Source organism: Mesoplodon densirostris, chromosome 1 (genome assembly GCF_025265405.1).
Source record: "Mesoplodon densirostris isolate mMesDen1 chromosome 1, mMesDen1 primary haplotype, whole genome shotgun sequence".
Lineage (NCBI taxonomy): Eukaryota > Metazoa > Chordata > Mammalia > Artiodactyla > Ziphiidae > Mesoplodon > Mesoplodon densirostris.
This window is the reverse complement of record NC_082661.1, coordinates 47,514,732-47,639,446: the sequence shown is the minus strand read 5'-3', so window position 1 is coordinate 47,639,446 and position 124,715 is coordinate 47,514,732. Positions and strand designations below refer to the sequence as shown.

Here is a 124,715-nt window from a genome sequence, read left to right as displayed (position 1 = left end):
GACCCCCATGTATAGCGGGGAAACTGAGGCCCAGGGAGGGCATTGCTCTGAGTCACGGAGACCCCTCTGACTCGGGGCTCTCCTCTCACCCCACCCTCCAGATCTCAGCCAGTTTCTGGGGTGTCTGGGAAGAAATGCAGCCAATTTCCAATTCCCCCACCCCATCTGATTTCACCCTGTGGAGGCCCAGGCCCAAGAGACAGTTGAGCTCTCTGGGCTCATCCCACCATTTATGATGGGGGAAGCGAGGGAGGACATGGAGCTCCTGGGAGCAGGGCGGCCCGCTGGGTTGAATTAGCAGCTGCCTGACCGACTTCTGCCTGTTGGAGTCCTGCCCCCCAGAGGCCTGCTGGCAAAGGCTTTACTGCTTCAGAAGCACTTGTAAATTCTTAAAATGTTGGAGATGAAAGGTACTCTGGTGCGAGATCACCCAGAGGCATCACAGCAGATGATGTGGAAGGCCCTGGAAGGCCCAGCTCCCCTCCAGCTGGCGGCCTCTCAAGGGTTCCTTCTCTTTGCTGAGCTTCAGTTTCCTCATCTGTGGACTGGGGCTGACACTCCCCACCAAGCCCCTTCAAGGGGAGCTTTAGAGGTCAAGGCAGTGCTGATGAGTCCCTACATTTCCCTTTTTGAAGGGTCCACCCAGGAATGTAAATTGGTGCAGCCATTAAGGAAAACAGTATGGAATTTCCTCAAAAAACTAAAAACAGAGTTGCCATATGATCCAGCAATCCCACTCCTGAGCATATACCCAGACAAAACTCTAATGTGTGGCTTCCCTGGTGGTGCAGTGGATAAGAATCCGCCTGCCAATGCAGGGGACACAGGTTTAAGCCCTGATCCAGGAAGATCCCACGTGCCGTGGAGCAACTAAGCCTGTGCGCCACAACTACTGAGCCTGCGCTCTAGAGCCCACGAGCCACAACTGCTGAAGCCCGCGTGCCTAGAGCCTGTGCTCCGCAACGAGAAGCCACCGCAATGATACGCCCGCGCACTGCAACAAAGAATAGCCCCCGCTCGCTGCAACTAGAGAAAGCCCGTGCACAGCAACGAAGACCCAATGCAGCCAAAAATAAATAAATTAAAAACAAAAAAATGCCCTCTAATGTGAAAAGATACATACATGCATCCCTATGTTCACAGCATAAATGTGGTGTGTGTGTGTGTGTATATATATAATGCAATATTACTCAGCCATAAAAAAGAATGAAATCTTGCCATTTGCAGCAACATGGGTGGACTTGGAGATTATCACACTAAGTGAAGTAAGTCGGAAAGAGAAAGACAAATACCATATGATACCACTTTTATGTGGAATCTAAAAAATGACACAAACTTATCTATGAAACAGAAACAGACTCAGAGACGAGGAGAATGGACTTGTGGTTGCCAAGGATGGGGGGCAGGGGAGGGATGGATTGCGAGTTTGGGATTAGCAGATGCAAACCATTATATATGGAATGGATAAACAGCAAGGTCCTACTGTACAGCACAGGGAGCTATACTCAATATCCTATAATAAACCATAATGGAAAAGAATGTGTGTGTGTGTGTGTGTGTATATATATATATATATATATATATATATATATATATATATATATATATATATATATATATATATATATATATATAAAACTGAATCATTTTGCTATACAACAAATTCACAGAACATTGTAAATAAACTCTACTTCAATAAACTTAAAAAAAAAAAAAAAAGTCCACCCAATGTTCCTTCCCCCAGGCTGTGCCAGTGCACATGGAGGTAAGAGGGTACTTCGGGCCCAGGGACCCTAAGGACACGCTCACTGCTCCTCACTACTTGGGGTGTCAGGCTGGTGGGGGGAGGATGACCCCTGGGCTAAAATAGAGCTGACCAGATGGCCAAGGGTGGCTAGCCTAGCACATCAGGTGTACACTTTCCTGAAACCCTGTGGATCCCACTGACCCAATTCTGAAGCCAAGGGCTGGGGGCTGGGGCTGGGTATGTGTGTAGGAGGAGACAGTGGATTGTCATCCCCAGGCTCAGGGCTGGCTCTGCTTCTTGGGCCTGAGGAAGGAAAATGCATTTTTAAAAAAGTCATGATGCTTCCTCTGCCATAGGAGAAAATAGCCCCCAGCTCCCAAGACGATGCCTGGAATCTGTAGGGTAGGTGCCCAGCCGGGAGGAAAATACGGGAGCAGCAGGGTGGTGACTTATGCCAGCCCTAGGCCACCATTAGGGCACAGAAATAAATACGGCGGGTCCCCTATCCTCCAGGGGCTCTAGTTCCAAGGGTGAGACCACGTGGGAGGACGGAAGAGGTTTGAACAAAGCCCTGGGGGAGAGACGAGCTCTGTCTGGGCAACTAGGGTGTCTCCCCAGAGGCGATGAGATCTGGGACGTGTTCTGAAGGAAGAGTAGGAGTTTCTGGGCAAAGAAGAGAGAAAAGCACCTTTTCTCCAGACTGAGGGTTGGGGGGAGGCTTTTGCCTAGACGGGATCACAATGATTATGGCTTTTGGGGGTTGGGGAGGCGATTAAGCTGTTTGGGGTGATTGGAGCGTAGCATGTTTTTAATGAACTTTATTTTTATGAAAACCAATTCTTAATGCATTCAACAAGAATTTATTTGGGCACCTACTGTATGCAAGAAATTGAACTAAGCATAAATAGAGCAGAAAATAATCATCCCATGTCCCCAACAAGAGCAAGCGTCCATCAGTTATGCTACTCTGTGGGGCTTTGCTGCTGCAGAAGCGCTAGCTGGGTGGTGGGCAGGAAGCTACACAGTCCTGCCCTGTGTAGGAAAGGTCCCTGCAATGTTTACACACTTTGATCAAAGTATGGGATTCACTAGAGACTGAGGAACAAACAGGAAAATGCACCAAAGCTTAGCTATATCATGGTCTAACCTGGGGAGCCCTTGGGTTGAAGCCAGGAGCCTGGGGCTTGCAGCCCCAGGAATCCGAAGGCCCGCCCTGCAGCCGCCCTGGGAGCCTGCCCTCCTGGGCAGGCTGGAGTCTGGGTGCCGAGCCCAGCCTGGAGCAGCTGGCCGTCCCGGAGTGAGACGGGCTCAGGCGGCCACTCAGATGGCCACGCTGTTGGGAATCCTGTCTGGGGACAAGTAGTAATACTGCAGCTTCTTGTTCTTATTGCGCTCGGCGATCACGCTGACAATGCTGTCAAGGTTCTTACGGAATCGGGCCATGGCCTCCTTTACAGGCGTCTCGATAAAATGCTCCTCCGGGTACATGCCCAGGAACAGCTGAGGACCCAGGCATGACAGAGACTCGTTAATCTGTGATGAGGCAATGTAAACTGACAGGCCTTGTCCCACCCCCAGAGACCATCCTTTGGGAGGCAAGGCGTGTGCTCATCCCCCCATCTCCACTCCTGCCACCTGCTGAGAGTGCCCCGAGAATGCTCCTGGGCTGGGACCTTACAGATCAGTGCCCTGCCGCAGGGTGGCTATAAGGACGTGTAAAGGTGCAGGCGGACGTGGAGGTGGGGGGTAGTCCTGGCTGTGGTGGGCATGTGGCCTGGCCCCAAGCAGCACTCCTGCCTTCCCGCCTGAACTCGGGGCAGCAAGGCCACAGGGGCCAGCGCAGGCCTTCTCTCCAGCCCAGGACGGCCACAGCCAGGCTCTGTTGGGGGTGGTATGCCCATTTGCACACCCACACAGATGCCTGCAAATTAAAACTAAGCGTATCTTTTAGAAACAAACTATGGAATTGTTAACATTGGAAAGTTTCATACCCAGGGCTGGTAAATGTGGGAGCAATATCCCGTGCTATTGATGGGGTTTTAGATTTAGTTTGTGGAGGGCAATGCAGTCTCAACATTCTTTGACCAAGAAACTCCTCTACAAGGACGTACTGGTTCTACGGACACACGTGCCAAGACCCATACATGCAGATGTTAGTGAGGGACCACGACATTAGCAAAGGTCCCAAAGCAACTCAGATGCCAACGAATGCCTGCGGGTCTGGGGCTGGTTCAACTGGCCCATCATTCTGAGCAGCCATGCACCGACACCGTGGGGCTGTGTCTACCGAGAGCCGGCTTTGGGATTAGCTTCAGTAAGTTGTATGTGCGTGGGAATGTCTCAGAAGATACCCAGGAAACTCTCAGCCCCACCGCTGGGGTGCCGGGAGAAACCCACATGACAGAGCTTTGTCAATGGCGGGGGTGGGGGGTGCCCTTGTGGGGGGTGTCCCAGTGTCCCCCGGCTCTCCTGCCCCGCCCACCCTGAGCTCCAGCCAGGCTTGGGCCTGAGGGCTTCTTGGGCCCCTCCAGCCTTGCAAGTCAGGATTCCTGGCCAGCAGGGGTCCAGCCTGAGCCCTAAATCACAAAACCCTGGGGTTGAGGAGTGGGTTAAACCTTCTGACTCCCGGAAGGGGTGAGAAGGCCTCCGGTCTCACCTCATTGTCCTGGAACTGGCTCAGCGCCCACACTGCACCCAGATGCCAGCAGGAGCGGCCACGGTCGGGCAGCATGTCCACGATCTGCTCGATGGTGACCACACCCTTGACTGTCGGCGGCGGGGCTCGCATGGTTGGGGGGGCATTGGGGATCCAAGAGGACCAGTCGTACTGCGGGGACGGCCACCGACTCATGTGGGCACCTCTGCGGCGCAGCCTCCGCCCACCTTCATCTCCTGCACCTCCTCCCGAGTCCCCTCCTCCCACTCCAGCAAGGCCAGGGCAGGCCCCTCCCTCGGGCTGGCTCCCAGTGCTTAGCACGGAACCAAACCGCACCAGGAACACTGGATTCCTGGCCCCGGGGCTGCCTGGGCTTCGTCCACCCCCGTCTGTCTGGAAGACGAGGAAGTGGGGTGGTCTGCCCAGGGGCCCTCAGAAGCAGTCAAGGTGGCCTTGGCCACATCCCACCCAGACGGCTCGCCCTGCCCTTGCCCACCTGGCCGAAGTTCACTGCCGCGTGCTGGGCTGAGGCCGTGAAGATCACCACAGTCAGGTACTCGGACAGCTTCTCCTTGGTCTTCATGGACTCGGGGAAGCCTAAGGCAGAGCCACGGGCTGGCTGAGGCCCCAACCCTGGGGAGGGACCCCTGACTGGCAGACACACGCCTCCACCCATACTGCTTCCTGGGTTCCCACACACCAGTGCTGGAGGGCCCGGGCGTGGGCAAGACTCACTGGGAGGGGACAGCTGTTTGGCCCAGTGTTCCTGTTGTTCCTGATCTGGGCTCTCAGGAGACACAGAAAGGCCCTGAGACGTCCCCCTGAGGCATACTGGTGGATAGGGGTCCCCTAGGGGCTCTGGCCCCAGTGCTAGGTGTTAAGGTGGAGGCCACAGGCCAGCACTGCCCAAAGAAAGTCAGGGAAGAGCAGAAGAGAGGGCTGGGGGCGGGCAGGGGGATGTCCCTACCTGAGGCCTTCTTGCCCCGCATGCCGTACACGTAAATGTCGTTCACAAAGTTCTGCAGCTCCGGGTCCCCCTCCACCACCTGGTCACTCTCATAGTAGATGTCCACCACCTCGGCTGTGAACCTGGCCCAGGACAAGAGGCCCAGCTAGGAGTGGGTGATGCAGCCAGGGTCTGCAGAGCTGTATCCCTGGGCCCCAGGGCAGAGCCCCCATCGGTGACGCTGTCACTCTTTAATGTCCAGACTCACGTCACATGCTCTTCCACCCCCACCCCGCCCCGGCATACCCTCGTTCCCCCATCCCTGCCCGGACGATGGAGCCAGGCCCTGGCCCACTTTGCCAGCTGCCCAGCCCCCTGGCCGGGTCCATCAGCGCCCACGCGCACTCCTCCTGCTGCCCAGAGCAGGTCCCACAGCCACAGCACTCACGCCCTGATGGCCTCCCACACCAGGAGCCCGTCGTCCCGGTAGAAGTAGTAGGGGATGTCTTCTGTGTTGTCCATGCCCCGGGCCTTGATGGCCTCAGGGAAGCACAGGGAGCTGTAGGTCAGGTCCTGCATGGACTTCTGCACCATCTGCACGTGGCCACCGCCCCCTGTGGCGTTGGCCTTGAGCAGGAGGGGAGAGAGCGCTGTGAGCCGAGGCTGGTTCCCCCTCTCCAGCCTTCCAGCCCCAAAGCTCAGCATGAGGAACCGTGAAAGGGCAGGGGGATGACCAGGCCTGCCGAGGGCTAACCTAGGTCCCATGAGGTCGGTGGGAGGGACGTCTGACTTGGAGATTGCCAAGGGCAGCCCAGTGAGAGGTTACGGGGAGGAGCCTCTGCCCGATCAAGATGTGAGGGGCTGAAGTGCAGAGACTGGGGGCAGCTAGAGGAGGGAGGGGCGAGCTCCCATCCTGAGCAGGGCAGCAGGGATAGCTGACAGGGTGGAGCCCGGGCTGGAGCAGCCTTCGGGCCAGGCCTGCCCTCGTTCTGAGCACGGGCTGCCCAGAGCCCAAGCACTGCTCTCAGGGACCTGATCTTTGGGCACAAGATGGGGGCAGATACCAGCCCCCAGGACCCTCACAACTCTGTTGAGAGCATCTTGTGTGCCAAGGTGAGGGCTGGATAGACGCACCGGCTGCTGAGATGCAGGCACACACACACGGTGGCTGAGTGCTCAGGGCACAGAATCTTCAAAGGAGGGCTTGGGTGCTGGGGGCCAGACACTGGTCCACTGTAGGCGTTTGACCCAAGCAGGACCAATAAAGTTGCTCCCTGGTACTTTCTATTTGGATGGAAGATGACGTCACTGTGTGGGAACATGAGCTTGGAGTTCACTGTGATGAGGTCCTGTTCCCTCTCCCACAGGGGGAAGGCTGTCTGAGAACCCCTTCTGAGAGAGTGAGGCCCACACAGTTTAAAGAGTGGAAGAGTTCCAGCCAGTGGCTTGTACCCTGGGGACATTATTCGAGTCCCTGGTCCCTGCATATGAGGCATCCTGGTGGGCAGGGGTTGCTTGGGTGCTCTGGGCCCAGCACCTGGTGCTGAGGTGGAGGCCACAGGCCAGTGTTGCCCAGCGAAACATGGGGCTAGGAGCTGTGGCTCCCGAACCCGAATATGTCCAGGTGTGTGAGATGATACAGTTCCTTTACAGCTGCAGGTGGTCTGAGATGGGTTTTGTCATTTTCCACCCAAATGGTGATTCAACCCTAGTGATCGTCTGGCCCGCTCAGTAATGGGAGATGAGGAAGGAGGAAAGTTGGAGGTAGGGCTGCCTGGAGGGTCCAGGCTCGGTAAGCCTCCTGGGGGGTCAAAACAGGGGTGGGGTGCTGCCTGAGAGGGTGTGATGGGCGGTGGGGGGGACCTGAGCCCCCGCTGATGGGGTGAGTAGGCTGGGAGCACCGACGGCCTGCAAGGGCAGAGTGTGGGAGGCTGTGCTCAGAATGACGGGAGGCAGAGTGGGAGGGGAGATGCAGGTCCCCAGTGTGTAAGAGGCGGGGAGCAGGTGCCAGGGAGGCAGGAGGATGGAGAGGGGAGGGAGGAGGTGACGGGGAGACCGCGGTGAGGAGGAAGAGCGGGTGGTGCTTGGAAGTGGCTGGGTGGGAGGGGTGGACGTGGGCCAGGGAACCTGGGAGGTTTCACTCGGAGCGCTTGCAGCCTCCCACCCTCCCCAGGCCTCCACCTCGGTGCCTAGGGGGCTGGTCTCCCAAGAGGAAATCTGGACCTCAGGTCGGAGTGGAGGCCACTGAGGTTCTGAGAAGTAGGTGCCTGCCGGGCCGGGCTCTTTGGGGTACCAAGGCGGGCGGGAGGCACCCACCTTGTCAAAGAGGCCGTGCTCGCAGATGAGCTGCTCCCGGGCCTTGGTGTTGATGGCGATGGTGAACCGCACGTGTGCCACCAGGAGCTGGGTGGAGGGGCAGGAGGAGACCTCAGAGAAGGCCGGTCAGGGGCTCCTGACCAGGTCTGTGCCTCCTCGGGGGTCCTCCGTGGAGGGGCGATGCTACATGCCTCAGGGAGGGAGTGAAGCTGACATGCTGACCTTCACTGTGGAGCAGCTGCCAGCGGCCTGGAGGATGGGTGCCGCTCTAATGCTCTAACGCATAATGGTCGTGATAAAAATGATAACAGTCAACACTTACACAGAGCATAACTGTGTGCTAGGCACTGTTTGAAGCTCTCCGAATCTGTCAACTATTTTAACCCTGACAGTAATCCTAGGAGGCAGGCATACTATTTGAACTGTTCTACAGATGGGGAAACGGAGGCACACAGAGGTAACCTGAGCCTGCAGTCACCCCAGCAGTCAGTGCCGGTAGGATTTGGAAACAGAGAAGGGCAGTGACAGTGGGGGCTGCCACCTGGGATCAGACAGGGTCACACTGAACTCATTTGCCTCTTCAAAATCTGCCCGCCCCACCCAAGGCGAGCCCAAGCTGGAGTCAGGCCCCGGCCCTGTGTCCTCAGGAACGAGCAGGCTCAGAGCTGCTTGCTTCCTTGGGGGTACTTACCCACCTCCCCAGCATCTCTCCAGGGGTCTCTTATGGCCACTCCCAGCCACAGTCCTGTGGGGATGTCAGTACCCATCCTTCCTTCTGTCCCCCACCCCTCATATCTGGATACCCTCTCCCACCAGGTAAGGCAGCAGCTTGCTGTACCTTGAAAATGGGGTGCACAGCAGGCAGCTGGCGGTACAAGGCGATGCCAAAAACCTCAGACACTAGATGTGTGCGCAGAAGGTGGGTGACGGTCTGGTGGACGTGGAAGTCACTGGAACGCACCCAGATTTTGGCCAGAAGCCAGTCATACTTTGCATCCGAAGGGAGAAAAATGGGATTCTCATCTCCTGGGACCTGTTTGAGCTGAAACATTGGAGAAAGAACGCACTGCAGTATATCGCTCCAGACTGTAGCCGCAGAAGAGCCTGGCCTCTCAGGAAATTCCAGGGGAATCCAAATTTCTTAAACAGTGACTTTTGAATCATGAGAGGGTGGTGGAGGAGGGCAGAGGCCTAGAGATCATATTTCCCATCCCAGCTGCATCACTTACTACCTGTGGGACCCTGGGCAATGTAGCCTTTCTGAGCTCTGGCTTCACCATCTGTAACAAGGGCACAGTGTTTACTCACCTCACAGTTATTAGGTGAAGTGAATGAAAGAGCATGAAGGCATCAGCAAGAAGCGAGCACCGTCATGTGTGAAGGCTGTGGTCTTCCACCCGTTCGCCATCTCCGCTCCTCCCTCCTGGTTCCACCTGCTTCTCTGCTGCTGCTTTTTGGTCTCCCCGCTTTCCTCTCCTCTGCTCTCCCCTTAAATGCTGCTGTTCCCTGGGCTCTGTCTTGGTGCTCCTGAAGTCCCTTCTTGCCCTAGATTAGCAACTCGTGTCTGGGGCTCTAGGGCCAGCATGATGCAGTGTCCCAAGTCACTGTCCCTTGAGCCCAGCCCTGCAGCCAGATGCCTCCTTAGTAGAGGCTGGCTTGTCTTTCCCTTCCCCGTTTCAACTCCACACTGGGGCAGGGGTGATTTTTTTTCTAAAATGTAAATCACGTCAGGTCAATCCTGTCTTTAAAAACACCCAGTCACCTCTTCGTGCCAGAAAATAAGGTCGCCAAACTCCGTGATCTGGCCCTGACATATCTGCATTACCCAGCCTTTCCTGCCCAAGCCCCTGGTCCCTAGCTTTGTCCATGACAACAGCCCTTGGCATTCCTGGAGCTCTCCCCTGGCGCCCGGTGAAGCCTCGGGACCTGACAGCCTGATGTCATGTAAGCCTGCAAGGTAGTTGCTGTCATGACCCATCTTTCTGAGGAGGACACAGAGCCTGGGAGGGGTGGACACATGGGATGAGAATGAATTGTCCAGAACAGAGGAGGAGAGTGGAGGAGCCGTCATAGGGACTGGGGGCTGGGCCGGGTGTTAGACTCTTGCTGGGAGCAGTGTGGCGGGAACAGGGTGATCCAGGAGGAGAGTTGCTTGAGATGTGGGGGAGCCAGACCAATTTGGGTCCTCAAGGTCATGCTAAGTATTTTGGAAGGTAATTTCCCTGTCTCTCCCTCAAAAACAGAGATGAGGTCCAATAGAAATATAATGCAAGCCACAGGTGGAATTTAAAGTTTTCAGGTAGCCCTGTAACCAAGCAGGACCCCATGGGGGTCTTTCTAGGACAGATCCCCTCCATGTCCTCTGCCTGCCTCTTGTCTATAGAAAAACTTTAGCCTCCTAGGCCTTCCCTGAGTTCCAAAGAATAAATTTAATCAGAGAAGTGAGAAAATGCAGAAATAAAGGAAAACAGTCAAGCAGGATAAAATAATATACTTTAGCCATTAAAACAAAGTCAAGGACCTTTAGTTCCTCCTCAAGGGCTATAGATAATATTCTGAGCCATATACTTTGAGCTGTTTTGCAGATACTGAAACCCCCGCCAGGTGGAAGAAATTAACAGTATGCTGCCCACAAGCACATAGACCCCAGACCAGTTGGAACCAGAAGGCTGATGCTGACTCCCGATTACCTCACCACCAACCAACCAGAAGAATATCCACGAGCTGATCACACATCCCACAAACCCGCTCTCTCACCCTGTCTTTAAAAACCTTTCCCTGAAAGCCATTGGGGAGTTTGGGGCCTTTTGACCACTAGCTGCCTGGACTCCCTGCTTGGGGCCCTGCAATAAATGCTGCACTTTCCTTCACCACAATCTCTGGAAAGGAGCCAGCTGTGCAGCTGCACCAGCCACAGACCTTAACCTGAATGGGAACCTTGTTCCCATCACCAGCGGTGGGAGCTTTTGTTGGGAGAGAGGAGCAGAGGCAGTCAGATGAGGACCAAGTACACACGGACAGATGAGCAGAACATCCCTGCTGGTGGAGGGCTACTCCTCTGAGGCCTGGAAGTAGACGCGGATGGAAATGGTGCTAAGATACTTGTATATGCCCTTGACAAAAACCGAGCAAGAGGGTCAGGAAGGCTCCTTCCTGAGCTGCTGTGGGAGCGATGGGGAGGTGGGTCTGGGGCATCGCTCCCCGTTTCAGGTGATGCAGCTCAATGCTGTCACTGTGGACAGTCGCCTGGACAACCTGCAGCTGGTACCGTGGGGTTGGCGGCCCAAAGTCAGAGACCTCGAGCAAGTGAAGGGAGCAAAGCTTATATTGGCTTGCAATTCAGCGGCTTCTCACGGACCCCATAGAGGAGCAGTTCCCCGTCCTGAATGTAACCCGGTACTATAACACCAACGGGGACGTGGTGCAAGAGGAGGAGACTCCCTGCACCTGCTACGAGCGCCGTTCCCCTCCCTGCGCCATGACCGAGAAGCAGCTCCGGGAGTTCAACATCAGGGACCGCTGCCAGCTGGCTCACTACTGTGGCTTCCAGTGCCCGCGGAAGGACTGGTGCGCCCACAAGAAGCACTGTCAGGAGAAGCTGCGCCCCTTCCAGCACGAGCTCGAGCCGGAGCCTCGAGCCGCAGAGCAGCAGCGCAGCGCCCGCGCTCTCGGCTTCCGATCTCCTCGGGACGCAGTGGACGCAGGCTGAGAGCCAGACTCGGAGCTGCTGAACGAGCTGCTCCCGCAGCCGCGCAGCTGCCGGGGACCCTCACCGCGCACTGCTGCAGCGCCCCCTAGTGCTCACCTAGAGCAGAGACAGCCGGGAGGCGCCCGCCAGGACCCTTCTCATTATCTCTATGTTAATTGTTCGTAAACTCATGTACAGTTTTTTGAGGCGGCGGACATGGGGGGCAGGGGGGCTGTCGTGGGAAGGCTCCTTAGGGTCCTGCTCAGTTACAGCCACAGTAATAAAAATAAAAACAAACGGGTGAACTTTATGTTAATAATACAATTTTATTCTACCTAATCTCTCTAAAATGTCATTTCAACATATAAATAATAAAAATTCTATTTTTTCTCGTTCTAAGTCTTCGAAATCAGGTGTGTATTTTGCACTTCCAGAGCGCCTTGGTAGGGGCTAATCACATCTCGAGGGCTCTAGAGCTGTGGGTGGCCAGGGGCTCCCACGCTGGACAGAGCAGCTCTAGACAGCCCGCCCCGGGCCTGCTCACCCGGGACAGAGCAGTGCAAGGAGAGCAGAGTTTGACCTTCACGATATTTTTGGTTGTTTGTTTGTGAATGCAATCAGTTTGTCAACCTTTAAATATCAGTACTTTCACATAAAAATCTGGATTAATAGGTTTTCTTGGAAAATTAGGAGGTCTGCGAACTCTGAAACCATGGTCTCATAGAACAACACTCCAGGCCTTTTTAACAGTCCCAGCTCTCAGGCTCCCCACTGCCCCACCTCTCCCCTGGCCCCTCCCCTGCTGCCCCGCTCAGTCTCGCCCCTCTTACTGTTGTCCTGTCCCACACCCTGCCTCTCCCCTCTTATTGCCCTGCTCCTCCCCTTCCCCACCCACTGCCCCGCCCCTCCCAGTGCTTTGCTATTTTGCACTGACTGCGCAGCCCCACCCACACTTGACTCTGCTGGCAGAGCAGGTAGGATGCCTGCTAGGCTCTGGTGTGTGCTCTGTGGCCAAGGAGACCTTCTGCTGCATGCTAGGGGCTATACTTGTGCTATCTCATTTATCCCTCACCGTGGCCCTGCAAAGCAGGTATTCCTTGACATTCCCATTTTACATAGGGGGAAACTGAGGCTCAGAGTGGTTTAGCAGCTCTCCCAAGTCACAAACTGGTAAACAGCTGAGCTGGGAAGGGACCCAGTGCTCTGCCTACTCCTTGGCAGTGTCTCTGGCCTTTTTCTCCACTCTCACTGCTTAGTCCAGACCTTCACTTGCTACCTTCCGGAACTCTTACACCAGCCTTGCAGGTCGCTCCGATTTGGGCCTTCCCTCCTACCTATTCTTCCCACCCTCCCCACTCCCCTCCAGGCTGTTAGTGATGCTGTGGAACTCCAGAACGCTTGGTGTTTTGTGTTTAAATTTTGGGAGCGGTGGTGATAAGGATGTATGTAGCCTTTTGTTTCTGATTAGGAAAGATTATATACTTACCGTAAAAAATTCCAATCATTACAGAAGAGCACAAGAAAGAAAGAAAGCATTTCATAATCCAGCCTCTTTGCATATATGCATATTTATGCAATTTTCCATACATTGATGAGCATTATAATCAAGTCTGTTGCTTCTTTCTTTTGCTCACCTGTGCCCCAGCCAGTTCCATCCCAATGCTCCCAACCTGGTGACTTGTGTCCTTCTGCGACTCCCCATGCCCACAAGAGTATCTGGTCACATCTATGGTGGGCCCTTTCCTTGCATTCAGTTGACATAGATGAGATCGTATAATCTCTACCCTGTATCTTGCTTTCTGCTGTTAACTCATTGTGGAACCCCCTCCAGGTCAGCTGGGATAGATCTAGTTTATTGGTTGTAAAGGTGGCGTAATAGTCCATGATCTGGACATAAAAGGTCTCTGGAGGACAGGCTGCTTCAGAGGTGCCTGAGAGTGGTGAACAGGGCTCTTAGCTCTGCTTACTTCTCCATCACTTGTCCCTTTACCTTTTGCATCAGTTTCTGAAGAATAGGCCTTCTTTCTGATAACAGGCTGGGAACTCCTTTGGAGGAGAGGTGCCCCAGAGGCTGGGAGACTGGTGAGGCATGAACTTTGGAGCCAGAGGGCCTGGCTCGAACCTCAGCTCTGCCGCTGACTACCCCTGTGTCTTGGTTTCCTTATCTGCTTAAAATGATGTGTAGCACTAGTGCCTGCCTACTCAGAGGGTTGTAGTGACAGTTACATAAATAAAGGTAGGTCTTGGTCTGAAACCCTGATGGCCAAATGTTTCAGAATTCGGAATTTTTAGGATTTTAGCAGTGTGTACATTTCATTATGTGACACCTCTCTCCCCCTCCCTGGGTCTGGGGCAACACAATATGTTACACTCAAATATGTTAGTATTTCTGCAGTGAAACATATGCATTTCATACTAAGTGAGAGAAAGCCTCTTAAATAGCCTCTCCTATTGGTTCAGAGCAAGCTTTGCTGCCAATGAATTTGCTACAAATTTTTGACAAATCTAAGAGCTTTAGAATTTTTTAGATTTCAGAATCCAAGGTAAGGGATTGTGGACTGTGTAGGCAAACCCTTGGGATAGCCTTGGCGATTAACATCTGGCAAAACTAGCTGCTGTTATGCCCACGGCACCTAATGCCTGGTTCATGGCTGACTCAAAGTATTGTTTGCTGAGGGCTTGTCTGCCTTCCCTTTGGGGGCCCCTGTGCAGCCTCCCCCGTTCATGGACCCACACCTCATCCTGGCCTGGGTGTGGTTTCCTGCTGTCTGCATACCAGCTCCCACAGTGTGGCAGTGGCCTGGTGCCTTGAGAAAGCAGATGCAGCCAGGAATGGGGAGAGATGAAGCTCTGTCTCTGCCTGCTTCTCCCCCAAACTGCTCCCCTCTCCTTCTCCATCATCTTTGGTGGAGACACGAACCCCGGGGCACACAAAGGGAGCATCTCAGGACTGGCACAGTTCCTGAACCCCATGGTCCCCCCTTGGCAGCCTCAGCTTCCAGCTCATCTCACAGCCTCACTTGCCTGGGCTCTGCTGGCGTTTTGATTTGGGGCTGGTCAAGACGCTGGGGTGGGGAGCCCAGTATGCTATCCCAAGGCAGGTCCTCCTCAGAGCCAGGAAGTTCTCAAGGGTATCTTGGGGAGTGGAGCCCTTTCTGCCCACTGTGGTCAGCCCTCTCCAGGACTGGCAGGAAGCCCTAAGTTCCTATTTTTCCTGTCTACCTGGCAAAGCCTTCAGCAGGACACTCAAGGCAGAGCTGCCTTCTCCTCCTAGAGCTTTGGTGGTGCCACCCAGGAAATGCTCCCTGAGCCCTGACTGCTGAGGGTAGAGCTGCCCAGGAAGAGAACAGGTCCCCTCAGCCTACCTGGATGGCAATGGGGACAATCTTGTTGGCCAGATTCTTGTACAGCAAGCAGATGGGAGCAGCCAGAAACTGCAGAGTGCAGGGGTCTGTTTTGTTGACATCGATGCCATCCAACAGCTTAAAGTCCACGATGAAGATGTTCCCCAGCTGTAAGAGGCAAGAGGAAATACATCCAAGTCACTTGCAGCCTGAGATGGACCCAGCAATGAGGCGCAGAGGGAGGGAAAGGGGGCTCTGCCTGCCCTGGCAACTCAGTGGAGTTCAGAATTTTATAAAGTTCTTGGTCCTCTAACTCAAAGGCTGACTGACATCAGTTTTCACAGGTTGCGGTGGGCTCAGTAAGATGAAGGGATGGCAGTGGCTCTCCTGCACTTGCTGTACCCGAAGTCTGCCTGACCCTCGTGAAGGATGTTGAAAGATCACCCGGAGTGACAGAGTTTAAGAAGAAGAAAGAAGACAGAGTTTAGATGAAATAGATGAGAGAAGTCAAATGCCAAGAGTGATGCTGCAGGACTTCACTTACAGAGAGGTCAAAGCTGGGTAAACTCAGTGTCAGAGTCAGGACCAGGGTCACCCTTGGGAGGAGAGACGGAAAGGGGGCACGTTCGCAGGTGGGAGGCTCTGAGGGGTGGGGTCTACAAAAGCAGGCATCCACCGCGTCAGGAGGGGGTCGTCAGGGCCGGGGGAGGTCTTTAGAGGTGGGTCTTCAGGGGTGAGGCGGTCTACAAGGGCAGGGGGGAGTCTGCAAGGGTTGTGTGTGCTCTGTGTCCTGGTCTGAGGCTGGTGGCACAGCGAGGTAAGGTGCAAAGTCATTGAGCTTGCTGCCACTCCTGATTCGTGCCCTTTTCCGTGGATATCATACTTCAGTATAAAACAAATATGTACCTGGGATTTGGGGAATGTAGAAAGCCGCCCACCCCAGACTACACTTGAGTCCCCTAGAGGGAGCTTAAGCTGAGGGCTGCAAGGGCTCCTTTCGCCAGGGCTGGAAGAGTTCGGGTGGAGGACAAGCGGCGCTTCTTCTAAAGCTTTTTGTGTTTTAAGCTAGAAATGGAGGCAGGGGGTACGGTCCGACTCGGGAAGGGGGTTGGGTCTACAGTACGGTGGACACTGGTCAACAGGTGCTCAAGTCAGTTGCACGTCCACGACTCTGCCTACAGAGGGCGCGCGGTGGCCACTGAGCAAGCGCTTGAGGGGACCAAGGCACTAGACAAGCTCAAAGCCTGGCCAACATCTTCCTCCTTTTTTCAGACACAGAGGACCCTGGCAGTTGTCTGACACCAGTGATGAGCTCTGAGCAGTCTGCTCGAGATGGATTCAGGGCACGAGTGGGACGGGGTCGGGGAAGGAGGGGATGGTGCCCTCGGCCAGCCAGGGCAGAGGGAAGTGGGGAGAGGCTGCTTCCAGGAGAGCAAGTGATGGCCCCTTGGGACACCTTGGCCAGAAGTTGGAGACGCTCGGCCCGGTGGGTCACAGGGTTGGCTGGGCTTCTGTGATGGGCTGGACAAATGGCCTTTCAGAGCGGATGTGGCCATCAGTGACCACTGTGCAGAAGAAATGGCTGCCAATCAAATCTTCAGCGGACCCAGGTTGTTTAACTTGATGAATGAAAGGCTAAAGGGAGGCCCTGGGAACCAGGGGGCCTGGGATTTGGGTCTGCCTATGGGGCATTTCTCTGTTATTCCAGGCCACCTCCTCTCTCTGGGCCTCAGTTTCATCCTTCTGGAAAGTGAGAGCGCCAACCCTATCTCTCAGTTGATATTCTAGGTTCTGTAAAAGATGCTGGTGGTCTTGCTTGTCTGGTATTCCTGTCCTCTCCTTTTGGTCGACATAGTCCAGTCTCCTGGCCATAGCACTTGGTTCAGGGAATTATCTCACAATTCAAGCTGGACCCATGACACTTGCTGGAAGTGTTGGGAAACAGGGACTTTCTTTCTGGGATTGGGTAATGTTTGCTAAAATGGTGGAAGGTAAGTCTGAAGCTGTTGGTGGTCATCTTTACCTCCACAAAAGGACACCTTCCTAAGAAAAAAATCCAACAGAGGCAGAGAATTGAGAAATGGAGAAATGATGCCAATGGATTATCTGAACCTTGGACCCAGCTATGCCTGAGCTAGTTGCTTTGCTTCTCCTTTTTTAAAAGAATATTTACTTATTTGGTTGCACCAGGTCTTAGTTGCGGCACATGGGCTCCTTAGTTGTGGCATGCGAACTCTTAGTTGAGACATGCATGTGGGATCTAGTTCCCTGACCAGGGATCGAACCCAGGCCCCCAGCACTGGGAGCATATTGTCTTATCCACTGTGCCACCAGGGAAGTCCCCTCGCTTTGCTTCTTGCTGTTGCCTCAACCAATGCATTTCTTATGATTTTCGTGACTTGAAACTACAAAATCCTAATATAAAGTCTAAGAACTAAAACACTCTTGAAGAGTTGTGACGATGACTCAAAAACAACAGGGGTAGAATTTCTCTATTCATGTTGCAAAAAAAAATAATTGCATAGGTAAAGATTAAAAAAAAAAACTTAGGAGTTTTAGTAGGCCACTAACTTAATGTAGATCATAAGATGCTACCAAAGAGAAGTAGCAGAAATGACTGTGGGAATTCAGAACCATATTGTAGGGGATGGAGCGATGTATGTGTAAGAGATGGGTGGTGTGTGTGTAAGACTCCAGTCAACGGTGGCTATTGGATTATTGCTTCACCACCAAAACCACAGCTGAGCATCAAGACCATAACTCAAAGGAAAGACGACCATTGTGGTGGCAAGGACTCCTGAGTGGAGGCTGTCCCCTGCCAGGGTGGCTGGATGCACAGATGGCTGCTCAGTCCCTTCCAGTTCTAGGATTCTCTGCCTTTTAAGGTTCAGTGATTCTCTGATTTGAAGTTTGAAACCAACAGCACTGAATCAATGTTACTACCTCCAGCAATTAAATCTACAGGGGAGAACTGCTGTGTGTGCCTGTCTACGTGGGGACAGGTTGTCACCTGTCCACATGACCTGGTTGGGCAGGAGCCCTGCCTGGGGACTTCAGCTGGGCAGGTGGCCCTCCAGAGTCAGGTGGGCAGGGTGTGAGGGCTGGGAGGTCTGTCCACAGATGGCACTGACCATCGCTCTCTTTCTGGGGCCCCATGGTGAGCTGAGCAAGCAAGACAGGGTGACTGGAAACAGCAGAAGGCCACCTAGACACCTGGGGCAGGTGGCAGGAGGCCTGGTCATCCTGGCTCTAGTGGGAATGGGCCAACTGATGGGAGACTAAGGCCAGTTCCCAGAGCCTCAAGCTCCTGGCATGGAAGGCGGCTGACACTGAGTCCCACCAGAGGAGGAGGTTTGAAGCCCTTTCTGTCTCAAGACTTCAATAGTCTTGGAACTGGAGAGGGCTGACCCTGCAGACGAGGGCCAGGAGAAGGGCTGGGGAGAGGGTGAGGACAGAAGCAGAAGACCAACACTTCAATTAGGAAGTCAAAATTTGCATCCGTTTTCTCCTTTTTTTTTTTTTTTTTGATGCAAGGCTTGCTTTTTTCTCCGGTTTCTTCACCTTTGCAAGGTGGGTAACAATTGATGGTCCCGTGTGTAAAGCAACTCTCACAATGCCTGGCCCACAACAGGCCCTTAGTTAGAGGGAGCTCTTTTAATTATGATATTGATATTGAAAATATTGATATTATGCTCTAAGACCTGAGCATCACGGAGAAATATCACTCTCAATTCCTCCACCTATGCTGGACAAGACAGTTTTCATAAATGCTCAGGAAAAGGAAAAGGTCACTTCACTGAGGGCAGCCTATCTTGCCATCAGCCAGACAGATGAGCCTGGAGGTAGCAGCCTGGGGGCCAGCGAGCAATGGCCAGCAAGAAGTGGTTTCTGCCCAACAGAGTATGACCTGGCCATCTGAGCTGAGCCTCTGGCCTGGGCCACCGTCTCCAGCCAACCGGGTTCTACCTCAATCTCCTGCTCCAAGGTGAGCTGCCGCTCCAGGCTGCACTCCACCATCTCTGTGGTAACCGGGAGATTCTCTGGCAGCTTCATGCAGCGCTGGATCAACACAGGGTTGCAGCCGTTCAGGAACTGGTAGCCAAACATTAAGTCTTCTTGCCAGTGATTCATAACCTGCTCTATGGAGGAGAGAATTGCAGCTCAGCCTGAGTTCTGAGCCGGGCTGAGGTCTTCCTGATGCTAGCGGAGGGCCAGAGTCCTTGCCAGGTCCCCTCTCCCAGGCACTCAGTGGACAGCCCACCATGCCCAACTGCTTGACCACTAGGTCAGGCCATGGCACCACCCCATCCTCCCTGAGCTGGCCCTTAGTGGCTCAGAAGGTTCCTGGGGAACCCCTTTCTCAAGCACAAAAACAAAAATAGACAAATGGGATTGCATCAAACTAAAAAGCTTTCTGCACAGCAAAGGAAACAATCAACAGAGTGAAAAGACAACCTACGGAATAGGGGAAAATATGTGCAAACCATATATCTGATAAAAGTTTAATCTTCAAAATATATAAGGAACTCCTACAACTCAATAGCAAAAACACCAATAACCCGATTAAAAAATGGCCAAAGGATTTGAACAGACATTTCTCTGAAGAAGACATACAGATGGCCAGCAGGTATAGGAAAGAATGCTCAACATCACTAGTCACCAGTGAAATGCAAATCAAAACCACAGTGAGATACCACCTCACACCTGTCAGGATTCTATTATTAAAAAAAAAAAGACAAGTGTTGGTGAGGCCATGGAGAAGTTGGAGCCCTTGTGCACAGTTGGTGGGAATTCAGGATGCACAGCTGCTATGGAAGACAGTGTGGAGTTTCCTCGAAAAGTTAAAATAGAACTGCCTTGGGGCTTCCCTGGTGGCGCAGTGGTTGAGAGTCCGCCTGCCGATGCAGGGGACACGGGTTCATGCCCCGGTCCGGGAAGATCCCACATGCTGCGGAGCGGCTGGGCCTGTGAGCCATGGCCACTGAGCCTGCACATCCGGAGCCTGTGCTCCGCAACGGGAGAGGCCACAACAGTGAGAGGCCTGCGTAGCACACACACACATGATCTGCCACAAAGTAGAACTGCCACATGATCCAGCAATCCCACTTCTGGGTATTTAACCCAAAGAATTGAAATCAGGATCTTGAAAAGATATCTGCATCCCCATGTTCCTTGCAGCACAATTCATAACAGCCAAGATGTGGAAACCACCTAAATGCTCATCTACAGAGGGATGAATAAAGAAAACGTGGTGTATACATACAATGGAATACTATTCAGCCTTTAAAAAGATGGACATTCACAATATGTGACAGCATGGATGAACCTGGAGGACATGATGCTAAGTGAAATAAACCAGTCACAGAAGGACAAGTACTGCATGGTTCCACTTATATGAAGCATCTGAATTAGTCAAGCTCAATAGAATCAAAGAGAAGCACAGTGTGGTGGTTGCTAGGGAGGGGTTGTGGGGAGTTACTAATCCATGCCGTGAAGTTTCACTTAAGCAAGATGAGTACGTTCTAGAGGTCTGCTGTACAACACTGTACCTATTGAAAAAAAAAAAAAAAAGAACCCAGGTCCTTGTGCCCAGGAAGCAGGGGCCCTAGGATGAGGGAGAAGGAGGGGAGTGGGGGGCATCCTGGGGAGGAGTTTGTGAAGGCAGTTTTCCCCCTTGCTTGTTTCCTTAATGTTTCCTAATCTTTCTGTTGCTGTGTGGTCCTTCCTGTGCCATCCCTGGCAGTTATGATGCTACTGCTCTACCAAACACATCCTAGTCCAAAGGAACCCACTGTTGCTTTCATGTAAATGCTTAAAAAACAAGCTAACTCCTGCCTTTTTTCTGTTCAGAAGCATCATAAATGGTTGATTTATTTAAAGAAAAAGTGTTGACATTTATGAGACTTTCGATGATGAAATGAGGTTGAGGGTGCTCAACACTGGACATCCAAGGGGGAGAAACCTCTGGCCATGAGGGTGATCCCCAGGGGAGCGTGCTGTGTGGGTGCAGGCAGTGCTGGCCCGGGGGACAGGGAGGCCTCGTGCTGCAGTGGGTGGAGCAGCCCTTTCCCATGCCCAGGCAAGTCTCCTCAGCACCATGAGAGCCCCCAAAAGCACACTCACCAGAAATAGTGTTGCTGATCCTGCAGAAGATTTTCTCAAAGTCAGAGAAGTCGCTCCAGGAAGACTGGAACATGTGCATGAAGCGGTTGATGAACAGGTTCTCCATCCTGCAGGCCGAGACACAGCGGCTCCCCTGCACGCTCTGGCCTCACCTGCCCCCTGCCAAGCCCCTTCGCACCCTGGTCTCATGGGGCCTCTAGGGGACTTGAACCCAGGACAGCTCCAAGGGGGCAGCTGATTGGCCTTGTGGAAACCAGGACAGAAACTGGCACCCATGCCCATGCTCTTCCTTCTGCATTCCCCCTAAGAAAGAGACCAGTCGCCTGCCCTTGACAGCAGTCTACAGTGCTCTCTTCCCATTCACACGGGCTCTGGTCTGTGCTTTCCTTCATTCATTCATCAAACTTTTCGCTGCCCCAAATTGATGCAAGCTTCCAGGGACAGAGTGCCGTTATCTCCTATGTAGCTGCTCCCCCAAGTCAAGTGGATTTGGGGGGATAAGCAGTTTAGTGGAACTTAACCCTCACTTACTTTCTGCCTAACCTTGGCTCTTTGCCTGGTGCTGAGGAGGACAGTTTCCAAATACTCATTACACAGGGAAGCAAAGTAACCCAGGACAGGAACTTGCTAAATTCAAAATGCAGGCTGCAGGCAATAAGGAGAGGGATCTGAGTGGCCTGAGCAACCCTGGGGACTTCCTGGAGGAGGTGGGTGTGGGATGGGTCTGGGAAAGGTGGAAAAGGCGGGAAGAGGCTTCCCAGGCTTTCCTACATAACCCAAGCAAGGCACAGGATGGAGGTGTGGGTATTCTGGCCAGTGCTCAGCGTGACAGCCTCTGCCTCAGTTTCCCTCTCTGGCTCACACAGAGCTGAGAGTGATGAGCAGTCACCCTGTTTCCTCCCCACCGTCAGTCCTCCAGGGTTCAGGCCTCCCCACTGGCTCCATCTCTTTTATGTCCTGACTTGGAGGCCTTGGCATGCATGGTTCCCTCCCTCTGGAACGCCCTGTGCCCCTCTTTCTTCTCCTCCTGAGCATATGGGGTGAGTGTATCTGGAGGGCTTGTCTAGTGAACCCCACTCCTCCTTTGATCTCATGAAGCCACCCCTTCCCCACACCAGGCTGGGCCTTGTGATGTTACTTCCACAGCACTGATAGCAGATTAAGTACAAACCCATTTATGCGAAAACCTGCCTGCTGCCTAAGCACCAGGAGGGCAAGGGCGGGTCTGCGTTGCTCCGTGAGGCCCAGGCTCCAGGTACTGAAGGGCTCAGGCAACCTTGTCATTGACTGAGAAGGGTAGTCAGGGGCTTGGGGCGGGGGACCTTGCCGGTGCTCCTCCAGTGGGCTTCCCACCTCCCCCCACGCAAGGGTGCCTCCCCCAGGAAGCAGTGCCAATGGTGAGGGCCCAGCACCCTCCTTTGCATTTACTCCTGCGGCAGTGGGCTGGCTGGGGGCTAAGCGTGTCACAGGAAGGTTTGGGAATCCCGAAGCCTCCTCATGCCTTCCCTGTCTCAGCAGAATCAAAGGACTGCGGTTTGGGTGTTTTGTCCGGAGTGAACCTGGCTGATGGGGACAGAGGACAGCATCGCAGGGGAGCCGCCTGTGAGCACGTGTGAGGGCAGCAAGTCCTAGTGACCAAAGACGGGGACTCTGCAGACAAGCAGGAGATGCTGGGGCTCCTCCTGGCCCTGCCAGGCATGGGAAAGGCACCTGATGCAGAAAATGACACACCTGCCTGAAGACTCCCCTGCCTCAATTTAGCAAATGCTTCTCTCCTCGGTACTGGCTGCCTGGGGACCTGGTAGCCCACACTGCTCGAGAGAGGGTCCAGGAGGCGAATGCCCTCTGTGAGTTGGAGGAACCAGCTGCTTGCGGGTTATTGAGATGCTGTGAGGCCTGGAAGGTGCTGGAGCACAGCCTGGGCTGTGGTGGCTGCACACAGTAGGTGCTTAGCACCTCAGAGCTGGAGAAGAACGCTGGCATCATCCTGTCTGGTGTCATCATTACTTTTATCCCAGCCCCTCATGGGGAAGGAGGAGCTTTTACACACACACTTTTTTACACACATGCTTGTTGCAGCCTCATCACTGCTAGGCTGGCCTCCGGGAGTGCTCCCAGATGAGCTTCCACCAGCCATGCTACCTCTTTCCTTACCCAGCACCCCAACCCTCCTCCTCCACCTCCCTTGTTAGCTGAGTGTCCTGGGACAGAAATCCTTGCTAAGGTGGAGGACCAAACCTCTAATGACCTCTGATGTCTGAGTGTGGAAAAGGACTTATTTCTGGGAGAAGAGGGGCCTTCCCAGCAGGCCTGTACAATCCTCACAGCCCTGAGGATGCCCCAGCACCAGATGGTGCCCGGGAAAGAGGTCCTGGACCCCAGGGCATCTTGTGGGGAACTGGGAGTGAGTCAGTCCCATGTGGGTCACGGTCTCCCTGGCTGGGTCTCTTTGACCTCAAAACAGAAGGTTGGCACCGAACACAGGGTGGGGTGTGCAGTACTCAGAGGAAGCCACAGATCCAGGAAGAAGTGGAGTTAAGAGGAAAATATGTGAAAGTCATCTAGAGGCAAAATATTGCTACATACTTACAGACAACTGGATCTTAGGGACTTTGAAAATCTGTTATCACACAAAGAGGAACCTGTGGCCAGCGAGGGCACCTAACTCATCTGAGGTCACACAGCCAGGTAACAACATGGTCAGGTAATGGCACAGCCAGGTAACAACAGAACCGGGTAAAGACACAGCCAGACGGGAGTGCATACTGAGCCGCTTGTTGGCCTGGGCTGGGCACCCGCTGTTGGCCCTGTACCGGCAGAGGCGGGACCTCCTGTTTCCTCCGCTTCCCCTGCCCCTTTCCTTCTTCTAACAGCTTCTCCATTTCCCAGTTCATGGTTTTGCTCTTTGGGGTGGGAGGCAAAGCTTACTGAGGAGGGTCCGCCTTGTTCCAGGTGGAGCAGGTGACTTGGAGGAAACTCGCCGGTTACGCAGAAGTGGTGCGGAAACGGAACTGTCCCAAGGTGGAGGTTCCGGGGGAAGGGCTCTGATGATCTCATCTCTGAGTTTCAGTTTTCTGCAGTAAACGCTGGCCTGGGTCTGGGTTGGATCAGGGACCTTCAGTGCAGAAGGGCCACCAGGCACAGGGTGGGTGCTGTTTCCCTGTCAGACCACTCGGGGGCCGGACCAGGGGGTCTAGGAGCCACCAACTCCTGTGCTGGGATCTGGACACAAGAATCCTGGGTGGGGCTGGGAGTCCGTATGCAAGGCCAGAGAGGGCAGCTGAGATGGATGCAGGTCAGCACAGAGTGTTAAGGGCCTGGCCGAAGATCCCAGCTCCATCTCTTCCCAGCCATATGGCCTTGGGCAAATCCCTAACCTTCTGTGCCTCAGTTTCCTCATCCATGAAATGGGTACAATAATTGTCCCTGCCTCACAGGGCTGACATGATATATAGAAAGCATTGATCTGTAAAATGAGTTCAACAAATATTAGCGACTAGTACCATGATTACCACTTACTGTTAATATTAACGTCTGCAGCCTTAAACCGTTGTGTTCTGGAGGGACCAGTGGACAAGTTCACAGCACAGAACTTTGCCCTCTCCCTCCTGGGGTCCTTCTGCTTAATTCACTCATCCCTTTCTTCCTTCACACTCAGTTCACCTAAGAATCTTCGCGTCTGGCTCCTCTTTACTTCCTCTCCTCTCTGCCCTCCTTAAGTGCTCTCACCCAGGGCACTGTGTGTCACATCCTAGTGGCTGTATCTAAACAGTCAGCTCTAAACTCCCCTGATCTCGCTGAAGCATCTGACAACCAACCCCTTTTTCCTTGACACTAAAATGCTGACCCCCATGGACTTCATCCCTGCTTCAAACCCCCATGGTCCTGCACCCTCCACCCCCAGTAAAGGCTGGGATCCTTGCCCAACTCTCTGCGTTGGCAGCCTCAGCCCCACTTCCCTACACAGGCCCCCACTCTGGTCCTCCTGGATCACGGAGTTCTCACCGCCCTGAAAGCCATCCCCTCCACTCCTCCAATCAGTGTGGTGAACTCCTATGCATCCTTCAAGACCCAGGTTGGGCTTCTCTCTTAGAAAGCTTTTTTCTGATGCTGCCTCCTCAGAGTTTCCTCCCTGCCTCAAGTTTTCCCAGTGCTCTTTTCCAAAGGAATATCTACCACATACTATCGTGATGAGCTGTCCATAGCGTGGTCTCCACTAGACTGTGAGCTTCTTGGAGCTGGGACCAAGGGACCACTTTTGATTCATCTCAGGCCCCCACCCCCAGGAGCTCAATTTGCATTTGTCAAAGGACAAGCAGCAGGTAGCCTCCTCTGGGCCAGCTCCCGTGGGGATGGAAGAAGCCCAGAAGAGCCAGCAAACAGGCAGGAACAGAGCCTGAGAAGGTAGCTCCCTGGCCAGTCTCCTTCCTTGGGCTCAGGAATGAGGACAAAGCCCTCCCAAGCATCTAGAATGGAGATACTAGATACTAGGTCTACACTGTGCTAGGCTTCACCGCAGCGGCACTGCCTACATGAGTTCGTTTAAATCTCATAACAATACTAGCAGTTAGGCAGCACAAGCCTCATTTTATAGGAAGGAAATGGGTCAAAAAACTTAAATAACTCTCCCAAGATGGCGCAGCTAGAGTCTGAAACAATCGCTGCTCTCCAGGCTCTAAATAAGGTGACCTTTTGCTTTTAAAGGGTAATTAGAGATGAGTTGATACTTGTTGCTATACTTTGAATAGATTAATAGGTTTTTTCCCCCAGGAAAGCAAAGTATAACCTTGCTACCCCGAGTGTGGTTGGTGGGCCAGCAGCATCAGCACCCCCAGAACATCATTAGAAATGCAGATTCTCAGGCCCCACTTCAGCCTTCCTTAATCAGAAACTCTAGGGGTGGGTCTCTAAGTCCGGATTTTAACAGGCCCTCCAGGGGATCCTGATGCAAGCTATAACTTGCGAACCATTGCTGGAGAGGTTGCAATGTTTTCCAAATTAATTTAACTATAAAACAAACCCTTTTTAAAGGAAATATTACTTTATGATTTGTGTTAACTTATACCTTTATTTTACGATCCATTTTTAACAAAAAAACTGCTACTTTAGCAAATATAAGTAAAAATTTCCAGGTCTGTCTAACTTTTAGGTGGGAATTTTTTGCCCCCTACATTTTCCCCAACAAATTTATTTTCCAATGGGACACATCTCTGATTCTATAACAGAATTCAGCATAGGTAAATAGGGCTGATATACAGACATACAGGGATCGGTTAGAACAAGGAAGAGATGACTTTAACAATTACCAAGGAGATCCAAGGATTTGGGTAGCATTCGTGAAGTTAAAGGGGAGAATCCTATTTTCTGAGTGCTTTGGTGATGTGGAGCCTACTTGTTTCTGAGCTGGGGTGACAGTAGGAGGGTGTGGGGACTTCTTCCTGCAAAACTCCTGGCTTTGGCTTCCAAAGTCAAGAGAACAAGCTCCCCTGGCTTCCCTGCTCCCGTGCCATCATCGCTCCCTCTCTTGCTCTCACCCAGCCTCAGAGGGCCTCACCCCAGCCCTCACCATGGGCAAGGAAGCCCATCTTTTCTCTCCAGCTTCCTGCTCTTCATCTTGGGGCCCTGCTCTTTCCTTCTCTATGCCACCAGCTCCTTTCAAAGAGCTCCCATACATGTAATTTTGTCTGACTTCACACAAGCAGTGGGTGACTGGTCTGTGGGGCTGGAGCAGGGGTGGGAAGAGTTATTGCCTTCAGACCACACTCTTCTCCCTGTCCCCCAACAAATTCTCTATCTGGCCCTCGACTCCCTCTCCCCCGTCCCTTGCAGGGCTCCCAACCTTGCTTGGCCTCAATGCTCCCTGAAGCCTCTCTGCTTAGCCCCGGGCCTACCCATCCCACTCTACCCTTGGCCTCACTATCGGAGGCCGGACAGGGCTCTGAACATCAACATGCCCCCAGACTGCACTCATCTTCCTCCTCACCACTTCTTGTCCAGCTTTCCTTTCTGGTGACCACCCCACTCTGCCTATAAGCCAGATGCACAATGTCAAGGGTGCCTTGGGTTCTCCCCTCAGCCTCTCCCCATTTTGACCTGAATTTCAACTGGATCCCAGGACATCCATACCACATCCCGAAGTCCTCCCTACTCTCCCGTTCCCTGTCTTTGTTCTTCCCCACTGCTGGGCTCGCTCATCTGACCCTCAAAGACTGCCAGGTCAAGCTTCTACAATGTGGCTCTGAGTTCCCTCACCTCTCCCTGTTTCTCATCCAACACTGCAAATCCAGACACCAAGGAGAAGGATGCCCCTCCAAGGAGCTGCCCCCCACCCCGATCTCATCTGATGGGAAATGTCCGGTGGGTGAGGACCCAAGCACCCTGGTCTGGTCACCTCTCCCGAACTCAGTCACATTTCTGCACTGTTCTCCTCTACTGGGAAGGAAGCTCTCTTTCTCAATTTCCTTTGAAGAGAACGTTCCCTTAACAGTCCCGCCAACCTCCTGCAATCAAAGCTCTAGGCTGCAAACGGTGAGTGGTGATTAAACAAATAAGCTGCTTTTCCTTTGATGACAACATGAAATTTCACCACCCACTTGGTTGTGTGAGTAGACCCAGCCACACCCAACCTTCACATGTGATGCTCCCTCTGCCAGAGCATCCTAAGTCCTCCTTCTCCAGGCTTCCAACCATCTGGTTAGCTGCAAGGCCAGGCTAGGTGTCCTTCTGCTGTGAAGCCTTCCTGGACCCCATAATGAGATAATACCAAACAGAGGAAAGGTCCCTCTAAGAGCCCTTGAGGGCAGGGGTCGATCTGAGGGAGCAGGTGCTCAGCAGGTGATGATGGAGAAGTGGGTCCTGGCTGGCCTGACCTCATTACTAGGAATGAATGAAGACGAATGCTGTCTTTAGGGAGAACCTTCTCTGTGCAGGGTTGACATATGTGGTTCCTTAATATTCTCACAGCAGCCTGGAGTGGGAGCTATGATCTCATTTTTTAGATGAAGACACCAAGGCTCAGAGAAGTTCACCAGCTTCCTTAGGCTCACCTTCCACTGGCCCAGAGCCCTCTCCCATGAATCCTTCATCTTCCGGGGTGGGGGGGGTCCCTCTGAACTGCTTCCCTGAGGCCCAGTCCCCTTGACTCAGGCTGCATCCTCCTCAAATGCAGAGGCTGTGTCTCTTCTCTTCTTCTTAGGACCTCATGGTCCTTGGTTCACTGTGCCAACAGAGCTGGTGCTCAGCTGACCACCCCAGCTGGGCTGTGCCAGGTGGGGCTGAGGGTCCATCTCAGGATTTCTTTGCTCTGGTCCTGCCAAATAGGTTGCAGCTCAAGGGGACAAGTAACATGAAAGATGTGGAGAAAGATGGGCTATGGTATTGCTGGAGAGATGGTGGCCTGTGTGGCCCATACTGGGCAGCATAGGGGAGGAAGCCTCCCTCAGACCTGGGGCTTCTAGGAGCTTCTGGGAGAAGGGGCACCTTACTCCAGTCCTGAAAAATGATGAGTTGGACTTGGCCAGGCAAAGAAGGGAAAAAGAGCATTTGAGGCAGAGAAAACAGTGAGGCAAAGACAAGGGGACACAAAGACCCCCAGCTCTGGACATACATGGCTGGGGTGTCCTGTGCATCTGGGGGCAAGAGAGAAGGCTGGGCAGAGACCCCTGTAGTTGGGGTAATCACTGAAGGATTTTAGGTAGGGGAGTCAAAGAATTATATATGCTTTGTAGAAGGAGCCTCCAACAAACTATACATGTACTTGAGAATGAACTTCCAATTTCTGTGTGGGATGGAGCCTGGGGAAGCAGGTAGAAGAACGTTCCTGAACATTCTGGAGAGACATAGCGGAGCTGAGAAAGGAGGACATGCACACTGAGACCCAGGGGATGGACATGATCCCACATTCACCTGGATGGAGGATAAGGCCAAGGGAGGCATCAAGGCCAGTGGTTTCAATCCTGGTTGCGCATTAGAATCCCCAAGGAGCTTTTAAAATATACTCATGCCTGTGCTGCAAATGCTGGCTTAACAGCCTGGCTGCGGCGAGGTGGCATGGAGTCTTAATATTAAATGCACAGTCAGGACTGAGAACCACTTATCTAGGATGCTGTTGGCTATGATGGGGATACATGAGAAGGAAAAGGTAAGTGTGTGATTGTGTGTGTGTGTGTGTGTGTGTGTGTGTGTGTGTGAAGTGAGGGCCTGTGAGGTGGCCACAAAGGCCACACTCAATTCATTTTGACAGGGTTTACTGAGCACCTACCCTGTGGCAGCTGCTGTGCTGGGATCCTGAGATAAAAGATGACAATGACCTAAGGAACACTGAGCAGACATAAGAAAGGCACAACCTGGCTTTCACTCCACCATCCCTCCATCCACCATCCACTATCCATCCCTCCACTCACCATCCATCCATCCATCCATCCATCCACTCCCCCGCCATTACTAAGCAGAGGGAGCACTACTCCCCCAAAGCAGTATCATCTCCTCTGACCTTGCTGCCTCTCTATCATTATCATTTTCTCTCCAAACTGCCCCTTTTACAAGGGCCTTCTGTCCTTCTTGTGTCATCCTGGTCTGGGCTCTGCTCTCCTAAAGCCACAAGGCTTTGACTCAATCATGCTAACCCCTGGGTAGGAAATGAGACATATGATTGCCCTGATGTTTCAGGGAGCCACATGTTGGGTACCGCTGCATTACTAATCTAGTGGTTTGGTTTTAATTTTATTCTCCATTTGATCTCAATAGTAGCAGGGAAGAAAATCCCCAGTTTTGAACCCCAACAGACCTGGATTCAAATCCTAGTTTTGCCCATTCCTGCCAAAATGACCTTAGGCAAATTCCTTGACCTGGACCTGGCAGAGACTCTGTTTACTTACCTGGAGATGGTTAAAAACAGTACCTATTTCCTGGGGTTGCTGTGAAGGTTACAACAGACAATTCTATATAGAAAGCACCCACACCTACAGCCTGGCACTTAGTAGAGGCTTATTAAGTGTCAGGCCCTTATTACTTCCTCCCTCCCATGGAGATGCAGCCTCAGGGAGACAAATGCATCCCAGTCTGTGTGATGTGAAGGGATTCCCCATGCGGAGTCTGATTGTGAGGCTGTGTGTGTGTGTGTGTGTGTGTGTGTGTGTGTGTGTGTGTAGGGTTTTTCTCAAATGCTCCAAAGAGGAAGGCCTGAGGGTGTGGTTTCCCACCCTTTCTTTACAGAAGTTCGACCAAATGAGGCAATTTCTTGAGTGGAGCAGCTATGCACCTAAGCAAATGCTGCCACAGGAGCTAACTGGGTTAGTGCTTCTCTACCTGTCTGCCTCCTGGTTATGCCAACCCAAGGCCAGGGCCCACCCTGGGAGACTCTCACCCTGGTGGTAGGGGGTGCTGAATCTCCTCAGGGCCGTCCAAGGCTTGGTCAGGTTGCATGACCACAGATTTAGGGTTTTCCAAATTTGCATGATTGTGAGAATTCCCTAAAGTATCCGAGTACAGATTCAAATGCCCCTCCACTAGCCCTGAGGTAGGGCTGGGGCTCCATGTTGGTAATGAGCACCCAGGGAGCCTTTGAAAACTGTGTAATAATTCAGCTGCCAAGGAGGAGCACAGAACTCGGATCTCTGCTGTTTATTCGCAGGGGCTACTGGGCAAGGTATTGTACTTCCTTATCCCACATATTCCTCAACTGCAGAATGGGGATACGATCTATGCCTGCCTCATGGGGTTGTAGTGAAAGACGAACGGGGATGCTTGTAAGTGATCAGCACAGGCATGCTGGTCCTTATGACTGCAATGCCCTGCCAGCTGGGTGACAGCCTGGACACTGTCTACCCTTGAACTGGCCCAAGGGGAGATGAGCTGTGGATGAGGATGGGGCACTCCAAGTAAAGACCTCCACTCTAGGCTGAAAACAGCTGTTTGGTGTCTGGAGTCCTACAGTCTGTAAATTTGTTTAGATACAGGTTTCCCTGTGATTTGATTGTGCATTAAGGATCCATGCTATTGCCGAGATATAATCAAACGATTTGGGAAGAGTTGCTCGGCTGAACTGATCCCCCAGCCCAAGGCCACCACAAGGGGAGGAATGAGGGTTCCATCTCCGGCCCCAGCCGCTGGAGGGCTGCTCGAGCTCTTGAACACTTACGCTTTGGAGTAGTTCAGAACAAAGTCTACTCCCTTCTCACTATCGAACTGGATATCTCGGGGTAAATCCTTGTGGCATTTGGCATCGATACTCAAGGGGAAGCCAGGGTTCCACTCCATCCATCTGAGTGTGAAAAGGAAGGAGAAGAAAACTGGATTAAATGTCTAGCTTTTGGGCTGGCCCCTCAGGCTGAAGGCTGCCTGTGTGGTCTGAGGAGGTGCCCATAAGGTCACCATGTTTTAGCTGAGCGTGTGCCTCGCGAGGTACTGGGATGCCTCCCAAGGTCTGGTGTCCCCCCACTTTGCTGTGCCCTGAGTCTCACAGTGGGAAGCCTGAGGTTCCCTAAACCTGAAGCTGGGCTTACAGCAGAGGGGTGGTGAATGGTAGGTGCGTACCAGTGTGTACAGAGAGCATCAGAAGACCTCATTTATTTGAGGTGACATTCAAGGGCGATGTCTCCCCAGCACAGAGCTGCCTTTCTGGTCACTGGAGGTGGAGTTGGTTAAGGTTGCCCCATCACACTTGATCTAGACATCCAACATCCTACCAGCTTGGTCATCACCCCTGTATTGTGTGTGGTGGTCGAGGGAAAGGGGACAGCGGTCATGCCTTCCCAAAGGGGGCACGAGTCAGCAGGGAGGTTGGGTGAGGACCTCTGGGCACAGACTGATGCCAATAGCAGGTTCAGAGATTGTTATAATCAAAACAGCTCCCCGGGACTTCCCCGGTGGCACAGTGGTTAAGAATCCGCCTGCCAATGCAGGGGACACGGGTTCGAGCCCTGGTCCGGGAAGATCCCACATGCCACAGAGCAACTAAGCCCGTGCACTGCAACTACTGAGCCTGCGCTCTAGAGTCCGCGAGACACAACTACTGAGCCCACGTGCCACAACTACTGAAGCCCGCATGCCTAGAGTCTGTGCTCCGCAACAAGAGAAGCCACTGCAGGGCTTCCCTGGTGGCGCAGTGGTTGAGAGTCCGCCTGCCGATGCAGGGGATACGGGTTCGTGCCCCGGTCTGGGAAGATCCCACATGCCGCGGAGAGGCTGGGCCCGTGAGCCATGGCCGCTGGGCCTGTGCGTCCGGAGCCTGTGCTCCGCAATGGGGGAGGCCACAACAGTGAGAGGCCCACGTACAGCAAAAAAAAAAAAAAAAAAAAAAAAGAGAAGCCACTGCGATGGAGAAGCCCGTGCACTGCAAAGAAGAGTGGCCCCCGCTCGCCGCAACTAGAGAAAGCCTGCACGCAGCAAAGAAGACCCAATGCAGCCAAAAATAAATAAATAAAACAGATAAATTAAAAAAAGAAAAAAAAAACCAGCTCCCCTCAAAGACAGGCCGTGCACTCTATCCCGCCAAAATTTTTAGAGCCTGGTGTCCTTAAAATTTATCCTGTAGCACTGGGCATTTAAGTTTGTTTTTTTAAATTTTACTTTTCTTTTTGTTTATTGAAAAACCAAACCAAACCAAACCAAACCAAACCAAAAATCTGTTAGTTTCTTTTAGGGTGGGGAGAATGATCTTTTATTTATTTAAATGATCTTACATTTGTTTAAAAACCAAAATTTACATTCTGGGATTTCAGCTTTTCCATTTGTTTTCCTCTTTTTTTTTTTTTTTGCGCTGTACGCGGGCCTCTCTCTGTTGTGGCCTCTCCCGTTGCAGAGCACAGGCTCCGGACTCGCAGGCTCAGCGGCCATGGCTCATGGGCCCAGCCACTCTGTGGCATGTGGGATGTTCCCAGACCGGGGCATGAACCTGTGTCCCCTGCAGCGGCAGGCGGACTCTCAACCACTGCACCACCAGGGAAGCCTGTATTCCTTTTTAATCTAATCTCTCTTATAAGAGGGAAGTAAAACACTAAGAGTTTAGGTCATTAAAAAGTCTTAGGACATGGAAGCAACCTGAATGTCCAACAACAGAAGAATGGATAAAGAAGATGTGGTCCATCCATACAATGGAATATTACTCAGCCATAAAAAGAACAAAATAGTGCCATTTGCAGCAACATGGATGGACCTAGAGATTGTCATACTGAGTGAAATAAGTCAGACACAGAAAGACAAATATATGATGGCGCTTATACGTGGAATCTAAAAAAAAAGGTACAAATGAACTTATTTACAAACAGAAGTAGAGTCATGGATATAGAAAACAAACTTATGGTTACCAGGGGATGGGGGGGAGGGATAAGTTGGGAGATTGGGATCGACATAAACACACTATTATATATAAAATATATAACTAATAAGAACCTGCTGTATAGCACAGGGAACTCTACTCAGTACTCTGTACTGGCCTATTTGGGAAAAGAATCTAAAAAAAAAAAAAGGAGTGGATATAGGTATATGTATAACTGATTCACTTTGCTGTACACCTGAAACTAACACAACATTGTAAATCAACTATACTCTAATAATTATTTTTTTTAAGTCTTAAGGCCCTTTAATATCATCTTGTACTTTTACTGTCACAAAAATTCCACAATGTTTTTTGAGGTATCCTGTTGGCCCAGTAAGCCTCTCATTAGTATCATTAGAGGTGAACAGGAACTGGATATGATCACTCATATGATCACTCAAAATGCATTTTGAAAAGTGTCTTCTGTTGTATAGAACCTACATTTCTCGCTGTTAGTTTACTAACAACGTTCTCTTTTCCTAGACATTAAAAAATACCTTCTATTTTTGTTGTCTGTGTTAACACCAATGCTGGATTAACATTAACCAGGGTAAAAATGTGGATGAATGCACAAATGTCAACTAATTTATTGACTTTTTCCCCTTTGTTTTAGAAAATGATTTAAGGATCTCCAATATATGTGTAAAATTGAGGCAGTCATCTGGTAGCCCCACTGGTATTAACTGTCGATTACTTAATTACTGTTGGTCAAATCAATTTAAATATTCCTAACCATCTTTTCCTAGCCACTGGGAAGTATGGCTCTAATTAATTTGAAGAGCTGAGTAGAGCTGGATTTTTTCAGTATGGAAGCACTGAACCCAGTGAGGAGAGATGGGCCAGCAAATGCATTCACGTTTTCTTAAGGGTAGAATTTACTTGGAGCACATTTCCTCAAGACCCCACCTTCCTGCTGACCCCCAGCCTCCAAAGTGCCCCACCTCAGGAGGTCAGGAGACAATGGCCTCTCACTGCATGGAGACAGCACAGTTTGCCAGCTAGTTTACTACTGGCACCTGAAACCAGCATGTATGTTCCTTTCACTGCGGGCATTGTTGCCTGAGAGGCCTGACAGGCGGACCTGCCCAAGGGCCAAAGGCCTTCATACCCACAGATAAATAGGCAAAGAAAAAAATCATACTCCATTGGGAAGACCAAATTGAACAACCAGGCAGAAGGAAGGAAGGAAGAAGCAGAAAAGACATTTAATTTTAAAGAGAGAGAGAGAGAGAGAGAGAGAGAGAGAGAGAGAGAGAGAGAGAGAGAGAGAGAATTCTTAAGGAGATGCAAGTAGAATCTAAAAAGACTTTCTGCAACCACAAAACATGATTTCGGAATTGAATATTCCATAGAAAAATGGAAAAAAAGAGTAATAGTCACTGTGAGATCTGATTGGTCTCCTGGAAGACAAAATCTGTTCATTCAGTAACTAATTATTGAGTGCCTGTTATGTGCCAGACACTGCTCTGCGACAAATGGAAGGAAATGTAAAATACACAAAGAAGTGGAAGTCATGGAAGAAAACATAGGAGACATGAAAACCAGATACAGAAGATTTGATGTGCAGAGAGAGTTCCAGAGGAGAGACAGGGATACGTGGAGAAGTAAAAACCAAAGAAATAGGAGAAAAACTTCCTTAAGCTGAAGGGACCTCAATTTTCTGAGTAAATCCTAGGCAGAAAAAGAAAGAAAGAAATAAAAGACATTCCTAGATATATACTGATTAAATTGTAAAATGTTAAAGAGGAGAATGCTGTGGAGATGGAGTGGGGAGGAAGAAAGGGAAAGAGAGAGAGGAGAGATGGTTCCACAAACTCACAAGCTTCTGGGAAAAGGAAAATAACCAAACTATCACTAGGTTTCTCATTTGCCATACTGAAAATGGGGAGATAGTGTAAGGTGTTTACAGACTTTTTTAAGATGATCATTTAAGCCTCTTATATCAAGTATGGACTCAGACATTATATTACCTGCATATATTACCCACCCTTTCATATATTAATTGAACAAGTTCAGCCAAACAAAAATGACATTAGAATGAACCAAGAAGTTCCTAAATATAGTAGAGTGTTTATTAGAAAACAATAGCAAATATATCGAACAAATACAAATATCAAAGGCATTTTCTCAAAAATCAAGACCCAGAAAGGATGTTCATCCTTGCTACTGTTACTTTGTTTTGGCAATAAGAAAAAATTATCAGTGATGTAATAATGTAAACTAAGAGACAAAAGTATCATCATTTACATAATACGATCAAATAACTGGGCAATTAAAAAGACTCACTTAAAAATAGAGACAATATTGTACTTCCCTGGTGGCACGGTGGTTGGGAATCCGCCTGCTAATGCAGGGGACACGGGTTCGAGCCCTGGTCCAGGAGGATCCCACATACCGCGGAGCAGCTGGGCCCGTGCACCACAACTACTGAGCCTGCACTCTAGAGCCCGCGTGTCACAACTACTGAAGCCTGTGTGCCTAGAGCCCGTGCTCCGCAACAAGAGAAGCCCCCACACTGTAACGAGGAGTAACCCCTGCTCGCCACAACTAGAGAAAGCCCGCACGCAGCAACCAAGACCCAACACAGCCATAAATAATTAAATAAATAAAATTTTAAAAAGAGACAGTAAAATAATTTAGTAAGGTGTCAATACAAAGTAAATATTAAATAATGAGTAATTATCTTTATCCCAGCAATATTCATTGGCAAAACGGAAAAACACCCTACTTAGAATGGCAAAAGCTATAGTTTCCCTTGGTATAAAGTGACCAGAAAGGTGAAAGAACTTCATGAAGAAAAAGTAGAAATTCTATTGAAGGACATCACACAAGATCTAAATGGGTGGAAAGATGCAACATTATTAAAATGCCACTACAGGACACACGTGTAATTCAAAGCGATTCTCATCATGAAAAACTTTAAAAAGAACAGTAAGATAACATAATGCCTGTTCACATTTATTAGAAAGTTCTGATAACCAAAAGATGGCACTGGGCCATGGAGTAGAAAAACAGACCCAAGAAAATATGTGAATATAATATAAAACTAGCTAATATTTATCCAGTGCTTTTTATGTGTCAAATATTAGTCTATGTGTTTTCATGGTGTAACCTATTTAATTCTTTCCAAAATCGCTAGGAAGTGGTACTATTATTTCCCCCATTTTACAGATGGGGGAATTGAGGCACAAAGAGATTACACAACTTTCACAGGACAGAGTGTGGCAGTTAAGTGGGAGCTGAGCCCAACACCAGCTGCAGAGCCCATGCACGGGGTCACCACGCCAGCTCCATGCGCTGTGGGTGTCATCCCAAAGCAGCAGGAAGAAATATTATGTAATAAATGATACCAGGGACATTTGACCCCCACTTCACATCATGTATAAAAATACATAGCCAATGAATTAAAAGCCTAAAGTTAAAAATAAAATTATAAAAATATTAGACAAAAATATGAGACTTTATGTAACACTGGGGTGGGGATGGCTTTCTTAAGCAAAGCAGGAAACCGAAAAGTTAGAAAGGAAAAGAATATATATATTAAGAAAGTAAAAAGCTAAAACCTGTGACAAAAGCAACTGAAGACAAATGATACACACTATACATATAACAAAGGGATACAATCTTAATATATAAAGAGCTGCTTTAGATTAATAATAAACCCACAGAAAAATAAAGCACATAAATAGGCAATGCAGAGGCTAAAGTTATTAGTGGTCAGGGGTATGCAGATTAAGACAGCAGCGGCTTTTACTTAAGGATTCCTGGATTGTTAAAAATTTTAAAGATTGATGTTATCAGGTATTAGTGAATGTATGGGTTATAGTATATTTTTACATACTATTGGTGGGATTGAAAATTACTGTAAAGTTTTGGGAAGAGAATTTGGTCATTCTTTTTTTTTTAAACATCTTTATTGGAGTATAATTGCTTTACAAATGTCTGTTAGTTTCTGCTTTATAACAAAGTGAATCAGCTATACATATACATATATCCCCATATCTCTTCCCTCTTGCGTGTCCCTCCCTCTCACCCTCCCTATACCACCCCTCTAGGTGGACACAAAGCACCGAGCTGATCTCCCTGTGCTATGCAGCTGCTTCCCACTAGCTATCTATTTTACATTTGGTAGTGTATATGTGTCCATGCCACTCTCTCACTTCATCCCAGCTTACCCATCCCCCTCCCCGTGTCCTCAAGTCCATTCTCTACATCTGTGTCTTTATTCCTGTCCTGCCCCTAGGTTCTTCAGAAACCATTTTTATTTTTTTTTTAGATTCCATATATATGTGTTAGCATACAGTATTTGTTTTTCTCTTTCTGACTTACTTCACTCTGTATGACAGACTCTAGGTCCATCCACCTCACTACAAATAACTCAATTTCATTTCTTTCTATGGCTGAGTAATATTCCATTGTATATATGTGCCACATCTTCTTTATCCATTCATCTGTCGATGGACACTTAGGTTGCTTCCATGTGCTGGCTATTGTAAATAGAGCTGCAATGAATATTGTGGTACATAACTCTTTTTGAATTATGGTTTGATCAGGGTATATGCCCAGCAGTGGGATTGCTGGGTCATATGGTAGTTCTATTTTTAGTTTTTTAAGGAACCTCCATACTGTTCTCCATAGTGGCTGTATCAATTTACATTCCCACCAACAGTGCAAGAGGGCTCCCTTTTCTCCACACCCTCTCCAGCATTTATTGTTTGTAGATTTTTTGAGGATGGCCATTCTGACTGGAGTGAGGTGATACCTCATTGTAGTTTTGATGTGCATTTCTCTAATGATTAATGATGTTGAGCATTCTTTCATGTGTTTGTTGGCAATCTGTATATCTTCTTTGGAGAAATGTCTATTTAGATCTTCTGCCCATTTTTGGATTGGGTTGTTTTTTTGATATTGAGCTACATGAGCTGCTTGTATATTTTGCAGATTAATCCTTTGTCAGTTGCTTCATTTGCAAATATTTTCTCCCATTCTGAGGGTTGTCTTTTCGTCCTGTTTATGGTTTCCCTTGCTGTGCAAATGCTTTTAACTTTCATAGGTCCCATTTGTTTATTTTTGTCTTTATTTCCATTTCTCTGGGAGGTGGGTCAAAAAGGATCTTGCTGTGATTTATGTCATACAGTGTTCTGCCTATGTTTTCCTCTAAGAGTTTTGTAGTGTCTGGCCTTACGTTTAGGTCTTTAATCCATTTTGAGTTTATTTTTGTGTATAGTGTTAGGGAGTGTTCTAATTTCATTCTTTTACATGTAACTGCCCAGTTTTCCCAGCACCACTTATTGAAGAGGCTGAATTGTACTGTATACAATTGAAGAATTGTATATTCTTGTCTCCTTTATCAGAGATAAGGTGACCATATGTGCAGGTTTAACTCTGGGTTTTCTATCCTGTTCCATTGATCTATATTTCTGTTTTTGTGCCAGTACCATACTGTCTTGATTATTGTAGCTTTGTAATATAGTCTAAAGTCAGGGAGCCTGATTCCTCCAGCTCCATTTTTCTTTCTCAAGATTGCTTTAGTTATTTGGTGTCTTTTGTGTTTCCATACAAATTGTGAAATTTTTTGTTCTAGTTCTGTGAAAAATGCCTTTGGTAGTTTGATAGGGATTGCACTGACTCTGTAGATTGCTTTGGGTAGTATAGTCATTTTCACAATATTGATTCTTCCAATCCAAGAACATGGTATATCTCTCCATCTGTTTGTATCATCTTTAATTTCTTTCATCAGTATCTTATAGTTTTCTGCATACAGGTCTTTTGTCTCCCTAGGTAGGTTTATTCCTAGGTATTTTATTCTTTTTGTTGCAATGGTAAATGGGAGTGTTTCCTTAATTTCTCTTTCAGATTTTTCATCATTTGTGTATAGGAATGCAAGAGATTTCTGTGCCTTAATTTTGTATCCTGCTACTTTACTAGATTCATTGATTAGCTCCAGTAGTTTTCTGGTAGCATCTTTAGGATCCTTTATGTATAGAATCATGTCATCTGCAAACAGTGACAGTTTTACTTCTTCTTTTCTTATTTTGATTCCTTTTATTTCTTTTTCTTCTCTGATTGCTGTGGCTAAAACTTCCAAAACTATGTTGAATAATAGTGGTGAGAGTGGGCAACCTTGTCTTGTACCTGATCTTAGTGGAAATGGTTTCAGTTTTTCACCATTGAGAATAATGTTGGCTGTGGGTTTGTCATATATGGCCTTTATTATGTTGAGGTAAGTTCCCTCTATGTCTACTTTCTGGAGGGTTTTTATCATAAATGGGTATTGAATTTTGTTGAAAGCTTTTTCTGCATCTATTGAGATGATCATATGGTTTTTCTCCTTCAGTTTGTTAATATGGTTTATCACATTGATTGATTTGCATATATTGAAGAATCCTTGAATTCCTGGGATAAACCCCACTTGATCATGGTGTGTGATCCTTTTCATGTACTGTTGGATTCTGTTTGCCAGTATTTTGTTGAGGATTTTTGCATCTATGTTCATCAGGCACCGAAACCAAATCAATATACAAATGGAAAACAAGCTGAATGTCCATCAATAGGAGAACGGTTGAATAAGTTATGGTACCTTCACATAAAGCAAGAAATATGTGACAACTTAATGACAAGGGAAACAATGAGGTACTATTGCACACACATTAGATTGACAAGAATGAAAATGTGTCAAAGTGCAAAGTGGGTCAGTGATGTAGGGAAACAGCAACTCAGGAACAGCTCTTAGGGTGAAAATTGGCAGAATCCCTTTGGAAACAGTCGGCAATATTTAGAAAACTTAACACGTGGTCTGCAAACTTTGGTGTCTACTCTTAGGGATGTTCTCTAGAATAACTCATTCAAGAGAGCACCAGGAGACAAGACATATGTGGAAGCTTACTGTGGTGTGTCTTGCAACAGCCAGAAATTCAAGACCACCCACACGTCCAGCAGCAGGGAAGTGGGTGAACACAGTGGTTTACTTACATGGTGGTGTACTACACAGAAGCTAAAATGAATGGATGACACCTATCTGTGTCAACTGGCTGCTCTTTAAAACAGAATGACCACTGGAAAAAAAGCAAGTCACAGAATGATTAGATTAAATGATGTAGATTAGATGAAAACACATTCTGCTGTGTGTGTGTGTGTGTGTGTGTGTGTGTGTGTGTGTGTGTGTACCACGCAGGTATATGCAGTCATAGTGAGAGAACATGGATGCTGGGTTATGACCTGTGTGGGATTCTCCATGTCCCTGCCTGGCTGATTGAGTGACAAGAGCCAGCTGGACTTGCCAGCTTTTGACATACTGGAGATTATTCTTAGTTGTTACTTTACTTCCAAACTCTAATCTGGAAGCCTGTGAGTTCATATGAAAGAGGAACTGTAAGAATATGCAGACAGTGCAAAGTTCAGCGTTTCCTGAACGGAAGCAGAGGAGGAGGTCTGAAAAGGACAGATGAGTAGAAGGAGGAAGAAACAGATGATTAGATCTAAGAAAGGGGCAGACTCTCTCACCAGAAAACCTTCTGCCCCATTCCCTAGACCCTGCCAGAGCCCCATCTCTGTAAAACCAACACACCACTGAATCCACCTCTCCCTGGGGAAGGGGTGTTTCTCAAAGGGTGCTGCATGAAGCAATCGTTCTGCACGATGTTAAGAGTCATACGTCAAATTCTCTTGGGACACACTGGGTTAAAAAAAAAATTAAAAAAAAAAAAGAGGGCTTCCCTCATGGCGCAGTGGTTGAAAGTCCACCTGCCAATGCAGGGGACACGGGTTTGTGCCCTGGTCCAGGAAGATCCCACATGCCGTGGAGCAGCTAGGCCTGTGAGCCATGGCTGCTGAGCCTGCGTGTCCGGAGCCTGTGCTCCGCAATGAGAGAGGCCACAACAGTGAGAGGCCCGCGTACAGCAAAAAAAAAAAAAAAAAAAAAAAAAAATTAACCAGGGTCCATTACCCCAGAACCTCTCAGAATCCTCAATGCTTATGTGCATTGTGAACCTCTAGAAGGGGGATGTGATAAACAGTTTCCCAAACTTTTTTTACCATGGGACCCTCTTCTGGGGAGAAAGTTTTGGGACCAGTTGCTCCAGTGCACACTTTGGAAAATACTGGGTTAAGACAAACTGCCTGTAAAACTGATTTATCAGTCATTAACATCTTAGTCTGAATTAATGTGGAACTGATAAGATTTGCTGTCCACTCTCTTAACAGGACACAAACTGGCCTGATTCTCTGGAAGCTGTTTAACTCGCCACAGTCTAGGACTCTCTCCTTCCACAAGGCCAGAAGCACGTGGAGTGCTCACTGTAGGGGCTTTCCCTGGGTGGTTGAAGTGGGGAGGGAAGCTGTGGAAGGGGCATATGAACACCAACCCTTTAGGATGGGAATGGGTGGTGCATAGTTCTTGGACAATGCCTTGTGCACTGCACCAAGTACAAAAGTCTCAAAACACATCATATGGTGCCTGAGCTGAGAGGCTTACTCACAAATATTCTACAACAAATTGCAAATTCATAGACCCTTAACATTATGCACTGTATTAGCAGATTATTCTTCCATACCCGGTACTAAAAATCATAAAAATTTCATTAAAAAATTTTATTTTGGCAAAGAATATATAAATATATGTATGTATGTGTATATATGCACACACACACTCACATATGCAGAAAAATGCACAAAACATCTGTATAAGCAACATCCAGATCAAGAATCAGAACACTGCTAGTAGCCTCAACACCCACTGCCCACTCAGCCTCCCGGATCACCTTGATTTTGTGATAATCATTTCCTGCTATTGTTTATTGTTCCACTGCTATACAACTTTCCCTAAGCAATATAATTTCAAACCTCACAGATTGGCCAGACATGTGTCTGGTTTCTATTCTTTAGCACTGTGTTAGTGAGGTTTGTTCATGTTGCTCTGGGTACCAACAGTTCACTGCTCTTCCTTGCAGGGTAGAGTTATCACAATTTATTTATTTGTTCTACTGCTGATGGACATTGGGTGGTTTCCATTTTTTTGGCTCTCATAAATAATACTGTTGTGACCATCTGTGTACTTGTATCCAGGTGCACCTGCACACCTGGATTTAGATCCAGGAGTAGAATTTCTGAGTCAAAGGTTATAATGTAGCTTCAATTTCACCAAATATTGCAAAACTGTGTTCTACAGAGGTTGTTTCAATTTACATCCCTGTCAGCAGTGTATGAGCCTTCCCATCCCTTCATACCTTCTTTAACACTTGGGTATTGTCAAGTTGTTTCAGTTTTGCCCGTGTGTCTATGTGTGTGTGTGTGTGTGTGTGTGTGTGTGTGTGTGTGCAGCAGTAGTAGCAGTAGCTCATTGTGATCTTACTTTTGATTCCTCTGATAACAAATGAGGTTGAGCACCTTTTCATATACTTGCTGCTTATATTTTGTGCAGTGACTGAAGTGTCCATTTTTCTACTGAATTAACAATGCTCTTCTTGTAGGTTTGTAGGGGTCCTTGGTACATGATAAATAATAATTCTTGTCCATCACTCTGTGAACTTTCTCCTCACTCTCTTTGTGGTGTCTTGTAGTGAACTGAAGTTCCTCACTTTGAGATAGGTGAGTTTATTCTTTTCCTCTATGGTTAGTACGTTTTGAGTCTTGTTTGAAAAATCTTTTTTCCTTGAGGTCATGAAGAAGAATCTTCTATAGTTTAAAAGTTTTATAGTTTTGTCTTTAACATTTAAGTCTATTCAATCCAACAATGAGTTTTCTGAATGATATGATGTAGAGTCCAATTTCTTCTCCTTTTTCTCTTCCTCCACTTTTCTCTCTCTGTTCTGTATAGATTCCCAATAGTCCCACACTACTCATTGTTGGAGCCTCTGTAATATATCAAGTATCCATGTGTGTATGGCCCTGTTTCTCATTTTCCATTCTGTTTCATGGAAATGTAAGTTTTTGAAGGAAAGGGGGCTAGAGCTAAAGATAATTTTGAGACTGGAGCAATCAGTGGTCTCACTCAGTGGGGATTTCTCAACCACTGGACAGCAGTGGGTCCATGAAAGGGGGAAAGAATAAGGGGCTAAGAGAAAAGAGATGTATTTACAAATTACAAAAGTTAAAAAAATAGAAGATACCACCCAGCTACAGCAAGGATTAGTGAAATAGGTATCTACACACTGATGATGAAAAATGGTTGAAGATTTTTGAAGAGAAATTTGTCTATATGTACTAATAACTTCTACTATTTGACTTAGTAATTTCATTTCTGGGTATCTGTCCTGAGGAAATAATAATACACACCAAAAGGAAAGATTTTCACATTGTTTATAAGAATAAAAAATTAAAAACCTCCTAAATGTCCAGTCAGGTTGGTGTTTAAGTAAAGTATGGTGCATCCATATAATGAAATATTATATAAAAACTAGAATAATGTTTGGGATGAGATTTTTTAAATATGGGGAAATGATTCTGCTATACTTCTAAGGGAAAAAAAAGGAGGCTGTCAAGTCATGTATACAATATAATCCCAAAGAAATAAAAGTGAAAATGGATGGATTACAGGTATTTTTTCTGCTTCTACATTATTCTGCTTCTACATTATTCCCCTTCTCTTGCTTTATTGGATTGAAAAAAAAACCTGACATATTACATATTCCTTGTAAGAATTTGAACCATAGAGGAATATGTGAAAAGTGTAACAGTCATCACTCTCCAAAAGCACCCCCCCACCGCCGCCCCTACCCAGTTAACCATGCTGACTGTTCCTTCCCTTGGAAGGAGTCTCAAACTCAAATGTCTCCAGGGGCCAAAGTAGGAAATGAAAGAAGGCTTGATATAGATGATAGACTGGTGTTGGACTCTGGAAACCTAGAGAATAAGAGCCCTGTTTACTCAGAATTCCACAATGATCCATTAAACACATTTATAGGCTGGATACAGCCCACTGACCACCACTTTCCAGTTGTGCACTCTTGCTCATGTATTATTTTTAAAAACAGTTATATTGAGATATAATTTACATACAATAAAATTCATCCCTTAAAAGTATCCAATTATGAGGTTTGTAGCATATTTACAGAGTTGAGCAACCATCATCATAATCTAATTTTGGAATATGTTCACCCCAAAAGAAACTTTGTACCCATTAATGGTCATTCCCCATGTCCCATCCCCAACTTTCAGCTCTAGGCAACCACTAATCTACTAATGTGTGTCCACAGACTTGCCTCTTCTGGACATTTCATATAAACAGAATCATACAACACGTAGCCTTTTGTATATGACCTTTTCATTTATTATAATGTTTTTGAGGTTCATCTATAGTTTAGCATGTATCCATAGTTCAATGCCAAATAATATTCCAATGCATGGATATACAGCATTTTATTTATCCATTCATCAATTAACAGAATATAGGTTGTTTCTACTTTGGGGGTATTATGAATAGTGTTATTATAAATATTTGTGTATAAGTTTTTTTTGTGTGTGTAGAAATATGATTTCATTAGTTTTGTGTTAAGTACCTAGAGGTAGAAGTGCTAAACTGTTTTCCAAAGTGGCTGCATCATTTTACATTGCACCAGCAATATATGAGGGCTCCAGTTTTTCCACATGCTTCACAGCACTTGTTATTATCTGTCTTTTTTTTTTTTTTTTTTTGCGGTACGTGGGACTCTCACTGCTGTGGCCTCTCCCATTGCAGAGCACAGGCTCCGGACGCGCAGGCTCAGTGGCCATGGCTCACGGGCCCAGCCGCTCCACAGCACGTGGGATCTTCCCGGACTGGGGCACGAACCCGTGTCCCCTGCATCGCCAGGCGGACTCTCAACCACTGCACCACCAGGGAAGCCCCTATCTGTCTTTTTAATTCCAGCCATCCTAGTGTGTGTGAAGTGGTATCTCATTGTGCTTTCAATTTGCATTTTCTTGATGACTAATGGTTTTGAGCATCTTTGCATGTGCTTATTAGCCATTTATATATTTCCTCTGGAGAAGTGTTTATTCATTCCTCTTTATGGCCAAAATATATTCCATTATATAGATATACCACTGACATTCATCAGTTCATGAACATTTGGGTTGTATTCACCTTTTGGCTATTATGGATAATGATGCTATAAATATTCATGCACAGGTATATTTGTGTGAACATATGTTTTCATTTCTCTTGGGTATATGCCTAGGTATGGAATTGCTGGATCATATGGTTACTCTGTGTTTAATAGATTGAGGAACTATCAGACTGTTTTCCAAAGCAGCTGTTCCATTTTACATTCCCACCAGCAGTGTATGAGGGTTCTGACTTCTCCACATCCTCACGTTGTTATTATTTGCCTTTTTGATTGTAGCCATCCTCGTGAGTGTGAAGTGGTATCTCACTGTGGTGCTGATCTGCATTTCCATGATGAATAATGACGTCAAGCATCTTTTCATGTGCTTATTGGTCATTTGTATATCTTCCTTGGAAAAATATCAATACAGGTCCTTGCCCATGTTTAAATTGGGTTATTTATCTTTTATCATTAAGTTGTAAGAGTTCTTTATGTACTGGATCCAAGTCCCGTATCAGATACATGATTTGCAAATATTTTTTCCCATTCTGTGGGTTGTTCTTTCACTTTCTTGGTGGTGTCCTTGAAGCATAGAAGTTTTAAAATTTGATGACATCCATTTATCTGTGTTTCTTTTGTTGCTTATGCTTTCATGGTCATATATAAAAATCCTTTGCCAAATTCAGGGTCATGAAGATTTACCCATGTTTTCTTCAAAGTTTTATAGTTTTAGCTCTTACATTTAGGTGTTTGACCCATTTTAAGTTAATTTATGTATGTGGTGTGAGGTAAGGGTTCAACTTCATTCTTTTGCATGTGGCTATTCAGTTGTCCCAACATCATTTGTGGAAAAGACTTCTTTCCCCATTGAATGGTCTTGTTGCCTCTGTTGAAAACTAATTGACCATAAGTGTAAGGGCTTATTTCTGGACTCTCAATTCTATTTCATTGATCTATATGTCTATCCTTATGTGAATACTACATTGTCTTGATTATTGCAGTGGTGTAGTACTTGGGATATTGAGAAGTGTGAATCATCCAACTTTGTTTACTTTTTTTTCAAGATTGTTTTGACTATTCTGGGTTCCTTGAATTTCCATATGAATTTTAGAATCAGCTTGTCAATTTCTGCAAAAAAGTCAGCAGGGATTTTGATAGCAATTGTGCTGAATTTGTACATTGCTTTGGGGAGTATTGCCATTTAAACAATATAAGTCCTTTGGTCCATGAACATGAGATGTCTTTCATCTTATTTAGCTCTTCTTTAATTAATTTCAACAGTATTTTGTAGTTTTCATCGTGTAAGCCTTAAACTTCTTTTGTTAAATTTATTCATAAATATTTTATTCCTTTTGATGCTACTGTAAATGGAATTTTTTTCTTATTTTCACTTTAAATTATTGATTGCTCGCAAATAGAAAACAATTGAATTTTGTATATTCGTCTTGTATGCTGCAATATTGCTTGTTTTTAGTTCCAATGATTTTTTGGTGAATTCCTTAGGATTTTCTATATACAAGGCCATGTCCTCTGTGAATAGCAATGGTTTTACTTATTGTTCTCCAATATGGATGTTTTTTCTTCCTTCTTGTCTAATTGCCCTGGCTAGAACCTCCAGTACAATGTTAGTAGAAGTGGCAAAAGCTGACATACTTATCTTGTTCCTGGATCTTAGGAGGAAGGCATGCAGTCTTTCCCCATTAAGTATGATGTTAACTGTGAATTTTTTGTAGATGCACTTTATCAGGTTGAGGAAGTTCCCTTCAGTTCCTGTTTTTTGAGTGTTTTTTAAACATTTTGTGAAATGCTTTCTTGTGTGTCTATTAGATGATCATGTATTTTTTTTGACCATGTATTTTTTTGTTCTTTATTCATATGGTGTATTACATTAATTGATTTTTGGATGTTAAACCAACCTTGCATACTTGGAATAAATTCCACCTCTTCATATTGTATAATGTCTTTTATGTGCTGCTGGATTTTGTTTGCTGGTATTTTGTTGAAAATATTTGTATCTATATTCATAAAAGATATTGATGTGTAGTTTTCTTATGACGTCTGGTTTTGGTATAATACTGGCCTCATACAATGAGTTGAGACAAGTTCTCTCCTTTTCTATTTTTTGGAAGAGTTTATGCAGGGTTGGTATTAATTTTTTAAATGTTTGCTATAATTAACCAGTGAAGCCATATGGGCCTGGGGTTTTCTTTGTAGGAAGTTTTTAAATTACTTTAAAACTACTTAGTAGGAAGTTTTAAAATTAATTTAAAATTAGTATTCACTCTCTTTTCTTGTGATCAGTCTATTCATTTGATTTGTTCTTGAGTCAGCTTTGGCAGTTTCTGTCTAAGGAATTTGTCCTTTTCATCTAAGTTATTTAATTGGTTGGTATACAATTGCTCATACTATTCCCTTTCATTCATTTTAATTTCTGTGAGGTTGGTATTGATGTTCCCTCTCTTATTTCTAATTTTAATAAATTGAGTCTTCTCCTTTTTCTTAGTCTGTTAGCTAAAGATTTGTCAATTTTCTTGTAGATTATGTATCACATTTATAACTGAATTATTATAAGAAGACATAAAAAGTGAAGGGTAATTCCTACAATGGGAGTGGGAGAACATCAAGGTGAATTCAAGCCTTTACTGTCCCATTCCTCCTAAATGCCAATACGGTTGATACCAAGTTTTTCATAACTCTTTCACCATCTCTGCCTGGAGTGGTGGTAAGGTGGAGCTTGGGTGTTGAGGAGCACTGAAGGGATCTGGTCCCTTGGTCATCACGTACCAGCAGTGATGGGCCATAAACTGTGGGCAGGGTTATGCCCCCGAGATAGAAGACACCATGGCCCCAAACCATTTGGTCTGATGTCATAACTCACCGATACTGTTTTTGCCGTGTTTCCAGTTCTTTACGTCTGTGATGCTTGAGAATGTGAATTTGGTCATCACAGGCCAACTTTGCTGTGAGAAAAGGACATGTGTGAGAAGAGCCTAGGGAAGCACATTAACAACATCCAGTATTCAGGTTTCCCTCAGACACCCTTCCTGAGCCAAATGCTTTATGTGTATAGTCTCATTTAAGCCTCAGAACACTCCCTCATTTTATAGCAAAGAAATGGGGGCATAGGGAGGTTGAATAGATTTGCCCTTGAACTTTACCCAAGGTCACAAACTAATTAGTGGATTTTCAACACAAGACTCAAATCCCATGCTGTTAGCTAACTCTCTTTATAAAAGACAAATCCAGTTCCTCCTCCTCCTGTCTGCTCACTCAGAAAGCCTAGGGGCTCTGGACCTCGGCGTTCTGAGAATCACATCCAGATACATAAGCCAGGCTTGGTTCTCATTGTGAATTACAGGAAGGCAGACCAATGATTCTCTGGCAGGCACAGTGTGCCCATCTCTGGCCTGCCTGTGGATTTCCACCTGGGGGCTCCCAGGACACTGCCTTTGCCAAGAATCGTGGGGCCCCTGGTGCAGAGCTGCTTTTCCACTTCAGAGGAAAGGCATTCCGTGATCTTTGGTGGATCTCTTCAAACCACTTCAGAGCAGTTCACTCCTGCATTTCCTATGCAGAGCAGAAATGGCAGCCACTGCGGGTTTCCATGTTGCCTGAGAGAATAGCAGGGACTCATGGCTCTGTGTTTCTAAGTCCAGTTGGTTGCTTCCTGGAGAAAGGTGTGACTTAAGATTCAATATACAGATGCTGACACTGTCCAGTTTCCTGTGGTGGCTACACAGAGGAATGAGAATGGAGCTTATTGTAAAACAGCCTGTCATGTCCTAGAGTGTGGGCTTTAGAAGAGATGTTCTTGGGCTTGGGTTTGGACTAGGGCTGTGTCACTTAAAGCTGTGTGACCTTGAGTAAGCTGCCTTAGCTTCTTCCCATGTAAAATGGAGATAATAACACTTATTTCTAGGGTCATGGTGGGGATTTAGTGAGAGACTGCAGCAAATCACTCCATACAGCGCTTAGGACCAGTAAGTGCCCAGTAAATGGGAACCATGGTTATCACTGTTGTCCTTATAATTATCATGGACCTGAGTGTCCTCTTCCTCCCTCTAAGACAGACTTCAAAGGTGTCTCATATTTCATTTCAGGAGTGGGCAGGTGGCTAAGGGCACGGTTGGTCACACTTCTCAGGGCCTTTAGAGCAGGAGAGGTCAGATCAAGATTACCTTTTATACTATTATTTAGGGTAAAACCAGTGAACACAGTCAATGGAACCCCAACTGGCAGGATTCCAGAGCATCTCCTGGAAAGGGGGCCTCTGCAGTGAAGAGCTTCTCCAGCTCTCTGTGGTGAAGAGCCGGATTTTTAAAGCTTCCATTCCATCACAGACTGACATTTTTGTAAATAAGTGGGGAGGCTCGAGGCCACTGAAGGCAAGGTGAGAGTTAAAGGTAACAACAGCTGTCATTGGCACATTCATCATCTCTTATCCACCTTAAAGAACCTGCCTATTTCTCAGGCACCTTGCTCTGAGGAGTTGTATCTCTTTAGCCTTACTGTATGAATAAGTCAGAGAACATGTAAAATTGCAACCTACCAAGTTTCAAATGGCATACAGCATCCTTCTTCCTGGCCCCAATGACTAACAGAACTTCTGGGAACATGGCAGGTGACAAAGCCTGGACTGACTACGGCAGAGTTCAGGGGGACAGATTCCAAAAGACTGATATGAGTCTTTCACATAGATGCTTGGAATCCCTGGGACCACAGTGACCCACTGATCTTCCTCTTTGGGCCCCAGTTCCAAGCCTGGGACTGAAGCTGCCTCAGGCAGAGGTGCAATGGGCCAGAGAGCTCTGTGAGGCTCAGAAGTGTTGGGTGCTGGTCTGCAATGAGGTGAGAACAGAGGTTGAGTGCACAGGTTTACATACAGACTTAGAGTAACTTGCCAAAATACTGCTGACTGTTGCATCTGATAATAAAAACAGGGCTTGTATTTTGAATGGCTTTGGTTTTTTGTTTTTTGGGTTTTTTTTTTTTTGTGGTACGTGGGCCTCTCACTGTTGTGGCCTCTCCTGTTGCGGAGCACAGGCTCTGGACGCGCAGGCTCAGCGGCCATGGCTCACGGGCCCAGCCGCTCCACGGCATGCGGGATCTTCCCGGACCGGGCACGAACCCGTGTCCCCTGCATCAGCAGGCGGACTCTCAACCACTGCGCCACCAGGGAAGCTCCTGGTTTGTTTTTTATTTCATTTTTCTAGTAGTCAATTTTTATTGTATTTTACAAAAATGTCAGTCACCACAGAGACAGCCCTCTGACTTCTATGGTCACCCCAGGTGCAGTGGTGAAATATTAGGTTCCAGAGGTTTCTATGTGGTGAGTGATTGAATTGCTTGTGGGCTGGCCCCCCTCATTTCCACGTTGCCCAAAGAGTTGGTTGTTGTGCCATGTGGTGGTCCAAGGATGGCCACAAATTCTTTGACATTCCTTCTATTGAGAGGAGGTCTATGTTCCCCTTGAGTCTGGGTGGGCTCTGTGACTGCTTGGACCAATAGAACGTGGTAGAAGTTACACTGGGCCAGTTTCCAGGGCCAGGCTTGAAGAAACTGGCAGCTTCCATTTTTTCTCTCTTGCTTTTCGAAGCCAGCCACCACAAAAAGAAGTGCAACTACCCTGAGACCACCAAGCTGTGAGAAGCCCAGGCTCTACGGGGAAGTCTTAAAAATGAGATGCCATATGGAGAGGGAGAGACCACGGAGCCCTGAAAGCACGCGAGAGGAGAACCATCTTAGAAGCGAATCCTCTAGTCCTTCCCCTCTCAGCGGATGCCCCATGGCTCACAGAGGGACCACCCAGATGAGCCTTTCCCAAATTCCTGACCCCTAAGATCATGAGCAAAATGAAGTGGCTGTTTAAAGCCACTAAGAGTGCTACACAGCAACTGATAAGTGGAACATACTGGGTGGCTTCCATGTGCCCCTCCAGATCCACCCTTCACCTGTCCTGTCCCTGAAGGTCCCTGATCAATGCATCAATGGGCTTCATGTTCGGTTCAGCCACTGGGAACCCTGACCAGAGACTGGAGGGTAAGAGACAGTGAGGAGAGGACACTTCTTCCCCAGCCTCTCTCTGTAGTATCCCCCCAGGCTGTCTGCATCTCTACTGAGGACCAGAGCTCCTCCTAAGGCAGCTCTGGCTCCAGGACACTTCCCTTTTGGATTATTCTCACATTCTTTCCCTTCCCCCACCCCACCAGGACTAGCAGTTCTAATGGCCCTGCACATTGGCCTACACCTTCTAAATATCCCAACTGGAAGGTGCCATATGCTTTTTTGTTGGAAAGGGATTCAGGGTCCGTGGGAAGAAGGACTACACATCCGAGACTGTGGGTCGGGGCGGAGCAGGAGGGAGATGTGGAGCTCGTGTTTCTACAATCCTGGTAAAAGAGAAGTGCCCTGTCTGCAACCTTTCCCATGCTGGCCACCGTAAGACAGAGTGACTTTTGTGATCTTCTTCCTTGCCATGAAGACAGGGGATAAAAATCCTTCCTGCCCCAATCCTTTAGTTCAGAAATAATCTTGGAATTTTCTTTCTTTTTTTTTTTTTTTTGAATTTTGTTTCTTAAGTTAAATTCCATGTCAGAAGCAATGGGATGTGGCCTGACAGTTTTAAGAACACTGGGTAGAGAAGAACTTTTCCTCCTGTGTCTTGGTTTTCTTAGCTAAAATAGAGGGGGTACTAATCATTCTCATCTTATCTACCCTGCCGAAGTTCTGTGAAGAGCAAATGAACTAGTGATAGGAAATGTGTCCTCAGCTAGGAGGTGTTAAACGGTGGCACTGGAGGAAGCAGCTGTCCCCCTGCTCGTTATTCTAGTGGATGCACTAGATCATTTCAGGTTTCAAGAGTGAGCAAGCTAAAGGGTCATGACTAAGGTAAGGCAGGATTTTGCCAAGGCCTGGATTTGACTCACACACGCTAAGAGGCTGGTGTGCAAGGGGGGCGTCATTCAGAGGGAAGGAGGCCTTAGGTGACCCCCGCCATCTGCTCCTCTCTCCTCCTCCTCCAACCAGGCCAGCTGCGTGTCTCTTACCAAGAATGGCCTCCTGAGGAAGTGCCAGATTGGGGTTTGCACATTTGAGGGTCTTGCTTAAGAGGGTATATTTTAGGTTCTTTTCTCCTTCAGCAAAAAGTGGGACTTCAAGTTTAATGACTGGTGACCGTCGAACACCAGGCCTGCCCACGGTTCCTCTGTAGCTGGCACTCAGGCACTCCTGGTCAACCCCTTCCTTTTCCTGGCCTGCATGGGGTCCCTGGAGCCCAAGCCCTACTGTGACCTGACAGAGATGAGAGCTGAGAACTCAGCTGAAGAAACTGCCCATCCAGGGGCACGTCCCAGGGGTACGTGTTACTAGGGACCCCAGTTACCCTCTGGCAAAAAGGGGGTCATAATCTTCTCCTGAAGGACTTTATAGCAGAGAGGGGACATGGCTGGATGGAGCCTGGGGCCTCTCACTTCCCCCTCTGAACCTGGGGCTTGTTAGTACCTTGAGGAAGGTCAGGCCTCCTACAGGTGCATCGAGGCACGAAGCAGGTGCTCAACCACGGAGAGCATGGTTATTATTCCCATGGATACAGTTCTTCAAGGAAGGAGTGCCTGCAAACTCTCTCATTCCCCGGAAGCCCAGGGAGTGGAAGGGGCCTGAGCCGCTCACCTCGTCCATCTCTCAGGACAATCTCGCTCTCGCCCGAGATCCAGCGGTAGCAGGGGAACTCAATGTAATCCCCGCAGGGTGTCTTCAGCGTGATGTACTTCAGGTACCAGTCGTCATGGAACCAGTACTTGCGCTTCTCGATTCTGATCAGCTGGATGTCGCCCAGTTCGTCATCAACTACCACATTGTAAGAATCAATCTGAGAAGGACAAAAGGCAAGTCAGACCATCTGGGAGCTCCTGAGCCTCTGAATCACCCTCAATCCATTTAGCTGAGATGTCTGCCAAATGCCTGCCCTTGGCACGGCTCTGCTGCGCCCTGGGTGACAGAGATGGCCAATTCCCCAGCTCTACCCTTAGGAGATGGAAGTCTAGTGAGCAAGGGATGGCGCTGCTCAGAGAGAGACATTCTGCTGTCTGCGCACAGCCCAGTGCCAGCCCAGGCTCGGTGAGGGCCTCTGCAGCTGCCCCCACTCACAACAAGGGCAGCCAGGCTGCTGGCCCTGCTACCTTACAGGGCTAGATGGACAAACTGGCCCTCGCACACAAGGGCAGCCCTTTACAGCTTGCAGAGGTCTTGCTGATGTTGCTACAGATCCCACAACAACTTTGGGAGGAGTGGGGAGTTATGACCTGTGTCTCAGATGAAGACAGTGAGTTTCAGTAAGCCCCACTCCTACTACTAATTGGCAGAGCTGGAATTCCAACCCAGGCCTTTCCATATCTCTCTCATTCTCAGTGGGGCAAATAACTGAGTGCAAATGGGGAGGCTCAGATAAAAGTGAAATCACACAGATTCAAGCTGTCCTGGGGCCTCTGCAGGTCACTGAGCCACAGTGATGCCAAGAAAATCAGATAAGCAGTTTCCACTATATCCAAGGCACCGTGGTGGATTGAGGCTGGCCTTGCTACCTCAGGCCATGTGCAGCACTGCTCCCCAGGCTGCTGCCAGGCTCCTGACCCCAGGAGATGGGCTTGCACAGTGGCAGTGCAGGGCAGCCCCTCCATGGCTGCTGCGTGATCTGCGTATGTGCAGCTCTGGATGGCAGATGGGAAGGAAGGGTGGGGGCTCAAGCACTGCATCCGGCGTTCCAAAGACCAGTAGCTTTGGGGAGCCCCAGACTCAATGCCCTCTGAGGCACTTTCTAAGCCAGATTTCACCCATCTTTGAATTTTTTCCTCGGTGGCAGGCTTAGAGTTCCCAGTGTGATGGTGAAGTAAGTGGAGGGGAAGGGTGTTCATCTCACACATGACCCCATGCATCCCCATTTCCATCCTTCTCCCTCTAAATGCCAGGAGACACCTAGGAGGACTTCTTAAAGGGAGTGGGAAGTTGAACATTTTCAGCAAACCCCTTGGCTCTGAGCACAGTGAGCAGCTCGCATGTCCTGACTGCCTCAGATGCCAGATGCTTGTGGTCAGAAAGGGAAGTCTTTTCCTAGTGCCCGGTGGTCTGGGCCTGGGTCCTCAGTTAGAAACACTTTCTGGGGACAGAGGAGCCAGCCCGTGTGCTGGGTCCCCAACACGTGTGCCAGCACATCTGTCCTGCCAGATGCCCATCCTGCAGGTCAAAGAACCCTCCTGCCCCACAGCGTGTCTTATGGGATACCAGGGGCCACAGGCGAGGTCACAGAGAGCATTGCCCCCCAGGGCCTGTGGGACCTCAGGCAGAGGGGCCTGTCTGTACCACAGGGCACCGATCCATGGGGAGAAGGTGGCAGGCCCCGGATAGAGTTGGGAGAGGAGTCCCAGTGAGAGGCTGGATGGTCTGAGGAGCTGGGAGGAGGGAGAGGAAAGGAAGGACACAGCTCTTGTTGGGTGGCTTCCCAGGGGTGGGGAGAGAAGGGAGGCCCCTGAGCTGAGGCATCAGTGGGCCAGGGCAGGAAGGTTTTGATGGAGCAAGGGGCTCAACGTCCACCTGGAGAAGTAGAGTGGGGACTGGTGGCTTAAGACTGGACGTTTGCAGGGCCCACCCCTTTCCAAGTCCCACCTGCCATGAGGATCTGCAGAGACCATGGCCCTCCTGTGGGGTCAAGACAGAGATTCCCACTGAAGACTGGAGGGAGGGCAGTGAGGCGCAGAGGGTGAGGTGAGCCTGAGTGTCAGGGAAGCTCAGAAAGCTTCAGGGGCCTTGAGTTCACATCCCAGCTCCAAAGTAACTGACCATGGGCCAGGGCAAACTGTTTCACTCTCTGAGGCTATGTTTCTTCATCTATCAAGGGGAGATCATGCTTAGCTTGCAGGGCCATTGAGAAATCCAAATGACATGATGCCTGAGTGGGCTCCTTTCTCCAGAGGCACAGGCCACCAGCTGCTGTGTGTATCAGAACCACCTGGTCCTCCCTCCTTGACTCCTGGGGGGTCAGCAAGTCCCACACTGCCTGCGAGCGGCTCTGAGCTAGCATGGGCCCCTGCGCTGAGGTCCATGCTTGACTACATGCACAACATTGAGTAGTCAGAAGTAGAGATGGGAGGAAGAAATTGAGCCCATGAGCAGAAACAACTTGGCTCAAAACGTGAAGGGAATTCCCGTGAGGATGGAGAAGGGGCCTTGAGGCCAAGTGAGAACTGGAGGCATTTTTGTTGCTGGCAGTGCAGGCCGAGCAAAGGGAAGTCAGTGTGTGTTGAGGCCTGAGCCCGGGCTTGGGGTGGCTGCTCCAAGGGAAGTGGCTTTCCTGTGGCTCCGAGGGGCTACAGGAGGCTGCAGGTGTCTGGGAGGTTGATGCCAGAAGGCTGAGGCGAAGGGGGAGAGAGGACGGCCATCTAAAGTAACAGGTGCCATAAGCATCTGAGGTGGACAACTCTCACGGGAGGGGGAGCCTTGGATCACAAAGGGAAGGGAGATGGGGCCCAGGGAGGCTCTCCAGGGTGATTCTCAGAGGGAGGGCCAGGTGTCCAGCTGCGGGTGGGGATTGATAAGGAAGAGACGGAGTAGCTTCTCCGAGAGAAGGGAGAGCAGGGTCACCCTGGGCACACCTGTGGTGCAGTCACAGGAGAATGGGCCCTCCAGGTCACCCTTTCCCAATGACCCACAGGCACCTGGCAGAGGGCCCTGGAGTTGCACCCGGATGAAATCACTGGACAGACCTATAGGGACTCAGTAGGCCATCTGACAGGGTCTTGAAATGGGAGACGACTGCCAGTCTGGCTTGTCTCTGGCTGGCCCTGGCTTCAGGCCCGGTGCCACAGGAGGTGAACCAGGGCCCGAGTTCAGTCCCACCTAACTCAGGCAGTCTCAGGGACAAAGTCCGGTGACACTGACACTGGCATCCAAGGGAGCCACTGCTGGAGAGTCACAGGGGATAGAGAGGGGCCTCGAGGAAGATCTCAGGGTCCTGTGTGTCAAACAGCAAAGTCAGGTCTTAGGAAGATACAAAGAGCTACAGGGTGTGACGACCTTCCTTCCTCCTCTCCCTGGGCCAGTACACTGGGTGGATACTGTGTTTGTTGACTAATTTGCCTTGACACGTTAATATCACATGTCCATTCTGCACAGTGTACAGTATCAACAGTGGATGGCACGGCGCATAACAGGCCCTCAATAAATAGAGTACATGTGCATGGCCGAGTGGATGATTATCTCATTTTACAGTTGGAAACTGAGGCTCAGAGAGGTCAGGCAGCTACCATGCTAGTGAGTAACTGGTGGCCCCACGATTAGAACCCACACCTGTGTGATGGCCCAACCTGGGTTCCTCTCACTGTTTCCCATGGCCACATCGTGGGAAAAGCCTTGGCCTGGGAGTCAGGTGACCTGGCTTTGAGCCCTGGTTCGAGCCCTCCATGGAGTATGAAGGGGCAATGTGGGGTGGGGTGGAGGACAAGGAAAAGCTTCCTACAAGGTGGCATCTGAGGCAGCTCTTGGGAGTTGGTAAGATTTCAGAGGTGAGTTGAATGGAGAAGAAGGGGAATGGGCAGGGCATTATGAATGTAGAGAAAGGAGGTGGGGAATTCGCATGTGAGAGGAGGAGGCTGGAGCATGGAGTTCTCGGGGCAGAGGTGGTGGGTGCAGTGGTCAGACACTGGAAAGAGACATGGAGCCTGGGAAATGTGATATTCACCAGTCCTTTCTCAGAAGGGCCAGTTGGCTGATTTCACCCGTTGCTCTCAATCCTCTATTGGAGACACAGCTTTAAGGCTTTTGAATATTTCAGCAAATTGTTAGCTGGCCAGTTTTTTGCTTGATCTTTTTTAAAAAAAATTAATTAATTAATTTATTTTTGGCTGAGTTGGGTCTTCATTGCTCTGCACGGGCTTTCTCCAGTTGTGGCGAGCAGGGGCTACTCTTTGTTGCGGTGCACGGGCTTCTCACTGTGGTGGCTTCTCTTGTTGCAGAGCAAGGGCTCTAGGTGCACAGGCTTCAGTAGTTGTGGCATGCGGGCTCAGGAGTTGTAGTGCACGGGCTTAGTTGCTCCATGGCATGTGGGATCTTCCCGGACCAGGGCTCGAACCCGTGTCCCCTGCATTGGCAGGCAGATTCTTAACCACTGCACCACCAGGGAAGCCCTGCTTGATCCTTATATCAGCATTTAAAGAAAGGTTTCATCTGTTTCTGTCCCAGATCCCTGCTAGAGCAAGGACAGAGAAGAGTCATGATGTGGTCCAGCCTGGACTGCCTGTCTTGGAGGGAGCTAGTGAGGGGCTGGTGAGTGGTGGGAGGGGAGAGGAGGGGGCTGTGGAGTAGAGACAGAGGGAGATGATTAAGGGGCGGACAAGGGAGAGGCCGGGGCAGAGAGAGGGAGAAAAGGGGCAGTGGTTAGGGAGACTGAGGGGGCAAAGAATGGGGGAGCTGGGGGAATCTAGGAGACAGCAGAAGGGAGAAACTGGAGCAGAAAAGAAGAGAGAAACGTGGGACATGGGGAATTGTGGGGAATAGGGAGCAGAGGAAGGAAGAGAAGGAGGAAGAAGAGGCAGAATGTAGGGAAGAGATGGGACAGAGAGGGAAGGTGGGGGATAGAGAGACTGAGGGTCAGAAGGAAATATTTACTCTTCAGTACTACATTATCATTTCTGAGAAGGCGGTATTCTAGAATACGTTCTTCATGAATATACTGTAAGAATATTCACTGAAAATACTTAAGAAGTATAGTTGTAAGACTTGTTCACACGTACTGAGTACATTCAAGGATGATATGCTAAGCATCACCCTACTGCCTTTCGCTTTCCTAAAAGTGCTGCCAGGGAATGAAAAAGGGTCAGGTAAGATTTCCCAGAAATCTTCGGATCTGTGAAAGTTATGCCATCGGGATTTGAATTACTTTAAATTGACAGAGCCAAAGAAACAAATCAATTTGCTAAATTTGGGCTACGTCTCTGGGCTATGTGGGTCCACCACCTGGGCTTTCCCAGCAGATGGCTTGACGGTTGACAGGACAATCTCACCTGCGAAGGACTCCAATTCCCAGTCCTGTCCTGAATCACTTGGCAGAACTCTGATGAGAATAACCAGGGATTTGTGACTCAATTTATTGAGAAAAAAATCAGTCCCGTCCATTATAGGACTGAATTTTGCATGGGAAAATGTGGTATTGACCTGCCAATGACCTGGAAAGGAACTGGTTGCCCAGAAAAAGTCTTTATTGTTGTTACTGTAACTGTTATTATTTATAATGATTGTAACACTTTTCGGGTAAAATGGGTTAGCCTTATCTTCTCTGCAAGTATTTCCTCTAAGATTTCTCCTTCGCCTTTACCGAAATGGGACGGATTGTCCTTAAGAGACATTGGCTGGAGATTGAGGAAGTAGTTCTGGGCTGTGCAAGCAAGACCAAGTGTGGAGTAACTTTGCATAAGCAGGAACTTTCTCAAAAGATGAGGCTCTTTTTCAAAGAGCCTTTTGGAGCCAGCGATTCCCCTGCAGTGCCCCTCCTGACCTGCCCCCTCTCACCACAATGGAAATGGGACATGCAAATTTCTCCTGAAATTTGCTGCTGGGACTCTCACTGAAGAGTTTAATCATAATGTCATTTGAATGAATTCTCAGGGTGGGGAAATAATGAACAGAGGGATGCTTTCAGCCCTCTTCCAACGACCCTTTTATGGTCATACCCCCGTACCTCCCCTCTGAGAAGCCACACCCGGCTGCTTATGCTGCACACTGATGTATGTCGTGTGTGGAGGAGAACGGACCCACTGCCGACCACTTATAAAGGCAGAGAAATCTGTAACCTGTTCTCCTCCCATAAGTGTTGGGGGAATCCATGAAATAATGGAAACAATTATTTCTGATGGTGCTTCAGAATGGCCGAGGGTGTCATTATCCTAAATGGATGACTCATTAGACCTCCTGCACCACCATCCTCTGGGCCAGTTCCCTGGTTGGGGAAACCAAACAATAGGAGGTAGTTCTTATACTCAACACCTAACTCTTCTAGAAGGGTACTCTAGCCACATTAATATGACGAACTTGGCTAAGTGTCGGATGGGCTTATAGCGAGGTTCTGAGGCTCCTGGGTAGGAATCAAGCTCACTTTGAGTTTGGAATCTAGAAAAGGAGTGGGCTATTATTTGCTTACTTTAGGCTCTGCAGACCTAAAACACGCTTCATGAATACTATCCAAGAAGTATTTGGTTGAACCATACAAAATTGCCAGTTTTATTTGTCAAAAATAGTCAACTATGAGCAATTCCTTATGGTTCAACCAAATAATGAAGAGATAAAAAGACAGCTTTGTGAAATCTAAGTCTTTTTGGCCCAGTTCAGAAGCCGGGGGTGGCAGAAGGGAACAGATATTCCCTGGGCACCTGTACTGTGTTGGAGCTGTCAAAATAGTCACTTCATGAGCACTTAAGTAATGAACACTTAATAAGCCCAGTGGACTGGGCACATCACACCAAACACTTGGCGAGGATCGCCACCTGCTGTGCTCACAGAGGAAGCTACTGGCTGGAATTCACGGCCAGGTCAGCATGGGGAGCCCACTTCGGAATGAATCCTCACACAGCGCCTGGCACCACAGACTAGACGTGCAATCAACACGGGCTCCCTTTGCTCCCTGAACTCTCAGGCTCCAGGGTCTCTGGTGAGGAGGGGAGAGGGGAAGCCCTCCTCCCTCTTCCTCTTCTGAGCCCTCACACTCAGGGTGGAAGTGTTCCCTGGTGTACACTCTGCTGGGAGCCAGCGACGACCTCCAGGTTTGCAAAAGGCTTCTCCTGGCCTGGGTCTCCCGTTCCTTCCCTCTGCATTCCTCTGGGGACCTCTCCTGAGAATGTGAGCTGCCCAGGTGTGGAGACATAAGCTAGTGCCACTCTGGGCCACCGGCTCGAACTCCTAGACCAGCCTGAAGCCAACACTTGTACTTTACATCTGGGGAAACTGAGGCCCAGAGAGGGGGCAGAGTGAGCTAGTGGTCAGGCCCGGATGGAACTCAGGCCTCTGGACATCCAGCCCTGCGCGTTCTCCCCACAGCCGAGGTGCCATCTGTGGAGCCCTAGGAAGTGGGGCCCAAGTAATGGTGGTCACAGCGCTTGCCCAGTTAAGTGGCCTCTCAGAGCCCCTCGCCCCCGAACTTGGGTCCCAGCCGCCCCGACGTCCGCACCCTGTCCCAGCCACCCCAGCCCGTCAGGGCCGGGCGTCCTCACCGCGCCGCGCTCAAAGTCGTTGTAGAAGGGCTTGTCCAGCAGGTGCTTCTCGCTGCAGCCCGCTGAGCCCACGAGGCTGAGGTAGATGTAGTCGTCGGTGCCCGCGAACCACTGGCTGCCGGTGGCCACGGTGACGGTGTAGGAGGGCATGGTGGCGCGCAGCGAGGGCCGCGGGGCGCGGGCGCAGCGAGCACTGGGAGCCTTGGCGCGCCGGTCCGCGGGCCTCCGCCCCTCGCCCACCCCGCGCGGCAGCTTCCTGCCTCTGAGCGTCCGGGGCCCCTGCCGCCCCCCATCCCCCTCCTGCCCGCCCTGCCCCCGGCCCCGCCCTCCCGGAGCTCTGACCTCGCCGGACCCGCCTCGGACTAGGTAAGCGCACCCGTTCCTGCACCTCACCTCCTCCACTTGGCCTCTGTTTTGGCAGTCAGGGGACTGGGGCCACCTCAGCTGCTATCCCCTCCTCCCTCCCTCTATTCCTTCTCTCACTCAGTTTCTCATTCATTGTTTTCACTCTTCACCCTTCCCTCTTGCCTCGGCTTCCCTCACTGCCAGGCCCTTGTGAGGCATTAGGGTTGGACTCCAGGGACGCCTAGAAAACCCCACACAGTCCCTGCTCTCACCAAGTCCCCAGGGTTAGAGGGAGGCCGCGCGACTGGGGCACTTAGCCATGCTGTAATTACTGAGAGCAGGGGTGCTCTGGGAGTCTACAGCGGGAAGAGGAGCCCAGCTGGGGAGTCAGGAAAGCTTTTGGAGGGGTGACACCTGAGCTGGTACTGTGGAGCGCAGAGACTTCCGTGGGCATTGGCTTCTTCCACAGGCTTGGCTGAATGTCACTCTGTGCTGGGTGCAGGTGGGCACTGAGGTGAGTCAGGTGCCAGCCACACTCAGGCCTGGAGATTGTCAGTGTGTAGTGGGAGGAGGGCAGCCAGAGAGAGGGAGGCCAGGATAAGAAAACCCGAATCTGGACACCTAAGGGGTTGTCTGGAGGAGGTTGGTGCGCTCAGAGGCGAGGGGTTTCAGAACTCGAGGGCAGGGAGGCTGGGCGTGTGATGGGAAAGGGGGTAGACTTGTTTGGAGATGGCTTCTGGGAATGGACCCATGGCTGGAAGTCCTAGGAAAGAAGATGAGGACTCCACAGCAAGGATGTTCCATGAGTTAGAGGTGGTACTTGGAAAACCCACTGCCTGGCAGAGTAATTGGTTGGCTATCATTTACTTTTAATTAATTAATATTTTAATTTATTAAAAAAAATTTTATCGGCTTTCTAACTGATGATGGGCGAGGCTTGGAAGGCATGGTAGTAAAAGGCTTTGGACACTAGAAGGAAGCTTCCTGTGGGTGGTAAGCTTTCCAACTGCTGTGACCTGATCTCAGAAGTCTGTATTCCCCTACACGTCCTCTGTACCCAGCTTCAGAACTGGGTCTGACTGTGGTACACATTCAGTAATGAGTTGAACTAAATTTAAAAATAAGTTCATTCCACATGAGGTGGTGGGTACATCAAATCACCTGTTCTGCACATTCACTTTTGGGGACGGGCAAAGAGGCAGGCTCAAGGCAGTCTCCCCATTTCTGGGAGTCTGGGCTCCATCTGGTGGCAAGTCCCACTTTCTCCTCTGCCTGGCAGGACCACCACTCTGGACAGAGAGAGTGCGTACCTGCTTCTCTACAGGTGGGAGATGAGGGCAGATTTCAGTGGGACTGGCTTTATTTATCAAAGGACAAACACCAGAGGGATTCTCTGGGAATCAAATTGTAGGACATGAAAGACTCTGGCCACAGCTGAGGTAGGGTGGATGAAGATAGCACAAAAGTGGGATCCAACTCCTGCCAGGCAAAATATATGTTCCAGGAAACCCTGGAGAAGGTGTGAAGGATGGCTATGGAATTGTTCTTCAAATCTAAGAGTAATAGGGCTATTGTTTTGCTAAAAAAAGGAAATACAATATATTTTTTGATGAAAGTAATGAACTGTCTTTGTAGAAAATAAAGAAAAGTTTGATACACAAATAAAACTCATAATATGCAGAAAAAACAATTAGTAAACATTTACTAATTACATTAGACATTTTTACATTAAGAGCACATTGTAAGTGCAATTTCCTGTTTTATTTCCATTTTCTTTAATATTATAACATATATTTTCCTACGTAATTTCACGTTTTAAGTATTTCATTGACTGTGTAATATTTAATTGTATGGATATACCACCATGTCCTTAATTAGTCCACTATTATTGGGCATTTAGGTTGCTTTCCCTCATAAATAATGCTATAGTACATATTTAGCATTTTTTAATGCTAAATTTAGCATATTTAGCATATAGTGCTTAAAACATTAAAAAATTTTTTCTTTTTTTTTTCTTAATATAGGAACTTAGAAATGGGCCAAAGCGTATGAACATTTTAAGACCTTTTTAACATATTAAGCTACTTCCCCAAGCACTGAGTTAATTTATACTCATGCCATTTACTCTCATGCAGAACATGGAATGTTTGTTTCATAGAAACTTTGCCACCTTGGGATAGTTTCCAAAATATCTCCGACTTGTTCTCACTGCTCTGCCCTGGCTCAGGCTTTCAACACCTCCTGTATGGATTGTAGTGACTGCTTCCTACCTAATCTCTTTACCTCTAGTCTAACTCCCATCCCCCACCAGTTCCCCAATTCTCTAGCTAGAATTATTTCTCTTTAACATTGGTGGGATCATCTACTGCCTTAAAGTCCATCATTGCATGCTTTTCATTCTTTCTTTCCTCCATTCCTCCCTCCCTCCCTCTCTCCCTTCCTTCCTTCCCTCCTTCTTTTTTACAGCTTTATTGAGATGTAATTAGCATGACATACAATTCACTCATTTAAAGCATACAAGTCAGTGGTGTTTAGCAATATTCAGAGAGTTCTGAGACCATCACCACAATCAATTTCAGAATATTTTTATCATTCCATTAGTAGTCACTTCCCATTGCCCTCCTCATCTTTCCAGTCAGGGTAAACACACGTATTTTCTGCTTTATAGATTTGCCTATTCTGGACATTTCATACGAGTGGAATCATACAGTATGTGCCATTTTGTGACTGACTTCTTTCACTTAGTATCATTTTTTCTCCCCAGATTCATCCATAGTGCAGCAAGTATCAGTACTTTATTCGTTTTTGTTGCTGAATAATAATCAATTTTATGGATACACCACATTGTGCTTATCCATTCATCAGATGATGGAAGTTTGAATTGGGGCTATAATGAATAATGATGTTATGAATATTCATGTATAAACTTTTGTGTATACATATGTTTTCAGTTCTCTTGGGGAGATAACTAGGAGGAGAACTGCTGGATCATATGATAACTCTATGTTTTTAGCATTTTGAGGAAATGTCGTATTGTTTTCCAAAGTGGCTGTACCATTTTACATTTTCATCAGCAATATATGATTCCATTTTATCCATATCCTCGCCAACACATTGTACTCTTTGTGAAGGGGTATCTCATTGTAGTTTTGATTTGCACTTTTCTAATGGCTAATGATGTTGAGTATCTTATCTCATGCTATTGGCCAATAATATATCTTCTTTTGAGAAATGTATATTCAGATCTTTGACCCATTAAAAAATTTAGCTTATTTATCTTTTCATCATTGAGTTGTATGTCTTCATACTTCCTGATAAGGGGCTGGATATTTTGTTGCTTTGGTGGGTTGTCTTTTCACTTTTTTATGGTTATATTTGAAGCACAAAAGTTTTTAATTTTGAGCAAGCCCAATATATATATATATATATATATATATATTTTTTTTTTTTTTTCTTTTGTTGCTTGTGATTTTTGTACCATATCTAAGAGACTGTTGCCTATGCTAAAGTCACAAAATTCTACTCCTATGTTTTATTCTAAGAAATTTGTCATTTGAGTCTTCATTTAGACCTATGATCCATTCTGCTAATTTTTATGTATGGTGTGATATGGGGATACAAATCCATTCTTTTGCATATGAATATCCAGTTGTCCTGAAACCATTTGTTAAAAAGAAGATTCTTTTTCCATTGAATTGTCTTGGCATCTTGGTAAAAAGTGAATTCACCATAAATGTAAGGGTTTATTTCTGGACTTTCAATTTTATTCCATTGATCAATATGTGTATCTTTGGTCAGTGCCACACTGTCTTGATTACTGTAACTTTACAGTAAGTTTTGAATTGGGAAGTGTGAATCTGCCCTTGTTCTTTATTTTTCAAGAATGTTTTGGCTATTTTGTGTTATTGCATTTTCATATAAATTATAGGATCAACTTGTCAATTTCTGCAAAAAATAAAAGCAAGCTGGGATTTTGACAGGGATTGCACTGAAGCTGTAGATCAACATGGGGAATATTGTTATCTTAATAATATTAAGTCCTCTAAACAAGGAACTGGGATATAATTCAATTTATCTAAATCTTTTCTAATTTACTTTGTTTTGTAGTTTTCATTGCACTTTATTTTGTTAAATTTATTCCTGAATATTTTGTACTTTTTTTGAAGAAAGCTATTCATATGTATATATGTTTTTTGATCTCTCCAACTTTATTAGGGTATAACTGACAAATAAAAATGGCATATATTTGAGATGTGCAACATCAGGTTCTGATGTATAAATACATTGTGACATGCTTACTTCAATTAAGCAAGTTAACACATACATTACTTCACATAGTTACTTTTTTTTTTTTTGGCTTGGCAAGAACACTTAAGATCTACTCTATTAGCAAATTTCAAGTATACAAAACAGTATTATTAACTATAGTCATCATGCTGTACATTAGATGCCCAGAACTTGTTCATCTTGTAACTGAAAGTTTGTACCCTTTGACCAACCTGTCCTGATTTTCCCTACCTCCGCCCCTGGTAACCACTGCTCTACCCTATGGCTTTGAGTTTGACTTTTTAAGATTCCACATAGAAGTGAGATCGTTCAGTATTTGCTTTCTGTGTCTGGATTATTTTACTTAGCATGATGTCCTCCAGTTTCATCCATGTTGTCACAACTGGCAGGATTTCCTTTTTTATGGCTGAATAGTATTCCATTTTGTGTGTGTGTGTGTGTGTGTGTGTGTGTGTGTGTATACACACACACATATACATATATACACATATATATGTATACATATATACATCACATATATATCATTTTCTTCATTCATTCATCAAAACTTAGGTTGTTTCCATATCTTGCTATTGTGAACAATGCTTCAGTGAACATCGGAGTGCATATCTCTTCAAGATCCTGATTTCATTTCCTTTGGATATATGCACAGAGGTTGGATTGCTGGATCATATGGTAGTTCTATTTTTAATTTTTTGAGGAACCTCCATACTGTTTTCCATAGTTGCTACACCAATTTACATACCAGCAATGTACAAGAGTTCCCTTTACTCCACATCCTGACCAATGCTTGTTATCGCTTGTCTTTTTTTTTTTTGTTTGTTTTTTTTTTTTTTTTTTTTTGCTGTACGCGGGCCTCTCACTGCTGTGGCCTCTCCCGTTGTGGAGCACAGGCTCCGGACACACAGGCTCCGCGGCCATGGCTCGCGGGCCCAGCCGCTCCGCGGCACGTGGGATCCTCCGGGATCGGGGCACGAACCCGTGTCCCCTGCATCGGCAGGCGGACTCTCAACAACTGTGCCACCAGGGAAGCCCTCGCTTGTCTTTTTGTTAATAATCCTAACAAGTGTGAGGTGGGTATCTCACTGTGGTTTTGATTTGCATTTCTCTGATCATTAGTGATGTTGAGCACCTTTTCATGTACCTGTTGGCCATTTGCTCACCTTCTTTGGAAAAATGTCTATTCAGAGCTTTGCCTGTTTTCAAATTGAATTTTTTTTCTTTCTTTTTTTTTTGCTGTTGAGTTATAGGAGTGCCTTTTTCCTTGTATAGTTTGGAGGTTAACCCCTTATCAGATATATGGTTTGCAAATATTTTCTCCCATCCAGTAGGTTGTCATTTCGTTAATTGTTTCCTTTGCTGTGCAGAAGCTTTTTAGTTTGATGTAGTCCTACTTTATTTTTACCTTTGTTGCCCTGCGCTCTTGGTGTCATCCAGAAATCATTGCCAAGACCAATGTTAGGGAGCTTTTCCCCTATGTTTTCTTCTAGGAGTTTTGTGGCTTCAGGTCTTACATTTAAGTCTTTTATACATTTTAAGTTGATTTTGCATATGGTGTAAGATAAGGATCTGATTTCATTCTTTTGCTTGTGGATATCCAGTTTTCCCAACATAATTTATTGAAGAGACTATTCTTTCTCCATTGTGTATTTTTTGCACCCTTTTCATAGGTTAGTTGACCATATATATGTGGGTTTATTTCTGAACTCTCTTTTTGTTCTGTAGGTCTATGCGTCTGTTTTTATGCCAGTACCATACTGTTTTGATTACTATAACTTTGTAATATAATTTGACATCCAAAAGTGTGATGCCTCCATCGTTGCTCTTCTTTCTCAAGATTGCTTTGGCTATTCATGGTTCCATATGAATTTTAGGATTGTTTTTGCGATTTCTGTGAAAAATCCTGTTGGAATTTTTATAGATTGATTGCATTGCATCTATAGACATTGGATTGCATTGAATCTGTACATTATTTTGTGAAGTATGGACATCTTCACAATATTAATTATTTTAATCCAAGAACATGGAGTATCTTTCCATTTTTTTGTGTCTGCGAGTTCTTTCATCATTATCCTATAGTTTTCAGTGTGCTGATCTTTTACCTCCTTGGTTAAATTTATTCCTGGGTATGTTATTCTTTTTGGTATCACTGTGATTGGAATTTTTTTTTTTTTTTTTTTTTTTTTTTTTTTTTTTTTGCAGTACGTGGGCCTCTCACTGTTGTGGGCTCTCCCATTGTGGAGCATAGGCTCCGGATGTGCAGGCTCAGCAGCTATGGTTCACAGGCCCAGCTGCTTCATGGCATGTGGGATCTTCCCGGACCGGGGCACGAACCCGTGTCCCCTGCATCGGCAGGCGGACTCTCAACCACTGTGCCACCAGGGAAGCCCCTGTTTCGTGTTTCTTGAGGTAGGATTGTGTTGCTATAAACTTCCCTCTTGGAACTGCTTTTGCTGCATCCCATAGGTTTTGGGTCATTGTGTTTTGTCATTTGTTTCTAGGTATTTTTGATTTCCTCTTTGATTTCTTCAGGGATCTCTTGGTTATTAAGTAGTGTATTGTTTAGCCTCCATGTGTTTGTATTTCTTACAGATTTTTTCCTGTAACTGATATCTAGTCTCATAATGTTGTGGTCAGAAAAGATACTTGATACGATTTCAATTTTCTTAAATTTACCAAGGCTTGAATTGTGACCCAAGACATGATCCTGGAGAACATTCTGTGAGCACTTGAGAAGAAAGTGTATTCTGTTGTTTTTGGATAGAATGTCCTATAAATATCAATTAAGTCCATCTTGTTTAATGTATCATGTAAAGCCTGTGTTTCCTTATTTATTTTCATTTTATGATATGTCCATTGTGAAAGTGGGGTGTTAATGTCCGCTACTATGATTGTGTTACTGTCGATTTCCTCTTTTATGGCTGTTAGCATTTGCCTTAGGTATTGAGGTGCTCCTATGTTCGGTGCATAAATATTTACAATTGTTATATCTTCTTCTTGGATTGATCCCTTGATCATTATGTAGTGTCCTTCTTTGTCTCTTGTAATAGTCTTTATTTTAAAGTCTATTTTGTCTTATATGAGAATTGCTACTCCAGCTTTCTTTTGATTTCCATTTGCATGGAATAACTTTTTCCATCCCCTCACTTTCAGTCAGTATGTTTCCCTAGGTCTGAAGTGGGTCACTTGTAGACAGCATATATACGGGTCTTGTTTTAGTATCCATTCAGCCAGTCTGTCTTTTGGTTGGAGCATTTAATCCATTTACATTTAAGATAGTTATCAATATGTATGTTTCTATTACCATTTTCTTAATTGTTTTGGGTTTGTTATTGTGGGTCTTTTCCTTCTCTTGTTTTTCCTGCCTAGAGAAGTTCCTTTAGCATTTGTTGTAAAGCTGGTTTGGTGGTGCTGAATTCTCTTAGCTTTTGCTTGTCTGTAAAGGTTTTAATTTCTTTGTTGAATCTGAATGAGCTCCTTGTTGGGTAATCTTGGTTGTAGGTTTTTCCCATTTATCACTTTAAATATGTTCTGTCACTCCCTTCTGGCTTTCAGAGTTCCTGCTGAAAGATCAGCTGTTTACCTTATGGGGATTCCCTTGTATATTATTTGTTGTTTTTCCCTTGCTGTTTTTAATATTTTTTCTTTGTATTTAATTTTTGATAGTTTGATTAATATGTGTCTTGGCATGTTTTTCCTTGGATTTATCCTGTATGGGACTCCCTGCACTTCCTGGACTTGGTTAACTATTTCCTTTCCCATATTAGGGAAGTTTTCAACTATAATCTCTTCAAATATTTTCTCAGTCCCTTTCTATTTATTTTTTTAATTTTTAAAATTTATTTATTTTTTTAATTTTTGGCTGCATTGGGTTTTTGTTGTTGCGAGCGGCTTTTTCTCTAGTTGCGGCGAGTGGGGGCTACTCTTCATTGCGCACGGGCTTCTCATTGCAGTGGTTTCTCTTGTTGCAGAGCACGGGCTCTAGGCACACGGGCTTCAGTAGTTGTGGAACTCGGGCTCAGTAGTTGTAGCTCACGGGCTCTAGCGCACAGGCTCAGTAGTTGTGGCGCATGGGCTTAGTTGCTCCGTGGCATGTGGGATCTTCCCGGACCAGGGCTCGAACCCATGTTTCCTGCGTTGGCAGGCGAATTCTCAACCACTGTGTCACCAGGTAAGTCCCAGTCCCTTTCTTTTTCTCTTCTTCTTCTGGGACCCCTATAATTCGAATGTTGGTGCATTTAATGTTGTCCCAGAGGTCTCTGAGACTGTCCTCAATTCTTTTCATTCTTTTTTCTTTATTCTGCTCTGCAGTAGTTATTTCCACTATTTTATCTTCCAGGTCACTTATCCGTTCTTCTGCCTCAGTTATTCTTCTATTGATTCCTTCTAGAGAACTTTTAATTTCATTTATTATGTTTTTCATCATTGTTTGTTTGCTTTTCAGTTCTTCTAGGTCTCTGTTAAATGTTTCTTATATTTTCTCCATTCTATTTCCAAGATTTTGGATCATCTTTACTATCATTACTCTGAATTCTTTTTCAGGTAGACTGCCTATTTCCTCTTCATTAGTTTGGTCTGGTGGATTTTTACCTTGCTCCTTCATCTGCTGTGTGTTTCCCTGTCTTCTCATGATCCTTTGGTTCTTAAGGTACAAATAAATCCAGACTTATGGGAATCTATGCAACCAAGGTAGACTCAGCCAGGGAGTCAGGAGAGCTGAAGGCTGTGTGTAGAGTCAACACTCATTCTTATTCTTCAAGTCTCCTCTCTCTGAGGTCAAAGAGGATGGGGTTGTTACTTTTGTTTCTGATAGCCATAAAAGTGGATTCATCTCACATGGTCTAGGATGTGGTAACAAGATTTTAAATAGAGACATTCAAAAGGACATGGACCTTTTGGTCCTGTTTAACCTTGAGTAAACTACTGGAATTCTTTGAAATATCTATTGGGGTCTAAATTGTTTCCTCCCCAAAGTCATATGGGAAAGCCCTAACCCCCATTGTGACTGTATTGGTAGATAGGGCCTTTATGGATGGAATTCAGGTTAAATGAGGTCATAAGGGTGGGGTCCTAATCTAATAGGACTAGACTGGTATCCTTTTAAGAGACACTAGAGAATGAAATCTCTCTCTCTGCTCCTGTGCATGGAGTGAGGAAAGGCCAAGTGAGGACACAGTGAGAAGGCAGATGTCTGGAAAGTAGGAAGATATTCCTCACTGGAAACCATCTCTGCTGGAACCTTGAACATGAGCTTCTGGTCTCCAGAACTGTGAGAAAATAAACATCTGCTGTTTAAGCCACTAAGTCAGATATCTTGTTATGGCAGCCCAAGCAGACTAGTATACATCTAACGTATATAAAGCATCTGGCAAAGAGTGGCGCAAATACTGAGTTCCTTCTTCAATATCTTCTACACTTCAGACACAGATATTCAATCTCCCGTTATATTTTTCACCCAGATACTCCAAGCATCTCAAGATCAGCACTTCCTAAAGCAAATTAATTGTCTTCTCCCCCAAACCTCCTAGTCACCTAGGCTGGAAATCTCCATCATCTTGTTTCCTCTCTTGCTTGCACCTCAAATCTGATGTGTCTCCAGGCCTGTCCACTGTTACCACAGTATCACTTCTCTCCTCCCTGCACTCCCTACTCCGTAGCCCTGCTTTAAACATTTCTTTCAACTTGGACTATTACAAGAGTACTCTTGACTCTCAGGGACACCAAGTGGTCTCTGTGACCCAAGTGTCTACCTTTCAAATCATATAGAAAAGTCTCTCCAAACTACCAACTTCACATCTCTTCCCAAAAACTTCACTGACTTTTGGAGGATCTAGAATTGCTTGGTCACAAAACTGATATATAAAAAAAAGTCTGTTTTAAAGTCTGCCAAGTCCTAAAAATGTTCCAGATATGTTTTTAAGGGGAAAAACACAGAGTTTTGGGTGACTTAAAAGTTGAAAATGACATTAGTTTTCTAAAACCATATAGATTCTATGTGTATTTTATACTTCAAAGAGCCTAACAGAAGAATCTGGTCATTACAAAATAATCATCCAATTTAGAGGAAGATGAGGTAAGTGGCCTTCCCAGGTTCCTTCAGACCATGAGAATCTGACTGCTTAGAGTTTGATGGTATTTTATACATTTGTCCTTTCACTACCTATTTAATTAATTCATTCAACAAATGTAAGTGTGTGCTATGTGCAAGGCTGAAGAATGAATTATGCAATGAGCAAGGACTTTCCAAAGAATAGAGAAGACTGAAGAAGAGTGAGAGGGATGGCAGACAGGGAAAGTGAAGTTCTAGGTGGGACTCTAGCTAGGTTGCCATGGAAGCTGACAGCCAACCTGGAAAGTTTCCAGAACTAACTTCTTACCTCTTTCTCTCACCTTCTTTCTGTACTTCCTTCTTGGCCTTTCTTCATTAAAACTTTCAATTGAATGACTACTATAAGCCAGGAGTTCACTGTCTAGTAGGTGAGAGGGAGAATGAGAAAGAGATTGAAATATGGATCATTACAATTCAGTTAAAGGAAGAACATCTAAGGAAGGTTCAAAGCCTACTTTCTGGAGGCCTCTCAGAATAGATACTAGTCAAAGCAGAATAAGCAAAGGTACAGAGCAGTTTGGAGTTGATGTCATTAAGTGTGGGGCAGGGAATGAAAGGTGACTTGTGCCCCAAGGCAGGAAGTGAAGCTTTGTAGGTCCAGTGAGCCAAGTGGGTCTCTTCTGGGAGATTTTTCTTCTGGCTGGCTATTATTTCTCATTGGATCATCCATTACCTTCTAACCTGTGCTCCAAAAACCTTCATGCATCCCATCTTATTAAACCATTTCACTCTTAATGTTGATATTTAAGGCTCTGCTGGAGGCCCATTCCAGCCTTCTCTCTCACAACTCTTAGGTGAAACTGGACTGTCAATAAAGCAGCCACTTGCTGTTCTCTGAGCAGATTCTTCTGTGCTATGCAGCTTCCGCTCCATCATGTACCTCTGCCTCGCACCATACCAGGCTCTCTCCCTCTGCCACCCCCTCCTCCAACACAGACACAGTCACACACAGAGCCTTCAAAACAGTTCAGGTGTGGCAAACTGGTTAAGAAGTGATGTGAACTTTAAAATCTGTTTCTCTTGAAAAATCAAAAGACCTGGCATATCTGGGCCAGAATCTCTGCATGCCATTAACTGGCTAAAACTGAGTCAGGGTTATCCTTTTAGATGGGCATGTGCACTTCAGTTTACAGCACCCAGCTCTTCTCACTTCATTTACATTAGCTATCTGGCCTCTATAGACTTTTGGGTTTCTGTTCCCTAACCTAATGTAAATGTCATCCCTTTCAAGATCCCTTCCTTCTTCCCTGTACCAGATGTAAATTCTCCCAATTTGAATGGCAGTCATACTGTATATTCATGACCTGTATTTTTAGTATTACTTTAAAAAAAATTACCTTTTCTACCAGTCTTTTACGCATGGCCAGTATTCAACAAATATTTATTTTCTCAACAGAATGACAGACTTTACTTCCCTAACATGGGGAATAAATACTGTTTGTGGCTATGAATTTCTATTTTGAAGATGTACTCCCACTACCTGCCAAAAAAAATCATACAAATACTTACATTTCCCTTAGGAACTTATTAGATGGTTCTTGCCCTTTATAGGTAGCCCTTTCTCTCAGGAGCACTGAATCAAGTCAAAATAAAATTGAACTCACCTTTAAATTTGTGGGAGTAATACTTTTGCCACTGACAATTTCAAATTTGATTCAATAGCTTCTCTGCCTCTGAAGACATAAGTCGATCAGTCAAATCTAAACAATGTCTTTTGTAAAAGATAACTGTGATCACTTCATAAGGCATACCTTGTTTTATTGTGCTTTGCTTTACTGCTTTTTTTTTTAAACAAATTGAAGGTTTGTGTCAACCCTGCATCAAACGAGTCTATTGGTGCCATTTTTCCAACGGCACTTGTTCACTTCATTTTTCTGTCATATTTTGGCAATTCTTGCAATATTTCAAACATTTTCATTATTGTTATATTTGTTACATGATCTGTGATCAGTCATCTTTGATGTTACTGCTATGACTCAGTGAAGGCTCAGACGATGGTTAGCATTTTTTAGCAATAAAGTATTTTTAATTAAGGTATTACATTGTTTTTTAGACATAATGCTATTGCAGTTAATAGACTACAGTACAGTACAAACATAACTTCTATATGTACTGGGAAATCAGAAAATTCAAGTGACTCACTTCATCATGATACTTGCTTTATTGTGGTACTCCAAGGCATGCCTGTACTCACAAAACACTTTGTGGATATCCTATTGGATGAAATGCTGTCAACAAAGCCATCTTCTATGACTCTGCACTCAAATACAAGGCCATGAGGGAGGCAAAGTTCAAGTTTGAGACAATCAAAGGCAGGCAAAATAAGTGATTCTTCCAAAGGCTGTGATTTTAGATGTTGCCTACAACATCAAAACAATTTCCCAAGAGAAAAATAAACAGAAGGTAGTAGTATCAAAAATACTCCATTTAAAAAAATTTTTTATGGATAACTGTCATTATGAGTACAGCAGGAACTGTTATGATTTGAAAGATACAAAAAAAAAATCAGAAGAATGTTAGCATTCAAAAGAAATTAAAACCTAAGCTGAAGGCTCATCAAAATGTTTGGTACTCAGCATTGTTCTGATGAAAGATAAGAAATTTGTTTGGTTTTGTAAATAATTCATATAACTCAGAAAAAGTTAAACTTAGATTTCAAAGGAGCTACAATGCACCAACACTTGACTTTTTAAAAACCTCACTTTGCAACAGGCAAACATTTAAGATAATCAGGGTTATATGAAGCTCTCAAAGGGGAAGGCAGGGAGGCAAGTAAATTGTAGATTTTTAATTTGCAAGTTGAGATGGTTTTGGAAAAATAATTTTGGTTTATTTATTCATAGATCTAAAAGGCTAGCTCAGTTTGTCAGAGCACAAGAGAATGCCAAAAGAAGTCAAAGCCATGGGGATGGACTAACATAAATCCATTCTAATTTCTGGAAAACAAGTGACACGGCGTAACACCATCACAAAGCATAGTATTAGCAGGAATAGGAGACCTGCGGTCTAATTCAGTTCTCTCTTTGGCTTCTAGAGCATCACTTACTAACAATTTAGTGAAAAACAGGGAAATTCTACTCCTTTAATTATCCATAAGCAGCAGGAAAGAAACAAAGGAAAGCTAACATAGAGTGATGCACCTCGTTGATTAAAAATTTGTGAACATGAATTCATTTTAATATGTTGCATCTTGAGTCATACTTATAAACCAATGGCTAATACACTACAAAATTTTACAAACATAAAATCTCATCTACTACAGAACTCCAAAACTAATGGAATTAATTTCTTCTCCCTTTTAAGTATTCCTTCCACAGAAATTCCTACAACTGAGTAGTCATTGGAATTACACTTCTACATGTCATCAAAACATGACTGTTTTGTCAAAATGATGCAAGAAGCAATTTCGAACGAGATCAAGCTTATATTCTCTCAAAACACATTTTCAGTTTTTTGTACTCCAGGTTACGTAAAAAATAAGGAAGGCTGGACTCAATGTAATTTCTCTCAGCCCAATATCATTAAACTCCCAATGTCTCCATGCTAGGAAAGGATACAGTATTTAAGTGCACTATTAAAAAATATCTCCAGTTCTAAAAGAAATGCTTTTTATTTTTAAAAGAGGGCTGATGCAGTGCTCTTTACTTAGCGGAGACCAGCCACTGACTTCCTTCCTTTACCAGCTTTCCAAGATGATACTAAGTGAGTTTTTGCCCTAATATTTTTGCCCCGGGTTTTACGAGGCTTCTCTTCTTTGTGCACCTTCATGTGCTGCCTAAGGTGAGAGCTCTGGCTGAAGCATTTGCCACATTCACTGCACTGGTAGGGTTTCTCCCCTGTGTGGGTTCTCTGATGTTGAATGAGGTGGGAACTCTGGCTGAAACATCGGCCACATTCATCACACTGATAGGGTTTTTCTCCAGTATGAATTCTCTGGTGCTGAATGAGATTTGAGCTCTGTTTAAACCTTTCTCCACACTCATCACATTTGTAGGGCTTTTCCCCAGTATGGATCCGTCGATGCTGAATGAGATTGGAACTCTGAAAGAAACTTTTTCCACAATCAGCACATTTATGGGATTTCTTTCCAGTATGGATCTTCTGATGTTGAAAAAGAGTTGAGCTCTGACTGAAACTCTTTTCACATTCGACACATTTATAAGGCTTCTCATCCAAGCTTCTTCTCAGTCTACTCAAGCTTGATTCAAAGCGAACAGTCATTCCCCATCTCTGCCGCTGTCGGCCTGTTTTGCGCTGGTTCTCATAGACTTTTCCTTGGCTTGAGCTCCGAGATATACCTCCCTTAGGTTTTTCTAACCGCATGGTGAAGAGCCAAATGTATTCTTAAGAGTCTACACTCTTCTTCTGAATGAATGTTGCACTTCCTAGAGCTATACAGCTCAGAATTTTCTATGTGTAGAAGAAAAAAATAAAAAACAAATTATAGATGATTTGTTAATTATTCAACTTTAATATCTCTTCAGCCCATCAAAACTGCATCCATTTTTAAATTAAATATCGTATATTAAGGCATATATATGGAATCTGAAAATATTGGTATAGACGATCTTATTTACAAAGCAGAAAGACACATAGAGAACAAACATATAAATACAAGGGGGAAAGGGGGTGGGGTGGGTGGGATGAACTGGGAGATTGGAATTGACATATATACACTACTGATACTATGTATAAAATACATGACTAATGAGAAACTACTGTATAGCACAAGGAACTCTACTCAGTGTCTGTGGTGATCTAAATGGGAAGGAAATCCAAAAAAGGGGATATATGTATATATATATATTTGCTGTCTATGTATATATACATATGTATATATGTATTTGCTGTACAGTAGAAACTAACACAACATTGTAAAGCAACTATACTCCAATAAAATTTTTTTTAATGTATTCAATATATATAAAAACAAAGACAATTCTGGCAAAAAATACTTGCAAAATAATTCTAATAACTCCAGAGTCCAAACTTAATAAATATAACCAAATTTACCTTTGGAGTTTTTGTCTGTTGGGACAGGACAAAAAAAAAAAGTGATAATATGAAATCTAAATTTTTGTTGGACAATAACAAATGAGATTAAAAAGTGGAGACAATGTAATATCTTAATGGGAATAAAAGAACTCCAAAAGACAATCAAAATTTGGGTAATAGATTATCATTATATTTTAATATTTACTCCCATGTTAAACTTATACTCATGGGTGACTCATTAAGGTGTCCAAATTAGAAAGAAATGACAAATACTACTACTTTGTTAAATATTTCTGTTTATCCTTGTTTGTTTAGCCATTCTACTTTCACAGCTTTAGAGAGCAACTGAGTTCTAACTTTGTAGCATAAGTTGTTTTGAATGTAAGAACTACTCTATAAGGAGTGGAAAATTTCTGTGAATCTATTCAATAAATACTGGATGAGGAAAATGTCAATGAAGAGATATTTCATAATTATTTCCTCTCGATTCCAATGATCCAAGAAAGAGGGCAATACTTTGAAAACTTGAAAAGAGCAATTTTTTTTTTGAGAAAGAAAATTTTCAAAAGAACTTTTACTTGATAGTGTAATGCAACAGAATAAAAGGTGGTAGGTAAAACACAAGAAGAGGAGGAGAAGAAAGTAAGTTTACATGTAAAAATACGATGGAATTTTAAAAATACCTACATGCTACAAAAATTCAAAATTTCAAGTAAATTAATTTCATTTAATTACTTATAAGGTTACTTAAAATAATGGCCACAACCAAAGAAGCACAAAGTCCAAATAGGGGACAATGTAGGAAAACCTAGGACTGCAAAGGTAATACAATTATTGGAACTAATTTCCACATCTTATTGTCAGAAAGTAGACTTTAAAATGGGAATAATTACCCTGGGTCTCTGCACACAAGCTTACAAAGCAAATAACTGAAAACAAAAATTACATCATTGTTCTTGCCTTTCCATCATCTTATTGTATAATTGAGACTCCAGACCTGACAGTGTTGAGATTTCATGTATTTAAGTATATCTGCTGCAATGAAGGTAAGTATCAGAAAGAGCAAACTGCATACAACACAAAATTACAGAGAGAGCACTACTCATTTCTTAACTTTAGTAAATATTTATAGAACATCTATTACAAGGAGGTATGTCAGGTACATGATGTTGGTGTTCAAAAATAGCTATAATGGTAATTACACACTGAAAGAAACCCCACATTTATTTTTCAACACTACAGAAGTCAGTTCTAGTAGGAAACTCAGAGACTATCTAAACCATCTAGAACACTACAGATGAGGAAATCATACCAAGAGGCAGCCTGGGTGCCAGTCACTGTGCTATCTTATTTAATTCTCAGAGCAGGTTTATGGGATTATCTTCATTTTACTTCCATTTCTAAGGAAAGGCAGGTATACTTCGGCCAGGGTCCCACCCCCTAGTAGCCTGACCCCAGAGCCTGTATTCTTAGTGGCAGAACAGACTGCAGCCCCAACTTCCAACGCCAAGTCCAGCGCTCCGACTGGTGCTCAGCCTCATTTCACAGCAGGTGCGGGTATTAAGGGAAACTTGAATGAATGGAGCTGTTGGCCATGCGAATACGCCTCACTGGAATGTGCCTGCTTTCTCGTCCACAATAAAGCCACTACATTAGCATAGTGTTAGAAGTTTAAATGAGTCTGTAAGTCGCTCAGAACAGACCGGTGCTACCCAAGCGCTTGGTTCAATCTGTTTTATCCTGACATGCGCCTGATGGAGGGCGTAAGGAATGCGGCTCACGATCCCGGGCCTGTCCTCCTCTGGCCTCAACTCGCCCGGGCTTCCGTTAAGGTCTCCGCTCTCCCGAGGCCTCTGGCTAGCGCTCCTCGCAGGCCGGGCCCGCCCCGCTCCCTCCGCCCCCGGCGCCAGCCAGCGCAGAGCCCTCGGGCAGCCGAGAGTTGAGGACCGAAGCCGCACCCGGCAACCCGCTGCCCAGCCGGCACCGCCCCACTGCGGCCAGCTCGCGCTCTTGAGGCCCCGGCCCACTCACCGCGCCAGCCCGCCGCCGCCCTAGCTCGCTCGCCCCGCGCCCTTCGCGCCGCCGGAAGTGCAGGCCGAGCCGTTCGCCTGCGCCGCGCGGTCGCTCTAGGATCCTGGCGGAGTGACCCTCTATGCTCACGGGCCCAGCGGAAAAAAGCAACTTTTCGTTTCTTCCTGTCGTTTCGTTTTCCTCTCCTACCCCTGGAAGGTGTCCTGTGGCCCGCTGGACCACAAGACCTGTGGTCTTCTCCCTTTGAGATGGAGGAGCCACCCACAGGGCCGACGAGCTGCAGCCTGTGTGTCGCGGCTTTTGAAACGCAACACCAGCCTGTCCCACCCCGAGACTTCATTCTTTCTACAAATATTGTTTAATTATTAATTATATAGAAGTACTTTTGGAGAGCCTAAACTGTTCCTGATAGTTTTCATGAGTCACCTTATTTGATTATACCAAAATGCCCTTACAAAATGGGAACGATCATACTCATTTTACAGGTAAGGAAACCAAGGCTTAGAGTAGAAGTTTGCTCGAGTTCAGACAGTGTATAAGTGGATGGCCAAGGATTGGAATGGGTCTTTTTGCCTCCAAAGTCTCGTGATTTTCAACACACCCCCTTGTTTCTCTTTGGTAATGATCTCTCCTGGTTCTCATTTCTTACAGCCAACCTCTCCCTCCGCCGACCTAACCTGTGCTGGGTCACGCCATCTCCTCTCTTCTCTCCGGGCCCTCGTTTGCCTCTGGAACTCCTTCAGTCTAATGGCTTCAGATACCATCTGTAGTTGCTGAAGACTCCCTAACTGGTAATTCCAGTCCAAACTTGGGATGCAAATATTACTGAACTCTAGACTTATATATCCAGTTAATTACCCAATGCTATTTGCATGTGTAATGGACATCCCGAACCTAACATACCCCCAGATGAACTTCTGATATTCACCTAACCTGTTCCTTCATCAGTCTTCATCCCGACAGTTGACAATTCCAACTTTCCAATTGCTCAGGTCAAAAATCTTGATGACACTGTTGTTTCCTTTTTCACCCCAAACCCAAATCCAAGCCATCTATAATTCTGTTGGCTCGATCTTCAAAATATATCCAGAATTGAGCCACTATCAACACCTCCACTGCTATAAACTCCACCAAGCTGCTGTTATCTCCTGTCTGGATTATTGCATTGGCTTCCTCACTGGTCTCCCTACGTCTGTTCACAGCCCCAGAGTGATCTTCTTAAAACCCAAGTCAGATCATGTCATTCATTTTGTTCAAAATCCTCGAAAGGCTTCCCATGTTATTACAGCAAAAGCTCATGGCCTCACAGTGGCACACAAAGTTGTCATGATCTGTCTCTTGTTCTTTGTTATATCTGTAGTGCTAAGAACAGTGCTCAGAAGGTAGCAGGCACTCAGCAAGTATTTGTTGAATGAATGAATTTATAAGATGCTTCTTTACAAAGTGCTTTTACATCTATTCTCTGGTCATTCATCTTTATAGCCTTGCGAAGCAGTGATCCTCGTATCCGTCTTAAAGAGCAGTAAAATAAGGCTGAGAGGGAAACTTGTCTGAAGTACACAGCGAGTTGATGGCACAGGCCAGACTAGATCAGAGGTTCAGATCTCAAGCTGGAGCTTTCTGCTCTGCAGATGGCAAAGCGTGAAACTGACTAAGGCCTGGACAGGGAGTGTCAGCTCAGTTATCTAGATGATAGCTGGACTGTTGTAAAGATTAAATAAGATAATGTAAGGCACTTAGCACAATGCCTAACACATAAGAAATATGAGGCATTGTTATTTTATTATTAAATTGTTATAAGTGGTTGATGCTGGTGGCTGGAGGGGGTAGGGGTAGGGGACAATGGTCAAAGATAGTTTAGGAAAAGTTTCAAGAACAAAAATGATCTGATGGAACTGTTTGCTCTATGTACATTAAAATAATAATAATTTATTCAAAAAATTGTATTAGTAAGAGAGTTATTAGTTAAAACTAACTTCATGTCCCACATAAAGGTGGATTATCCCTTTTGCCTGTACCTAAAAACAAATGGGCCAGCTACAGAGGCCCAGAGATGTGTAGGTTAGAGAAGTAGGGAATTGGGTAAAGAAAGATGAAATTTAAAAGGAGAGAGACAAAAGTCAGGAAATACAGGGCTATGGGTGGCCAAGAGTGGACAGAGTAGGAGGTAAGGATGGAGAGGGGCAAGAGATAGAAAAGGTTACGGGGTGGGGAGGGGAGGAAGAATAAAGGGTAAAAGGAAAAGAGAGGGAGAGAAAACAGGCAGGGTTTTATGCCCTCAGTTTATTCCTTAGTATAATAATAGCCAACACTTACTGAGTGCCTATTATGTTCTAGGCACTGTCTGAAGCAGTGGCAGTGCCTCATTCAATATTCCTGTGATATGTCTGCTCCTGAGCATTTGCTCTACCCTTCTTGGATTTAACATCCCGGCTTGATCCTGTGTGACTTTCATTGTCTTCTAGTGAACGATAGCCCATCCCACTGTTGTTGACTTTACATGTGAGTAGCAGTGGCTAACTGCATGTGTGTGGACACAAAGTATAGCCCATCCCAGAAGAAGCTTTGGGTCACTGTGTTTCTGCCACCACTCTGTCCTTCCCCTCTGCCTCAAGAATAATATGTCCCGTGTAGGGGCTGCTCCTTGAGCCTTCAGCCCAGGATGAGAAGACATGTAGAGCGGAGCCACATAAGCCCACTTGGATCCACCTGCAGTCACATGTAACAGGCCAGAGAAGTAAACACTCTTGTTATAGCCACGATTGTTGTTGTCACTTGTTACTACAGCAAAGCTAATATACCTTTCACAACCGTAAGAGATAGGAATTGTTATAATCCTCATATTACAGATGAGAAAATGGAGGCAAGTAACTTGCCTAAGGCCACAAGTGGCAGACAGTTTGGGTCCAGAGCCTATGCTCTTAACCTCTACCTAACAGTATCTCTCAAATAGAATTCCAGGTTATTTTTAAACAACTTAAATTATTGAAATTGGTCACACTTGATATTTACAAAACAGAAAGCTGAAAGGGGGGCAGGGAAAGGAGGGAGGTACAGTCAGGGTAGCAAAGATAGGCTGTGTTCTCGTAATAGCACATCTTTCAGGGAAAACTGGGTCAAGAGAGGCCAGATCCCTTAATGGCTGGGGTTCCTCTGGGAAACGGCTCGCAGTGGGGTCCATTGTGTCCCTGAGCCCAGTTGTATTGGAAGGGCTCATTGTAGGAAGAAGAGGCTTCTGGGCTGAGAACAGTCTTGGCAAGACAGCTTCCTTTTACTATGGCTTTGTCCCTTGCATCCCACTCCCTTGCAGACAGACAGAGACACACACCAAAAAGCACTGTCTTAACAGGGAGCACTGCTGCCTTGGGTCTGCATTTGGCAACAATGCAAAAGAAGCCGGTCACATGTGTGGCCCAAGGGCCAAGTGCAGTAAGGAGCGGTCTGTCTCCCATGAAGGGCCCCTGAACAAGGGTGCTGTCCACCAAGCCTGAGACTTTGCTTTCTGTTTCCTTTGGGTTCTCTGGGAAAGGAAACTCTGGGAATTCCCATTCCTGAGTTTGCAGAAAACGTCTCTGTTAGAAGCCCAGCCAGGAGGCAGCAGAGCCCCACCCGAATGCTGGGAGTCCAAGGGCAGGTCGGCAGCTGGCGTTCTCCCAATCACAGCTCATGGGGGCTAAATACAGCTCTTGCACTTGCTGTTTTTACATTTGGAAAGGCTTGAGTCCGACTGCCTTTCCTGCCCCATCATGGCTGAGGGACTGAGGGGCAGGGAGGCTGCTGCCCAGCAGGGCACCTGACAAAAATATCCCACTGCTGCTTTGCAGCTGCAGGGCACCTGTGTCCTGCCCACATGGGCACATTGTGTATTGCCAGCTTCTCCACAGATCACCTGATCCGACAGGATAAGCCTTGTGCTTTGTTTCCCTAGGACTAAGGGGCCAGATGTATCCTGGGTGAACGAATGGCTTTATTTTAACAGTGGGAAGGTCTTTAATCCATTTTCTGGTAAACATTCTAAGCAGGTAGCATATGGTTGTCACTGTGGGAAAAACAAGCTGTTTTTTGATTCCTTCTGGAAATTTGCTCTGGGCAAATCACCCTGTTTTTCCTGAGTTCAGATCTTTTGCAATCATGTTGATTTTATCCTGTATTTATTATTTTTCCTGGTTCTGGAGGCCTGACCTGGGAAGACTGTCCTGTTTTAAGAGAGGACACTCATCACAGGAATCTTCACTTTATCTTTGGATAACATTTACTACCTGCGATACCAGTGAGTTAAGCAACATATGACAAATAATCTAAGCTCTGTGGAGAGAGGCACATGGAACTCCCATACAAACCATCAGGAAACCGCAGAGCCAAACAGAGAAAGTCTGAAATTGTGGTGTCAGGGTGAGCTGAATTAGCAGCTTTTCAAATTGCCTCTGAAAAGCAAGTAGTGTTGATAAAAAGTTTTGTAACCCCTCAGATGATTGCAGAAGTGCACAGGCATACCTTGTTTTATTGTGCTTTGCTTTATAGTGCTTCACAGGTATTGCATTTTTTTTTGTTTTAATTGAAGGTTTGTGGCAACCCTGCATTGAATAAATCTATTGGTGCCATTTTCCCAATAACGTTTGCTCACTTTGTGTCTCTGTGTCACATTTTGGTAATTCTCACTGTGGACAAAAAAAATGTAGACAGCCATTTCAGTAAACAAGAAATGTTGGTGCTATCAAGACATCAGCCACTGCAGCTGCTCCAAGGGGTGCACCCTGAGGGCAGCTTAGGATGGAGAAAAACAGGATACTGGCCCTAGATAGTTAAGATGCGTATGTAAGGAATAATTTTAATGAACGCAGACTTGCATCTTCCCATACACCAAAAGGCACTAAAATCATTAACTTGAGACTTCTGCTTTTTGTGATCAGCAGTCATGTTTTGGTGTTCAACTACATGTTTGGCTTTTTTTTTTTTTTTTTTTTAAGCAAAAACTCCTGCATATCTTGGTTCCTCTCTTACCTCTTTGGAACAGTTCCTCAAAGCTGTCTGACAGGCTGTCTCATGGGATATAGTTCTCAGTAAGGTCCCCAAATAAAACGTAACTCACAAATTTTAGGTTGTGTGTTTTTTTTTTTCAGTTGACATCACAATTTTCAAGCCTTTCATTATTATTATATTTGTTATGGTGATCTGTGATCAATAATCGTTGATGTTACTATTGCAAAAAGATTACAACTTGGCTCAGATGATTGTTAGCATTTTTTTAGCAAAAAGTATTTTAAAATTAAGGTACGTACATTGTTTTTTTAGACATAATGCTATTGTACACTTAATAGACTATAGTAGGGCATAAATGTAACTTTTATATGCACTGTGAAACCAATTTATGTGACTCACTTTATTGTGATATTTGCTTTATTGCAGTGGCCTGGAACCAACCCTGCAACATCTCTGAGGTATGTCTGTACATTTCCCCCCGCTTTATTTATTTATTTTTTTGCGGTACGCGGGCCTCTCCCGTTGCGGAGCACAGGCTCCAGACGCGCAGGCTCAGCGGCCATGGCTCACGGGCCTAGCCGCTCCGCGGCATGTGGGATCTTCCCGGACCGGGGTATGAACCTGTGTCCCCTGCATCAGCAGGAGGACCCTCAACCACTGCGCCACCAGAGAAGCCCCCATTTTCCCCTTTTTGTACAACTTGTTAGTGATTTCTTAGCTATGTTATTAAGAAGTTAGTTTTGATAATTCTATTTCACAAGTGACACGTATCAAGACAGGCCTTAAATGAAGTAATATTGTAACAACTGAAAGAAAACAAAACAACTGGGATGTTTACAGAGGGTTTCTTCATCTGATGGCTTCCCATGTGCCAGGCCCTGTCTGCTCCAGGGCTGGCAGGCTTCTTCAGGCTAGAATGTCACACACACTCTCTTAGGCAAGTCGGGCTCTGCCTTGGGCCTCCTTCCAGGGACCTTCACCATCTCTCTGCCCTGCTGGCCCCCTGACCATCCAGGGTGTGTGGCCTGCTTCTCCCAGGTCTTGTCTGAGACTCCTGAACACAGGGCACAGCATGGCTCTGTCTTTGTCCCTCTAGGGCTGAACACAGGTCTGGCACAAGGCGGTCCCTCAATTACTGCTGAACAATGGACAACAGTTGTCCTTGACCTGAGCTTATAAATAACGGTCTGGGAGCTATTTCACTATTTTACTGAGGAGCCCTGTTTGAGTCGTTCTCTACCCTCTCCTAGACCCTGTCACCATGCCCCACCCCCAGCCCTGCAAGATTCCCGAGGTCCTCCTGATGCTGGGACTCTGCGATTCGGGGTGACCCTTGTGCTTGTTGTCCAGGCTGTCTACAGACCCCCACCAATGACTCCTCCTCTGTGCCCTGCAGCTGCCTCTGTCCTAAGGCCCCACACCAGCCCCAAGAATGTGCACGGAAAGGAAGGAGTCGTGTCAGTGTCATGAGCCGCGGGCTGTGGCTCAGCTTTGGCTCTTCTGCCAAACTTGGCCACGCGTACTGTGGGACAAGAGTGTCAGAGGTTAGAGCAGAGGGTCAGGGTGGACACACACAAGCAAAAAAAAAAAAAAAGCTTGGACCTAACTCCTTCAGTTCAATACAGCACACGTTTATTGAGTACCCAGGAAACTATGCTGCCAAAGGCGAGCAGAGACAGCAGAGACTACAGCAGACCTCCCCTGGGCATCTCTGTGCCTGCCTCTGTGCAGATGGCGCCAGTTCGAGGCAATCCTGTTGTGAAGTTCACCCTGAACAGTGGGTTCTATTGGCACGGCTGCTCCCAGGCTCTGTTCTTTATGGGCGCTGCACAAGGCATCGAGGGAATCTCCCTCATATTGAATTTCTATATTTGGGAGACTTTATCCTTTTTCCCTTTAAGCCACTATCCATGGGCCCCAGTGGGAGAATTTGGTCTCCAGTTTGCTCTGTTTTGGACAAACACCTCACATGACCAATGTAAACCGTTACACAATTTTTGCAAATGCCTTCTTGTTCATTCCAGAAGTTTTCCATCAGCTGACAAACCCAAATTGTTCTGCATCTGGCCCCAGGGAATTCAAAGCCCTTTCTCCCCAAACAGACATTTTTCCCTTGGTGGCCCTTTGATGGGAAGTATTGAGAGGGGAGGAACGCACACCCAGAGAGGGCAGGAGGCACACAGGTGTCCGAGGAGAGCAGCAACGGGGCAGAGCGCGGCCTTCCCAAGCCACTGCCGGCAGTCCCTGGACAGCTCCTGGACCCGCACGCACCCTGGCAGCACCCTTTCAATGCCACGTGGGTCACCTCCTCAATGTGATCAAATTGACATGTTTCTTGCAGCGAGCTCCTTATAAGAATCCCTTCAGGTCTTGCTGAGGAAGCTCAGAGTGCGTGTTGCAGAGAGAAGATGGGCTGCTGGTGGTCTTACTCCCAGTCTGACCTCTGCTGCTGGGGCACGGGGCTATGTGAGGCTCATGGAGTGACATCAGAGGCTTGAGGGCCAGGGACACCACGGTGAAGTGATGGCTGGGAGCATCGCACATCCCATACCCGCTGGCAGCCCTTGCTTTCCCCTGCGGAGTTTCTGAGTGGCAGCATGAGACGAGGGCAGACGGGGGTCTAGTGGCTCATGTGTTTGAATGAGGATAAGGGCTTGTGATTCTGGGCTGGGCACTGGGACAGCAGATGGAGCCCACGCCCTAGAAACAAGGTCACTTCCTGCTCTCCTGAGCAGGAGACATGTGGAGTGAACAGGATTGGCCATGCTATCCAGCTACATAAGTGGCCCATGTCACAGCTTCAGGGCTGCTCACGGCCCAGGCCAGTCTCACATGCAGACCCCACCCAGCAAGTTCCTGGCTCCTCAGGCTTAGGTCTGGGCACTGTGAGTACTCACCTTGGAGCCAAGAGCCAGGGACATGGGACTCATGCTACCTAGGCAGGTGGACAGGTAGAAACGCGGGTGCTGGATTCCTCAGCCAGTGTGACCAATCTGTGTGAAAATCAGGGCCCGGCCACCAGCGCTCAGAGTGCGCTGGCTGCTGGGGGCTTCAGAAGAGGCAGGTGCTGGTGGGCTACTTGGTCTCCACCAGCTGCTCCAGGCGCTGTAGCATCGTCAGACGCAGGGCTTGGAACCTGGAGGGAAACACAGCCAAGAGGACTCACTGATACTGGAGGGGACAGGGAGGGGGCGAGCAAGGGAGCACATAGATGCTGGGCCTGGAGACCCACGACTCCTGACCGGCTGATTAGTGGCCACTATCTCTCCTCTGCCAGGAGAGGGAAAAGCCAGGCCCACATCCCACAAGACCACTGGCTTTGAGGAGCAGTCAAACAGGGCTGCAGACCCTGTCAAGCTTCAAAGCGGAATGATCTTTCTATTCCAAAGATTCTCCAGTACAAGATATGGGGATATAAGTATATGTATAGCTGATTCACTTTGTTATAAAGCAGAAACTAACACACCATTGTAAGGCAATTATACTCCAATAAAGACGTTAAAAAAAAAAAAAGATTCTCCAGTACAGACAGGAGTGTGCTGGAGTATACAGGGCGGCAAAGTAGGGATCAGGAAGCCTGCGTTCAAGCCCGGGCTCTGCAGTCACGTGGTGCTGCCTCCTTATCTCAGGCCGCTGTTTCCTCTCTGTAAATGGAACAGGCTGACCAGGTGACCCTCAAGTCCTTTCTAGCCACGGTGACATTGCTGACTGCATGTAGATCGTTTCCTCTGATCGAGGTCTCTGCTGACTGCCTGAATGGGGCCTGACTGCACACATAGAAGCCTTTCTAAGACTCATTCAGCCAGATGCCAGAATCGGAACCAGTCCCCTGACCACGGGCCCTCATAGCAGCCTCTCTCCTTCCCTTCCTAAGAGGGACTCTGGGACCGAGCTTCCCCTGCAGAGGGAGAGACAGATCATTGGGATGTGCAACCTGGCTGACCTCACACAGCCGGGCCCTGATGTAGCTTCCCCAGGAGCCAGCAGGTAACACCTGCTCACCTTTCCATTGCACTGGTCCCCTGCACCTGCAAACATCACCTGGTGCAGGCAGTTCCAATAACCGCTGCTGTGGGGCAGGCCTAGAATTCCGGCTAGCGTGAAAGGCCCAGGCGAGGCTGAAGGTGCACAAGCAGGCCCCCTCTCGGTTGCTCCTCCAGAGCAATGTCACCAGCAGAACACACAACCCTGGTCCAGGGCCCACCCGTGCTCCTGCCTGACTCTCCTGGGCATTTTTCAGCAGCTTGTGCCTGTCCTGTGCTGGTGAGATTGCCAAGGCTAGATGAGTGGTCTGGGCTGCATCCCCTTATTTTGGCAGGCTGTCACCCCAGCTTGGTGTCAGTGTTGAGCAAGGGGTCAGAGGGTGGTGCTGGGGAGCCAGGGTGAGCAGGTGTCCCCGAGCTGCGTGAGGACACCTGGCACACCTGCAGGAGAGAGGTCTCCCAGCCCCCGGCCTGGGTGCTCGGCCCTGCAGACTTGCCCTGACGTTCAGTACCCACGACTGGCTCTTTAAGTGCTGCTTACTTCATGGTCAGTTTGATTATTTCTCTTTCCTCCTCTTCTTTTAATTTTTCAACAAAACTGTCCAGCACCGGAATTTCAAACTTAATGTACTGAGCGACCTAGAAAATCCAAGAACATTTTAATGTGTTTTAAATTAGAAGCCGAAAGTGTGTTTTCTTTTCCTCGTGGCTTCCATAGTGGCCGATTCAGCAGTCTTAAATCCAAGGAAGAGGCTGTCCTGCTTTCCTCCCACGCCCAACACTGCTCTGTGTGTACCAGGATGGGAGGATGGAGCCCATTCTTACCTCAAAGGCAACTATGATCCCTGGGAGGAAAGATTAAGCTGAATTTTAGGAAGAGCATTCAATAGTGAGTGGAGTTGCACTGGGTGTTCTCTGGGGGTGGGGTGGAGACGGTGGGAATGCCATTGTTTTTAACAATGGAATGAAACTACACTAGTCTGAATGGCTCAAGGGATACAGGGTCACTGGGCCTTCTCCTTGGGGTCCACACCCTATAAGCCTTTTCTGTGCAGGGAGTTTGGAAATGTGCCCATTGCCCAGCCAGGACTCAGGCTGTCCTGAGACATAGACCTCCACAGGGTCCCTTCCATAAGCCCTAGTTAGGCCCTAGTTAAGGAGCCCTTGTTGTGGGTCTTTAATGCAATGACAACAAAACACGCTCCAATGAAGGAAAAGATTCTATCTGTCTGAAGGGGAAAGGCCAGGCTGTGGTTTTCTAAGACCCAACTTCTTATCTCCCCTGAGCCAGCTGATACATCTGGTGGTGGCTGACAGAGAGAAGAAGGGCTGAAACCAATACTGTTCCGGTCCTTCAGAACAGCCATGGGGGCCCTGGAAGCATCGCCCAAGAGGGCTCTGCCCAAGGTCACCTTAAGAGCCCTTGGGAGTCCGCCATGCTGTCCCCCAGCCCGTAACTCAGGAGCAGGCCTCCCCGAGCCTCAGCCCTCACTCACATCGTGGGGGACTTCCTCGCCCAAGTCAGCTTCCATCAGGAATATCCTGGCAATCTTCTCACAGGGCCCGTGCAGGATTCTGGAAATCAGCGGGTACTCAGAGTCTTTTAATTTTGTCCTCTCTGAAAAAGAAGGTGGTGGACCAAATTCATGGCATCTCTGTGTCTCTTTGTTCCAGGACAGGGACGTAATGGAAGACAGGTGTCCAGGGGGCTTGGCAACACTGCCAGGTGTTGTGTGATGGACACTGCCCTGATGATGTGTGATCCTGTCCTTCAGTGAAGGCCCAGCTCAGAGAGGAACAGTGGCTGAAAGGAGCAGGGGATGGGGAAGTGGACTTGGGGAGGCCAGGCCTGCTCAGTTATCAGACCTGGGCTGTGCAGCACTGGACATAGGGCCAGGCAGTACAAGTTCTGCAACAGCAGTTCTCAGTGGGCGAGGGGCTTCTGATCCATCTTGAAGACTCAGATGCACATTCCTCCCCACTCCCTGCTGAACCTACTGGAGAGAGCGGCTTACCATGTGGTTTTGGTGGGATTCTGAAAGGGATGGCAATGTGCCTGGATTTGGGCCTGGGAGGGGTGCTCGTGGTGGGGGCATAGCATGTCCCAAGGCCAGGAGGGCACCTGCCCCGTGCCCGCTGCACAAGCCAGCCCAGCCCTCAGAGAAGGAGCACAGCTGGTGAGCTTGCCAAATGGACAGGGACTTTTGTTTTCATGATCGGGAACCAAAGGCAGACACTTACCCCCAGACTCGTGAACGATGTAGAGTGCAAACTCACTGGGACCATTTTCCACCTGCACAGGTAGTAACAGGAAGTCAGAACATGGCCTTTCCAGACAGGAGAGACAGAGAGGGACCCCTGGTAATAACCACAGCCTCAGTGCTGCACACACAAATCCCCAGGGACCCTCCCCTCTCTCTGCTTAAATTCCCAGAGATGCCAGCTCAGCTGAGGAAACCCTGGTCATCCTTCTAGCCAGGAGCCATGGCTTTCCCCAGCCCCCTCCCCCAACAAAACAGCAAACCACCAGCAACTGGGGCAGGGCCGTCTGTGGCCAGACTTACTCGGAACTTGTTCAGCAGCAGGGTGAGCACCTGCAGGGTGGTCATGGTGCTGTTCACTCTCACGTTGGTCGTGGACCCATAGGCGGGAGTAAACACGGAGGTCTGTACAGGAAGGGGGAGGCAGTTCAGGGCAAGTCCAGAGGGGACACGGGGCTGACATCACACAGGGTCTGGGCATACCGTCGGCCAGATGGTGCTGAGCAGGCTGGAGCAGCAGGCGAACCTGGGCTTCGGGAACCCCTGCGTCTATCCAGCCACAAAGATCCACACACAAGCTGTGCCCAGATCTGGGCACGTGCAGGGAAGCTGTAACAGCTCACATCTTACAGAGGCCTCTAAGAAAGATGCCTACAAAGCTATAAGGTCCAGCTCTCTGGATTCCAGGAACCAGGGCCGTAGAAGTCACTCACAAGGGGCTGGGGGAACCAGTCTCTCCTTCACTCTTTCTATCAATCAAATCACCAAGTGTCTGCCGATCCTAAGGCTGAACATTCTCGAATCTGTCCACTCCTCTCCATGCTCCCATCGGTGCCTGAGGTGAGCCCCTCTGCTTATACTGCATCAGCTTCTCAACTCTCCCCTTCCAGTCTCTGCCCTTTCAATCCATTACCCACAGTGTTGGCCAGAGGAACAACCTTTCAGAAATTCTGCAACTCAAAGGTGTTCTGGATCAGCTGTGTCAGCATACAGTCACAGGCCCCCCCAGTCCAGACTCCTGGATCAAAATCTGCATTTGAGGGCTTCCCTGGTGGCGCAGTGGTTGAGAGTCCGCCTGCTAATGCAGGGGACACGGGCTCATGCCTCGGTCCGGGAAGATCCCACATGCCGCGGAGAGGCTGGGCCCGTGAGCCACAACTACTGAGCCTGAGCGTCCGGAGCCTGTGCTCCGCAACGGGAGAGGCCACAACAGTGAGAGGCCCACGTACTGCAAACAAACAAACAAACAAAAATCTGCATTTGAGGAAAATGCCCCCTGATGCTATCTGTAGGGTACACTTTGAGAAGTCCTGTCTTACAGCATGTCCCACAGCCTAGACAGTGTCATCCGTGGCTCCTCTCATGTTATGCACATGTGATACATGGTTCCCTCCCAAGTACCCTGTGCTCTAGCCACATGGCTTCTGCACAGTTATGGGGACCCGTGAAATTCTCACAGGTATCTTGCTTTTGTTTATGAGACACCATCCATGAAAGTCAACCAGGGCATTGTCTGAGGCTTATTAAGTCCTCAGTGATCACTAGCCAGGTAGTAAACCTGCTAAACACTTTATATATAATCTTTTTTTTTATATATATATATATTTTTTATTAGTTTCTGCTTTATAACAAAGTGAATCAGTCATACATATACATCTGTTCCCACATCCCCTCCCTCATGCATCTCCCTCCCTCCCACCCTCCCCACCCCTCCCCTCCAGGCAGTCACAAAGCACCGAGCTGATCTCCCTGTGCTCTGCGGCTGCTTCCCACTATCTATCTACCCTACGTTTGGTAGTGTATATATATAATCTTTGATTTAATTCTCACAACAGCCCTTAGAAGTACCTGTCACTAGTCCCCTTTTCTTAGGAAAGACATGGAAGCTTGGACAGGTTAAGTGGCTTGTCAGCATCACCCATCTAGAAAGGGCAGAGCTGCCCCAAACCCCATGCTTCACCACTGTGGCACAGGGGCCTCCCTGAGTGTCTGACTTCCGTGTGGGTAAGCCCCTCCCTGCTTTCCAAATTCCAATTCACACATTCCTCCTGTATGGCCCTAGCTCTGCTTTTCCCAGTAGGGGCTCGGGGTGCATGAGGGACCCGACACTGTGTTCAGTGTCCACAGCTGGTCCCCAAGTACCAGAGCCAGACTCAAACTTGGACCTGCCTTCTGCACAGTGAAATGTAGAATGCCTCTGGGTGATACAGAAAGCCAGCCTAGGTTCTCAGTTTCTAAGAAATATAGAATACAGAAGTCAAGCTATTTCTAGGAGAAGAAAGGTCATGTCAATAAGACATTGTTAGTGTTTCTTCTGCCTGAAGTCTTTTCTCAAGAAGATACCAACCAACTCCAAGTAGGAACAAGGGTACCGTGGCTGTTTTCCTGTCTCTAACCACAATGGTTTTCCCCTCACAGAACACATTTGAATCTAACAGGCCAGGGCAAAGCAGTGAAAACAAGTACTAAGTTTTACCCAGTCTGGAAATCAAGCCAACATTACTGTGAATAAGAACACTTATGGAAAATAATTGAGTGAAGCAATAGTGTACAGTTCTAAGAAATAAAACCTGGAATAACAACCCCAGGAAGTTAATTCTAGGAATTTTTTTTCTTTATTTGTTGCCTGTGACTCAAGTACTTTGTTGCCTGATTTCTAGGGACACTGATTCTGAATGCACGTAGGGCAGGGCGAAAAAGAGGGAGCCCCTTACTCATCCAGGAGATGTGAATCAACTGTCCAACATGCCTAAGACACTAACTAGTGCCTGTCCTGGAAGGTACTCAATTTGCCTGGAAGAATGGGTCTACATTTAGGCGCAGGTAAGTCTGTGACTGGGGGAAAATCTGCCCTTACTGGGGCCTGAATGGGCAGTGTATTGAGTGTTAGGCTGGCTGGCTAAGAAGCCCTTCTTGGCAAGACGGCTCCAATGGACATGAAAGGCTGTGATGAAAGCCCTCACTGTTCATTTGTTCATTTCAAAGGCTACAGAGTGCTCAGACATCTCCATGTCCCTGTGACATTTGCAATGACTAATGTAAGATTTAATGTGCCCAACACACCTCTTGGAGATGACTCCTTTAGAGTAGAGGTGAATGTACTGAAGATAAACCCCGCTCTTTGGTACCTTGAGTCATGGAGCAAAAAGCTCCTTTTTAGGAATGTAGAACTAGAAAGAGCCTAAACCCGTGCAAATAGTCTTTCTAAATTTTTGAGTAATCCCTTAAAATAGCATATCAATATATATTCAAATACTAGCAAATGGTACTTAACACTTTAAGGACAAAACCCCTTTGGAACAAGATTTACAGAATACCCAAGTCAGATGGTGGGTTCTTTGGCTAATCTAGACATTCTTAATCTCTGTTTAACTTCAGCCCTGCCTCCCCCTCCCTCTCTCAGGAAACTACTCTCAAATAGTCCTGGGTTTTCCTGGATTTAGTCAAGATAACCTATTGTCCCTCATTAACACTGACTGCAAACCTAGCAGGGAGTGGAGGGAGGTCCTGATGGTGAAGCAGGGTCCTTTCAGCCTGCCTTGCTGAATTCTTCATCCCGAAGTGCAGGGCACCCCAAGAATGGCTTGAATGGCTCCCAGCAGACCTCACCTGGGGGACTGTTCTTCAGATCTGACCCTGAGACCTCCCTTTGCCCAGGTTCCCCTTCCCCTCCCACGAGTCATCACCTATCAAGAAGGCAGCTGCGGCAGCTGCTTAACCTAAAAACCTTGGCTTCCAATTTCCCAGTGCTGCAGGATGTGGCTGTGTTACCAGGACACTCCCCATCTAGGGCCTCACCCAAACTGCCCCTCGTGCCTTTTATAGTAACAATCAACTTCTCCTTTTACAGTTTGGTTTGTTTACGAAATGATGTCATCTGGGGAAGGAGCTCTTTTTCCTGAGGTCAGTACAATAACTTGGACAAAAGGCTAAGTGCTGGGAATCAGGAGCAGTGTGGGTTCTCTGGGACACAGACACACGTGCTCCTGGGCACACCTCAGCCTAGTTGCCTTAATCTACCAAGTGAAAATGACAGTAGGGGACAGGACGTTCCCATATCAACTGAGCTTGGGTGGAAACCTCATAGAAAATCGCCTTATTAAAAGTGAATTTGGGGCTTCCCTGGTGGCGCAGTGGTTGAGAGTCCACCTGCCGATGCAGGGGACACGGGTTCATGCCCCGGTCCGGGAGGATCCCACATGCCGCGGAGCGGCTGGGCCCGTGAGCCATGGCCGCTGAGCCTGCACGTCCGGAGGCTGTGCTCCGCAGCGGGAGAGGCCACGGCAGTGAGAGGCCCATGTACCGAAAAAAAAAAAAAAAGTGAATTTGGCATCACTTTCCAAATATCCATGCAACTTTTGAGAATGAATTGAGAGTGAGTGTGTGATGGAAAAATACAGGCTTTGAGGCCATGAAGTGGAATGATATTTTGATGTGACTTTGGGCGAGACAGTTCTCCTCCTGAACCCGTTTCTCCATCAGGACAGGGGCATGACCACATCTGCACACAGGGCTATGGTGAAGGTGAATTCTGGCATGACCACCATGGAGCCCGGCCTACAGAAGGCCCAGTGGTTACACCCATGCTTGGGGCTGTTCCCTGTGGCCTCAGCTTCAGGGCCCGGGGGAGAGGCCAGGCTGGGACATCACCTTGTGGTTGTAAAAGTGCCCGTTGATAGAGAACCGATGTCGCCGGATCCTCTGGGCCTCACCGGGGGTGCGGCACCTGGGCCGCCTCTGGATCACACAGGCTGCATCGCTCTTGGTCCGCATAAGCTGTGGGGTCTCCTCGTCCTCCTCCATGGGCTCTGTGGTGAGAAGTGGATGAGGGGGTCAGGCTGGGGTGAGGGCGGTGGTGACAGGACTGCTCCCGTGGTGGTCCCGAGTGTGGAGCGTGGCTCCCTGTAGCACTGGGCTGCAGTAGACGGCGATGTGACCGCTGTCCCTGTGACGGAGGCTGGGGTCCAGCCTGGGTGATGCCCACTTTGCAGACGGGAAAGGTGACCCCCAGACAGGATAACCTGTGTCACCATGCCACATGGCCATAAGCCTCTGGGCCTCCGTCTCCAGGGATCCAGAACAGGACAGCCCCAGCCCTGTCCTCTGGGACAAGCCCTTCACTAAGTGCAAGGGGAGAGCACAAAGAGGACAGACACACAGGTATGGATCCCGGCATGTGGGGAAGAGGTCCCAGGTGCCTGCAAGGCCAGGAGGCAGCCGCACCCTCTGCTGATGTTCTCTCCTTTCTATAAGGGTGCATGTTGCAGGGACTCAGGCAAACTACATCACCTGTGCAAGCCTCTGATTCCTTTTCCCTAGATGAGGAGTCGATAAGAAAGCCTCTCCCGCGTGGAGAAGGGATGTAGCAGGGGCTGCTGCTGAAGGGAAACAAGCCATTCTTTGCTACTCCACAAAGCTGGTATTCAGAGACGGTGGTAGTGAGCCAACCCCTCGCTTCCTTCCCACCCCGGATGAGCAGGACAGGGTCCTGGGCAGCTCAAGGCCCCACTGACCTGAGCTGTCTCTGGAACTCTCCTCCCTGGGTCCGGCCTGAGCGCTTGGTTCCTGGGCAGTGACTCTGCCATCCTGAAGAGGTGGTTCCTTTCTGAAAAGAGACAATCGTGGTGCTCAGTGGGCTGCAGGCAGAGAAAAGTAGCTCAGGTCAAAGAGAAGAGGCTGGCTGCCTTTGTGGACAGGACACAGGCAAGAATCAGGGCAGGCAGAGCTGAGGCCAGGATTTCATATTAAGTCAATGTAAAAGATTAAAAGAAAAGCAAAGGATCGCCCCAGTGTCTGCTGGAAGGAGAGGGAGTCTGTCCTGAAGTCCCGGTGTCCTGTGCTGGGCGCCGTTGCATGGACACAGGGACACACACAGTGCCCAGGTGCTGCTGGGTGCTGGGCTGAGGCAGCTGGCATCGGCAGCCACATGCCGAGGGGGCTCTCTGGGCTGCCCTCAGGCCTGCGGGGGTCGGGCAGCAGCAACCTCGAGGGGGCCAACCTCCAGGCCTCTGAGCAGGGTGGTCTCCAAGCCAGGGTAGCTGGTGGTGGGCTGGAGAAGGAATGGGCGTGATGGGAAGTAGCTACACGCTAAGGAGGAGCCTGCAAGGAGTAGACAGAGCATCCAACCCAACGCTGAGAGGCCTCTGAGGGCCCTTGTCTGAGACTGCTCGTGTGACCACTTTTACCCTCCTTTCTAAGGAGCCCATCCAAACTCTAAGCTCTAAGTCTGTGCGGCTCAAAATTTGCTATGAGTGACCAGGGATACCTGGGGACGCCCCAGGGGCGTCAATGTGTTAAGGGCTCTCAGAGAAGCAACTTTACTTAAATTTCTGAAAGGGAAAATGTTTTGAATTTCTGACTCTTAGAAGGATTTATTACATGCAGAAGCAAGCAAAACACAGCAGCAAACTGCCTATCTATGGGGTGGGGTGGGAAGAGGCAAACGTCCACTAAAACGATAAGGCAGGTAGAAAGCCGTTTCATCCTGATCGAAACATTCTTCGGATAGTTAAATAAATCTGATATTAAATTCTGATAAATTTATAAAAATAAATTTTGATATTGGAATAAAAGCAGAGCAGTAGGAGGCTAAAGTTGTGTGAGTTTTTAACATAGAACAGGAGATGCTGTGATGCTTAGCTTGCAGAGGGTGTTGGAAGCCCCCCACCTAGAGCCCTCTCTCTCTCACAGACAAGGAAAGTTTGAGAAGCACAGCCAGAGGTGAGGAGAGCCTGGAACGTTCTCCAAGAGGGAGGTGACTTGGTTGTCATGGAGAAGGACCACCTGGGGGTGAGGCTGCAGGTTGGCAGGTGAGGTCATGGGCTGAGGCCGTCACGGGGTGACAGGGATGAGGTTGGGTTATCCTGTCATGCTCCTGCCCCAAATGGGAATGGGGCTAGGCTGAGAGCAACTTCCCCCACCCCCGACACCCCAAACGATACTTTCGGGTTGAACGGGTGTCACGGAGACCACCTGGCCCCGCCCCACCCAGCCTGGCACTCACGGGCGTCCTGGTGCCCAGGAGGCGGGGGAGAGATGCACACGCTCCCTGTCATCCTGTATCTGGAGCCGGATGGGCCGCCTCAGTCCCCAGGAGATGTTGAGGAGCCCCTCGATGATCAGAGCCCCTTCTTCCTGTAGGGGAGCCACACGGGTCAGCCTCTTCCCCCAGAGCAGCCGCGCTCAGGGGTCACAGCCCACCCTCCCCACCCACCCTCAGGACTAAGCCCCTGCCCACGGGACTCACCGTGCACTCAGGCCTCCCCAGACACGCCCTCTCCTCCCTGGCATCCTGTCCTCCAATGAGGGAAGGCCCATGAGCTTCTATGTGCTCCAAGGCACGCGGCCCGGGGCCGAGAGGAAGCCTGAGGCGTGCCCTTCCACCGCCCGGGCGCAGGGTCTGGGACAGGGCGGCTGAGTCAGGTGTCCCACAGGAACGCGGCCGCTGTCTGGCAGGCACGTCCAGAGTGGCAAGGAAACACGTTCCAGGGAAGCACGGCTGTGCAGACACCAGTGCAACACAGGGCACCTCTCCACCCACTGCTGCACCTGGGCAGGTGACCCACGGTCAGCTGGCCCTACTGGGCATGTGCCGAGGGCACTGGATCCCATGCCGACAAGAGCAGAGGTGGACTAGGACAGTCCCCACACTGTTCCCATTAGTGGCCTGAACCCACCCCCAGATTACCAAGCTGCCTTCTTTCCTGAGGGCCAGTCTTGCTTTCCTCACCATCTGGGATATGGACAGTCCCACATCCCACCACTGGCACACACGCTCGGAATATCTCCAACAGCTCCCAGCCCGCGTCCCCGACCAGCCTTCGTTTCCCAAGGTCTGCAGATGGCATGGCCACTCCCCTGCCACCAACCCTGAGGTCCTAATCGACAGAGTCCTCCAGAGGCACCCTCAGCTCCCACTTGCTCCCCTCAGGTCCTTGATTCTGCTCCTCTGACCTATTTCTGGCTCCTGTGTAAGCACTACCACATCCAGGCTCCCTGTGTCCAGCCTCATCACTCCCACACGTGTGCCTGGCCAGGCTGCTTTGTCTGCACCCTCAGAGCACCTGCCAGAAGCCTTCTCAGCTTCACGCTTCCATGGAGTCTAGGTCTTCCCAGCTATGTGCTCCTAATCTGCTTTGATACTGGTCTTTTGGCAATGAACTTAAATCGTCATTCTCCCAAAGCCATCTCAAGCACCATTTTAGATTCACAAATGCCATTTCTTTCTCCTTGCTGACATCAAAAGCCCTGTGAGAGGAGGGACCTTGTGGAAAATGTCATATCCCTGGCAGTGCTTACAGAGGTGTCCTGCAGTGTCGATTTCATGGTTAGTTAGTAACAGTTTAAAACACCCTGCCATACACGGAGAAAACATTTCTCCTCTGTTCAAGTTTATCAAAAATACACATAGGGCTTCCCTGGTGGCGCAGTGGTTGAGAACCCGCCTGCCAATGCAGGGGACGCGGGTTCGTGCCCTGGTCCGGGAAGATCCCACATGCCGCGGAGCGGCTGGGCCCGTGAGCCATGGCCGCTCAGCCTGGGCGTCTGGAGCCTGTGCTCCGCAACGGGAGAGGCCACAACAGTGAGAGGCCTGTGTACTGCAAAAAAAAAAAAAAAAAAAACACAAAAAAACACATAACTTTCTGGAATGGCCTTGCACTATTTGCTAAAAAAGAAAACAACAAAAAAAAAACCCAGAGCTGTTTTTGATAACCACTGATGCTACACAGGCACAGATATGTACCTAAAGATATGTAACTGTATGTATATAATATGTAACAGATATGTAACTGTAAAGGAAAGACTAGATTGATTCACTGCAGTTAAAAGTCCTTGGGGATAGTAAGAAAACCCAAAGTGGGGTTCAGGTCTTTGTTTTCAGACTTAGCTTCCGGACTGCCAGCTCCTCCCGCTTGCCTCGGCATCTAGGGTCTGTCCAACAATTAGACTTCGGACCTGAGCTTCTGTCTCAGTGACTTGCTTTCCATCCCGTCTGTGGGAACAAGACAGGTACCTTCCAGGTGGGCCCATGGCTAAGTGGATGATGTGAGGTCTGTCTGAGAAGGGCATGGTGCTGGCTCTCTATAAGGGCTTTCCCAGGGTCACTTGCCTCTCCCTCAGCTGCCTCCCGTGCTGACACACTTACCCCTGGACACTAGCAGTGGCCTCCCAATGCTGGCCAGGTGTTCCTCAGTCTCCCTGTTAGCTGCCCTTTAGCCCACGCACAGCGGCAAAGTCAATCCTTCAAAGCAGAAGCCAGACTCTTGCACCCTTGTTCAAATCCTGCAGGGTCTGTCCATCCCCTTTGGAGGAAAACCCAGTGTCCATGTCAAACCCACTGACTTCTCCCCACCTGGGCCAGTCATATGGGCCCCTGGCTGTCCCCTGCCCAGCAGACTCTTGCCACAGTGGCTTTGCACATGCTGCCCCTCCACTGGGAACGCACGACCCTCGTTTGTTCAGCTCTCTGCTCAATGTCCCCTCTTACAGAGGACCCTCCTGACCCCTTGACCACAGCGCAGCTGGCCTTTTCTTTGCAGCTGTAATCAGTACCCAGCATCACAGCACCCATCCACCGAGTACTTATTTCTTTCCCTCACTAACAGCTAAGCTCTAGTACGCAATGATTTGTTCACTGCTTACGTCCTCTGTACCTAGAACAGTCACTGGTGCACAGGAGTACTAATTAGATACCTGGGGAACAAAGAAACAAACCAGTTATCATTTGAAAGCACCACATCTGGGAAGCAGCAAGACCAGGACCCAGCAGGCTGCCCCTGGTTCCAGAAGAAGGTGGGCACATCCCAACTCCCAGCAGGCCCAGGGAGCCTGGCCTTAGCCGCCTCCAGGCTGAGCCCTGCATCGCTGTGTCTGGCAAGGTCCCTCACAGGTGCAGACCCAAAGCTCTGCAAGAACTAGCACCGGGCCAGAGTGTCCTGGGGTTGCAGGGTACTAGTGTTAAGGTGTAGTGGGGACACTTCTAGGCGGAGGTGGCAGATCCTAGGGCTGCTTGTGGGAGCCCAGTGGAGCCCCCTGCCTCTCCCAGTGGCCACCCCACCCCTGCCCTGCAGGGTAAACATTCCCAGAATGTCCCACAGGCACAAATGCTTGCTCCAAGCTGGCAGCTGGGCCAGGCCCCGCCCGCCAAGCTGTTTTCCTCTGACAGCCTTCCTGAGAACTGCTATTTTTGGCCTGTGTGACAGTAACTGATTGCTGGTGGAAAGGTATAAAAGCAGCTGCCAGGCCCCGAGGTTCACCAGACAGCTCAGGGAGGATTCCACTCTGGACAGTGGCACATCATACAGAGGCCATAGCACATCTTCCTTGTCGTCCTCCTCCCAGCAATCTGACGCCAGACACAGGGCTCCAACTGCTGGACCCCGATCCCTCTGCCCTGAGCTTCCTGGGGGCTTTCTGTGGACTTCCTTGCTCATCCAGCTCCCCTGCTACCCCCAGACCTCCTCAGCTACAGGTAAGAGACAAAAAGGTGTTGGGTATCTTTGAAGCAGTTCTCAGCCTGGGACGCGCACAGCCTCACTGCGGGTTAGAGACCAGGATGCAGCTAACTGCTGTAACAACAGCTGCGGAGGGCTTTATATTCATAATGGAATTTCCCATGAGGTGTCATTCCATAAGTTTTTCCCAACGCCCCTGAGAGGTGTATTTTTAACCCCATTTTATGGATGAGTAAGTGGAAGCTTGGAGAGGTGACTTTGCCAAAGGACTCCGGGTCAGGAACTGCTAAGTTTGGTTTTAAACCCAGGTTTCCTCTGACTCCAGTCCGTGAGGCTGGGTTCTCTGATTTGTACAGGTTCTTGAACAACAGTAATGATAGAATCTTAAGTAATGTTAGCAGGAAGAGCCCAGGAGTTCGAGCCTGGTCTTGGATCTGCAGACTTTAAACTGCTCTCAGACATGTGATTCACCCAGGCAGCCTCAGGTGGGGAGGGGACACAGGAAGGGTGTCAGGATGGCACATTAGTCCCTCACCCCAGTCCTCTGTCAACCAACAGGTTGCTGCTTCCTTGTGGCCGGCAGCCATGAGGTCCCGGCTTTTGCTTTCCGTGGCCCACCTGCCCACAATTCGGGAGACCTTGGAGGAGATGCTGCCCGGTGGGCCTGGAGAGGACCCCCCCGCCTCCCCTAGCCTGGATGACTACGTGAAGTCCATCTGTCAGCTGGCGCAGCCCACCTCAGTGCCGGATGAGTCTGCAGGGAGGGTCCGACCCAGTAGACCCCACCGGCCAGCCCGTTCCCGTGAGAAGAGCTGCACCACTGGGTCCCTACAGGACATCACCACCCGCTTCAGTGGCCAGCAGCCCACACTGCCTGGGGCCAGCACTGTGGACCCCCTGGACTGGCTCTTTGGGGAGTCTCAGGAAAATCGGCCAAGTGGGAGGGACATGCCAAGGAGGACTGGATCCTCTGCTGACCCCTGGGCTTCATGCAGACAGACGGACAGTGGCAAGGCCCGGGGGTGCCCCAGAGGGAGGCTGAGTGATGTCAGGGCTCCAGGGCACTCTCTGCTGAGACTGCAGAGGGACTGGCACCAGTGCTCCCAGGCTTCTGGGCAACTTCGCCAGGATACAGTTTCCCCAACAAGCCCCCGTCCCAGCAGCGTCCTTAGAACTCTCTATTTGCACCTCCCCGTGATCCATGAACTCTGACCCCTCCCCAATAAAGACTTCTGCAAATAACATACAGGTCTGCGTCACCTCTCCACCCTCTCCCTCCCCCCACCGCAGGTGGGCACCGCCCCTGGCAGGTCTCTGGGAGGGAACAGAGCCTGCTTTGGCAACTCATAGTTGGACCACTCTCCGAATAAGAGTCTATCCCACATGATGTGGCAATCGATAACACATCCCGTCTGCACTGCTCCTAACTGGCTGATCACCTTGGGCAAGTTATTTTAACATCTCTTCCTTGGTTTTCTCACGGGTAAAATGGGGGTAATTAACGGGACCTGCCTCCTAGGTTGTGCTGATGAGTAAATGGGCTAAAACGCTCACACATCCTGGGGCGCATGTTACAAGCCCACACATGGAGTAGCTGTTGTTTACGTGGCTGCCTCACAGGTGGGGAAATGAGTAGGTGGGGGGAGAGGAGGAGCAAAGGCCTCAGCCCCGGTGGTTTCAGAGCCAGGCCCTGGGCACTCGCAAGTCAGCCCCATGGCTCCCCACAGCCCTGCTCCCCCCAAGAGGCCCATGAGCAAACGGGGGGTCTCAGCAAATGCACCTGCTGTGTTTCGGGGGACTTGTTACTGGGCCACCCGCGGGTACCTCAGTGGCTCCACCTCACAGGTCCTGTTGTGTCGTGGGGAGCGTTTTCCCCACGCTGACGGCCAAGACAGAACCTGCACCAGCTCAGCCTGCAGGGCACCAAACGACTGGACCAGGTGGCCCTGTCCCCCCCCATCCCCACCCTTACCTGCCTCCACCCAGGGGCCACTTATCCGTGGGGCAAAGCACAGGGTGTTGTCCAGGTGCCCTGCTCTTGGGCAAGTTCAGGGGCCAGGGCCTCACTCCACATGTCCATGGGTCCCCCACAGCCCTGGGTCCCTACATCCTGGCAAATCCCAGTTCCCAGGGGCATCTGGCAAGCAAGGAGGTGAGGGTGAGGGATAGGGGAGGGGGCTTTCCTCAGGGAGACAGGTGAGGCATCAGAGAACTCAAAAGAGACAGGCTTAAGACCCATTGCCCTGTTCTCTTGGGCCAAGCCAGAGCTGGCTGCCCTGGTCAGCGTGGGAGGGACAGAGGAGAGGAGGAGGATGGAGCTGGGGCCATGGGCAAGCTCATGGCCAGGTTCAGTTTCCTCCACCTCCTTGCCCTGTGGACTAGCAAACTACTTTGCCTTCCTTTTCTCTCCCTCTCTCCCTCCCTCCATCCCTCCCTTCCCCCCTTTTTCCTTTCTTTCTTTCTTATTTTAAAATATTTAAAATATTGCTTTGGACATTTACAATATTTATCTGTCCTCTTTTATGTGTGTTTTGTGGGGAGGGAAAATGTAAACCATTAATTTAAAAGAAAAAGTATCAGACAAGCAGTTTACTTAGTTTCCTGAGCTGTAAAATGGGGACAGCAATGCCTGTCCTTCATACCCTACAGTGGTTGGGGAAATGGTACAAATAAACTTGGAGATGGAGTTATAAGCACTGTATACAAATTTTCCAACTGTCACAACCGCTGTGTCTCTGGTTGACTCAAACCTCTGGGTCCCTGACTTTCTCCAGCAAATATGTGTGGGGCAGGCTTTGGCCAGAATGTCCTAAGGAGGTGGTGAGGAGGGCTGACCTGCTGAGCGGGTGCCTGGCTGGTGACTGGACTGGTCAGGCTTACTGGTCCAGCCTCATAGCAAAGCGGTGTGAAACTAGGATGACGCTGGCTAATCCCCCCAAGCTCAGAAATCACACTGCTGCATCTGGGGAGATCAGATAGGGCCAAGGAGATTCCTGGGCTCTGGGCTCCTCTGCTAATATCCCCGACGTAAAAGAAGCTAATGACACCTTCAGAAGGTGCCAAAAAAACAAAAACAAAAACAAAAACAAAAAACAGATGAATAAAGGGCTGGGAGAAGGGGCTTCTGGCAGTGTCCCAAGCTCCTGAGGACAGAACAGCTGAACAGAAAGTCCTTGTGGTGGGGCCCTATGGAGCAGTCTCATTCTCCTCCCACCCACCACTGAGACAGGGAAGGGACACAAATGCCCCTCCCGCCTGGAGAGACACACTGGAAAGCACTCAGGAACCCCCAGGGAATACATCCACGGGCCTAGCACTCACCAGGGACCGGTGGTCTGTCTGTCAACCCTGTCATTCCTGCCTTCAGGCCTTAGAAGAAGGGGGATCATTATAAGAGGGAAGGGGACCCCTGGCGGAGGGAAGGTCCTTCCCTTTCTTGCACTCGTGCAGGGGGCCAGGGACTGAGGTCCTACACTGGGTGTAGTGTGCGCTCACGCCACCAGGGGGAGCTTTGAGCCTACTCAGAGCTGAGCGCGGGGCGGGGTGGGAGGCTGGCTTTGGCGGCGGCCACACACCACACACCAGGACATCAGGGCCCTACTGCCTCCAGCTCACACAGTCAGCAGCGATATATTTGCCCACTGGCATCTCCGGGGTGGTCCATTATTCTCTAGAGGCACCAAGCAGCCTGGTTAAAATGCTTTGCTCTCTTCAAAAGGCACAATTGCTCCCAGTTGATCACGCTTTTCATTGTAAAACAAGCAAAATGATCCCAAAGGCAAGGTTTACAATGAAGGAAGCTAGTGCTTCGGCCTCCTGAGCGGGAATCCTTTGTTCCTAGTTCTGTAGAAGCTGGGGGAAAGTTCACAGGGAAATGCCTGCCCCAGGGTGTGGCCCCTGCCAGTGACACATTTCATCTCTCTGAGTTCTGTGGGCCCCAGACGAGACAGTGGACAAGAAACTGCCCCAAACTGTAGCAGCCAGGCTAAGGCTGCTCCGGGGCAGGCCCAGAGACAACAAGTTGGGTGGGGGGTTTCTTACAGAGCCCCTTGCGGCGCTAGGAGGGCATACCCGAGGAGGCTGAGCTCCCCATGCTTAGCTTGGGGGGCAGGGGTGACGAACCGCTTTCCGAGTCCCTGAGGCCTGGTGAGTCATACTCAATCAAGACCTCCACAGACCTCCAGAGCTTAATGCTGGCGATGGTATCAGCTGTATTATACACTTCTCTGCTCAGGCCTTGGAGCCACGACAGAGTCTTTGACTTCCTTCAGGGTCATCTTGGGCCAGAGACTCTAAGAGTCTCAGTTTCTTTGTTTGGAAAATGGTCACTCCTCCCTCACAAAGCTCTTGTACTACAATAAATACAATAGAGGCAAAGCTCCTCTTGTCTGCCCTGCCCTCAGCATCTGCAGTGCCGGGAGAGCCCAGTCTCAGGTGGCCCAGCAGCAAGTTCTAGGAACTATCAGTCTCTGAGGCCCAGAAGGTCCCAGGTCAGCAACCTGAGGACCTGCAGAGTCCCGGACGCTGGGTGGTGGGTGAGTCACCCAGAGACGTGGTGTCCCAGGACCCAGTCATGCATTTCAACATTAGAACTCCCGACTCCCAAGCCTGTCTCTATGGTGGCGGTCACCTCCCAAAGACACACACTCCCTCAGGCCGGCACACCTTGGCTGTTAAAGCTGCAGAAGGTTCCTGAAAGGTACTTTCTGGCTCCAATGAGATCAGGTCAGACCCTCACACCTTCTTTAGGGTTAGGAATATGAAAATCCCTGCCTGTGGGATGTTAAGCTCCTGCCTTTGGGGCCAGCAGGAGCACCTCTTCCCCACTGCAGGGTCCTGCACTCCTCCATGTGGACTGTCCCATCACACAAACGGGTCTGGGGCTTCCCAGTCCCTCTCCCCACTCAGCTGTTCCTACAGAGGGGATTGTTTTGGGGAATCCCAAGTGCCAAGATCAAGCTCTTAGACTAGCTGTTCTCAGACTTGGCCTTCATCGGAATCCCCGGGAGGACTTATCAAAACACAGCTGGGAGGGTGAAGAGTTTCTGATTCAGCAGGCCTGCGGGAAGGAGGGTGATAAGAATTTGCAGTTCTAACCAGTTCCCCGGTGATGCGGAAGCTGCTGGTGTGGGGACCACGTTGAGAACCATCATGATCTTAGAGCAATCCCTGGATGGCCCAGAGCTGAGAAACAGGGTCCAGTCAGAAGATCCCACCCCATGCCTTCAGCACAAGAACTGAAGTGAGCCCAACTCCTCACTTAGCAGTGCAGATCAAAACTGCCCAGCACGCTGGGGCTCAGGACTCATCCCAACTTGCTCCAGGCCTGCATCTGCTGGTTAGTTATCTAACACCTATGCACAGGTACCACACCATGCCTAGCCGAGGGGATGCAGGAGTAGTAGGGCACTTGGCCCAGGTCTAGGGGCTTATCACTCAAGTAAGAAAAGAGACAGCGAAAGCAGAGATAGCAGGATGCTAAGATCAGAGCCCTGCGGGCAGCAGTAAGGAGCTGGGCCAGGGAGGGCTGCTGAGACAGGTGTCAGAGGCTGCTCTGCAGAGGAGCTCGAGCAAAGAAGCATGCAGAAATTCTGAGGGGTGGGGAACAAGTTGTCAGGGCTGGTCCCAAGGCCCCACACAGGGCGGGTGGGTCAAGGGGAGGCAGAGTGTGAGATCTGTATCATTCCAGGTTGTCACAGGCAGCCTAGCACGGCCTGAGCCAGGAGCTAGCAGCCTCCCTCCTGTCCAGGCTCCTGAACTGTGTGACACTGGCCTGGCCTGGCTGATGGAGGTCACCTCCCTGACACTGACTGGCGATCTCCCTGCTGCCCAGAGCTGCCTGAACCTCGGGGCTCACCCTCTGTTCTAGTAATTACAGAAGGGGATGTGTGGTTGTTTGAAGAACTAGTGGAAGCGAGATTAGTGAGCAGAGTGGCTTCCACCTGCATGAGGTCTCTGTGGGTTGCCGGGGCTTGAACTGTCTGTTCCCATGTTCAACAACAGAGGGGGAACTCAGAGGCCACTGGCCCTTGCCAGACACCGATGGGCTAGAGAAAATCCAAGAGTCAACCCGATCTCGACTATGGAAACCTCCCAAAATAAAGCCTAATCATGATCACGATAAGACACCCCATTTTGGCTTTTCAAATGCCCCAATATCCCGACCAGGGTTCCCATGTGAAAGATCTGGAAGTTCTGGATGGTGGGTGGCAAGACCAGGCCTTCACTTGATCTGCCCGGTGAGCAGCTCCCAGAGCCTGGGCCTTGCTGGCCACTCCCTGGAGTCCGGCTGGTGCCCACGTGCTTGTATTTGGCTTGTTTTGTTTAGGCCACACAGTGCTTCGAGGTTTGGGAATTCCACATGAAATTCCAGATATCTAGCTTCCTTTGAAAAATCAGGAAGGGTCTGGGTGTACCAAGCCCACATCTCTCCACAGCTGCCCTGGGTTTGATCTGACCCGTGTTCTCCAGTGTCCTCCACTTCCCACGCCCACCCTGCCTTTCATGTGCGGACCTTCCTGGCCCTGTAAGCATCTTCTGGGGAGCGCTCCTCTATCGCAAGCCTTTCCTCTTGGTGGACAAGCACAGAGACTCTGCTTTCACTCCTGTGTTGCCCCGTGAACTTGGGCAAGCCAGGGCCTTGTGCTGAGTTCCTCATCTGTGCTGGGATGAGCAGAGGAAGCGCTGGACTGTGTGGTCTCAAGGATTTCAGACGCCAATGTCCTGGCCTTCACGAAGACAAAAGTCCCAGGTGGAAGGAGAAGGCCCACAAGGGGATTTCCACTGGCTCTGCATTCTCACGGGGATGGTCCGACCCTCAGTACCCCTTGCAGGGATCTCAAAGGAGATAACCTGGTCCCCAACTCAGGGGATGGGTGACCTTACAATTTATTATCCAAACTGGACACTCAGAGTGAAGGAAATGGTCTTAAGAATTACCCTTGATAACAGGTATAAAGCAGCACTATTTTTGGAAAGCCAGGATAAATGGTGACCCTATGAAAAAGAAGAGAAATGGGCCTTACCTCTCTGTGTCTCAGCTGAAAGCTTCTGCCCTCATGGTAGCAGTTGTAGGTTTTCAGCAGGCTTAAGAGCTCCGACCTAAAAAAGGTAAAGACACACATGTGCTCTTGGAATGTGGTGGGGCCTTGGATAAGGCATTTGGCTTCGCTGGGCTCAGTTTCCTCATTTGTAAAATGGGCATAATGTACATGTTTTGCCAACAACATATAATCCATTGAGAGACTAGACTTTGCCATCAGACACACACCCTTTGGTCTTCTAAGGAGTTTCGCAGATCAGCGCTCCTGGAAAGCCCGGGGTGGGGCTGAGAAGGAAGCAAAACTCACAGAGGGGCCCACCCTGTTGTACTTCTAGGGTGTTTGCACAATTTCACTATTATAGATAAGAGTTCCTGACAATCTCCCTGTACCTTACTTCTGAGTCACCTTCTCAGAATAAGTCACTTGGGCTTGGATAATTGGCATTTTAAAGGCTTGCTTTTTCTCCCCATATTTCTTCCTACAAGGGTCTGGGGTGGCTGCTGTGAAGGTACCACCAGGGTGCCTCTTCCCCATCCTGACTTCCTGGATGTGTGATCAAGGGATGAAGGTGACAGCCCCTGAGAGTAAGATCCTGAAGGCCCTAGGATGGCTACTCTGTCCAAATGCTGTCTCCCCAGAATAAAGGGAAAGCCACAGCTTGTGCCTTGGCTGAGGTGTGGCAGAGAGAAAATGAGGACAGCTCCCTGTACCCAAGCTGGGCTCTGCAGGGCAGTGCAGTCCAATAGACATGCAATGCAAGCTACACACATCATTTTAAATCTTCTAGTAGCTATATTACCAAGGAAAATAAAACAGGGGAAATTAGTTTTAATAACACATTTTATTGAATCCAGGGTATCTAAAATATTATCATGTCAACGTGAAATCTATGTAAAAATTATTAATGAGATTCTGCTCATTATTTTATTTTGTAAGAAACGTTCGCTAGCTGGAGCATCTTTTATATTCACTACATCTCTCCAGCCACAGGTCCCATGCTCAGCAGCCACATGTAGCTGGTGGCTCCCCTACTGGACAGAGATGCTCTTGAACCTCTCAGGTAATGCTTTCACCCACACTCGAGCAACCCCGGGCCTGGATGAGAAAAACACGCTCCGGTGCTCTGTTGTAGAGCCCTGTGTGATGTGGGGTGATGGTAACTGACAAGGGAACCCATTTACAACTGAATGGCATTAACAATGCAGGATTCAATACTGCATGTTCACTGTGCTTATAAGTGTGCAAATGCTGAATATAAAATTGTTAGGATATGTACATGTATAACATATCTAAATCATGTATGGTTGTTATTATGACTTTTTTCAAAATGATATTTAATATTGTTACATTGTTCTTATTATCAGATCTAAATAAGGAAAATGATGGTGTGGGAGTACTGTCTGTTTTCTCAGGGTCTTTAGTAGGAGGACCCCAACGGGCAGGTCCTCAGCAAAAGCTAGTCCCTTTCAAGGAGGCTTGGTTTGTCTTCAGGATGGCAGATGGGAGCTACCCAAATTTAGAAAATACTTGGACTCAGGACTTGAAAAGCAAGATAAAATGAAAAAATACCTTTTTCTTTAGTTCAGCAATGAACTTGGAAAATTATCCCAAGCAGTTTTTTTATGATGAGACCAGGAGTCTCATCATAAACAAAATAAAATAAATAAAAATAAGCTGAGAAAAATATACCTTTTTAATAAAAACTCAAAACTAGTTTTGAGGGTTTTTTTTTCCTGAACTTTTTAATGCAATAAGATGTTAGTAGTGCTCTAGTTTTTATATAAATTAAATGCCATCTCTGCAGATTCACAGCAGGCACTGTCACACTTTCCTGCTTTTGTCTGCCCAAGGAGGCGGGGGTCAAACTCAGGCCTTGATCCTTGATCTCCAAAGCACTTCAAAAGGAAGTGCTCTCATCACTGTCCCTGGGGCAGGCACATCATTGTATCTACAAAAAGTGCCCAGAATTCCTCCACCCACAGGCTGCCCATGGCAGGGGCGTGGCCACGGGGGGAAGGCAGGCATGGAGACCCCTCTTTGCTCACAATGGCTTACTTCAGAATGGACTTGCTGTCGCTGATGGGCACGTGAGAACTGGGTGGACAATCTTCCTTCATCTTTTGCTGTTGTCTGCAGACTCGGAAGTTACCTGCTGGTAGACAAAGGAGGGCGCACAGACACCTAAGCCGGGGGAAGTGATGGCCAGTGTGGCGCCGGAGCCTTGGGGCAGAGGCTGGAGCTTCTGTCTCACCTCCCACCTCCCCACCCTCTCACGTCCCCACGCCCCGACCCCTACCTCACTCCCACCCCACCCCCGCCCCCAGGTATAGGGCCAGACCTAGAGGACTTCATGGCACCCCACACCGACACGTATCAGCCCTGGCAGGGCAAGGTCAGAACTGACCTATCAGCCCCCTTCCCAAAACCTCTTCATGATTCCCAGGACACAGATCAATCTCCTCAATATTTCAGATTATAGGCTTTTTCTCTTGATGGACACCCTGAATGATGGTTTCTACCTTGATTGCTCCCTCAAACCTCTAAGTCACCCCTGGCCTTTCTCCTCCGTTTCCACGGAGCCTGAGGTGGTCCCCCCATCACTGCCTTTGGAGTCAACACACCTGGACCAGCTCTCCTAGGGACTGGCTAATCGGTACCATGTTCACTACATGCTGGAGACTGTTGAGCATATTCTAAGAATTATCTTGTTTATTCCTTACAACACCATTATGAGGTAAGTACCATCCTATTCCCATTTCACGGATGAGAAAACAGGGACAGAAGTTAAGTACTTGGCCCAAGATTCCCAGGGAGTAAATGGCAAAGTCACCGAACACAAGCATCTAGACTCCAGATGCTGGTCTCTTAGCCCCTTTTCTATACTGAAATCGGACAGTAACTGAAACCCCCAGACCCTTCATTTTCTCATCTGTATAATGGAGTAAACTCTATCCTGTAGGATTGTTCGTGGACTCACCCATGAAACTGTCTCTATCTCTTCTCATTCACAACCTGGAGAAGTTTGTGGAGCTTCCCAAGCCCTCCTAGGTTTCTTTCACAGAGGGTAAATCCACTAGAGCTTTCTCTATCCTGTTGGCATCCTCCGTACAGATTCTTACTTCTCTCTGTTTCTGCATTATTCTGGCCGAGCACTCTCTTATCAAGGCCCCCTATGTGTAGGGCACTGAGCCACAGCTTCACACACACATGCCTACTCTAACCTTGACCCTGCCTCTACCCCTCTTCTCCCAAGTTGCAGCTAGGAATCTGAGGGGTTTACTTACCCTGGGAGGTGGCACTGACAGGGCACACTGTGTGCCTTTCACACTATGGAGCTTGCTTGGCTCCTTCACAAAAAACCCCAACATCTGTTCACACAAACCTGGCTCAATCGCGTCTTCCTGACCTGTGTGTGTGCCAGTGCTACTGGGGGTGGGCGGGAGGTGGTCAAGGTCAGGTCCAACTGCTGTGGTATCGGTGACCTCAGAGCAGAGCCCGTCGCTGCAGACGGGCGCTGACTCTGACTAGCCCAGCACACTCTTCCCTGCTGGCTTGATCCACCCACAAACAAGATGTGCCAGCCTTCTTGTGGCCACATCAGCCCTGAATGAGCATTTGATTCTGGAGGCAGGGGACACACGGCTGGCGTAGAGAAGGGGAATGGTTTGAGAGAGGTGGGCTTCCCAGTGACATCAGAATCAACCCCTAAATTCCTCCCCTCTGCCTGAGTCTACAGTGAGGCAAACTGTGGCCTGCAGAGAGGGCAGGCCCCGAGCTGTGGCCAGCAGCCAGCCCTACCTCTGTAGGGCACAGGGCATTGGCACCATGGGGGCCTGGAGCTGGGGACTTCCAGCTGCCTTCTTCTTGGCCTATTTCAAAATAGGGTTTCGGTTCCTCAGCACCTCAGATACCCTGTGGAAAAAGTGATCTGCCAGGCTCCCTCTCTGGGTCCTTCCTCAAATGCTTCCGATGCAGAAGCTGGCTTCAGCTCAGGGCAAGGCTGGGTTTCTCCGTCAACACTGTTTCTGTGGGTCCATGACACAACTGTCTTGCTTTAAGCAAGCTCATAATGGGAAGGGCTGGATTTACCTAGAAATAACAAGAGATGGGTTTTTCTCTTGCCTTCCTCTGTAGCCAGCTTCTCTTCCACTCCCCTCACTTCCTGCTCTGAGCTCCACAGTTCCCCTAATGGGTTCTATGCTTTTTCTCCCCTTTGGGCTTTTTTTTTTTTTTTTTTTTTTTGCGGTACGCGGGCCTCTCACTGTTGTGGCCTCTCCCGCTGTGGAGCACAGGCTCCGGATGCGCAGGCTCAGCGGCCATGACTCACGGGCCCGGCCACTCCGCGGCACGTGGGATCTTCCCGGACTGGGGCACGAACCTGTGTCCCCTGCATCGGCAGGCGGACTCTCAACCACTGCGCCACCAGGGAAGCCCTCCCCTTTGGGCTTTTACAGCCATTCTCTGCTCAGAACCCAGCGTCGTCCTTGTCCTACACCCTAAACCGTCGCTTGCCAGGAAGCCCGTGCCGGAGCAGACCCCTTCTGCAGCAGTAGCAGCAACAGCTCCTCTCTGGCCTAGTTCCTGCTCTTGGCTCTCCCCTGCAGGGCCGGCCTCTTGTTCGGACTCTCCCAGGAGAGGAGGAGGGTGGTGTGGCTGGGATGTTGCTTTTCTGCCTCACCACTTGTTTCCAGCGCGGAGTGCAAGCCTGGGACGCTGCAGGAGGTCCGCAAATGGCTGTTAAATCATTGGACGAATACAGAAAGCCTCATGGGGTCCCCCAAAGTCAACTTTCCAGAGTTGTGCATACACAGCTGGAATAAATCATGCAAAAGTCTCCAGGGGCCAGGGAAGTGACTCAGCTGAGGGACACTGGTCAGGGGACTTGGGGACACATTCCTCTTCCAGAGGGGCAGATCTGGTGTTTCACGAGAAGCCAGACATCTGGATTTTTATGGGCTACATTTTACTGTTTAAAGTTGGGTGACTGTGGTAGAGACAATTACTGCCCCTGGAATGATCACATGATAGCTCCCGTTCCCCAGTCCCCTGCAGCTATGGGGCCATGTGACTAGCTCTGCAAACAGAAGTGTTGTTGTCACTCCCAGGCCAGTGCCTCTGAGCCAATGCATGACCCTGTGGCTCTCTTGTTCCCTGTTGTGGTGACCCAGAAAGCCACATGTCCCAGTAAGTACAGCTTCTTGATGGTCAGCCTGAGTCCCAGATTGCTTCTGCGGACCGGACGCCTCTGCCAATCCACAACGAATATGGACTGGGAAAGAGAAATAAACCTCTGCTGTGTTTCTGGGATTTGTTACTGCAGCATAACCTAGGCTATCCTGACTAATTCAGTAAATAATAAAGTTAAAATGAATATATATATATGTATGTATATGTGTGTGTGTGTGTGTGTGTGTGTATACCTGCTGATGCATGACATGACTCCATTTATAACACTGTCTTTCTCCCAAAGCATGTGAGGAATATGCCCATTTTGCTCTATTTAGTAGGGACACTTACAAGTGGAATTCTCTATATCAAGCAGTGATGAGTTATTAATAGAAGATGTTTCTTAAAGTGCTTTGGGCTGGGAGCTGCTAAAGACCCGTGTAGCTTCAGTTGCATGCTTTTTCCTCTCTGGGCCTTGATTTTCCCATCTGTACAATGAGAATATTGATCTCCAATGAGTCAGAAATTTTCTCAACTGTAGAACTCTTTGTTCAAATGCAACAGTTATGCAAATCAGATTAAAGGGGCTGCTCTGGTTGAAGGTGAGGTGCATGGCGGGGAGCCCCATCCGCGGCTTTGCCTAGGGCTCTGGATAATACTGTGCTGAGTAACACAGGAGAGGCTCCCTGCAATGGCCTTCTGGAATGCTTTACCCTCAAGAGCCTGCTTATTTAAAGGACACGGCCAACGAGCCGAGTGTCTCCAGCTGGAGTTGGGTGACATCAGCTGGGGGAGACAGCTCAGAGGGAATCAGGAGGAAAGTGCAGAAGGGTCCTGGATTGCAGAGAGCAAAGGGAAAGGAGAAGGTGGCTCATAGGGTAAACAGCTTATGTGGTAGGGAGAGAGAATGGGGTACACCATCCCAGGTGAGGGAAGGAGATAAGTGAGCAAGGCTGGGGGGAGGCAACGAATGAGGGCTCTTTCAAATTGCCGGGCGGGGTCGGAGCCTTACAGGGGGGGAAACTTTGCTCTATAGAAAAACAATCTCTTCTTTGAGAGAACCACATACTGCTGTGTCCTCTGACATCCATCATGTGCGTGGCCCGAAGCCAGTCTCGTGGTCTCTGGTTCTCACGTGTCCCATCGCCCCACCCCAACTTGGCAACACCTCCATCTCCTTGTGTTCCAGACCCGAGCTCTGGGGTCACTCTCAGAATTCCTCTCCCAGTGCCAGCACTGCATCTGTGCCTCCTTTACCCGACTGGAGGTAGAGGAGGTTTTCATTGATTTTGATACCCCCAGTGTCTTGTCCGGTTCTCAAGTGAGCTGCATGTGTACCTGAGAGGCATCCTGGGGGTAACCTGAATGAGAGAGCTTTGAGGCACAGCGGACACACAGACCCTGGGAAGAAAGCCAACTGAGATTTCTCTCCATTTGGAGCGTGTTCCTGAAACCTCCCGTTAAACACTCACTGTCCTCATGCATTGGGCAGGACTTAATGAATCTTCAGTGGAGTGTTTTTCTACCTTTTAAAAAAGGACAATCCTATCTTTAACTAAAGCCCTAGGAGAAGCTTAACGCACAAACGGATTAAAGCGGGGCTGCTTTGGTTGAAGCAGCAGTCTGGGGAGAGGATGGGCTGGCCCACCACCCAGGCGCAGGCTGCAAAGCACAAAGTGACAGGTGCAGCTGGGCAGGCCAAGCCCTGTGGCTCTGGGGAGCCCAGCCTTCCTTGTCCCAGCCTGCTCCCCTCCCCCAGGCCCCAGGGCACAGAGCTCAGGCCTCCACACTTGCTTCCCTGGCTGGAGGAGGCTCTGTCCCCAATCCGAGGACTCAGGCTGCGCCAGGGCTCCCTGTCCCCAGGAGGAGGGGCCCCAGGGCAGCAAGCCAGCCATGGTTACCTGTCCCAGTGAACAGGCAGTGGATTGTTTTCGCTTTCCACTTCAGCAGCTGCTCTGCCAGACGTGAGGAGGGGCTGCTGAGAACAGTGGGCCCGCTGCCTGCCCTCGTTATTGTCCCTGGCCTTTGGTTTGGGACAAAGGACAATGAAGCCTTTAAAGCTGCGGCCCATCTTTCCTCTTTTGGGGTCATGGAGCTGGTTATTATGGGAGAAGGCAGCTCTGCGGCTCCTCAGGCCATCACTACAGCCCACTTCCTACTGGCTAACGGCAGAAGCAGAAAAAGAAAGCTAACGCAGTGGCGTTTTCATGAAGCTACATCCACTGCATTCGAAAGCCTTTTATTTCAAGACGATGTGCTGCCTACTTTTTAGTCCTACGATGCCCTCTCTTTCATAAAATAGTGGCAATGATAGATGGTCATTGTTGTTTTAACTCGGCAAAATGGAAAATGTATCGGCATCCAAATTAAAACGTTCTGAGGATGTCTGTGAAATCTGAGTGCTTGGTAAACTCTGTTCTAACATCTTACAAAATTATGACTCTGAAGTTCTTCTTTAGGCAGGATTAAAATCAAATATGTAAAGACCGTGACATGGCAAGTCAAAGAAAGAGGGCGGAGCCTGTGGGGCACAGCTGGGAGCCTCTCAGCCCAGGCTGCTCAGACCAGAAGGAGGTAGGAGGTTCCTAGGGAAAGGGCAGGTGCTGGTGACACTGCCATGCATTCCTGTGAAGCCTGAGTCTCCTGCTCTGCAGCCCGTGGCTGCAACCTTCAAATGCCAGCCAGGGCCAGCAGGAAGGTGGCGCAGAAAACAATGAACCTTTAAATGGGCCCTCCCTAGCTAGCACCTGTTAACCGGCAAATGGCAGGAGGTGGGCCAGGGAAGAAGCTGTAGTGCCTGCTGGTACCAGCTGCCTCTGAGAGGGGGTCTGGCCAGACACAGGCCACCCCTTGGCAATGTATTTTTGCCGAGAAAGCCAGCTGTTGGGATGCGGATGGCGGGCAGGGACGCAGCAGCTGCAGCTTCCATCCCCTTCCACGCTGCTGTCCTTGCCCTTCCTCTCTCCTCTACCTTCACCCCCTGGGCTTGGCCACACCCTCCCTGCCCCAGCCCTGGTGGCTGGAAGCCCAGGGGGACATTGTGCACAGTCCAGCTGGAGTCGAGGGAGAGCAGGAACGGCAGCTGCAGAGCCACCCAGCACCTCCAATCGCCACCTTCCCCTCGGTCTACCCCCTGACCCCAGCTCACCTGTACTGTATCCTCCCCACCCTCGAGGTCCTGGGCTTCCATCAACACTCTCCCTGAGCCTATCCCAGCACCAGGCCCCCTGACACCATTGCTCTTCCTCTGAAGAGCCTGGCCCTCTGCATCCAGGCAGGTTGGCCCTCCTCACAGCTTTCTGACAGTCGCCCCCTAGAGGCGGTGCTGCACCCAGACCCCTGCAGCCAGGTCTCTGGCTTCTGCCCTCGCTTTCAAGGCCTGGCACCCTGGGGCAAGAAAGCATTTCCTATCCTACTGCTCCCCCTTACACACATATTCCCTGGCCCCGCGGGATTCTCCCTCCCCAGACTGAGCTTAGCTCTTGCCTATGGAAGAAGAGGTCTAGGAAAAAAGGAATCCTCTCAGCTATGCTTTTTGGGCCAAACAGGTACTCAGAATGACCACTGGTTAATATCCCAATGGCCTGGAGCCAGAGGTGCAGGCCCTCCAAGGGCCAAGTGCCAGCTGCTGCAGGGCTGCACTGGGTGCGCAAAATGGCTGCCTCTCCTCGTCCCCCACGTCCTCCCATCCCCCCACCAGCGCTACCCACTGCACCAGACCTGTGTGCTCCAGGCAGCTGCTGGAGATGGTTTCCTGTGAGACACGGTACGGCTCAGAATATTCTGGGTCATGGAGCCCTCTGGAGTCTCCTGAAAGCTTAACACACTGTCTCCAGAAAAATGCCCGTGTGTGCATGAGTGTGCACACATACACAGGCTGAATTTGCACACCACTGCAGGAGGATCAGTAAGCCCCTGCTCATGTGCTCCTGGATCTGCAGGTCCCAGGTTAAGAACTTCTGCTGAAATGTGTCGCAGCAAGGGAGAGGAGGCAAAGGGACATACTAGAGAGAAGTCTGGGTATGAGCTTCGCTGGGGTATCAGCTTGGCACGTGACTTCAACGTGCTGTGACATCTCTCGGGCCTCAGTTTAGCCAGGATTGTACTGGCAGCTGGATCAGAGTGTCTTTAGGTCTCTTCCTAGCTGTTTGGCTGTGGGGCTGTATGACACCCTCGACTCCACCCCCCAGGGTCAGGCAAGGCAAGGGAAGGGGGTTCCAAATCTCTCTAAGCAGTGCATCCTGGGGAAGGAGGTCAGACAGCCAGAAAAGGAGACTGAGCAAACTGCAAGTTCCCCTTTAACAAGAGTGACAAAACTGCAGAAGCTTCGGGAAGTGCAGCCACTTCCTATTTGATTTTGATTTACTTTAAAACAATTTGAAAATATTTTCTTCAGTGCACTCTGTGAGAGAATAACCACCAGCCTTTGCAAGGATCTGGGTTTAAAGCTCTGCTCTGGGATTCTTTAGCTGTGTGACCTTAGGCAAGTCCCTTTTCCCTCTCTGAACCTCAGGTTCCTCATTAGCTGAATCACTAACTGCTATGAAGGTGAATGAGGAAACAGGTAATTGGGCCTCATATGGGGTTCACCCATGATAAACAGAAGTTCCCAGTAGAGGTCACAGTGGGAGTCAGGGTCTCCAGAGAGACAGTGAGGCTCTGGAGATGGGAACCTGGGACTCAGAGAGGATGACAGTCCTCAGCAGGAGCATCTGTGAGCCACAGCATCTGGCTGAGTTCACTCTCAAAACCAGGGTCAAGTCCAGAGTGCTTTCTGGTAATCAGAGTCTCCCCTTTGAGCCTTTGCAATTACAGGACCTGAGCTATAACACATGCCTGAGTTCTGTTCATGTTCTGTTGTTATGGGTCATTGTCCAGCTGACCCTCAACCGGGGGGACCCTGGACTTCACTCTATTCTTGACCTCCAGGCCACTTGCTGGAGTCTCATGGTGGAAATATGGTCCCACCTCCCGGCTTTCACACTGACACTTTAATCTGTGGCCTCAATCTCACTTTCCCTGTAAAGTCTCGAACCACAGGCACTACACACAGAGGGAATAATGACAAAAACTAATGAAAACGTACCGACAGTGTTGAAACACACCCCATTACAACTTCTTAGCCAGCAATTTTTTGACCTAGGTTTAAGGCATTCATCTTCTCTTCTCTCCCTTCCCCTTCCTCTCCTCTCCCTCCCCAGTACCCACCCCCCCCCGCCCCCTCAGCACCTCCCACCCTACTGGCAGCAGCTCAGGAATTACTCAGGGGAGGGGGGGCAGGCAGATTGGCATTTTAGCTGTAGTTAATATTTACTCATGGCTTCTGGAAACAAATCTTGATTGTGCCGTGAGCAGTTAAACTAGAGAGACGCCAGTGAGGATCCTTCCTGCAAGTGCCAGTACATGGCTTTGGAGTCCAACCTGCTTGGGCTAAAATTCCAGAATCCCAGCCCTCACCTGTTGTGACCCTATTTAATTCCTCTGTGAAGTGGGATTACTCACAGCTCTCTTTTCAGTGTTTCAAGAAAACACTGGCACTGGCCTGGCACTGATCCTGGTGTGAGAGAAGGCCCTCACTCCCCCAGGCCTGTGCCAGATGAATAAAAACAAAGGCATCTGTTTGGAGTGGGAAGTGCAGGACACAGTCAGGAGCACGGGGGCGAGCAGAGTGGCTGGCAGGGTGAGCTCTGAGGTCAGTGGGTGAAATGAATGAGACCTGGCACAACAAGCCCTGGGTTAAAATCCTGACTCCACCACTGACTCATCTAGGTAAAACTGGACAATTCCATAACTCTTAAAGCCTCAGTTTTCTCATCTGAAAATGGGGATAATGAAAGTACCAAGGCTGTGAGAAGTAGGTGGCATATTGTGCTAAAGCTCTTAGCACAAGTCTGGGAACAAGGCAAATCCTCTATAAATAGCAATCGTGAGGCCCTGCTTCTGCTATTATCTTGGTGCTCATGGTCTTCCATCCATGACATCTGAGAATTGTGCCAGAGGCACTTCGAGCCTCTCCCCCCAATTCTAAGATCAATGCTTCTAGGATATTGGCCAAGGCGAGAGACAAGGTGGGCAAAGATGTAGCCTGCTGCCGCGCACACACCTGCTGTGCTCAGATTTTAGCTTCTAAAGTGCCCTCTCCTTGGAAGAGGTGCCTGGCGCAGTGTTCACTCCTAGCCTTGGGCCCGAGGCCCGCAATACGCCAGGCTGGCAGAGGGAGGGGACTTTGCACGCGGCAGCCCAAGGGCACCAGTGCCCAGACTCCGGAGCCCCTGGCTGGGAAGGTCCTGGGCTCGGGCGGTGGGCGGAGGTCGGCGCTCCGTGGACGCCCCGAACTCTCTCGCCCGTGCATCACTCACCGTCCACTCATCGCGCTGTCCAGAAGCCGCTGCTGGTGCCTTGCCCTCGCAGTCACCGGAGATGCATCCGCAGCGCCTACTGCTCCGGGGCTTGGAGCGTCAGGCCCGCCCCTCCCCGCCCCTCGCCCCGCGCCGGCCAATGGCGTCACGTCACCTTGTGCGGCCCGCCCAGCCACGGGCACCGCGGGGAGGGTCCACTCCAGGCGGTGTCAGAGGGGCCTCGGGGAAGGCTTGGGACGTCTGCTTTGCGGGGTGTCCCCGGACTACACAGAGGGCGCCTGGAGACTCGCAGAGGAAGCAGCCCCGACTCGGTCGGGAGGGTCCGGTATGCAGACCAAGGACAGGGACCCTGGGGGAAAGGACATCCTTGGGTTTCCAACAAAGGTCGCTGTGCGGGCCCCGCAATGACTAGTGTGCCTGTCACGAAAGAGGAGGTTATCAGTAGAACCTGAGCGATGTTAGTTTTTGCTCAAGGGCCACCTGTGTGCAGTCCGGCTGTTTGCTTGCTGTGGCCTCTTAGAGCTCCACTCCATTTAAGAAGCCAGACCCTGGACTTGCCTGATGGTGCAGTGGTTAAGAATCTGCCTGCCAATGAGGGGGACACGGGTCCGATCCCTGGTCGGGGAAGCTCCCACATGCGGCGGAGCAACTGAGCCCGTGTGCCACAACTACTGAGCCCGCGTGTCACAGCTATGAAGCCCACGCACCCTAGAACCCGTGCGCGGCAACAAAAGCCACTGCAATGAGAAGCCCGCGCGCCACAAAGAAGAGTAGCCCCCGCTCGCCGCAACTAGAGAAAGGCCGCGCACAGCAAGGGAGACCCAATGCAGTCATAAATAAATAAATAAACAAACAAATAAATAATAAAATAAAATCTCATTTGTAAAAAAAAAAAAAGAAATCAGATCCTCTGATGATTAAGAGGAGATAAACTTCTCTGCCGGTTACTGCCTGCTGGAGGAGGATTTGCCTGTGCAGAGGCAGAGGGGACAGAAGAGCACAGGCCTTTTGGGGAACTCAGAACAGCTCAGTGATCCTGGGGTGTGGGGTGGCAGGGAAGGGGAAGGGGTTGATGGAGACAATTGCAATTTCTGTTTTCTATCGCTATCCCAGGACTGACCTCGGGACGTCCCCTTCCCTCCCCCAACGTGAATCATTTTACTTTCGTTCAATCTGTGTTTCCTAATCTTTTTACAGTCACATGGCCATTTTAGAATCAGATATGGACCTTTTAGAAAAATGCAGGTGCCCACATAGGCAAAAATCAGCCTGGGATTTGAGTCTTTGAGCCCCTGGACCCCACTTGAGAGAGGCTGGGCTAATCGTTGTTGTTAGGGCTGCTGGATTTGGGGTAAAGAGGTTGGTCTCTACCATCTGCTTCCTGCATGACCTTGCCATGTTGCAATCACTCTGGCCTCAGTTTCCCTACCTGTAAAAATGAGGGAGCTAAAGATGACCAGGCCAGGTAGGGATCTTTCAGCTCTGCCTTGACATGAATTCGTGAAGAGTGGCCCATCCTCTGCCAGCTCAGGTCATCCCAGTGGTTGGGGACCTCCACTCCTGCAGAGCCCAAAGGTCTGATTCTCAAAGCTGAGGACAAAAATTGGGTGCTACAAAAAGTTTTTTTTTTTTTTAACAGTAAGTAAAATTCAACATAGCCCTCAACCTCTGAGCATTCATTCATGCCCAATAGGATAAGTAAACATAACACCCAGGTAAGATACAATTACCCTGGCGCCCTCCAGCACCTGAGAGTGTGGGTCAAGCTGATGTTATCATCAGGGCCAGGACTAGCCTGGAGTGATGATTGGCTTTGAGGAAGCACCCTGATGTGTCCTGCACTCCCACTGTGTGTCAGGCACTCCGCTAGGTGCCTTACAGCAGGGATCCCACACAATTCCCTCAATATTCCTAGGGAGTTGGGTGTTACTACCCGCATTTCACATGGACCACGATTGTCCATCGTCAAGTACCTTCAGAAGGAGAATCACCTTTTCCTTCAGTATTCAATGGAACTGTATTTGACCCGCAGCTCACTTATGGTGGGTGTTGTGTATACGGTCAGTTGCCAACCCAGTACCCATTCCCTTCTTTGGAAAAAAGAAAGAGAGAAAGGAAGGAAAGGAAAGGAAAAGAAAGGAAAGTTGATGCTGCCACTATGGAGAACAGTATGGAGGTTCCTCAAAAAACTAAAAATAGAGTTGCCATGTGATCCAGTAATTTGGAGAAAACTAGAGTTCGAAAAGACACATGAACCCATTGTTCATAGCAGCACTATTTACAATAGCCAAGACATGGAAACAACCTAAATGTCCATTGACAGATGAATGGATAAAGAAGATGTGGTAAATATATACAATGGAATATTACTCAGCCATCAAAGAAGAATGAACTAATGCCATTTGTAGCTACATGGATGGACTTAGAGATTATCATACTAAGTGATGTAAGTCAGAAAGAGAAAGACAAATACCATATGATATCACTGACATGTGAAATCTAAAATATGACACAAATGAACTTATCTATGAATCAGAAACAGACTCACAGACATAGAGAACAGACTTGTGGCTGCCAAGGGGAAGGGGGCATAGGGGAGGGATGGACTGGGAGTTTGGGATTAGCAGATGTAAACTATTATATATAGAATGGATAAACAACAAGGTCCTATTGTATAGCACAGGGAACTATATTCAATATCCTGTGATAAACCATAATGGAAAAAATATGAAAAAGAATATATATATATATAACTGAATCACTTTGCTGTACACCAGAAACTAACACAACATTGTGAATCAACAATACTTAAAAAAAAAAAGTTGAGAGGGAGACAGAGAGAGAGACAGAGAGGGAGAGAGCAAGAGTGAGCAAGTTGTTTGGAGCAGCAATGTGCTACTCCCTGGTGAAGGATCATGACAACTTATATTTTTCATACTGTACTTACAACCCAACAGTGTATCATGAAATTAAGTTAGTAGGTGATTTGACTAGTGTTTAAAAAAAATAGAAAATATCAGTGTATAGCACACATAGTAAACGTAAGTTGTGTCTTGTGAAACTTGTTTGCACTATGTTTCATTTATGTGTATTAGGCTGTGATATAAAATGTGTTTCTCACTGTGGGCCACAGTCAAAAAAGGTTGAAAGCTAGTGTCTAAGTCAGTCTTGACAATCTTTTTCATGGCTTTCTCAGCTTCTTTTGAAGCTATAAGTGGTCACATGACCCAATTCTGGGCCAAGAGATAGGGAAAAGTGTACTGGGGGAGAGTGAAGACAACTTTTGCTTTCCTGATAGAAGGATCAGATAGATATCCCCTTTCCCTGCCTTTCTGTCTCAAATGTGGAAAATGTGTAAGGTCTGGAGCATTGGCAACCATTTTGAGGTTATGATACAACATGTCCACATACTAAAGCTAGGGGAGCACAAAGATAAAAGAGGTCTGGGTCTTTATTAACATCATGGAGTTGCTGCATAATGCCTTCACTGCCTACTCTAGACTTCCTGCCATGGAGAAAAATAAACCACTATTGGTTTAAGCCAGAGGTTGGTTAAGTCTTTTCTGTAAAGGGCCAGATAGTAAATATTTTAGGCTTTGTGGGTTAAGTGCTCTGTGCTGCAGCTACTTAGCTCTGCTGTTGTGGTTCGAAATCATCCATAGATAACAAGCAAATCAAAGGGCATGGCTGAGGTTCCAATAAAACTATTAACAAAACAGGATAGGCCACATGTGTCACATGGGCTATAGTGTGCTAACTTTCACTTTCCCTAGATGATCTTGCCCCTAGATGACCTTGCCCCTTTTATTGCCTCTCTGACCTCATCTCCTCCCACTTCCCCGCCCTCTCTTTGTTCTGACCACACTCTTCTTCCCACATATCTGGCCCACTCCCACCTCTCAGACTTTGCACATGCTATTCCCCCAGCCTGGAAAGCTTTCCCCTCAAACATCTGCATGGACTCACTCCTTCATCTCCTTCAGGTTTTACACCAATTGCTTTTCTTTGAGGTCTTCCCTGGCCCACTATCTAAAATGCCCATCCCTGGCCCATGCATACTATTTTCTGGCACACTGTGTATTTCATTTCTTTTATCATGAGCTCCTTGATGGAAGGAGATTATATCTGTTTCCTTAGATATTGACTCTGTCTGGAATGTCAAGGTGTTTAATCAACATTTGGGGTAGGACTGATTTTTTTTTCCCTTTCTGCAAGATTCAGGTAAGAAAACAGACTTAGGGAGGCTCATTACCCCATCCAAGGGGACATAGAATCTGGGTTTTCCCCCTGGTGGCCCTGGTGGTCATGTTTGTGCCACCAGAGAATGAGAGTAGAACAATATCTACCTCTATGCGAAGATAGGGCCTCAGGGAAGCTGGGGCCACAGAATTTTCTGCAAGACTACTTCCCCCAGGGCATCACCCCAATAAAGGGGGCCTTTGGGCGTCCATTAAGGGAATAGAGCATTTATCCTGTTATCTTGGGAAGTCTCATTTTTTATAGCATTCCTGCATCAGAAAGTCTTTAGAAAAGTTATTATTTTGTGAACAGTCCAGACTGACTTGTAAGATCCATAAAAAGCCAAATGGGAGCACTCATGATCCAACATTTTTAACTAAGAGAGCCACAGAGAATAAACTTATATTTGATTTGTAAGTGTGGAAATGGAAAGGAACCTGAGTCTGATCAAACACATGTGACTTCTTGCATCACGTAAGGCTGCCCCTGGGGCAGGGTGTTCTACTCAGCTTTTGCTTGAAGCTTCTTGGCAGTAGGGCACCGTTCCAAGAAGACTGAGAAATTGCCTTCTTCCCTCTGGTGCTTTGAGAGGCAAGTCGTGAAAATGACTCAGTATAATCACATGTTGTTGAGATGCAATTTAGATTTCTCTGTGTCTTGAAGGAAAAATAGGCTTATGTATTTTAACATAAATAATATTAATAATGAAGATTATTTTCAAGGCCATTCCCTTAAAACAGTAAAGGGGAGTTTGAATTAAAATTACTGGTTAATTGCCTAAGGTCTTTTATGGATGACTTTGTATGCTTTTTCCCCTTTACTCTCTCCAACATAAGATTCTGAACAAGTGAGTTTTTAAAGCAATTTTTCAAAAAGTCTGCAGATTCTGAATGTATATTCTTTAGAAAACAATTGGATGATTGTACTTGATTGAGATCTGTAAGAGCCAATTTAAACCAAGCAGTCTTTTCTTTATCTTTAATGGGCTCTGTTTTATTAAACCCATCAGGAGGAAGAGGCCACTTACAGAATGCTTCTTGCACCATTCGTTTTGGTGGAATCCTTGAGTAGTAAGGTCATCCCATTGCATGATCTTAACATGCAGCAGATTTGCCTCAGTTTTCAGATGATTTCTCAAATTATTTGCATACCATCTACCTTTCTTTCCTATGTGAAATGGTTTTCATTAACTCCATTTGTTAGCATAAATATAATAACTTCAAGTTAATATATGGAATTCTGCAACCCATTCCAGAGGTGGGCTGGGAATGAGAATTTATTCTCCAAATGGACATAAATTTCAGTGATATATGCCATGTAAATGCCTTCTCCTTAAACGGGCATGCATGTGCGCCTGTGTGTGCGCGCGCACACACACACACACACACAACATATTGTTTGTCCTTTAAGTTATGCTTTGGAAAACATTTTGTATCCCATTCTGCAGAACTAATAAGTGCTTAGGCACTGGGTTTCCTAGGAGGAAGAGAGTTTGCTTTAAAAGGTGATATAGCTAAAGACTGTTGCTGAAACTTCCTTCTGCGGAAGAATAACAGCTTATCTCAAGTCCCTTCTCCACTTGGTCCAGAGAAGAGGATGCAAATTGGCCCCAGATCTGCTCGAAAAAAATATATGAGGACAAGGATGGCATGAACATCTATAGACAGAGAACATGAACATCTACAGACAGAGAACATAAACAGGTCTGGTTTGTTGATAAGTCAAAGATCTTTCTCTTCACCCCCTCCTCCCTATCTTCCTGACACTGGACATACATACTTTTTTTTGGTTCATTCATCCAACAGTACAAATCAGAAGGCTAGGGAAAGGACATCTCTCTACTTGCTTGGATTTTCCCTGCCTTCCTGCGCCTCCCCGAGACCCGTGTCACCTCCCCACTCACCTGCATTTCATATATTCTTCCACCTTCTATGTGGCTATGCCCCTGGAGGATGCTGACAATGTGGGGCTGCTAGAAAGTCGATTATTATGAATGGATATTGTAATGGCCATGAGTTAATAACGTCTTAAAAATAAGATGAAAATAACTGGCAAT

The 124,715-nt window shown here is 48.2% G+C and overlaps 3 protein-coding genes and 1 pseudogene across 8 annotated transcripts; 2 read left to right on the top strand and 2 right to left on the bottom strand.

Moving 5' to 3' along the window:
- Window positions 1-3,067: 3,067 nt before the first annotated feature.
- On the bottom strand, window positions 3,068-60,557 carry ALOX5 (arachidonate 5-lipoxygenase). Of its 4 annotated transcripts, none has more exons than XM_060119782.1 (14): window positions 60,408-60,557; window positions 52,828-53,026; window positions 48,038-48,119; window positions 30,959-31,081; window positions 20,821-20,927; window positions 18,664-18,836; window positions 14,719-14,865; window positions 8,504-8,707; window positions 7,666-7,752; window positions 5,798-5,976; window positions 5,371-5,492; window positions 4,900-5,000; window positions 4,404-4,574; window positions 3,068-3,247 (listed from the first exon to the last, which is right to left on the bottom strand). In XM_060119782.1, exons 1-14 carry the CDS (start codon window positions 60,555-60,557, stop codon window positions 3,068-3,070), a joined length of 2,025 nt encoding a protein of 674 aa, XP_059975765.1. The 4 variants fall into 4 exon arrangements, with proteins under 4 accessions (XP_059975765.1, XP_059975790.1, XP_059975853.1 ...); XM_060119807.1 differs by having other exon boundaries at window positions 5,798-5,889; XM_060119870.1 differs by having other exon boundaries at window positions 5,798-5,880.
- On the top strand, window positions 8,997-11,374 carry LOC132484330 (zinc finger MYND domain-containing protein 19-like; annotated as a pseudogene).
- A 24,125-nt stretch (window positions 60,558-84,682) lies between the features above and the next one.
- RASSF4 (Ras association domain family member 4) lies at window positions 84,683-118,504 on the bottom strand. 3 transcript variants are annotated; one of them, XM_060102850.1, is made up of 11 exons: window positions 118,421-118,504; window positions 108,951-109,044; window positions 106,878-106,953; window positions 96,402-96,532; window positions 94,912-95,003; window positions 94,049-94,206; window positions 89,702-89,803; window positions 89,379-89,430; window positions 88,634-88,755; window positions 87,679-87,776; window positions 84,683-86,290 (listed from the first exon to the last, which is right to left on the bottom strand). In XM_060102850.1, exons 2-11 carry the CDS (start codon window positions 109,010-109,012, stop codon window positions 86,230-86,232), a joined length of 954 nt encoding a protein of 317 aa, XP_059958833.1. In that variant the 5' UTR covers window positions 109,013-109,044; window positions 118,421-118,504; the 3' UTR covers window positions 84,683-86,229. The 3 variants fall into 3 exon arrangements, with proteins under 3 accessions (XP_059958833.1, XP_059958842.1, XP_059958853.1); XM_060102859.1 differs by having other exon boundaries at window positions 108,951-109,047; window positions 118,421-118,502; XM_060102870.1 differs by lacking the exon at window positions 87,679-87,776.
- On the top strand, window positions 100,438-101,064 carry DEPP1 (DEPP autophagy regulator 1). The gene has a single exon (XM_060119665.1). It carries the CDS (start codon window positions 100,438-100,440, stop codon window positions 101,062-101,064), a length of 627 nt encoding a protein of 208 aa, XP_059975648.1.
- Window positions 118,505-124,715: the final 6,211 nt, after the last annotated feature.

Bases quoted from the DNA above. Each gene is read 5' to 3' on its own strand.
- ALOX5 (XM_060119782.1), bottom strand. From the start codon at position 60,557: ATGCCCTCCTACACCGTCACCGTGGCCACCGGCAGCCAGTGGTTCGCG. The intron at 5,493-5,797 runs GTGAGTGCTGTG...GTCCTGGGCCAG, and splicing joins GTGTGGGAGGCCATCAGGGC to GTTCACAGCCGAGGTGGTGG. The intron at 3,248-4,403 runs GTGAGACCGGAG...CTGGGTCCTCAG, and splicing joins GCCAGTTCCAGGACAATGAG to CTGTTCCTGGGCATGTACCC.
- DEPP1 (XM_060119665.1), top strand. From the start codon at position 100,438: ATGAGGTCCCGGCTTTTGCTTTCCGTGGCCCACCTGCCCACAATTCGG.
- RASSF4 (XM_060102850.1), bottom strand. From the start codon at position 109,012: ATGAAGGAAGATTGTCCACCCAGTTCTCACGTGCCCATCAGCGACAGC. The intron at 96,533-106,877 runs GTAAGGCCCATT...GCTCCCCTACAG, and splicing joins TTCAGCTGAGACACAGAGAG to GAAGAAGGGGCTCTGATCAT. The intron at 94,207-94,911 runs GTCAGTGGGGCC...TTCTCACCACAG, and splicing joins GAGTTCCAGAGACAGCTCAG to AGCCCATGGAGGAGGACGAG.